The sequence below is a fragment of the Cavia porcellus genome, unplaced genomic scaffold (genome assembly GCF_034190915.1).
Source record: "Cavia porcellus strain 051 isolate PalLab524CR breed Dunkin Hartley unplaced genomic scaffold, mCavPor4.1 scaffold_29, whole genome shotgun sequence".
Lineage (NCBI taxonomy): Eukaryota > Metazoa > Chordata > Mammalia > Rodentia > Caviidae > Cavia > Cavia porcellus.
In genome coordinates, this window is record NW_026947512.1 from 15303147 (window position 1) to 15445018 (window position 141872).

General features: G+C 48.9%; 2 protein-coding genes across 6 annotated transcripts; one reads left to right on the forward strand and one right to left on the reverse strand.

Moving 5' to 3' along the window:
• Window positions 1–2854: 2854 nt before the first annotated feature.
• Lamb3 (laminin subunit beta 3) lies at window positions 2855–50854 on the forward strand. Of its 2 annotated transcripts, XM_023567129.2 has the most exons (25): window positions 2855–3256; window positions 3939–4050; window positions 7258–7554; window positions 8828–8893; window positions 9597–9751; window positions 21235–21349; window positions 21897–21970; window positions 26012–26203; window positions 27262–27325; window positions 33828–34021; window positions 35929–36049; window positions 36720–36908; window positions 38031–38186; window positions 38586–38782; window positions 39122–39236; window positions 39825–40203; window positions 41987–42147; window positions 42264–42484; window positions 42736–42933; window positions 43213–43357; window positions 46682–46889; window positions 47214–47355; window positions 47649–47825; window positions 48695–48848; window positions 50428–50854. In XM_023567129.2, exons 4-25 carry the CDS (start codon window positions 8863–8865, stop codon window positions 50562–50564), a joined length of 3525 nt encoding a protein of 1174 aa, XP_023422897.1. In that variant the 5' UTR covers window positions 2855–3256; window positions 3939–4050; window positions 7258–7554; window positions 8828–8862; the 3' UTR covers window positions 50565–50854. The 2 variants fall into 2 exon arrangements, with proteins under 2 accessions (XP_023422897.1, XP_063096223.1); XM_063240153.1 differs by lacking the exons at window positions 2855–3256; window positions 3939–4050 and having other exon boundaries at window positions 5239–7554.
• Window positions 50855–51605: 751 nt separating this feature from the next.
• On the reverse strand, window positions 51606–75822 carry Camk1g (calcium/calmodulin dependent protein kinase IG). 4 transcript variants are annotated; one of them, XM_063240154.1, is made up of 13 exons: window positions 75551–75816; window positions 67403–67523; window positions 63418–63546; window positions 60853–60927; window positions 59431–59569; window positions 58778–58901; window positions 57585–57660; window positions 56436–56548; window positions 55653–55731; window positions 53864–53951; window positions 53053–53483; window positions 52428–52586; window positions 52103–52339 (listed from the first exon to the last, which is right to left on the reverse strand). In XM_063240154.1, exons 2-12 carry the CDS (start codon window positions 67492–67494, stop codon window positions 52463–52465), a joined length of 1470 nt encoding a protein of 489 aa, XP_063096224.1. In that variant the 5' UTR covers window positions 67495–67523; window positions 75551–75816; the 3' UTR covers window positions 52103–52339; window positions 52428–52462. The 4 variants fall into 4 exon arrangements, with proteins under 4 accessions (XP_023422929.1, XP_063096224.1, XP_003474814.1 ...); XM_003474766.5 differs by having other exon boundaries at window positions 52428–52553; window positions 75551–75813; XM_063240155.1 differs by lacking the exon at window positions 75551–75816 and adding an exon at window positions 75380–75550.
• Window positions 75823–141872: the final 66050 nt, after the last annotated feature.

The following is a 141872-nucleotide window of genomic DNA, read 5'->3' on the forward strand; positions in this document are numbered from 1 at the left end:
CAGATTTCAGCAAGTAAAGAATTGGGAAGCCCAGTAAAATATGAGTTATGGGTAAACAATGAATAATAATTCAGTATAGGTATATCCTATACAACCTACGGAGCTACCTTATACTACCAAAATATTCCTAGTTTATTTGGGATTCAGAGTTAGTTGATCTAAGGGGAAAGTATTCCTGTAGTTGATGTGGCAGTCCTAGCTACAGGAAATTGTGATTTCTTGTTGGGGATGGTGCTGTACATGAGAGAGATGAAGGGGTAACGCCACCCTCATAAACATGCACAAGTGTACTTGAACAGCGTGAGATGCTGGCAATACAAGTTGGGTGAGCAGTGAGGAAAATCAGAATCAGGTGGCCTTCTACTGAGAGAAGCAAGTTTGTTAATAATTTCAGTTATCCTTTCAGTTAGGTAGTAATTTTAGTTATCCTTGCTTCTTTCTCTCTTCAGCACATATGAATGAGAATCGACTTGGTTCTTTGTGGTCCTCCCTGGTACAGTCATGAGGCAGCAAGGGCAGATACGGGTCACTACACGTCACAGTTTGTACTCTCCTTCCATCTCTCCCACCCAGCGTTCTTTCCTTCCGCCCTATGCATGGTTGTCAGCATGCAGCATTACTGAGGAACTGTCAAATGCCCCACTGACGTAACGCATCTAACGGCCCCTGGAAAGTGTGGTTTAGGAAAGGGAAACCACATATTACAAAATCTACTGCTGTAGAGAAGGTTTACAGCACAGGCTCTCCAGAGGTTGGACTGTAGGTCCCTGGAGGAGGCTCAGGTGAAGCCCCGGGGAGAAGGAGGGAGGAAGAGGTCACTGGGGTGACCTGCTGTAGACACAAGTCACAGTCCTCGGTGTTTCTCACTGTCACTGACTCTTCTACTAAAATGAGCTCGTTGTGGAAGAAGAGGAAACCACAGAGAAACATCAAGAGATGTAAAACACTAACATTTTTGGATATTCTCTCCCCGAGGAGCTTTTTTCCCTTCAGAGTTAAGTAGATTTGATGCATGTTACCCTCACCACCAAGTGGCTTATTAACATTTTTCACAGCTGTGAAATCCTGTTTGTCTCAGATCCAAAGCGGGTCAGTTTTGAGTTTTGTTCTAAGGGGAAGAATGAAGCGGCTGAGCACCCGTTACCCTGTGTGATGGGAAACTGAGCAGGCTTTGATGGGTGAGGGCAGAAGCCCTGGATGAGGAAACTGCTCTTCTTTAGTGCCTCCGACGTGCTGGGCACTTGTGCGCTCGCTGCACACTGCTGTCCAGCCTGGCACTGACTGTGATCATTATCAGGTGTTGGACTCCAGCTTTACTGTCTCTTGAAGGCCACAGTGGCTCCTTTGCCCTCTGTCCTCTGTGTTTGCAAGCATTCCCTCCCCTGCCAGGGCCCTTTGTCTTGTTCCTGTCCAGGAAGGCCAGGAGCTTAGCCCCACTCCCCTACACTAGGGGTGGACTGCTCCAAGGGCTCTTTTCCCTCTAGTCCAGGCCATGGCCCATGGGGAGTTTGCCATCCCCAAGGAATAGGGTAGATACACAAAGGGTCTGGGGAGCAGCTTAAGGATGCTCACTACCTGGCACACGAGGTGTTAAACATCTGGGTGGAAGTGCTGTCTGCAGAGCAGGTGCTTCACTGACAATTAAACTCGCCTGTGGACTTTATCTTCACGAGCTCTGTGATGTTTGTCATGATTCCCACTGCAGGAATGTGCCTTCCAGAAGTCAACGAAGGTGTCTGAATCCACCTGGCTAGTGAGTGCAGAACTGCAGCTGAGCCTTCATCCCTCTCACTGTAAATCTGGGCTTTTAACCACTGTCCTAAACCACCACTGCTAAGGGCAGAGCATCCTAGAGCTGGAGGGGGTTCGGTAGTCCCCAAACCTGGCTGTGCCCCAGGCCCCCTGAGGATCTGTTAAAACATCTGTGAGCCATCAAAATCTCTGGATGATGTCTGGCCTGGCCTTGGTCTATGACATTTTCAGTTCTCAAACTGACCCTGAAGAGCAGGCTGGGTAAGAACCAGGAGGATCCAACCCCTTTATTTGCAGAGGATGAGAGTGAAGCTTGCAGAGGGGTATTCCCACGGAGTTATGGGTTTTGATTTTTCTGTGATGCTGGACTGGAACACAGTGCCAGTGCATACTAAGTATATGTTCTCCCATTGAGCTCCCTTGGAGATCTAAGCTTTCCCAAGGTTTTTCTTCTACTGAACAGCAGAGATGGAGCCAAGTGAAGTCCATACTCAGACCCCGGTGTGGCCATGGCATTGTAGGAGGTACCAGTTGAAAGCCCTCTGATGGTACTGCCTCTAGATAGGCAGCCAGATGCACTGTCCTAAACCACCACTGCCTCCAGGCAAATTGCAAGAAGCTTACTTTTTCATACCAGCCCACAGATGCCAATCTGAACACTAGGTCTTATACTTTGCCTCCCTAGTGGCTCTTCCATGGGCAGATTTAGGATTCTAAAGTCCTGAGGGCAGCCCTCCATAGCATGGGAGCAGATCTCAGGACGGAGTGTCTCGCCTGGCTCTCAAGCATGCTTTGTCTCCCACTCCCCTGGATGTGCTGACTGCCCGGGGATCCACACTGCCCCTTCCCTGCACCTACAGATATATGTCTTTGTCCACATAGCCAGCTCCAAACAGCAAATCCTTGGCTGAAGTTCGTCAAATCCGGACTCAGATTCTCAGAGGTCAGGGGCTGAGCAGAGTGGAGGCAGAGCAATTGGAAGGTGGAGGTGCGGCAGGGCGATGGGCTGGCCTGTCCATGGGTGGAAGGTTGGGAGTCTGGGAAGGGGTGGAAGTGGCAGGAGCCTCCAGATACCTTTCCCTCTTTTCAGGGAGCTGGCCAGCTCTGAATCAACCCTGGACCAGCCCTGGCCAGCCTTGGACCAGCATCCAGGCCCAGCTCCACCAAGCTGCTGATGACGCTAAGCTGTGCTTCTTAGGAGGATGTGCCACATAGGTGCACTTTGAGGGACAGCAGAGGTGCGGAGGTGGCCAGGAGCCTGACCTCCAGCAGGAGATCCCCATCCTTTGACAAAGGAAGTTGTGTCATCCTCGTGTCATGCCCTGGGCTTAGTCTGCGGGATGCCACAATGTCTCCGCAGTTCCATATGCTGTTTTCTCGCCCTCCTTGTGTGTTCCTGTCATCTGGAGCAGCTCTCTGTCAGTGAGAGAAGGAAACTGCCACCAGAGGCTGAGAGAGGAGGCACTGAGGCAGCACCTGCTATCTATTCCCTCACAAAGAAAAGGTGGCTCTTGGGGGGACCTGGTGGTGCCTGTTTTAGATGTTTCTACAGCACTAGTACCATCTCTGGAGCCCCAGCCAATACCAATGCTGTAAAGGTTGGACAAGGGCATGAAGCAGTTCTGACGTGTCACGTCTTAGACCATTTAGGAGACATGAAATTCTGAATCTCTTGGAATCACTCTGGCCATCATGGACTAGGGAGGGTGGAGATGGAGAGCTCAGGAGATGGGGAATATCACCAGCTCCCGGTAGCCATTAAGAACATGAGGACCAGAGCTTCAAGCATCAGGTCATAGGATTCATTTTTGTCATCTGCAAAGTAAAGGCCCGAAAAATTGATCCTGCTTTGGTCATGGTGGACATGAAAGAGTTTAACACATGGAAAGGGCCTAGAACACTGCCTGGCACACACAGAGTGCTCCACAGATATCACCTCTAGTTATAGTGGGCTGACTGCCCAGTGTATGCAAGACCTCAGGCCCAAGCTTGGGTGTGGGTGTTCCCTAGGCAGACATTCAGGTTGGGCAAGTGAAGGTGAAGGTGAGGGTGAGGGAGAGGGAAGGTGTGGCGTGAAGTCACTTTATGGCAGTGTCCTGTCCTGCCTGCTGCTGCCCCCTGTTGGACACTGACTTTCATCTGCATCTCACAGCATTTTAAAGTCTACTTCTTTCTCTGCTTCCCAGGGAGGCACACTCAAAGGTGTCCACTGTCTGGACAGCCGAAGTGCAGGGCCACGCCAGCCTTTGTCACACGCACATCACCATTACCATTGCTGGAGCCCACCCTGTCCCACAGGTGAGGACTCAACTGTGACTCACCGTGTGCAGATGGTGCCTGAGCCTTAGTCACTGGAGCCCTTCCTTCACACACGAGCGTCACAGCGGGAGCAGGCTGTCTTCTCCTTTTCCAATCTGTCCAGCTTTTCTTCCTTCTGTCTCCTTTCTTTGATCCCTGTTCTGTGATTGCTTACTGATCAGATCTTGGCTGAGCCCCCTGGCAGCTTACACAGCTTGTGCCTGACAGATGGATAATGCAGACAACAGCTTCTAATTCTACCCTGGCGGTTCATCATACACACTGCCAGGAGAGCAGGCAAGGGAAGATACCACCTGTGCTGACACGGTGACAGTTCTGAAATCTGGGTTAGATTTCACTGGAGCTGGCCAGTGCATGCACTCCCATTGTTAGAGACACATTCTTGTGCACTGCCTCTGTGAAGATGCAGCTGGGCAAAGATGGTGAGAGGAACTCATTAAATGATATCCGTTACTGGTCCTTCAGTGTGACTCCATTCATTCCATAAGTATCAAGCAGCAATCATACGCCAGGTACTTGGAAAACTCTAGTGAGCAAAATAGACAATAATCCTTGCTTTCTTCAACCTGCTTTCTTGCTGAAGGGTGGAAAGTAAACATGACAAGTAGGTAAATTGCGTAATTGGGTAGAAGGTGATGTTGCCAAAAATATAAAATTAAAAAAAATTAAAAACCCACCAGTAACATGGTAGGTGGGATTGGGAGTGTTAAGGGTAGGGAAGCGATTCATGCCTGGCAGAGAAGTTGTTGGTAATTTTAAATGGGTGTGGGGTGGTCAGGGTGGCCCTCATTGAGCAGTTAGGATTTGGACAAAGACTTGGAACACAGTGATAGTTAGCTTTGCAGCTGTCCAGGGGAGGAGCATTGCAAGCTGGAGGATAGGAGCTGAGAACTGAAGCAGGCCTGGCAGTTTGGAAGCAGAGCAGAGACCTGTAGCTAGGGCCCCAGATGGCAGGGGGTAGTAATGTGGTAAGGGTTACAGATTAATGGTAAGGGTTTTGGGTTTCACAGAGAGACAAAGAGAGAGAGAGGGGAGGAGAGAGACAGAGAGGGGAGGGGAGAGAGAGAGAAGGGAGGGGAGGGAGAGAGAGGGGAGGGGAGAGAGAGAGAGGGGAGGGGAGAGAGAGAGAGAGAGAGAGAGAGAGAGAGAGAATGTGCAGAATTCTAAATGGGGAAGTAAGTGGCCTGTTGTGTTTGGTTTTGGCTGAAGACCAGTTCCAGAAGTCCGGGGCAGACAGGCTCAGCCAGGAGGTTCGAAGTGGATTCTGTTACTTTCGGAAGGGGCAGAGCCAAATTTGCTGGTAGGTTGATGTGAATGCAACAAAAACACGAGTCAAAGATGACTTCACCTGCAGTTTCCTGTGCTTGAGTTCTGATGAGCTCAAGCTTTATGAAGATGAGTGCTTGGAGCAGGGAGGTGGCTTGCAGGGATACAGAGGAGCTGGCATATTTGGGACATGTACCCTGTTCTCCATTAGCCATGGTTGTCCATAGTAAGAGCCATGGGCTCTGGTATAGGTAGTCATCTCTGAACACCGTGGGCGTTGATGCCCCCAAAGCTTGTACTGTTGCCTGCACTTCTTGGGGTACTGGACTTGGACTTGGAAGTGACCCATGTCCCTGAAGAATAGGGCCATGCTTGCAGGTCCACATGAGCAGTTTCCTGAACTGCAAAGGGAAGTTTGTCCCCCTCCCTGCGGAGCAGTTGATGTTTTCTTTCTGCAAAGCCAAACCAGTAGGATCTGCCCCAGCTTGTGCTGTCTGAGACACCAAGTGCTTATTTCCCTGGGCTCTTGGTCTTGGCAAGGGGGGAAAGGAGACTTACAGGGTCCCAACCACTCAGGGTGAGGCCTGCTGCCTGCCTAGTCTGGGATTGCAACACTTGCCCTCTTGGCTGAGTTAATTATTATTGAGCTCTTTGTCATATCCTCTGGTAACAAAGATTTCCACTTGAGTTCAAGGGTTTCGGGGAGTGGAGAAAAGGAGACCACAGGTGGGAAACTTCAAAACACTGAAGTGTCATCAGGGCCACTTTCCTGCAGGGGACTGGATGGGGTCCCTTTGTGTTCTGTGGGGTGGGCAAAGGGAGTCTGTTTGCACTTGTCTTTGGATTGCTGAACTAGGCCAGATTTCATTGCTATGCTTACAGCAGAAAAGACAGTTTATTGGAGTCTCAGTTAAGCATCTAAACACCTTGCTGCATATTGGTTAATTTCAGTCCTCCTCCCCACCCCTAAACATGTGCTAATTAGAAGCCAGGAGTCAGACAGGCCCAGTTGAATCCATAGAAGCCTGCATTTTTCCCTTGAGGTTTCTTCTGCCAGGATTTTGGGCATAGCCTACCAGTGGCAGAGGACTTCTGTGGGAGAGACTAATGATGTTGGGATAGGTAAAAGATCTCCTTTGCATTGCAACTTGAAGGCAGGAGTGTTCCCAAATGATGCCCGTGTGGCTCTCCAGGGCCAGCCCAGGAACTGAGTGACTTCCTAGGTCTCCTGAAAGTCCTGCTGGCCCAAGCTGGGGAAAGAGTGCTCTAAGCACCACGCCAGTAAACTGGACCTATTTCTGTTCCATGTGGGGTTCTCAGTCCAGGGCCAGGAGCCAGCTGGGGCCTGCTGGGGCACTGGTGGGAGGCTGCTATGACTCTTACAAAGCTGTGCCTCAGCCTTCCCTCCAGCACTTGTGGCCAGGGTTGTTTCCCTCCCCTCCAGGCCTGCATTCCAGCTCAGGAGGGTGGGGCTCAGCTGGGCTGTGACTCACAGGCAGTTACCTGTCCTTGGCTGCCTGCCAACCCTCTGTTCCTCTGTTCATTCCTGTCAAACTGCCCTAGGCGGCGGTGAGTTTGAGCCCCTTCCTGATCCATGTAAGAATCCTTCAAATTTCCCGAGAATCCAGGATCTTCCTTTTTTTTTTTTTTCTCTTGTAGAGGTATCTGGTACTTTCCAGACTCGTGAACATTTGGGTCTTTCACTGTCTGGACCAGTGGCATAGGTGGGGTGTCAACCCTGTGTCCAGGCTCTAGCCTTTGTGCCTCTGCTTGCTTTTCTGTCCCTGGTGGTCCCGGGACACATGAGGGAAGCTGACCCCTCCCGGCCTTCTTGAGACAATGCTAGGTGCAGTGCCAGCACGGCCCCTGTATCCTGCTCTCTAGTTTTCAATAAGATTTGCCTGGTGTTTCTGTCTGCAGTGGCCCACTATAGCCCTCAAGGCACCTACAGGGCAGGTAGACATTGTGGAGCTTGCTTCATGGCCTCTGGGACTGACCCACTTGCCCAGTCCTGTCCTGGGGTGGGGTGCAGTGACGGTGGATGGGCGTGACAGCTTCCAGACTGAGGCCCGCCTGCTGTGGGGTTACACCCAGCCAGGGAGTCTCCAGAGGTGAGGCTGTTGTTTAAAACCTCTGAGCCAAGAGAGAAGACCCCTACTTTTCAAGGGAGCTCTCTGAGACGCCATTGGAGAAGTAACAGCAGCAGCACCCAGCAAGGTAAGAGGTGCCTTCCTGTCTTTGTCTACCCTGAGGGCAAGGTAGGAGAAGGCTGGCCCTGGGCACCTGGAGCCCCTGGGCAGGGCCACGTTCATTCTTGGTCCTAGGAGTTCCCGGAGTGAGCTCACCTGGGAACACTGGATAAAATGTCTGAGTGTTATGGATTGCTTTTTCTTATCTGATAAGTGCTTTTTAGAAAAAAGCACTTTCAGATCTGGGTGAGCACAAAAAAGAAGTGGGGAGGAATGCTGCCCTGGCTCTGAGGACCCATTGGGGGGATTTCTAGCCCAGGATTGGGAGTACAGAGTCACTCAGGAGGCGGGTCCCTCTCTTAGGCCATCACCAGCCACAGGACTTCAGGGCCGCAGGTCCCCACACTGAACTCTTGCCTCTCCTGGGGGTGTATTAGAAGGAAGGGTTTTGAAGCATTAAGATTGACAGGTGCCAGAAAGGCTTGCAGATCCAGCTCTGCCCCTGGCCTGCTAACCCCACCCCAGGCCCTCAACCAAGGGAGTGTGCAGCTCTCACAGGGCAGAGCTGCCGTTCAGTTGGGCATAGGGACAGCGTAAGAGCAGACCTGGAGCTTGTCTGCCTCTGACCTGGGCTGTGACTTTTAAGCTTCCATTTCCAGCTTCAGTCTTCAGAATCCTAGCTCATAAGTGGAGACATTTTGGGCTGCTCTTAGTTCAGATGAAATTATCTCTCACTTTGTTTTTTAACTGCCAGTCCCATCTCCCCCTGTTGCACTCAGCTGTCCGCTTAGACTTGTGGTCAGCACGGCCTCACCGTCTACCCGTGTGACCCTCAGATGTTCTGGAGATGATGCAGAAGGAGGAGAGAGCTTGCCTCCGGGGCCTCAACCACACCAGCCTTTCACTTTGGGGCCAGTAGGCTGGGCTGGACTGAGGTTACTGTCCATGCCTGAGAAAGTGCAGCCCTCTTTGTTGAAGCAGACAAAAGCTTTGAGGCCTCCCGGGAGCTCTTCTCCTGCAAAGGGCACTGCCGCTTTCATCTCTTCATATTGTCTTTAGGGCATTGTGGCATGGAAGGCCCACCCATTTCAGAGGACAAAGCTGAAGTCTGGAAGGGGGCGTCTGAGTCACTTACTAGCTGAAATGGGGTGGAGGGGCCACACATGCACTCACTACTCAGGAGTGTCTTCAGTGCAGTCCCTGGGTAACTAGGTAAAAACTCGTGAGAAAACATGAGACCAGAGCAGAAAAGGAAAGGGACAAGGGTACCATCTTACTCAGGCTGCTTTGCTCTGTCCCAGGTGAAGGTCCCCTGTGGGGATCACCCCATTTGCTGATGATGAGGGCAGTCCTTCTCCTGTTTTTCGGTGAGTGTCCCTTTTCACATCCTGTTTTGTAGCAGAGAGGTGATGGCCAGAGATTTACTTGTCATCCCTAAGGTTTGGAACACTTGTCTAATGGGACTACCTGTTAGGGTTCCCCACTCCTTTGGGCCTATGGGAATGCCTTTCTTGAAAGGCCCCCAAGAATCTGCTTATTCTACCTAAGGGTAGTTTGTGGTTTCTGAGTGGTCTGCATTTTGAGATTCGCATCATCTCACTCTCACACTGATTTTGCGGCTGGAGTTCTCCATTTCCCACTGAATGGTAGCTGGGTACTTGCATACCATGGCTAGGCCAACTTTGCAGATAAAGCAGGAGGGAGACCCCCCACAGTGTTCTACAAACGCCTGTCCAGAGATGCTCCGCAGGTGAAAAGTGAATGGGCCATGTCTTGGGGCCCCAGTGTATCTCTGACTTGACTTTAAAAATCACATGTAGATGTCACATTTCAGAACCACTGTGGTTTTTGGTTGTCAGTGTTTCTTCTCTCCTTTTTAAGTTTGGTGCTAGAAGACAGGATCAAACTTCCTCACCCAGCAGTATGAAGACTGCAGCTACACTTACCAGCTGGGGGTGGGAGCACAAAGTTAAGGAGAAGGTCCTGTCCTGCCAGGTCTCCCAGGGATGTTGGGTGGCCAGTTACATCCTTCTCTTTTGGCTGTATCCCAGTATTCCCTTGTGATTTCAGCCTTGCCTGGCTTCCTGCATGCCCAAAATGCCTGCTCCCGTGGGGCCTGCTACCCACCGGTTGGAGACTTGTTGATTGGGAGAACCCAGTTCCTCCAAGCTTCATCCACCTGTGGACTGACCAAGCCTGAGACTTACTGCACCCAGTATGGAGAGGTAGGCCTTTTGTCTGTGGTTTCTAGGGCTGGAGAAGGTAGGCTGGGGCAGAGTGGGTAAGCCTGCTATTTGTTCCTGAATACTTAAGATGTGCTTGGTATAAGATAAGCTCTATGCAAAGTGGTCGTGGTGCTATAGCATGGCAATTACAGATTCCTGCCTTTGATGAGTCTACATGTTGGTAGGGCAAGAGGAGATGAATTTAGAACTCACTGAACAACTCCTTTCTGTCTTTCTCTAGATAAATCTGGGACTTATTCTCAGCTCTTGCAATAGGCAGGTATAAAAGATGGACTCATCTTTTCCCTGACAAAAGGCAGAAGGACAAATATCAGTCTCTTAAGTACGTAAGGTCTGGTGTGTCGTCTTTGATGGCAAAGCAGGGATTTGGAGCATGGGAGCTGGGCTTTTTGGGCAACTGGTGGATTGGCTGGTGTCCATGTCATGGCATAACCTGAGTTATGCCTCAATGTCTGTACTGCCATGTCTGTTTGGCTGTCTTGGAGAATGGTGGGACAGAACAAGCAGCAGAGTATATGATTTAGGTTCAAGTTCGTCTTCTGTGTTTTGCCCATGCCATATGTAAAGTTTGTTTATCTGTCAACCTTGGTGACCTACATGTTTCACCAACCTAGGCAAAAAGAACACAGTCTGTGTTGGTTACTTTATTCTTGCTGCTAAGACAAAATACCTGATGCCCAAAATTAAAGAAGAGAAGCAGGAGTTTAGCTCAGCAGCATAAGTATCTGCCTAGCAAGCTTATAAGTTTGATCCTCGGTACAAAAAAAAAAAAAAAAAAAAAGAAAAAAAGAAAGGTTTATTTAACACATAGTTTGTGGAGGTTTATGACTCCAAAGCAGAGCAAAACAATTTATGGCAGCAGAAGACAGCAAAAGCAACAAGAGCCAAAAGGCAGGAGCACGAGAGAAGACTTTCTGTTCCTTATATTGTGTGCAGGCTACCCACCCTAGGGTGGGTGTAGCACTCACCCCCATAATCCCAGCATTGGACCATGAATCAGTCACAAACTCTAGAAGCCCACCCCCATGATGCCTTGAGGCTTTCAAGGGGACATACAGACACAAACAATAACACAGTCACATTGATAAAGATCAATGTGATCATAGATCAGTGAGACAAATGTTGCAATGATTTCCGGTTATCAGGGAGGGTTGGGAACTCAGGCTGCAGGTTTAAAAGGAACTGAATAGTCCTGGAGTTCAGTTCTTCGATCTATTTTGATTAAAATTGCTTGATTTAAAAAGAGCTGTTGTACTTTCTTTCACATTGTTTCTGAGCCTTTTTTCCGGAACTGTGATTTTTCTTTTCTTTTTCCCCTCAACAAGGTGGGGTCTTCCTTTACTTTTTTTGTTTGCCAAAGATGAAACCACTTAGTGTTTTCTCACCTCCTAGTTGCCTCCTGGGCCACCTTGCTCCCTCAAAGCCGGCTTGCATGGGGACTGGGTAAGGAGTACTCTACTCTAATCCCCTCAACCTTTCAGGGAAGAAAGAGAAAGGGAATAAAAACAAGTAAGAGAGACTGAGTGTCATGTGAGGGACTTGGGCCGGCTGTGACTTTCTTTCCAGGTTGCCCTTGCCCTCGGGGCCCTGATTGTAGTATCTGGCCATCCTAGCCCTGGTGCCCTTCCTGCCCCTAGCACAATCTTTGCTATTTTTAATCAGAGATAGCATTGGTTAGGGTCTTTGGATGCAGAGCAGAGCAGCTGTGGTTTCTGCCCTCACCCACTTGGATATAGGGAGACCCATTTTACAGGGTTGGGTAAGGTGAGAGCTCCCTGGGGTCTTACATTACTCCACAACATCAGGGGACCTGGTGGTATTGAGCTTTCTAGGCAGCACAGTAATTAAAGTGTTCCCTTCTCACACACTTCCCAAACCATGTGCCAGTGAGCCTGTATCTGACAATGCTGGGGAGACCACTGCTGGTTTTTGGCCCAACCTGACTTGCCTTCTGGAGGGGCACAAGCACCACTCAGAGCCCTTCTATAGGCGTAGCCCACTCCCAGCCCTGTCTGCATGGCCTCTCCTCCACTCAGCTGTGCTTCTGGCTCCTCTCAGCCTGCCCTCTGTCTCTCTCAGATGCCCCAAGGAGCCTGCTGCCTTCCCTGCTTGAAAGCAGCCCCAAGAGCAAAGAAGGGTGCTTGCAAAAGAGGGGTCTAGACTTTTGCAACCCTGGAGATAGATAAATCTTGGCTATTTTTTCCTGTGAAAGCTGAGACACATTGGCTTTTTTTCTATAATGGAAAATAAATCCAGGTAGCCTTTATAAAAAATTATTTTTAATTTAAAGACAATAAAACCAAACAAAATAAAACAGAATAAAGCCAACCAAAACAAAGCAGTGTAAGTGATACAGGACTTCAAAGCAATAGGAAATCAACAATGGTATAATGCCTTTTGTTGTTTTCAAAATAACTGCCTATACCTTTAGACCTAGTAAAAATAAAACAGAACAAAATAAAACCAATAAAAACAAAACAATCAATGCAATAAAGGACTTCAAAACACTACAATAGTAAATCCAAAATGGCTACCATAATACATCTTATTGTCTTTGAAATAGCTGCCCATGCCATTGGACGTAACAAAATTAAACAAAACAAAACAAAATAAAACCCAGCCCAGCAATACAATAAAAAGAATATGAAACTTCAAAACAAGATAATAGGGAATTAATAATGGTTACCACCTTCGGAAGGAAATTCCCCATAGATGCCATACTGTGTACTGTTATCCTCTGAATAGATGATCAGACTACTGGCCCTAGACCTGCAAAGTCAGTGAAACCCCAGACACCACAAGCTTCAAATTGTATTTCACCTCAATAGCTATCCTCTCAGCCTGTGTTTCTCCAGATCAGATGATTACTTACGGGGTGGGGTGAGGTAGGGTGGGTGTTCCCAGCCCATGCATTGGAAGAGGCTGGGGTCTGGCTATCCCCTCAGCAGGCTGTGCATGGTGCTGATTCTCAGGGAAGATTTGCTTCTTGGTGATTTCTTGTTCTCCCCAGGTAGCCTTTTGGAAAGAGCAAGATTTGGGGACATTCTGAGGGTGGTGTGTGACTCCAGGTCTTATCACTAACTTGTGTGATCCTGGGCAGAAGAATCCCCTGTCTGAGGCTCACTGTCCCTTTCTGTGAGTAGGATTGGCAAGGTAGTCTGTGGTGTCCCTCCTTTGCCCCTACAGTCTTTGGGAATGAGCTGACTGCTGACAGTGTGCTTCTGTCCCTGCCTTCCACCTCTCTATCTTGTTTCTCTTCTCTTTCCCTCTCCCTTGTTGCGTGGCCTTCTCTGCACCCTGGCTTTGCATTGAGGACATGCATGATAAACATACAGAGATTCCCTTCCTGTCCTCTAGATGTGTGCACTGTTAACCCTCTCTGAGGCAGTGCAACTGTGCATGGCATGTGTGACAAAAATAGGAATTTGGGTCATAAATGAGTGGAGTTCCAGTTTCATCCTTTAGTAAATTTTTGCTTTCTTCTTATTTCTTATTTTTGAGATTGGGTCTCAGTTCAGTTGTTCAGCTAAGTTGTGATCCTCATGCTTCAATCTCCTGAGGAGCTTGGATGATAGACACATGCTATCATGCCTGGTGTATTTTGTTCTTAAATGAGACTGACAGTAATTGTCATTTGTTAAGCACATCTTGACATCATATTTTTAAAAAAATCTACATCTATATATATATATATATATATATATATATATATATATATAAATTAGTTGTCATAATGCCCCACAAGGTGTGTTTTATTATTCCCACGAGCAATTGGGAGGTTTGGGGTGTATGCAGACCCCAAGCTCCTGGTAGAAGTTTATAGGTGTTGAGTCTCCTGAGCAGTTAGACTAGGCAGCCCCACTGCACTAAGGGTGGCCTGAGACAGAGCTCCATCCCTGTACCCACCCTTCACACATCAGCCACCATCCATCTTCTGGCTCCCATCCCAAGTATGTAGCTCTCTCAGGTCCTTAGTGACCTGTTCTATTTCCACTTAAGGGTGACATTTGAGCCCTGAGCTGGAACAGAATCACCCAGAATCTGCTGCCAGTTGGCAGAAGAGCAAGTGCGGTGGGGGCTGGGAGCCCAGGAGTGTTTCTGCCTTGCTCAGTTACCTTCCTGCTCCAGTCCCAGCCCATCTGGGTGGAACACAGCTGCCTAAGCATGGGGCCTCTTTCCAGCTCTGGATTTTCTCTCCCAGCTCCTGACCACCAAGAAGTGGCTCCTTTGCAGGCTGGCTTCAGCCTGCTTGCACATTTCTTCCTTTTCCTCAGTCTGCCTCAGTCTCTAAGTACTGTTGGCCTCAAGGTCTTGCCCTTGCAGTGGATATCAGTCTTAGCCAACATGGCTTCATTGCATTTTCTCCCCAATTTTGCCCTTCTAGGCCTTCCTACCTAAAGACCCATTAACTGTCTGGGCTTGGGCCTAGGCTGTACTTTACCAAAAAGGCCCACACTGCAATCTCAGCCTGTTATTTTGCTGTAATTCACATCTTTGATAGCATCTGAGTAAATGCTCTGCCTCCTGCTCTGTCAGCCTCACAGGGGCATGGAAACAGCTGCAGTGGTTCTGGGCTGTCCCTGAGCTTCACTTGCAAAATAGGAGCAGTGACAGTACTCACTTTGCCTGTGAAGAAGAATGTACAAACAGTGCACACATCTAGAGGACAGGAAGGGAATCTCTATGTTTATCATGCATGTTCTCAATGCGAAGCCAGGGTGCAGAGAATGTGCCTGGCAGAGGCCACTTGCTTTTTGATCTTCTCCCTTTTCCTAGCTACAGAGGTGGCCACATCAGTGGCCCTGTCTCTTCTCTCATAGCATGTGTGTCACATTCCCATCCTGGTGCCATCTACTCTGCCTCGAAGGTGCCTGCTACCCCTCTGCCCTCATGGAAGTGTGGGTGCCTCCGATTGGGAGTGAAAATTCTACTTCTGGCCCCAGTTCTGACACTTGGCATAGGACTGTGACTTTGTGAAGGTTATGGCTCCTTTCTTTTCCATGCTCCATTGAGGTTATGAGGGAATTGGGTCAGCCGGCTTCAATGCTTGCCCAGCTCTATGGCTGCTCATTTCTCAGGACAGTGGAGCAGTGCATGTGACCCTGAGGGCCAGTGTGTCTCCCTCAGGACCTGTGTAGCAGGTGCAGGCCACACCTTGCTGTTGTCCCTGGGCTGGTGCGCACTCCTTTAGAATCGGGCTTTGTCTGGAAGCCTTCTAGCCTGGTTCCTGCTCCTGATCATGCTCCAGTGTTGTGTCTGAAAACACTAAATGCGTTTATTTATTCCATTCCCTCCCCTTCCAGGCTATTACTAATTACCAAGCAGCCTTAATAACAGCCTTTCACAGTGCATTTCTCAGGTTAAGTAACTGTGTAAAGGCAACAGCTGTCAGTTTTATATCTTGGAAGAAAGGTGGGAGCAATAACCAGTTAGAGATCCCCTCCTCTCCAGCACACATGAGTGTACCTCATCCATGCACATACCAAAACTTATGCCTGTCTTTGTTTGGCAATTGTCTGTCAATTAATTGATTAATTAGTGGGGCTGGAGGATTGACCAATGCTGGGCAAGCACTCTTATCACTGAACCATATCCCCAGCTCCTTAATTGTCTGCTTTCTTAATCCTTTCCTTTACCTGCACAGAGCTTGAAGCCTAGCTGACCAGAATATCTGCTTGTTTCCGAGTTCTAAGAAGGTTTTAAGACTCTTGACACTGGGGTTACTGGGTGGGATGAAGCACCAGTTTGAGTTTCTTGTTCTAAGTGCATTACTTGTAGGAAGGGTACCAACTACCATATCACCTACAGCCAACCATTCATACCTCCACAAGTGTCTGTTTATCAGAAATTTAGCTGTGACTTTGGAAAATGATACCAAGAGAGTAAAGACCAAGGATGAGTCATTTTTTAGAGGATAAAAGAAAATTAAAAAAGGCACTGGGATCCTGAGAAGGTTGTGATCAGAGAGAAACCAAACTGGTTTGTGGAATGTAAGACTCTAGGGTCCTGGCAGTTATGGATTACAAAGTGGGGCTCGTGAGGCTAAAAGAGGGGGATGGTCTACCGAGAAGGCCTAGGGACACTGCTTTGCTGTCCTGCTCCTCGGGTTCAGACCCCTGGAAGCCTGAAGGTAAAGTCTTACAGGCCTACCTTGCATCTTTGTCAGATTTTTACCCTCTGCCTGTGCTCATGGCAGGGCCTGTAGGAACCCACGGCCACTGGTGGATCCTGCAGAGATTCCGGGCTCACAAACCAGCCCTCTGCACTAACAGGACGGTAATTCTGGAGAGGTTCGTGCTGGAATTGAGACTCTCCTCCTGCCAAGCCACTGTATTCCTTGAATCAGAGCAACACAGATGGGTGAAAGTCAGATGCCTGGGGCAGGAATCACTGCTGCACCCCTTCCTAGCTTTACATTTACATTTCTTAATTTCTCTAAGTTTCACTTTTCTGTAAAATGAGGATATTTACTCTTTGTAAAGCTAATATACCTGGGCTAGGGATTTAGCTCAGTGGCATAAGTGCCTGCCTGCCAAGCGCTAGGTCATGAGTTCAATCCCTGGTACCAAAAAAAAAAAAAAAAAAAAACATATACCTGCCAGGGATTTGCGAAGGATGAAACCCAGTACTCAAGAGAGACACTGGTGCCAAGTGATTTTGAAGTGAGTGCTTTTAACTTCTGGGCTGGTAAGCTGGATGGAGAGAATTTTAATAGTATGTTAGAGCAAGATGGTACCTCATTGTCTCATCAACCCTGAGTTTTATCCTTGAGGAAGAGGATGTGGAGAAGTATCTTTTCATGAAGGTGGCTAGATCATTTATTTGTTGGTTGGTTTTGGTTCTTCCTTCTCTTGGCCCTGGCCAGTAGTTGTGACCCCTGCCATAGCTTCCTGGATGGACATAGGCAGCCCCTAGCTTACTCCTGGGAGGGAACAGTGCCACACATATAACCAGGCCCATTTTCCTCTTTCCTCCAGAACAAGGTCTATGTTTTGTAGAGATGCAAAACTTCCATTTGCATGTGTCTTCTTTTTCCAGCCCTCTGCTGTGATTTAGGCTCCTGCTGGCGTTTGCCCACGCCTCTGCCTGCCCCTTGCTCACTGGTGGGATTTGTCTTCAGGCCAGAAGCATCTAGAAAGCTATGGTAGATAGGAGAAGGCCCAGTCTTTCCAGCTGGGGGCTGGACCGGCTGCACTGATGATCATGCTGCGTCTCGGAGACAGCAGAGGCTGGAAAGTGCTGGCTGACACGCCCCAAGCAGCAGCAGTGCAGTGAGAACTCTCATGGAGTGTGGTAGAGGCATGCTTACAGGTGGGAGAAGGAGCCTCACTCTGAGACCCAGACAGATGCACACAATGCACTTGTACACATGCTACAGTAAACATATGAGAATAAGTTAGAGAGGGAAACTGAGGCCCAGAGGGAAAAAAGACATGTGCAGATTGTCTTTTCATGGGCTTCTGCCATAGCCACTCTGTTTCAGACCTCTGCCTGCTGGCTAGCTGAGCTACTTAAAATATCTGGTTCATGCCTGTTGGTTTAGCCTGCCTGCGAGGCTCGAGCCAAATCTGTCCTGTGTCTGCATTACTATGATAAGCAGCACGTAGTTCTCAAGCCTGCACAGCCATGTGATCTAGCCAGCAGTGGCTGTGCATATCATCAGAGGGTGGAGGAAGTGTGGAGAGCCCTCTTAGATACTGCAAAAACTGACACAAGGCAGGTACCAAGCCCAAGCAAACATCCTGGGCCTCTTTGGTTTATTTTGTTGTATTATCCTGAATATGAAACTTAACGTGTGCCTGTGATAGAAAAACTTAAGCATATTAAAAGATAACAAAGAAAGAAAAATCCCCACTTAATATTCTACTGCCCAGAGAGAATTAGATGAAACTATATGTAGCTGCCACGTTTGGAGGCTGACGTAGGTAAATATCAGCAGTTTAACATGATTTTACGTAATATGTTGGTGTATTTCCTCCCAAATATTTCTGTTCCTTTAATATTCTGTAAGTAAACTGGGCATGGTGGCACGTGCCTGTAATCCCAGTACTCAGAAGGCTGAGGCAGGGAGATCATTCTGAGTTTGAGACTAGCCTGAGCTACAAAGTGAGCTCAAGGCCAGTTATAGTGAGACCCTGTCTCAAAAAGACAAAAAAAAAAAAATACTGTATGTATTTGAGACTCTAATGTGTATACAAGCTTATGCCTGACTTTCCCCCCCTAAAATATTATAATGTGATCATTTCCGGTGCAAGTAAATTTTTTCTCTAAAGTATATTTAGTAGTTACAGAGTTTGCGAGTATCAAGGATATTTCCACAGCCTCTACCCTGGTCCCCTTGACCCAGGGGAAGAAAGAGCCTTGCTTCTTCCAGTCTCCCAGCTAGGGAGACCTGGGATTGGTTCCCAGCAGCGCAGGGGTAGGGCAGGGACCTCTGGCAACAATGCGTCCCTAGAAGGCAGCTGGCCCTCGTCTCGACTCAGACATGTGCTGAGTGCGGACAGGATGAGGAATGGAAAACTTTGCCCTGGAGAGGCTGGGCAGAGTGCAGAGAAGGGCCCATCCACTGCCAAGGACGAGAACAGGGCCCTAGATGGGAGTAAGACTCCAGCAAGAGCTTTCTCTCGCCCAGAAAGGATCATGTTAAATGCTTAAGTGTTTCAGCCAGTGCCGCCTCTATATTTGGTGTGTAACTGGGCTGGGTTAGCCAGGGAAGCCAGATTTCCTCCAAAGTGCTCTGTCTGCCTTAGCCACCCCATGATTAGCTTCGGAGCCTGAATAAGCCTGCCTGGAGCCCTGCTGGGCAAGATGATTGCTTTCTACCATGCTTCCTAGGAGGTTTGCCCATCAGCTGATGTCTGAGCAGAAATGAGAGGATAAGATGGAAGGAGGTGGGGCAGAGATGGGGCTGGGAAAGACACCTGGACACAGAGAGACAGACACCGGGAGATGGGAGAGGGCGGTGGGCAAGGGCCCACTCTGGTGTCGACATTGGTGATCAGCCCATAGGAAAGTCCCGCCACCTCTTTGAGCCTCAGGCCTCTCCTCTGTAAAGTAAGATGAATACTTCTTACCACATAATGTGATTGTGAACTATAAACAGGTTATTGTGTTGAAGTTTCCTGACATGGTACCTGGAACACAGCAGGTACTCTGTCGCTTAGTATGGATGCTGGCTCCTCCTCACCCTTCACTCCTGCTTTAAAAACTCCCCATGTGTAGGTCATGAATGTCAAGTTATATGTTAATGAAAATAGGTGGCAGTTTTGAACAGTTACCATTCATTCATTTACTCAACAGATATTTAGTGAGTATTATGTGCTAGGCACTTTTCTTTTTTCCTTTGTAAGTACCTGTTTGCAGTACATGATGATTACATTTACAGTGAGGAGTCTGTGCGCATGCATGACACATCCTAATTCTTTTTTGTCTCCTCCCCTCTCCCTATGCCTTCCAACTCTTGGTCCCCTTTTCACTTAAAAAAGCTGTTTTAATTATTTTTTTCTTCAGTTCTCTTTTTTTTCATCCCCTTCCCTTCCCTTTCTTCCCACTTAGTCACTTCTTCCAGCCATTTCAAAAAAAATCTTATGTCTGGTCTTCTGTTTCTCATATAAGAGAAACCATGCAACACTTAAGCTTGTGTATCTGGCTTATTTCACTTAATATTGTGGCCTTGAGGTGCTTCCACTTGCCTGCAGATGCCTCCAGTTTATCTTTCTTTGCAGCAGAGTAGTATTCAGCTCCAGGCACCAGAATACAGCGGTGAAGGGAGATGAGCTCCTGCCTTCGTTCAGTGCACATTCTAGCAGGGGGAGGCACATAATACACAGACAAATAGACAATAAATGCACAATATGTCAAGGAGAGAAACCACTATGAAGAAAATTATAGCTGGCAGGTGAATGGCCAGGGACAGGGATGGGGAAGGAGGCAGGTGGGCAGTGGGCTCTAGTTTATACAGCGCAGAGCTCTTTTCTGAGCATTAAGCAGCGCATAATAAGAACTAGTGTTTGATAAGGCATTTTTGGACATGATAAGCATGCCTGCAAGTATCAGGAAGAGTGACAATTCTCCTTTGTAGACTGGTGTGAGCAGCGTTCCTGGCTCCCTTGGGTTCTCTGCCTGGCTCTCCCCTGCTCTGCAAAGGGGCAATTTGCTTCTAGGACATTCACTCAGTCTCTTTGGAGCTGAGCTTTTGGGTTCATCTACTCCATTAAGGGTGCCCATGCATTCTGGGATGTCAGCCCAGCTAACACATCGCACCTTGATGTTAAGAGGCCTGGTTGTGTGGCGGTCCAGTTGTCCCTACCCCAAAGGCACCAGGAGGTCAGGGAGTTCTTGTCAAAGCTGTGCTTTCAGTCATGTCTGTGTCTGTTGTGTTCTGAGCACAGAGCTCAGCATCAGGGTTACTTGGAGGAAACAGATGTTATATGTGGAGAACAGAGATGCAAGACCAGAGTCATTTTTTACTCAATTTACATGTGCCTGGCACGTGCACACGTGCATGTGTGTGTTGGGGTGTGTGGGTATGTATTCATAGGCATAAACTTAAAGAACAAGGGGCGGGAGGCTTCTCTGTTGTGCTCCTTTTCTGGTGATTTTGTGTTGCCACAGAGGTCACCGTTCCAGTTGAGAGCCTACCTCACTGCAAGGCACGGGCACAGGCCAGGGAAGGGGTGGCTTACTCACTGTGTGCCCGGGACCACCCTGGGAAGGCTGCACCTCTTCTGTGGCCCTGGTTCCTGAAAGACTATGAGGTTCCAGGTGGAGTCCGAGCTGGAAGCCTCACAGACATCTCTCTCATTCATCATATGTCGGTTCCCTGAGGGCTGGGGCTCTATTTCATCCACCATTCAGCTCTAGTGCCAGAGCATGTCTGTCACACAGCACATGTCCAGCAAGCATTGCTGTAGGGTGAATGCATGACTCTGTCCAGCCCTTACTCGGTTTATAGAAGAAAATTCTGACCCTAGGAGATGGGGTGACGCAGCTAGTGCTGGAGCACTCAATGTCCTTGTCTTGTTTGGTTGTCCTCTCTCCTTGAACCTCAAAACCCCAGTATTCTCCAGGCTGCTGGGAGTAATGAAGCAACATATAAAACTCTCTGACTGGTGTGTCACAGGTAGTGGGTGATCAGTGAACGTAGGTTTCTCCCCCTTGTTTTTCTTGCCCTTAGCATCTTCCATTCTTTTCACCTCAAGGCAGTCGCATTTGCTAAGGTGACTTTCCTGCCACCATCGCTTGTTCCACAATAGATAAATAGTAAATAGCTATTAACTATTCCTTTGCTATGTGTAGGAGGGACACAGAGAAGTTACACTAAAAGATGGCCAATAGCCCTGGTTTAAGAGGGGCATCTTTCCAAGGGTGTTACGAAGCTGTGCCTGAGGGTCAGACATCTCAGGACACAGTGGGACACCTGTGAGGGCCTTGCCCTGACTCTCTTGTCTTCCTCCCTGCAGTGGCAGATGAAATGCTGCAAGTGTGACTCCCGGCTGCCTCACAATTACAACAGCCACCGAGTGGAGAACGTGGCTTCCTCCTCAGGCCCCACACGCTGGTGGCAGTCGCAGAATGGTGAGGACCGCCACCTACAGGAGCCCAAGCCTGGGGCATTCCATGGAATGTGGGGGATGCAGCTGCTGAGGAACTCGGGGGTTTCCCAGCATGTAGTAGTGGGATGTGGAAGGGCAACAGAGGGAACCTCCCAGCCTCATATTTGGGGTCTGTTGAGGCTGTAGGCAGAGAAGTCTGTGGGGGCCAAGGGAAGGGTGAGAGGAGAGAGGCCTTCCTTTACTTCACTTACTTTTACTTACTTTTGATGGGTGGTTTGTGGAAGGAATTGAGCTTTAGGAACAGATCTGTGTCAAGAAATACGAGTTGACCTCCTTCAGGTGTTAGAGGCATCCAGTGATAGTGGGAAGAAAATATGGCAAAAACAGATAAGAATGTTTAACAGATCACCTAAGAAGAAATGTACTGGTCCACTACTCTCTTAGGGAACTTAGGGCATCAAGGTTGGAGAGTTTCAGGCTTCATAGGGTGAATCGGTCCAGAGCTGTCTGCAGGACCGCGACAGTGGGGTCTTACCTTTGGCCTAAAGCTTCTACCTTTATCCTTGCAGATGTGAGCCCTGTCTCTTTGCAGCTGGACCTGGACAGGAGATTTCAGCTTCAGGGCATCACAATGGATTTTAAGGTATGAAGGTGGTGAAGGACCTGTGGCCCTGTGGGCCAAGGCTGTGGAGGAGCAGTGTTCTTGAGGTCCCAGGCTAGGTGATTGGTACCACATGTGGGATGGGCCTCCTCCCCAGAGGGGACAGCAGAGGTCTGGTTCCTGGGAGAACTGTGGCACCTTCCAGCTCCCTGTTTTGGTCATGTCATTGTTATATAGCCTCTTCTTCTTGGTAGGCCTCACCCTCAACCGTGCCAATACCAATTCTAATGGGTCTCATTCCTTATGCAATTGCGTATTCTTATGTATGCAATGTGATCAAATAATACAGCAAATGTGTAAATTGAATTTATTATGATAAAAGCCTTATTGCTGTTAATCCCCCTTAAAGTCCTCCCTCTTGTGTTGTTCTTGTCACTGTCTGAAGCAGTTTTGGAAGTCCTCCTTTGTGAGGGTCTTTCGTTTGTCTATTGTGGCAGCCTTGATTCCCTGAATTGATTCAGAGCATGTAAAGCAGTTTCTACAATTAAAAACACTACAGCGTGTCCTCATCTGCCTTGCTCCCTAGTTTTGCTACTGTGTGACAGCTGGTTCTACCCTAAAGTCACTGTGACCATGAATTGATTCTGGACATTGAGGCAGCCTTGACAGGGCAGCTACAGACACTCATGAAAGAGGACTTCCTTTACGCTTTAACAAGTGACATCAGCAATAGGATAAGTGTTTCAAGTGTGGCAGAGATATTAAGGGGGATCGATGACAGCGAGGCTTTTACTAGAATTTTTAAAAATTCACATGCTCGCCATAGTTTTACATACACCCTTTGCTGTATTTTAGTAACTTTGTAGAAGAGACAGTTTAAACAGCAGTCAGGAATTTGGCTGTCTCTGTGGAGGGCATTGTGTTGGAGTAACTCTCCTGATGGACAACTGGTCATTCAGTGCTATTTCTTCTCAGAAGACTGAAGGTCCTTTTTCAGATTGGTTTTTCAGACATCACTTTTGAAGGAGACATTTTCATCTGTTTATGACAGGTCACTGCTTCCTTTTGGAAAAGGATTTTGTTTTGTTCTTTCTATAGAAATAGTCAAATATGAAAGATCACAGTTGGTTAAATTGATTTTATTGTTTTGTCAGTGACAGAAAACTGATTTTTAAAACCTGCACTCCTGGGCTGGGGTTTAGTTCACTAGTGTAAGAACCTGCCCCATAAGCGTGAAGCTGTGAGTTCAATCCCTGGTAAAAAGAAAAAAAAACCACCAAAACAAACAGACAACAAAAAACCCTTCACTCTTACCCACAAGCGAAGAGGCCCCGCGCCCTCGGATGCTGGCTGCATCTCGCCTCGATGTTCAGAACACCTTTCCTTCCTCGAGGCTCTCCTCCTTGGTCTCCACTCTACAGCACTTTTGTACCTCTCTCTTATTGTTGGAATTCTCCTCTCCAATGACATCCTTTTACTTGTGTTCTCAGTTTAAATGTCACTTCTTCATGGAGATCTTGCACACCTGTGTAACCTGCATTTTTCAGACTACACCCTGCCCACCCACCCATTTTTGCCTATTCCAGCATCTTGTTGCCTTTAGAAATATCACCATAATTTCCAATTCTTTATTTGTGGGTTTTATGAATGGATCAGAATTTCTCAGCCTCCGTGCTGTTAATATTTGAGCTTGATGGCTTTTGGTCAGAGGGGCTGCCCTGTGCACCATAGGCAACATCCTTGACCCCTTCCCTCCAGGTTTCAGCTTCATACCCGCAGATGTGACAACCATGCATCCATCTCTGGAAATTGCCAGATGTCTCATGGAGAGGAGAGAGTGAGATTATCCTTGGCTGAGTACAGTGCACCAGACTGTGTAGGCAGGCACTCTTGCTGGTCTAGCTCACAGCGTAAGCCAGCATCTAGCACGCAGTAGGTGCTTAGTCTACATTGGTCAAACGAAGGGTGCATCTTTAGTCTGTGCTCTTCTGCATACTCACATCTATAAGCTCGTTTCTCCCAGCCATGAATGACACATTTTACCATCCAGACTTGTGCATTCTTCTGCCCTTCCCAATTATATGCTGAGTTGCTTCTTGCCGCCTGGCCTTTGCACTGGCTGTTCTCTCTGCCTGAAATGGATATTCGCCTTACTTGGCTATCATTGGTCTGGGTGTGTTCTCTGACATCCCACCCCCCAACTCAAGGCAGACCTCACTAGATGTCCCATGCCTGTTGGCACCTCCTGTACTCATCAGCATCTCTTCTCACCCACAATACAGCACCTGACACACTCACTCCTGGGTCTCTGCCTCCCTTACATGTACTAAAAGCAACTTGAGGCTAATTGGCTTGGTTTTACTCACTTTCCTGTCTGTAACATCTCACATCAAGTGTAGCATATAATCAGTGCTTAATCTGTATGTGGCAAGAACCATCAAAGGGTTGAATGATAATAAAGCAACAAGACTATTAATGATATCCAAATGAATGTCCCCTTTAAAACTGTCCCTTTTAGAGACTGGACATCTATTTTAATGGTGCTGGAATTTCTCAAAATCCTTTTGGCCATTTTTTAGAATGTGGCTTTTAGAGCCAACTTCCTCAGTCATGAAAGAAATTAGGTCCTATTACTCTCTACTCAAAGCTCATATTGACACCTGAAAGTCAGAAAGTGTTCCCTGGTCATTTAACCTTATTAAGGAAGAAAAGATTCACTTTGGCTCATGATTTCCGAGTTTTCAGTCCATAGTCACTTTGGGCTGGAAATGAAGTTCAACATCATGGCAGAGTGTGTGTGATTGAGCAAAGCTGATTACTTCATAGCAGCCAGGAAGGGATTTGATCAATTCAGGGAAAGATTGTACCCCTCAAAGGTGCATCCCCAGTGACCCACCTCTTTCAACTGGCCCTACCTCCGAAAGTTTCCAATAGCGCCACTAACTGGGACCATACCTTTAGTATATGTATGTTTAGCAGACACTCTAGATCCAAATTATACTAGGGGTATGTTAGTTAACTTTCTATTGCTGTGACAAAGTATCTGAGATAATCAATATAAAAGGGAGAAAGATTTCTTTTAGCTTACAGTTTCTGAGGTTCAGTCCATAGTCACATGGCTTTGTCACTATCTTGTGGCAGGGATAATATAATGGTGGGGAACATGTGATGGAGTGTAGCTGCTCACATAATGGTAGCCAAGAAGTGAAAAAAGACAGAGTATCTTCAATGGCCTACCTCCATGACCTACTACTTCCAGTAACTAAGCCCCACCTCCCTATAGTGCCATCAGCTGGGGACCAATCCTTCAACAGTTGAAATTTATGTTGTGGCTGGTGTGACCTAGGTGAGAGTGAACTAGGGGAAATCAGATGGAGCCTACTAGGGAAGGGTGGGATGCATAGGAAATATTACTGAAGCTGGATAGATGGCCTAATTTTGAGTTTGCTTTGGGGTTAGGATTTCTGAACTTTCAGTGTAAGGAAATGAGTGATTCAAGCTAAGAAGAAATGGATGGCATCACCCAGGAAGAGAATGGGGCACACAGCCATCTGAGGAGCTTGCATTTTATCTGTGGGACAATGCAGATGGGTTGGAGGATATCATGATCAGATAAAGCATTTAGGAAGGTTTTTCTGTGGAGTAGGACAGTGGTTTGGAGTCTGGGTATTTCCATACTCTGGCAGTCATTCAGGTTTGGCATTACCACAGCCTGAACTGGGGCCATAGATGACCATAGTGTAGGGGGTGGGGGTGGGTCAACTTGTTGTAGGAGTAAGAATGGTTGGCTATGGGAAGTGCCATGGTGGAAGAATGTTCAAGTCTGAAAGCCAGGTGGCAGAAGTCGAGGTTGAGCTAGGAATCACACCTTCTAGAATACAGATTTCATTTCCATTACTTTGCACAGTTCTCCCAGGGGCAACCTACTGGGCCCATGCTCTGTCAGAAAGATTGGACCACTTGGTCCTGCTGGGACCCTGTCTCTCTCCAGCTCGGAGGAGCTGCTTTCTGTGACTGTGACCCCACAGGTTCACTACATACCTCCCCTCCTTGCTGTCACTCAGGGCCCACTTGTCTCCACAGGGGCCTGTGCCTGCTGGCATGCTGATTGAGCGCTCGTCAGACTTTGGCAGGACCTGGCGGGTGTACCAGTACCTGGCTGATGACTGCACCTCTACCTTCCCTCGGGTCCACCAGGGCCAGCCCAGAAACTGGCAGGATGCACGATGCCAGGCCCTGCCCCAGAGGACTAATGGGCACCTAAATGGTGGGAAGGTAGGTAGAAGAGACCCTGAAGAAGTGGGCCTGGGAGAAACCCCTGTGATTCAGAGCTACCCAATGCTTGAAAGCCCTTGGCCAGCTCTCCTTCCTCTCCCAGCCCTGCCCTCCTCCTGCAAGGCTCAGCAGCACACGGCTGTATGCAGAGGATGAGATGGACTCTACTCCAATTGAGGGCTTTCGGGTGACTAGTTCCTTGCCAGTTAGCAAACTGCACAGATTTTTTTTATGTTGATCACATTAAACTCAAAACTGACTTTTTTTGTTAAATTTACTCATCTAGATCAGCATCCTAGATTACCTGAACATAAACCCTCAGTAGGGAATGGAAACTCAGGAATACCCAGAGTGCTTCTCCCCAAACCCTCACAGCATGAGTTGAGTTCTTCCCTGATGGTCTCCCTGCCCCTGGCAAAGGCGACTGTGGTCTCTCTCCACCTTCCCCTAACCAAGGACCACAGAGAGCCTGAGATCTGCTCTCGGATGGATGTTCAGAGTGCCACCCTTCCTGGGGCAGGCCCTCTCCTGCCTTCGGTGGGGCCATTCCTTTGGTTACATCCTGAAACAAGTCTAAATCAGGGTCCAGGACTTCCTTCTGATTGGCTGAGGGTGATGTGCAAGGGAAGTCACATCTAGTGAGCCTGACTACACACAAGAGGCCCCATTGACATTGAGGTTGTTGAGTGCTGTGGTTACTGCGTCCACACACTCCTGAGCCCCTCGTTCATCTTGGAGCACTGGAAAATTCTTGTTTCCTAAACCCACATGTGTAGATTATACATATTGCTATAATTTTTGACTCAGGGAAATCAGGAAATTCTTGCAACACCTGTATGTCCAGAGAAGTTGTACACAGACAAACACAGGAACACACATACCCTGCACGGCCCAGTGATCACCTGGCTTCCCAGGGCAGGTGGAAGCCTCAATCCTGGCCCATCTTAGGTCTGTGTAGGAAGCATCAGGAGGATGGGTGTGGACTAGAAGGGGAGGCTTCCTTTAAGAGGGGCACACTGCTTACATCTTCTTTGGTCTCCCTTCCCCTCTCTGTATAGGTCCAGCTTAACCTTATGGATTTAGCATCTGGGATTCCAGCGACTCGAAGTCAAAAAATTCAAGGTTTGTGTGGGTACTTTTTGCCCATGGGACTGTGAGAGCGGAGTGAAACACGTTGGAGCTTGGGTCATGGAAACTTCCCATTCTTTCCTGTTTCTCCAAACCAGCTGGGATTCAGAGCCTTCCCTGCTTACCCCACAGGGAAACTGGAGCTCAGCCCTAGGGTACTGTGAGGGCAGCACCCATACCTCGACCCATGTGGCCCTTGAGGTTCTTGGGGTGAAGGACCATGAGAGGATGAGAAAATAAAGAAGAGACAAAGCTGGGGTCAGGTGGAGCCCTTATCCTTCTGATGGAAGGAAAGGAACTGGCCTCTCACTGCCAGAGCATTTATTTATGCCTTTTAGCAACTTAAGGTCACATGACGCCCCCTTGCCGTAGCAACCCACCGTTGAGATTGTCTTGGGGTTAGGCATTCTCTGGGCTGAAGCAGCTTCTGCACCTGGCTGCCCCAGGTGCTCTTTGTATTTGGGATGGTCATGCTCCATCCTTGCACATGTGGTCAATTTTCAGCTTCAACAGTTCCCAACATATCCCTCTCTTTTGTTCTGTGTTGCACAGGATATGTGGTCTTTTGAAGCTAGAGAAGCTGTTTGGAGAACTCCCACAATTTAATCCCTGTGCAGTCCACTAATCTGTAACAGTAGACACTTACCAATATAGCCAATAATTGTCAGATGGTGTTAGTGATTTGAGCTTCTTTTATAGCTAGCATAATACTATGGCATTGTATTAAACCTCTTGAAGTTGTACTTTTCTGTAGGATGTTCAAGACCAAGTTAAGGTGAGATCCATATTAAATTTAGTGTCTTGCTATCTATCTAGGTCAGTTAGGTCTCCTCAGGAACCTTGGAACCATGTGTAGCACCTCTTAGCTCTATTGTTGGTGTCAACCATCTGGATGAGTCACGGCTATTGCTTGACCAAGTTGCTTTCCATGAAAGCTTGAGAGATTTTTTCTCCTGGTGACTGTCCTTAGGTACACTACACATCAATGATTACTTTCCTCAGTGGTCTCACAATCTTCTTGATCAGAAGACCAGGGACACAGCAGAGTTTCTCTTATGTCCTGGATCCTCATTGACCCTGGAGGGCCAGCGCCAAAGTATGGCTAGTCTCTTAGACCCTCTATCTCTCTAATTTTTGGTCTCTAAGCCGCAGTTGTTGAGCCTTCAGAAGAAAAGATTAATAACAGTATGGTATAGTAGATACAGTAAGCTTGACAATACTATATTCTCTAAATGTAAAGCATCTTAGAGCATAAAATGGAACCATTATTTCCTATTAACCATTAATGTTTAACAATTTGAATACCTGTAGAATGTTAACAAAGTTACATATTTCACACAGAAAATTAGAAATCAAAACCATATACAACATTATAGCATGACAATCATGATAATATTTTGTACCACATTTGAACTTGCATTTTTGACATAAGACACCCCCTTTTTGGTTAATCTTTTCTTATCTAATAATAAGAAGCTTTTATCTAACTTGATTATTTTTAGTGGGATGTACATCTCATAAGCATCCATTGAAGGCAGAGGTCTGAATATGGAACAAAATTCTGTCACCATAAACAGTCCTTGTTTTACATTTTGGAAGACCTGTGCATCTGGAAGCATGAATACATGAATATACCACGAGGTTAACAATAATCATTTGTCATAACCATACTAAAACCTTTGTATGGGCATTTTAAAATCAAAAACCTTATCATATTTTTTAAACAATGACCAATGTGGACATATTACAACAATATATTTTTATAATTTTAGTGGGGTGTCTCTCACTAGTAGGGAGATCACTAGGGCCTCTGATCAAGGAACAAGAACTGGTTAAAAATGTCACCAGGCAGCTGCTTTCTTATTCATCAATTGTAGTCCTATCCAATAATCCCAACCATAGATTTTGTTTACTCATCTTAATAATTTTTTTGATGACTTATGAAAAGTGCAATCATGGGGCTGGGAATTTAGCTCAGTGGAATATGTGCTTGCCTGGCAGGTGCAAGGTCATGAGTTTGATCCCCAGCACCAAAAACACCAAAACCACCCAACGAAACAAACAAAAACCAAGAATGCAATTAAAATATTTAACTAATTAATTTTTAAACAATGAGAGACTCTCAAGTCAATAATACACAACAATATATATTGTATTTATGGAACTAATATTTGCCTCATTTGGACCAGCTGGCAACCAAGGTTTGTAAATCTATAACCCAAATAAACCTTTGATCAAGTGATACAAAAATGCAAAAGAGAAAGGAAAAGGGAAACATTGTTGAGCTCAAAATAAAAAGAACAGCTGCTCCCAGAATGGACAAATGGACAAACATGGACAGACAATCTTTACATATTTTGACAGATATAGAAACAAACATACAGCTTGTAGGTGTCCACAAGAACTCTCTTAGTTCTGGGGGGAAGCTCTTTATACACTTGTATCATGCCTCTTTGCTGAATTAGCTAACTTTTTACAGCCCATGTTCTCAGGGCTAGAACACCTGTTCACCTTCAGCACCACATGTCCTCAGGTGTTTCTCAGGTGCTCCGGGCCTCTGGGCACTCCTGTATGGACACTTGTGCTTTTGGCTTCGTACATGTGAGCAGGCACTAGCTTAGCTACTCCCAACAACTGCTTAACAGACTAGACAGACAACAGATACACAGGTAGAATGACAAACACCTTACAAAATCAGAGGGCACTCAAATATATTTTTTGCCCAATTGAATTTTTTTGCAAATTTAGAATTTATAACTATAAATTGACTAGTCAGAATTATTGAAGGTCAATTAGTAGAGATCTCTTGTAAAGGTAATTTGGAAAGGACAAAATCTTACCAATAATTAACATACACTTTTGTATTTTATCTTAAGAATACTAGTAAATTTTTGTGACTGCTTCTTTCATTAAAGTTTCAGTTTGGTTATCTCTGTATCCTCTGATCATCTATCTAGACCTATGGTTCCCCTCTCCTGGGCTTCCTGTGTCAGTTCCCTCTACTGGCTGCAGGTCTGGTCTAACTCCATCTTTGTCTCTCAGTTGTGGCATGGTTTCGCTGTCAGAGGACTGAGCATCAGTTTCTTAGAGGAAGAATCAACTCCTCTGGGTTTGGGTTCATGATTCAGCCAGAGAGCACATACTGGCACCCAGATAGGCCATTCAGCACATCCTGGAAAAGCATAAGCATACTCTCGAGCCCAAATCAGCACTGGACTTTGTGCTTTGATTATCCAGTATGAAGATCTTTCCAAAGGACTCATTGTAGCCTTTATCTGATTGCATTATCTTTCTGCCACTGTAGTTTCATCTTTATTAGAACTTAAAACTTTTTAAATAGTATATACTGCCAAATGAAATCTGTTACAAGGTGAACTCCCCCTTTTTGTTTTTTGAAATTTAAATTGTGAGTAAATTTAATCATTTTTAGTCCTGAGGATTATAAGGAATTTTTTTTGTAAGGAACAGAGAAAAAACGTTGCATTTTGTATTTAGACTCTTTGGCTTTTCCTTGCCATTTGTGGTTTCCACAGCAAGGTGTGGCTCCTGTCTTCCTGCCTGGGTATGGTGGGGGTGGCTGGCTCATGTGCAGGTAGATCTGGGGAAATCCTGGGCCACTGTGGGGGCATGCACAAGCAGCCACTGTCGCCGCCAGCTGACCCCAGGCTCTGGGCACTCAGGTTGCGCTACTCTTCTGGCCTGAGACCCCACCATCGTTAGGGATCCAAGTGCAGGGTGCATAAAGTTCATTTGCAGGCGCTGGGAAAAGATGGAGGTAGCTCCAGTGTGCCTGAGCCCTGTCTTACCTTTGAGAGCTGTGTCCCGCCTTCCTGGCCCCTGGCTGAGTGTTGTGGTGTCACTTTCAGGCTGGCAATTAGAAGGCATGTAAGGGGGCTGGGGATTTAGCTCAGTGGCATAAGCGCCTGCCTTGCAAGCAGGCAGTCATGAGTTCAATCCCTAGTACCAATAAAAAGGAAAAAGACCAAAAAAAGAAGGCTTGTTAGGCCCACTGGAGTTTGCCCCTCAGCATGTTGTGGGAAAATTCCCAAGTCAAGCCAAACTGAACAGAGAACTCTGCACCGAGGAGATAAAAGGCAGCATTTAATCTTTACACCACCAGGCTGTTGGATCTTCACACCAGTGTATTGTTGCAGGGATCATTCCTCAAAAGCAAAAGCACTGAATCTAGGAAAAGTTTAGTTCATATAGAATGGAGGAGTGAAAGGTACAAAGCAAGTGACAAAACATTATGTAACTGGTTGCATACATTGAGTCATCTATTGACTGGCAGGCTGGTCTTGAAACAGTAGAAACACTCTGGGAACAAGGAGGGGGACCTTGCAGAGTGAGCATAGTTAGGAACATTACCATAACGTAGGAAATATTATGAGAAGGGGCCCTTGATTAGCCTAGGGTACCTTAAGGTATAAGCAGCTACTCTGACTAAGTGCTCAGCAGAGGTGTGCAGCTGGGCTGTCCAGGTCAATTGAATTTAGCAGAAACAGCAGGACAGTAAGTAACTTGGTCAGCGACCTCTAATTGATCATGAAAATCTATAAGCTTGCTGTCTCGTAAATGTGTTCCTACATTATAATTTGCCTCAACCAGCACCCAGGAGGCAGGGCTGCAAACCCCAGCTTTGTAAGGCAGGTCCTGCTGGTACAGGGGAATGAAACTCACAATCTACTATATGTCCGGTAGGAGTTTGTGTTCTTTAAAATCGGAAATGAATTTTAGGAACAATGGAGGTTAAGAGCAGAATGTATTTATTGAGAGAAAGAAAGCTTCTGTCTGAGAGAGATAGAAGGTGTTCTGAGCAGATTGCCAAGGACTCTGTCTTCTCTAGGGACTTTATAGAGTAAAATTATGAAGTGAGATGGGTCCAAGGTGGGAAAAACAGGAACTCACAAAGTGGGTATAAGGCAGGACAGAATTGTGGTCAACTAATAAGATTAATTGCTCAGGTAAAATTGGATAAATCGGTAACAAATGGGGAGGCGAGTCACATAGTCAACGGGCATGCTTAACAGCATTGACCCTCCTATGGGAGGGTGGGTGCTGACTCCTGACTTCCTCAGAGAACTGTTTAGACTGTGGATTCTTAGGGACAGTTGGTGACTGTTTTGCCCCACAGATGCAGCAGCACAACTTTTAGCAAAATGCCCCCTCTCCCCCACAGCAAAAACACGTAGCTTTGTTGTTTCTCTTTCTTAGGCTGTGAACTGATGATCTGAGTGATCATAATTTGTCTCAGAGTATTGGGGATTTGAAGTTTAGTAACCAAATAGATATGCTCAAAACCCTCCATGTATCCCTCCGCCCATCTGACTTTTTGGTTTTTTTTTTTTTTTTTTTTTGGTGCCAATTGCAAGGGAGACACTCTACTCCCTGAGAGGTAGAAGGATTAACCTGTGATGCAGCAAAATTTTTCTGAGCTGGAAAGGTGAGGACAGCTCAATTTAAAATATCACGTGCTATAAAATGAAATTTGCAGCAAAGCTCTCCTTTTGCGGGGGAAGAGTTAGTTATCCCCCATCTCTTCTCTCACCTAATTAAGCAAGTTTACAAAGCTTATTAAACTTTATCAGAGTTTCTGCTACCCTGCCATCTCTTCCCTGCCTGGGATTTGATTGAAAATATTGCTCTGAGCCAGTTGCTTTGTGGGCATCCCAATAATCCCACAATCACCAAGACATTTCCTAATCACAATCCAAAAAGAGAAATAAATACTGGAATCAGAACATGTAACAAAAAGTTCCTTACACATTTCCAATTCTTTACCAGTTGTTTGCTCCATAATTACACTACTAGTGAAAGCAATACATCTTTTTTTCCCCCCCTGGGGAAGGAATTTCTCATAGACCCATTTATAACTGGCCCTAGAGAATTAGAAAGTTTCAATGCCCCACTCTTTCCACCTGATGAAGCCAATATCCGTGCTCTCCAGTGATGCCTATTGACCTATACCAATGCAATTCTCTCCCTAGTTGTGCACAAATGAGAAGTATTTCCTTGCCTTCAATCTCTTACTCCATCTGTGTTCAGGCATCATATGTCACGACCTATGTGGTCCTTGAGGTTCTTGGGGTGAAGGACCACAAGAGGATAAGAAAATAGAGACAAAGCTGGGGGCAGGTGGAGCCCTTATCCTTCTGATGGGAGGAAAGGAACTGGCCTCTCACTGCCAAGGCATTTATTTATACCTTTTAGCACCTTAATGTCACATGATGCCCCATTTTCCTAGCAACCCACTGTTCATATTGTCTTGGGGCCAGGTGTTCTCTGGGCTGAAGCAACTCCTTCATGTGGTTTGTCCCAGGCTCTCTTTGTTCTTGGGATGGCCATACTCCAGCACATATGATCAATTTCTAGCTTCAATGGCACCCAGTCCTCCAGGGTTGGACAGTACCATCCTTTACTCCTGTGCGACTCTGTTGGCTTCTAACTTCTGTTCTTTCTGCTTCCCCATTATCCTTCCTCGCTGCTGGCCCATCAGAGCTGGGAGACATCACCAACTTGAGAGTCAACTTCACCAAGCTGGCCCCGGTGCCCCGGAAAGGCCGCTATCCCCCCAGCACCTACATCGCTGTGTCCCAGCTGCGTCTGCAGGGGACCTGCTTCTGTCACGGCCATGCTGACCGCTGTGCCCCCAAGCCTGGAGCCACTGCAGCAGGCCCCTCCACGGTGCAGGTGAGGTGTAGGGTTGCTTAGGGTGACAAACCTGGGGCAGGGCCAGTGCAGACTGAGCCATAGGAGGCTTGCGTGAAGCAGGGGCCTCGGTGCAAGACTTGGCTCTTTGGCACTCCAGGAATAATGAAAATGAATCTACGTGGCTATCATTTCCAAAATCAGAATTTCCCAGTACTTCTTCAACCTGATTAGAGATGGGGACCGTTTTAATTTCCAGTTACATGTCTGGGTATTGGAGGGGAGCACAAGGGCAAACTTCGCAACCTAGGTTACATGTTGTAGTTATAATGTAGAAATTATTATAAATTATAATTACTTGCATTTAGCTCAGCGGCACAGTGCTTGCCTTCCCCATTAAATGTGACATCCTGAGTTTGATTCCCAGTATAAAAAAAAAAAACTCCAAAAAACAGTTTTATATAAATGTTATGTTAAAATTTGCAATATTATTATGTAAATATTACTATACATTATTATAAATTGTAATTTCATTGAGAACTAAAAGGACTTCCTTGGACCTCCACCCTCAGATGCTCTAACTTTATTACTGGGTTTTGAAGAAGTAGTTGATTCTGACTGCCTAGGTTGGGAGCCCCTGGTCCATGGATGCTGCCAGGTCATCCAGCAGGGCCCTGAGGGCAGAGGGACCCGCCCTTGCCTTCCTCATGGCCATAGCTGGGCTGAGATGGAGGCTGACCGGTGAGGGACCCGGTGTGCTGTAGGGCAGAAGGATGGAGCTGAGGCTGCAGTACTAGTCTCTGCTTCTCTACACCTCGTGGCCCAGCCCCTGAGGTTCAGGCTGAGTTGGGCCCGCATTAGTGTTTTAAAAAGTGCAGAGGGTGGGGGAGACAGTGAGGTGCAACCAGCATTGAACTGTATGGAACTTGTGGCCATTCTAGCTGGAGTTTTTGGTGGGGTTTTGCTGGTGAATAGAGATGGGTGTTCTGGATGGAAGGGAGAACCAGAAGCCTACACCAGTGGGCCAGCAGGGGGCGTGTGGGGAGCAGTGCTAAGCCCTGCTTGCAGCTGTTGGCAGGGCGTGGGAGGTGGGATCGGAGTGTACATGTTGCAGGTCTTCAAATGCCAAGCTGAGGGTGTTGGCTTGATTTGGAAGGCAATTAAATCACAATAGGTGTTCTATTTTTATATCTTAATGAGTCTAGTAGCAATTCATCCTAAGAGCCCCATTAGCCAAATAACTTAGTCATAGATTGCTAGAATATAAATCTCTAGGGAGCTAGGGAGTTTCTAAAACCTGGTGTACCAAACAGGGCCTTTCTGGGCTATCCTAGTGCAAGGGATGAGCTTGTGAGGTGCCTGCTGAGGGCCTGTGTGGGCATACATGCACATGTACATACATACACATCTGCAACGCACTCCCGTCTCCCATGTCCTGCCAACTGCTGCAAGTGGGGCTTAGCACTGCTTCCCACGCATCCCCTGCTGGTCCACTGGTTGCAATCACACCCTGGAAAAGTGGGGTCCCCAGCTGACATCTGACCAGCACCTTCGCCATAGGTTAGCTCATAAGCAGCTCAACTCTGTGAGGTGTGCAGGGCAGGAAAATGGGGAAACTGAGGCCAAGGGAGGCTGTGTAGATTATCCAAGAGTACAGGACTACAGGAAAAAAACAGTGTACAATAAGAAGGGGTTCTCCCTTCCATCTAGAAAGCCCTTCTCCAGCAAAAGCCCACCCATAACTCCAACTGGGTGCAATGCTCATACACACAGATCCAAGAAAGTCAAACCGGTCGTGGTGTCACTGGAGAGGTGAAGGCTGAAACACTCAGCAACAGCTTCCTTGGAGGGCCCCTCGGTGGGTGGGAGGGTCGGGCGAGGGGACACCATGGGCCCATCCTTGCCCATCCCTTTGTTGGATTTCTGACAACCTGCTGTCCCTCTCCTAGGTCCATGATATCTGTGTCTGTCAGCACAACACTGCCGGCCCGCACTGTGAACGCTGTGCTCCCTTCTACAACAACCAGCCCTGGAGACCAGCGGAGGACCAGGACCCCCATGAGTGTCAAAGTAGGACCCTGGGACCATGTCTCCCTCTAGTGACCACTTGGGTGCTGGCCCTTTGGTGTCTCACAGGAGTTACCTGGGATGCAGGGAGGGTCTGTTGTCGTTATTTCATTAGAAACTGAGCTGAGCCCTGCAGTGTAAGCCTTCTTGGCTTGTGGGCAGAGAGAGGAATGGGCAGGACGCCCCCACTGCCCTCCTTGGCTGGCCCTGACAGGGCCGGGACTTGGTCTCCTGCTTCCATAGTAATCCCAGAGCTTTCTTCTCACCCCTCCATTTACTTTACCCTGTTACAGACTTACCTGGTTTCCTGCTGTCCCTTTTCCTACTTCATATAGTCCCTTAGAGTTGGGGGCTTTGTCTGCATAGCCCACAGGGGCAGGGACCCAGCAGGAGATCTGTGGCAGGATGGGAAGGGCTGGGTGTAGACCATCATCTCCTTTCAACCCAGCAAAGCTACCATTCCTGAGTTCCCTATGGGAAGTCTGGAGGCCTGGCTTCTTATTGTACACTGTTTTTTTCCTGTAGTCCTGTAGTCTTGGATAATCTACACAGCCTCCCTTGGCCTCAGTTTCCCCATTTTCCTGCCCTGCACACCTCACGAGTTGAGCTGCTTATGAGCTAACTTATGGCGAAGGTGCTGGTCAGATGTCAGCTGGGGACCCCACTTTTCCAGGGTGTGATTGCAATGGGCACTCGGAGACCTGCCACTTCGACCCAGCTGTGTTTGCTGCCAGCCAGGGGGCGCACGGAGGTGTGTGTGATAATTGCCGGGATCACACAGAAGGCAAGAACTGTGAGCGGTGTCAGCTGCACTATTTCCGGAACCGGCGTCCGGGTGCTCCCCTTGAGGAGACCTGCATCCGTGAGTAGGAGTCGTGCATGTCGTAGGGCCTGGCTCTCCCTTTGTTCTGGCCACTTCCTCTTGGGGAGACAAATTATCAGGGAGCTTGAAGGCAAGAATGTGGCCAGGGCTTGTGGAGTGTTTAATTTTTAATTAACCAAATTATGTAACCCCCTGGATCATTAATGAGTCAACCACTGAACATACAGCCCTTAACTTGGACATAGGTAAGGAAGTCAGTATTAGATGCAGCTCTTGCCTGCTTGCTTTCTTTGGTTATATAAAAAACCCTTGGGCAAAATAGAGGAGTGAGAGCTCATTATCATACACGGGTATGATTGCTGCTAGTATATTGTACTGTGGCCTTTCTGTTTCCCTGAACATTGAGAACTCCTCCAGGGCAGGGATTGTGTCATACCCTCTGGTCATAACACAGTGACTGGAACATCACTGATACTCAAAGAAGCAAAGTGAATGTACAAACTCGAGAGAATAGAACTGTCACAGCAGCTTACCATGCCCACAAAGCCACAGAGCGCACAGAAGAACCAGCAGACTGCATGGATGTACTCTGGTTCAGGCAGGCCCAACCAGCAAGAATTCTGGGATGAAAGAGTCTTATATTTCCAAAGGCATGGAGAAGGTCAGGATGTGGACAGCAGCGGGGCTACTTCCTGCTGATATTATGTGTTTATGGCTGGATTCGACCCATGTCTAGCACTTACTCGCAATATGATCTTGAGATTCTTTAACATACCATCTGTGCCTCAGTTTCTCTTGTTGCCTTAGGGATGACATTCAAAAAAGTGGAATGAATCTTTCAGGGTTAGTAGGACTGCAAAAGACAACGCCTGAGTGGGCCTGGCTCGGGGTTTGCCTTATCGCTGTTGCCCCATAAGTAAAAATAGCAGAAGCACTTCCGTGGTACTTAACATGTGCCGAGTGCTAGTCCACCTGCTTACTGTTGACTGACTTACGCCATTTTCCCACATTACAGATGAGGAGACAGAGGCACAGAGGGCTTAAACATGCGGCTGAGGCTGTGAGGTTGGCCACTGGTGGCAGGTCAGGCTTTGAACCACCCAGCGGGGCTCATAACACTGGCCTGGCCCTCAGCTTCCCTTTGTCCTTCCCATCTCTCAGCCTGTGAATGTGACCCTGATGGGGCAGTGCCAGGAGCGCCGTGTGACCCTGTGACGGGGCAGTGTGTGTGCAAGGAGCATGTGCAGGGGGAGCGCTGTGACCTATGCAAGCCGGGCTTCACTGGACTCACTCACACCAACCCGCAGGGCTGCCACCGTGAGTAGGGTTGGGTCCCAGGGATGTGACTCAGGGGAGGCAGCAGGGAGCCCGAGGCTGGCCCCACCTCAGGGGTTCACAGAGAGAAGCTCCATTCTGGCTGGGTCAGGCCACTATTCCCCTGGAGGCCAGATTTGTGTTTTCCCCAGCGCCAGGTGCGGGGCCACAAGTGTCCAGCAGGGGGCAGCACAGGACTGGGTTGGAAGGTAGGACAGAGCCAGCTACAGCAAGGGTGATGGGCCACTGCCAAGCTGCCTGGAGGCTAGGAAGGCACAGGGCTGTGTGTGCCAGCCCCATCGTCCACGGGGAAAGTCCAGCCCCATGTTTCTCCTAGTCAGGGCCCCCTCCTTGGATGTGTGTTCTGGGGGACTGAACTGCTTTGGGGTGTCTCTCTGGCAGGATGTGACTGCAGCATTTTGGGGGCCCGGCGGGACATGCCCTGTGATGAGGAGACGGGGCGCTGCCTGTGTCTACCCAATGTGGTGGGCCCCAGGTGTGATCAGTGTGCTCCCAACCACTGGAAGCTGGCCAGTGGCCAGGGCTGCCAGCCATGTGCCTGCGACCCTCGCACCTCCCTCAGTTCTCAATGCAACCAGGTATGGGCTGCGGTGGCCATGCAGGAAGGGGTCCTGCCTGCTCCATCTCTGCCTCATTTGGCACTGTCCTCTGGCCCTTCCATTGCCAGGACAGCTGTTCTGACCCTGTTCTCCCAAAGGAGAGCTGCCAGATGTCCCTCACCCATGGCTCTCAGAGAGGCCCGGGACCTGAGTTCCAGGCTTGTCTCTGGGAGGAAACCCATGTTTTGTGGGGGAGCACCAGCTCTGCTGACAGACAGGATCCTTGAATTCCATTGCATAGCAGGGGCCTGGGGTACATCCCTGCACCAGGGATGCAGAGCCTGCAGGGGCCCTTTGACAGTGCTCTGTTCCTCCTAGTTCACAGGGCAGTGTCCATGCCAGGAGGGCTTTGATGGTCTGACGTGCAATGCTGCTGCAGCCATCCGCCAGTGTCCTGACCAGACCCATGGTGACATAGCCACAGGATGCCGATGTACGTGTCACCCTTGCAGGGATGGAGATGGGCGCATGGGTTCAGCAGGGGTGGCTGCCTGTGTGAATGTGTGTGGTGCCTGTGTGTTTAGTGCCATGGGTCTTCCTGCCCTGGGCCAGGCTGTGCCCAGAAGGGAGGTTGCTTGACCCAGCAGCTGATGCAAGTATGCAGGAAGTGAGTCCCGGGGGGTGGGCATTGTCTCCCCAAGAGCACGGGACACGGCATACAGACTCGGTCCTGGTCTCACTACCTCGCTCAGTGCCACATGGGGTGCTTCCCCTCGTGTGCATCTCCTCCTTAGAGGAGTCAGCAGGTGGTTTGGCTTCTCTGGACCTCAGGGTCTCTGCTATAACAGTGGAAGATGAGGACCAAACTCTATGAGGAGTGGATGAGTTCCTGGATGTGTTCTGGGGCCAATGCCTATGCGTGGGGGTACTATCCTTGCTGCTGTTGTCATGACTTTATTCCAGCCACTGCAGTCTGTCATTGTGAGTCACATTGGGAGACCATATGGCCAGACCTTCCCTACATGAAGGACACCTTCCTCTCCCCAGCTCTACCTCCTGACTCTTTTTTTTCTGGCCCTAGCCTGTGACTGTGACTTTCGGGGGACGGAGAATCCAGGCTGTGACAAGGTCTCCGGCCGTTGTCTTTGTCGCCCTGGCTTCACTGGGCGCCGCTGTGACCAGTGCCAAAGAGGCTACTGTGACAGCTACCCAGTGTGTGTGGCCTGCCACTCTTGCTTCCAGACCTACGATTCAGGCCTTAAGGAGCAGGCTGGGCGCCTCAGCAGACTCCACAATGCCACTGCCGGCCTGCAGTTGAGACCAGGTCTGGAGGATGTGGGCCTGGCCTCCCGAATCCTGGATGCCAAGAGCAAGATGGAGCAGATCCAAGCAATTCTGGGTAGCACCTCAGTCACAGAGCAGGACATGGCCCAGGTGGCCAACAGCATCTTCTCCATCAGGTAATCACCCTCTCTGCTAAGCGTGCGGAAGGGTGGGACTTGTCTGTATTCCTGCAGCCTGGTACAGCCCACAAGGCTTGCAGGGCTGCTCTGTCTGCAGTGACAGTCTTGCGAGATGGAATGGGACTGGTATTACCTGTAGTTTGCAGGTGAAGAGACAGGCAGTGATAGGCAATGCCATCTAGCCATGAGCCACCAGGGCCAGGAACCACACTTGTTGCTCATTCAAATGCCTGGTGCTATCTGTGGAATCCTCAACTCTCAATTAGCACTCTGGGGAAGGGAGGCAAGGCTGCTAAAAATAGCTTTCAGTTTATCTTTGGAACAGACTCAGTCCCACCTACAGGCCCCTCATGGCAGAGTCCCCTTTTTGGTGAGATTTATTTCTGGAAATTTCTATGCTTAGTTTGGATTTCCTGGACTGGTGGACTGGTGATGTGCTAGCCTGGCCAGGTATGTGACTGGCAGCTGGAAAAGGTAGGCTGGAGAGGAGGAAGCCTGAAAGGACTCATGAGGGTGCTAGAGCTCCTTTGAGATGGGGCAGCAGAAGAGCTGGAGCAAAGACTGGAAATCATTTGTTTGTTCATTCATTCATTCATTCATTCATTCATTCATTCATTCATTTATTCATGCATTTTAAATGCACTATGAGCCATACTTTATACAAGGTGTGGAGAAATTAAAATTAATCTGACCCAGTCTTCTCCTGTAGAGCTCGCACAGAGTTAGCCAATGTGTACAAAGAGGAGGGATGTGGTACATGTTGTAAGGGATCGAGGTGGTTGTGGAAGTACTGTCTGACTTTGATCTCACCCCAGTGGTTTGTCCACAGCATACAGGAGGCTGAAGGAGCAGGCCACTGACTGGTGTCCTGTGCCCAAACAAAACCCAACGGTGGAGAGTTTGACGCTTGTTGGGGATGGGAAGCTGGTGGAGAGCAAAGAACACAGGGAAAGGACACTCTCTGAGAGGTCACAGGCTGTAGGTTGGAGGTGGACTCTTCACAGGGGCAGGACAAGTGGGGTGGGGAGCTTGGTGGGGAGGTGCCAGCTTTGGAAGAGGACTTGGGAGTGTTGCTTTCCAGCTGCACTCAGCTTGGAGAGAGCCAAGTAGGAAGCATCTTAGTTACTTTTCTCTCATTGCTGAGACAAAATACCTGACACCCAAAGTTAAAGGAGGAAAGGCTTGTTTGGGTTATAGTTTGTAGAGGTTTCCATCCATAGTCAGTCCAAGGCAGAGTGGCATGGCACAGTCCGTGGCAGGCAGAAGGTGGAAAAGCAACCAGGGATGACCACAGCTCTTTCTACCCCTTCTATTTTATCCAGTCAACTTCTCCACCTCTGGGTTTTGTTTGGGCACAGGACACCAGTCTGTAGCCTGCCCCCTCAGCCACCTGTGTGCTGTCCTAGTATTGCATCATGAGTCAGTCCCAGTGTCACACACTCCAGATCCTATTGCCTGTGAAAAAGCTCCACCTATGTCTGCATGAGGCTTTGGGGGGACATCTAGACACAGCCATAACAAGAGAGACTGGACAGTGCTCCTTACTGAAGCCAGGAGTGGGAGGAGAACCATGGGCAATGGGGGAGAGCCACGGAAGCCGAGGAGAGTTCAGTGGACCGGGCTGCAGAGGGCTGGGCCTTGTCCCAGCGTGTCTCAGTCTTTGCCCTGGCAAATCCGCTGCAGCCTGGGAGTTCTCCCCTCTGCTGAGCGTTTTCCCTGACCCAGGTTCTGGGGAGGCAAACACCCTCCTATCTCATATCAAATTCTTCTCTGATCCCAGGCGGACTCTTCAGGGCCTGCAGCAGGATGTGCCTTTAGAGGAAGAGATTCTGTCCCTCCCTGGAGACCTAGAGGGTCTGGGCAGGAGCTTCAATAACCTCCTCATTACATATCAGAACAAGAGGACTGAGTTTGAAAAGATAAGCAGTGCCGATCCTGCAGGTGAGGAGAGGGGATGCAGGTAACCCCAGCACTGCAACAGCTATGGCAAGACCCCTTCTCCTGCCTGCTCTTCCCCCAGGCCCACGCCCAGCTCTGAACCATTCTCCTTCCCATAGGGGCCTTCCAGATGCTGACCGAAGCCTACGAGCGGTCATCCCAGGCTTCCCGGCAGGTTTCTGACAGCTCTCACTCACTGAGCCTGCTCAGGGACAGCCGCAAAGAAGCAGAGGGGCTGATGAGGCAGATGCAAGGAGGGGGAGCTGCTGGGGCCCCCGAGCTTGCAGCCCTGCGGGCAGAGATGGCTTCCTTGCCTGACCTGACATCCACCATCAACAAGGTGACTGTCACCATGGGAGCCCACTTCTTGGAGCCCTGCCCCAAGTATCACACAGCTGCTGCCACACGTGTACCTCAAGGTGACCCTGCCCTAGTGATCACTGACTGCTCCCATCCTGACCCTTGTGCCTCTTGCCATGGGATCAGAAGTTGCCAAGGACCCAAGTTCTTGGTGCATATTTGCCATAGGGACATCTGGCTGTTTTCTGAGTGGTTGTTGAGGAGCCTTTTGGACACCCCATCTCTCCACAGGTCTGTGGAGGTTCCAGGCAGGCACCCTGCACTCCTGGAGCATGCCCTGGTGAGCTGTGCCCCCAAGACAATGGCACAACCTGTGGCTCCCACTGCAGGGGTGCCCTCCCCAGTACTGGAGGGGCCCTCCAGATGGCTGGACAGGTGGCCAAGCAGCTGCAGGGCTTCAGCTCCCAGCTCCAGCAGACCCGACAGATGGTAGGTGCAGTGCAGGTGGCAGTCAGGTGGGAGGTGGTGGAGGGGACATAGAGCCCGTGGACTCAGCCATCGAAGGCAGTTGGCCTAAGTCCTTGCAGCAAGTGGTAGATAAGTTTGGAGCCAGTGTTTGGGCTTTTATTTTTCCTTGACCTAATATACACATTCTTTCTTCTGGAGCCAAACCTGACTGTGCACAGTGGTTTGAAGTTCGGTCTGGAGGCAGGAGTGAGGCCCAGGCCCAGTGGCTCGAGCCCCTTCTGACCCAGTGTGTTCCAACAGATCCAGGCGGCTGAGGAAGCTGCCTTGCAAGTTCAATCCGATGCTCAGCGCCTGGAGACCCAGGTGAGCACCAGCCGCTCTCAGATGGAGGACGATGTCAGACGCACACGGCTGCTCATCCAGCAGGTCCGGGACTTCCTCACGGGTGAGCCACCCTCACCTTGTCCTTGGCCAGTGTTCTGGCCTCTCCCAACCCTCATTACTACTTCCACACCTGCCACCACTTCACCCAGGCATGTGGCCATGGCCGTCTGCTGTTCCCGTACCTCCCTGCCTCCTCCCTGGGTCCATTCTCAGCACCACAGCCTTAAGCACTGTAAAAATATCTCAGTCACATCACATTCCATCCTGTCTTAGCAGCCTTTAGTGGGTTCACCTTGCTCCTGGATGAACTCCCAGCTTATTCCCTGGCTGCAGGTTCTGGCCTCTCTCCATCTCCTGGGTGTGACCTTGGCTCCTTTCTCCACAGCTTCCTGGATGCCCTTGAACATGACAGGTGGTCTCTGGCCTGCTGTGGCACTTTCATTTGCCCTTCCTGTGGTGGCTGCTTTGGTCTTCCAGGTCTTGATTTGAGCATTGTCTGCTGAGTGAGACCTTCCCTCACCTCTCTGTCTGTGGTCATCTTCTCCATCCCACGCCCCTTCTGTGTCTGGCCTTTGTCCCACTGCTGAGACTCTGACTGCCAAGTATAAAGATTGCATCTCTCCCCAGTAGACTGTGCACTCCTGGAGGGCAGGGATGGCTATAGTCTTCCTATGGCTAAATCACCAGCACCCACCAGTGCTGGTGGAATGATTATAAGAACTGGACCTGGCAGGGTGGGGCAGAGCTGTGCAAGAAGGTCCTGGACTTGTTCAGCCTTACCTCATCTTTCACTTGCAAGTAGGATTGGTAGTATATGATTCTGAGGTTCGAATAACGGATGTAAAATGTGCTTTGAAAAATTAAAGGTGCCTCTGGAATTCGAGTTGATATTATTAGATTTCTGGTCCCTGCTGGGGAATTTGCTTGGCTGGAAGCCCAGTAAGAGTGAGCTGAGGGCTCAGGGTAACAACAGTAGCTTACTACTCTTCCCATGGTTTCACCCAGCTAGACTGGAACTGCCCCCTGAGTGCAGATGGCAGGTTGGAGAGGGGCTGCAAGGGCCCCTACAGGGGGTCCATGGCCTGCTGCCTGTGGGGAGGCCTCACTAGGGATGGGTGGAGAAGGTGCTAATGCACAAAGGGAAGGGGAAGGCTGTGGTCTAGGGCTTGAATGCTCAGGGAAGATGCTCTTGCCCCTGAGTTGAGTCCAGTGAGGCTAAAAGACTGCTCATCTGGGACTGACCTGGACAGGGCCCGATCTGGAAGGGTGGATGGGGTGGCTGGAAATTTCTCCTTCTGCCTCTGTTCAGGCCCACGATGGTCCCAGGGGTGGGAGGGAGCAGGGATGGAGAGACTGGGCTGTGGGCAGGCCCAGCCGTACTAGCTGCTGCTGGTTTGTGAGTCACAGCATAGGAGGAAGGGACATTATTCTTACCATTTCTCCAAATGGAACTGACAAGATTAATAGTTAGGCTTATTGAGCTCTTACTTACTGAGGCAGGTACTGTTCTGATACCTAATTTGAACCATACTTGGCTATACAAACTAAGTACTGTTATTCCTTCCGCTTCGCATATCAGAAATCAGGCAGAGAGATGCTAAACACCCTGCCTAAGGGTGTCCAGCCTGAGGAGATAGGATTAGGACTCCTTGACGTCACTCTGTTGTTGATGGCCCACATTGTTGCACTGTGGGGTGGACACGCTGCTGCCCCCTTACCTTGGGTAATATTTTTTCTCTGGATTGTCTCTCTCTGACCTCTTCTGAGCTGCCTAATTCCTATCACCTTCTGAGAGTCCCCTCAAGCACTGAGCTCTGCAAGAGATTTCCAGGTGCCCCTCTGTGGCCACTCCGTACCCTGTGCCCGTGGTACCTTTGAGGTACCTGTCACCCTAGCTTTATTTTTTGGAGACATGGTCTTGCTGTGTGGTGCAGGCTGGGCTTCAACTCACAGTGATCCTCCTGGCTCAGCTTCCTGAGTGCTAGCATCACAGGCAAGTGGTCAGCATCTGCTCTGGATTTCAGGCTAGGTCTAAGTCACTTGCGGGCTCAGCTCCCACCTGCTGTTTGTGGAGCAGTAAATACTTACTGGGCCCAACCAGGGCCTTCAGAGGGCACGCTGCTGATGTCCTGCAGAGTACCGCAAGCACCAGAGTGTAGCAAGCACCGGGCCAGGGGCTGTGCTCATACCCATAGGTGCCGGGAAGGTGCGTAGGCATTGGGTGAGGGCTACTGGACAGTGCTGCATCTCCAAGCACATGGTCTTAGTGAATCTGGGGCTCTTGGAGGCTGGCCTGAGGAAGGCAGCAATGATTAGGATGGCTTCACCTCCTGGGAGGCAGGGGGCTGGGATGGGCCCTGTGTAGCCAGCTGGCTGGGTCTGGAGGCCCAGAGGTGCTCAGGCCCAGAACAAGACTTCTGGGTGGGCAGTGGCTCCCTCTAGAACTGTTCCAGGCTGGTGAATCTATAAAGGCAAACAGGATAAGGAGATGTCATTCCTGTACTTCTCCTCTTACTCTACAAGTCAGATTTGGTTTATAAAAGCTTTTGCTAACTTGTTATTTCTCATTATACTTTTAGGATTGGGATCATTAGTCCCATTTCACAGATCAGGAAACTGAGGTTGAAAGTGCCATTTGCCTAGTCCACAGTTGTTTGAATAGCAAGGGAGAGACCAGAATTTGGAACCCTTTCAATCATTCATTTTCTCCTTAATACTGAGGACCTCCAAGTGACAGGCATTGTGCTTGGGTCCAGAGGATATAGCCATGGACTAAGCTTGGTCCCTGTTTTCCAGAGCATGTGTCTTAGTGGGAGGAGAAATAAAAATGAGATGAATGAGTTCAGCATCTGCAAGTGGGTGTCTCGAAACGCTGGAGAGAACACAGAAGGGGAGGGTGGGGAGTGCTGGCGTAGGGCGGATGGAGTGGCAATTGTAAGTGGATGACAGTTCTGAGAAGGTGACATTCCAGCAGAGAATGAGCATCCTTGTCTGCCTGTGTGGAAATGAGCACTGCAGCCGGGGTGGGGTGGGGAGGGGTCTCTGCCAAAGCAGCAGCTCTGCTTCCTGCTGCTCGCTGTGCGGAGCTGTGTGTGCTGTGGGCTTTGTTCAGTGCCAGCTGTCTGGCACTACCGCCTCCTCTCAGCCCTCAGCTTCCTGTGCGCCACACACTTAGTTGCCACAGCTGTGCTGACACTGCCCATCCCCACAGCACTGGGCAGGGGACAGTCATCATTCCGAGTCATTCCCTGAAATGCCTGGACCCCTCAGTCAAGTTGAGAGGGGGCAGTGGCTCCCTGGGTGCCCAGCAGAGGGACCAGAGTGGGTGCCTTCCATGGGGGAATGTGAGTGGCTCCCCCAGTCTGACGGATGGCTGTCTTTCTAGATCCTTCCACAGATGCAGCCATCATTGAGGAGGTCAGCAAGGCTGTGCTGGCTCTGTGGCTGCCCACAGACTCGGCCACCGTCCTGCGGAAGATGAAGGAAATCCAGGCCATCGCAACCAGGCTGCCCAACGTGGACCTGGTGCTGACCCAGACCAAGCAGGACATTGCCCGGGCCCGAAGGCTCCAGGCTGAGGCTGAGCAGGCCAGGTGTGGGCTTGGTCCCTGGCATCTCCCTACCCAGCTGCTGTGTTGCTCCCAAACCCCACTGCTGGGAGAGGCTGGAGCTCAGGAGAGCTCTGGAGTGACATGCAGAGTCCTGCATCCCATATATGGGTCACTGTGCCCGAAAGTGTCTTGAGTGTGACACCTGTGCCCGCTGGGGCGTGGGGTCCTGCGAGGCCAGAGCTGCTGCGGTGCCGCTCCCTGGGAAGGGGTGGAAGGACGTAGCCGGGCTGCTTGCTGGTGGAGCCCATACATACTGACTTCCTGTCCCCTCATCCTTGATCTCCTTCTTCTTTGGCCCTCGCTCAGGATCCGTGCCCACTCCGTGGAAGGCCAGGTGGAGGATGTGGTTGGGAACTTGAGGCAGGGTGCAGTGGCGCTGCAGGAAGCTCGGGACACCATGAGAGGAACCGGCCGCTCCCTACGGCTGATCCAGGACAGGGTTGCTGAGGTGAGGTGTCCTGGGCTCCTCCCCGAGTCTGGGAATGAATAGGTACAGGCACAGAAGATTCTAGAAGGTGGCCTGACTGATGGAACTGGAGGGCTAAGGAAGGTAGATTACAAACTCTGGGGTTTTCTCATTTCCTGGGGATGCAAAAAGCCGGGACAGGGGCAGCAGAGGGGAGGAGGAGGAGGCCTGGGCATCAGTGAGCAGTGAGGGTTGGGGTGGGGATACTCTGCTGCTGAAGAGGGCCAGCTTTTGGTGAGACCCCTACCACCTGGTTTCCTCCTGCTTCCCACCAGGTTCAGCAGGTCCTGGGGCCAGCGGAAGGCTTGGTGATGCGCATGACAGAACAGCTGGGTGGCTTCCAGGCCCGGATGGAGGCACTCCGGCACCAGGCCCAGCAGCAGCGGGCACAGGCAGCCCAGGCCCAGCAGCTCGCGGAGGGTGCCAGCCAGAGGGCCCTGAGTGCCCAGGAGGTACCGAGAGCGCCAAGCAGCCCAGAGATGCCCAGCCCGCCAGGAGCTCCTGAACTGGAGGGACCTTTGAGACTGAGGATTCAAAAGCATATACCCTTGTAACCCTGGCACTCTAGGAAGCTGAAGCCAGAGGCTCACAAGTCTGAGCCAAGCCTGAGCAACTTAGTGATTTAGCAAGACTGTCTCAAATTAAAAAAAGAAAGGGCTGAAGTTCTAGCTTAGTGAAAAGGCTCTGGGTTAGCTTAGTGGGTTCAGCAAAATACACACATGCACATGTGTGTGCAAACACACATATAATATAGAAGAAAAAGGATAAGAAAGGTGAACCCAAAGCTAGCCAGGCATCTGAATCCCTCCCCTGGCTGCCTCTGGGTAGCTGGCTGGAGACACTGAGGACGTGGAATCTCCCCAGGCTGCAGCGCATCTGAAGCGTGTGTGTCTTTAGCGAATTTGGAGCTTGTCTCCTCAGCCCCAGCCTGGCCAGACTCCATGGCTTCCATCACTGCCAGGATTAGATTAGTGAAGGAGCTATCCTTGTGCCTCAAGTGCAGTCCTGGAGCCTAGGCTTGGGGCGCCGTGCATGCAGTCCGGGTGCTATGACTGCTTTCTTATTCCTGCTTTTGCATGCGTAGCGCTGTGCCTGTGGTGGAGTGGGGAGGGCAGGAACAGGAAGTGGAGACAGGGAACACAGACCAGATGTTAAGTCATCACCTGGGCCATGTGATGGGAGACTAACCGATTAGTGAATAATGGGAGGCATATTGTTATTCCATGACGTTTTGGGTGATACTAATGCTTGAGCCATAGTGCTTTAAGATTTTGGATGATCATGATGGTGACACCAAACCCATGCTAGCTACCTTTCTCAGGGATTTGAGAGAATAAAACAAAAGTATGCAGAGCTGAAAGACCGGTTGGGCCGGAGTCCTACCCTGGGCGAGCAGGGCAGTCGGATTCACAGTGTGAAGACAGAAGCTGAGGAGCTGTTTGGGGAGACCATGGAGATGATGGACAGGATGCGAGGTGAGGGGCTGGAGGCATGCACCCCCTGAACGCCGGTCCCTGCCTGAGCAGCTCAGGTCCACTCTGACCGAGGGTGTGAGTGCTCTCAGGACATACTAATCACCTGGCGTGTGGGATGGGGCTGCGAGGAAGTAGGAGTGTCCACACCAGCTTGGCCCGAAGAGCTTTACTGTCCAGCTAAAGTCATTCTTCCCATCACCTGCCAGATGTGTGACACCTGTGGCATCAGGTGGCCCGTGAACGGGTGGGGCATACACACAGTCAGAGCTCAGGGAGTCTGAGGACAGATAGTTTCAGAGGGAAGTGTTCAATGTGGATAATGTTCAGAAAAGGTAATATTTGAGGTGGGCCTGGTGGGTGCAGGCTAGGAGAGGGGTGAAGAGGAGTTATTAGCTGAAGGGACTGAAGAGGCAAGAGGACAGGGACTGACTTGCTGGACAGCAGCTGAGGGTGGGGCCGGCCTGCAGGATGGACGGAAGGAGCCTCAGTCCCTGTGCTAGCTGCACACAGCTGCCTCCACCCGGGTGAGGAGAGCAGACTGGTCCTGGGCCCCCTAGGGAACTTCTCAGCGTTTTGAATATGGCAAAGGGGTGATTGTAGCTTGTATGGCATCTCACCAGAAAGAGGAATTGTGGTTCCCACAACCCAGGTGGTCTCTGATGGACCGCCGGCTGGTGTGTCCTGTGAATGGTACAAGTGTAGACTCTTTGTATTTCAGCAAAAGTGGTTGGCAGGTTTGCCACTGGGTGGCCAGGTGGACATCACGGAAAGTTGAGTTGGTGGACTCACAGTGGACGGATGTAAGGCTAAAGGATGAGGCAGGAAAGAGCCAGTGGATGGGCCATTGCCTGGCTTGGCCTCATTCACCAATGCTTTGCCTGAAATTAAAGACTTGCTTATCAGTTCTGTGGATGGCAGACTGCAAATGCACCTTCCGGTGATGGCTCTTGCACATGCAGAAGGGTTCTTGATAAATGTGCACACATCAGGAAACAAGTCTGGCATGGGAGGGGAGGCAGGGATTCAGCAGGTACATCAGATGAGGAACAGAGGTGTTAACCTGAGGAAATCTCTTGGAACTTGAAGGACTGACTGCCGTCCGTGTTCCTGTACCCAGGACATGGGCCTGGGGCAAGCCAACCTGTGCCCTCTGCAGTCATCCAGGCCCCACTGTGTGATCGAGAAGGGGCAGGCAGAATGGACCTGAGAGGACTAGATCCATCTCCAGTGGTGTTTTTTGGAGAGAAAGTGGGGAGGGGTTCTGATCAGCTGGCCAGCTTGATACCAGGGTGCCCATTTGATGGTTCCTGGGTGGGTGGTAGCTGTCGAGGGCATTGGGCTGGGGATCTGGGTGTGGTGGCCCCCTTGTCAGCCTGGCACAGAGGTGAAGGGCAGGAGCACATGGATTATGGTAGTGGAGGCGACCTCCTGGCTCTGCCTCTAGGGAGTCAGGTTGGCAAGGCTACACCTTAGAGGCCAGGCTCCTCTGGAGGGACCTTCCTGCTCACGCTGCCCCCAGGAAGGGCCAGGGTCCCTGCATCTAACCATCCTCCCCTCTTGGCTCTTCCCTCCCCACCAGACATGGAGTCGGAGCTGCTGCGGGGCAGCCAGGCCATCCTGTTGCGCTCGGCAGACCTGACTGGGCTGGAGAAGCGTGTGGAGCAGATCCGTGACCACATCAATGGGCGTGTGCTCTACTATGCCACCTGCAAGTGACCTCTGCTCCAGTCCCCGACCACCCTTGTCTTGGCAAGCAGATGGGGCTGGGCTACTTTCTGACTCTAGGAGCCTGATGCTACCTGATGTACAGCCTGGGCCCAGGTGTGTCACCTCCGCTGCATCTGAGCCTGCAATGGGGGCTGCTGAGCTTGCAGGATGGAGGTGGCAGAGGTAGACCTGTCTGCCTGGCTGAAACATTCACATTGAGGGGGCTGGGTGGGCAGTGTTCCCATGCTGTGTCCTCCAGTGTAGTGGATCCTGGACCAATAAAAAAATTTAACCAAAAATGATCTACAAAGGAAAAAGCCCAATAAAAATCTCCACAAAGGAACCTGAAGGTTCAAAGAGGGGAAAGGGTACCCAGACTCAGGGAGGCCGGACCTCTGCCCAGAACCAGAGATTCCACCTGTGGGAGTGGGGACCACCTTCTCCTGTGGATAGCAGTGCAGTGTTTCATTTCCCAGTGAGGGGAGCATTGTTTGCAGACTCCTCCAGCTCCCGGAGGCAGCACTAAGACAAGGATCTGTCTTTTCGGGTCCCAAAGGGAAGTTGCAAACCTGCGTGTGTGCACAAGTGTTGGGGGTGCATATGGAATGGCTTGAACCTCCTGCATGTGCTAACCACACCCCAGACATGGTACTCACATTTATCTATATTCACTTCTTGGTCATTAATCATCATGTTAATTATTCACTGAGCACATCATCTGCGTATATTCGTGATATGGGTGGCATCACCATTCCGTTGGTAGAGAGAGGAAACCATGGTCCCAAAGGCTAAGTTACCCCCTGAGCTCACAGCTGTGGGCTGTGTTCTTCTAATACTGATGGCTGTAGCCAGACCTTGGGCTCTGTGGGATCCACCCCAAGGGGTCTCTGTGTAACTCCTGCCCCTGGGCACCAACCTGGCACGTTCAGGCTCCTAATGCACAGCAATTGCTACTGCTCCTCCCTAGCTGGCCTTGAGCTGCCATCCACTCTAGTCAGGTGTGAAGCCCCTGAGCTGCCTCTGACCTTGAAAGAAAAAAAGGAAGCCTCATAGAGAAAAATATGTTCATTTTATTAAGCACAACACAGTGTGAAGCTGGAGACTGGGAACAGGAAGACAGGGTAGGATCAGGATGAGACAACTGCTTTACAGGGAGAAAGGGGAGCAGATAAGGATAAGAATTTCTGAATGAAAAGAAAGTAGCTTTTGGCATATGTGGAGGGTGTGTGGCCAGGAGGAGGAGTCCTAGGGTTCCCAGTCCCGGGTTCCTTTCCACCCGACTTTTGGAGCGTGGCACTTTTAGATTGAGGCTGGATGAAGGATCTGAGGTGTGGGAGCAGACACCCGGGGTCAGGCTGAGAGTTGTGCGAGCACCCAGTCTGACCTGGGAGCTGTCTTGTGTTCATGTGGGAGGCAAGAAGCTGTAGTAGGGAGCCTGGTCTGGCCACTGGCTAGGAGGCCAACGAGGCAGGAGCAAGCGTGAGCAGATGGGGACTCAGAGCAGAAACTCTGTATGGCTTTGCGTGGGCCTGGCCAGCCCATGAAGCTTTTCACAAGAAACAGGCCCAGGGGAGCTATCTAGGTGCACTGCACAGAGCCCAACAGTGCTAGGGTATGGGGAACACAGCAGGTGGTCAGGGGCGTAGGCCTTGGGCCCTCTCCTGGGCTCCAGGTGGCTGCTGCTTCTGGCTGAACACTCCTGCCAGGCCCTGCTCTACTGGCTCCCCTCCTCCCTCTGCAGGTAGAGGCCAGGGCTGGAGGCAGAGAGGAGCTGAAGGCGTCTCCTGCAGAGGAAAGTGGGTCCTGGTGAGGTCGGCTTTGTTCCTGGGTGGAGGCTGTCCCTGCTTCCAACCCCAGGCCTGCTGGCCTCACCTGCAAACCACAGTGACAGGTGCTGGCTCCAAGGATCACATAATGAGGCAGACCCCAGTCTGTCCCACTCGGCAGTGGGAGCTGCCCCCAGCTTTTACTGGCACCATGACCTCGGACTTGAAGTTCCTGCAGGGGGTCAAAGTGGCAACCTTGTAGTTTCTGCAGAAGGGAGCAGCATGGGCCGGGGTGGGGCTAAGCTCTGTGCTGGTGGCATCCACCCTGCAGTTCCCTCAGGAAGCTGACAGCACAAGTCCCTGCAGGAGAGACATGGGCAAGAAGGCCCCCCACTCCTTGCCTTCCCTCAAACACGTAGGCCCTGGAAACTTAGGATCAAAAGCTTTCCACGAACATGCACACCCCAGTTTTTTGCAGGCTCCCCCCATGAGGCAGGCTGAGCTGGTAAACATACTTCCATGAACCCACTGTACAGATGAGCAAATTTGGAACATTCACTGATGTGTCAGTGGTCTCACAGCTGGAGAGGTGGAAACGGGGCTGGAAATATGTCCCTGGCCTCAAGGCCAGAGCTCTTCCCACCCACCCTTCAAGCTGCCTGAAGGGAGAGATTTCTGTCAGTGTTTAGTTTTTCAGCTCAGGCTGTGTTGGGCTTGCTGAAAATACATACTGTTTTTTGTTGGCCTTTCTGAGGAGAGTGGGCTCCGAGCAGTAGGAGGATTTCCCTTTGCTCCCGATGCTTAGGCAGCTGGAACAGCAGCCACAGGGCCCGGCAGCCAGCGGCCCCTGTTGCATGGGCACCAGACTGTTGCTGATGTGTAGGGAGCCATTGACCAGGCAGTTGAGGGATCTGCCGCCGCCGCCAGGGGTCGCAGGCTGTGGGTTGTGCCAGCAGGGTGGCTGCGCAGGCATCTCGAGAGATGCGCTTGAGTCTGGGGCTGGGACTTCTGTGACTGTGATTTCAGGGGAGCTGGGCCCAATGGCATCACAGGCGTGGGATGCGGGGGGCTCATTCTTGGCCTCGGGGCGGGTGCCAGGGCCATGCAGGTTCATGTGCAGCTTCCGCATGTGGTGTACCACGGCCGCTGCGTTGAAGGCTTGCTGGGGAGGAACCATGTGTTGGCCTTTGGTGTACATGGAGGCTGCGCCCAGCCTTCCCTCTCCCTCGGTTCTGGGAATTCAACCTGGTGCCTCTGTGCTGAGCTCCTTCTACACCCCACCTCTTTATTAAATCTTGGGATAGAGTCCCCCTGAATTGCCCAGGCTGACCTTGAACTGAACACGGAGGCTGACGTGCCTCAGCCTCCCAAGTAGGTGGGATTACAGGTGTGCATCACTGTACCAGGTTCCCTGTGTCTCTTGAAGCCTGCACACCCCTCATCATTTCAGAGAGGGTACAAGCCCAGCTGTCAGCTAGGATGCCCTGAAGGAAGTCGTTCTGTTACCCTATCCCTGCCCACAGGCCCCAGAGCACGGCTCACCCTCCACTTGCTCTTGGCAAAGTTCTTCTGGATCTGAAGGCTGACGGATGGGTAGATGTCCCGGTGCAGGGCTGTGTTTCCATCAATCCTGGGGATGCAGGAGAGACTCTGGCTACTGGGAGGTTAACACTCAGCCAAGAGTGGGCAGGGTGCTGTGTACCGGATCAGGTCAGAGCTGAGTGGAATGCTCTGGGAACAGGGGACTCCAGTAGGGAATGGTTTCTCTGTCGCCCTGGGCAGGTCACGGTGGGCTTATGCTTCAGCAAAACCAAATAATTAAGAGCAGGTTTGGCAGATACGGCCCAAAGGGCAAACCTACTTGTCTGTTTTTCAAATACGTTTTCACTGGAATGCAGTCATTTGTGATCCATTCAACTCTGAGGCCACTTTTATGCTATAGCAGCTGAGGGGCTGCCATGAGATAGCATGACTTTGCTGGCCATGCCTTTTCCAAAAACAATGAGCTGAGCCTGTATCCCAGGGCATGAGTGTCACCACCATCTTCTCACTCAAACCTTCCCTGAGGCCAGCTCTTCTAAAGCCTCCTCAGCAAGGTCAGCAGATACTGCTGGACTTTACCTCCCCTGAGCTCCTACTCACCTGTCTCCAAGTGTCCCTCAGACACTTGCCATGTGCTCTGTGCTGGGATAGCTACTAAAGGACCCAAAGAAGTGAGCGATATGGGCCCCATGCCTACCAACCTTCAGTCTGAGTGTGTGGGGTTGTTCCATGCCATGGACTAGAGAAATTTATAGAGCTTATTAACAGAGAGAGATACAGAGGTCTGCATGGACTGCAGGAGTCAGTGGTTTTGAGGAAAGCATCTGGATCCTAAAGGAAGTGACACAGATGGCAAGAGGCAGGACATCCTCATGGAGGACAGGATATGACCCAGGGTGAAGTGAGGAGAGAGCTTGGTATGTGGCGTGCAGAGCACAGGGAGGATAATGCAGCCATCGGTCTCTGGTAACAGAGAAGGTGCATGGGAGATACTGGGAGGCACTGGAGGTAAGGGGCCAGGCCAGACTGGAAAGCTGGGGTACTGTGGGCCCTTGATTTAGGAACTCAACTTGTTCCCAAGGGCTGGTTGCAGCTTAGGTCATCCGCCAAAGGCTCAGGCTTCTCTACACAGCATTCAAAGTCCCTCTCATGTCTATAGGCGGAGCTCAGAGTCCTTAGACACCTGCCCAGGATGCCTCAATTAACCCCACACAGGAAAAGATGCTGTCATGTTCCTTTCAGAACTCTGTAAGGGCTAAGTCTGTGTCTGAGATTATCTGGAAGCACATGTAGCCGGTGTTTGGGTCACAACTCAGACTTTGGCCAAAAGTTAAAACTAAGATTCCAGTCACAGCCTAGATTGTTCATATGCCAGGCTGGTCAGGACCTATTGCTCTGATAGGAATAGGGGAGCTCTTGCAAATTCCTCAACAGGGCAGCAGCGTGAAAGAAAAGTGTTTCAAGGTTTAATTCACCCTTTACCACTTGGCTGCTTAGTTACTGCTCTTCAATCCCTTCACACAGAACAGGTTTTGATCTTAGAGTAAAATGACATTCGGAACAGGAGAAGGGTCCTCATGTCAGCAGCACTGAGCACTGCACCACATAGGGGCAGATGCCCACCCAAAGGACAGTCCCCTGCGGTTCCTGCCTCATCTTCCCCTCGGCCCCGGTGCACGGTGCATGCTTCCCAGTACAGTCATAGTCAGGGGCGCACTGTCACTTAAGGGAGTCACCCTGGGGCGGGAGCCAGGAGCTGAGCCCTGGGGCCTGCTTGTTCCTCACTCACCAGGGGTGCCTCAACGCCTTCTCACAGGTGTACCTCTCGTTAGGGTCCTTCTCCAGCAAGTGGCAGATAAAATCCTTGGCTAAGGGGAACAAGCAGAGATGTGACAGCTAAGACCAGGTTTCACGACTGAAGGAAATTTGCTTCTGGGCTGGTGGGTGGTGGTGAGTGCATCTTTAGCTAATCCTCCAAAGAGGCAATTTTAAGAGTTTTAAAAAGAGAGAGAAAAAAACCTCCAAACCACCCAACAACCCACCATAAGCCATCCAGGAAAGGAACTGGAACAGCCTCCCCCACACAGCGCTGCGGGAACCTCACTGCTCACGAGGCACCGGTGTGCCTGCACACCACGTGCACATGCTTTGCACCGGTACATGATCCAGCACTGCATGTGGGCACACGTGTGAGCGCTGCCCAGTTCCAGCTCTGACCTGTGATCTGCACTTGACAGTGCAATGTGCTGTCTCCCCGCCTTCCCCTCCGCGTGCTCTGTGCAGGCTTCTGAGCCTTACGTTTGCAGCTCCTGCCTGGAGCCCTCCCGGCCCCTGACTCTGCCCTGCTGACCTCTCTCCTACCTGCTCTCTGCCTGCAGCCATACTGTGCTTCAGCCTCTCGGAAGACTGCAGTGTAGCCCTCAGATGCCAACCATTCCACTGCCTTTGAATGGGTGATTGTGTTCCTACCAGCAGGGGTTCAGCTGGCTCACCAGGGACTCTGAAGAGCCAGGACTGTCTGCTTCTGTCATCCCTTGGCCTGTTATCTTGTCTTTCACACCCACTGCTGTACCTGATTCAGAAATGTCATCCCAGAATGGAGACTCGAACTCATAGTAGCCTTCTTTGATCTTCTCGAACAGCTTAGACTCGGTCTCTTCGTAGAAGGGTGGGTATCCACACAGCCTGCAGCAGACAGGAAGAAGCTGCACTGAGCCCCTCTCCTCCCCACCCCTACTGTGCACATGGGTCCCCAGGCAGCAGCGTGGCCAGGAGGTGCACCTGCTTCTGCTGCAGGAGTGGTACAGGAGCCCTGCCAGAGGGGCAGGAGCCGGCACCTGAGCAGGCTTCCCAGGAAGGCCTTTTTGCACCCTACTCCCCCAAACCTTCAGCACCTCTCCCTGCACTTCCTGGTACTCAGATGCTCTGTAGGTACAATGTATCTTTCAGAAGGATGGTTGAAAGCTGGGTGCAATGGTGCACTGCTAATTCCAGCACCCTGGAAGGATGATGTAAGAGGACCTCAAGGTCCAGTCCGAGCTGAGTAATTCAGTCATTTAGGGAGATCTTATCTCAAAATATAAAATAAAGACATGTGGGTGTAGCTAGTGTTAAGGGCCTGGGTTCAGTGTCACGAGCAATTTATTTGTGTGGTTCATTCTTTGGCACCAAAGACCGACACCAAGTCTGAACACGTATTGAATAAATGCAAGGGTGAGAGCAATTATTCTATATAAACTGAGGAAGCAGAGAGGCAAGTCCATACAAGGGGCCAATGTCTACTGGAAGAATTTGCTATGCATGAGGCAGATGTGGGAAAGAGGCAGTGAGTGGGTTAGGAGAGGATGAGAGAGGGGTGTGCTGAGAGGAGCTGACTCTCTGTATCTGTGCCCTGATTTTGCCTTGGGCTGAGGTCACCAGGGCAGGAAGCTGAGATGGGGGCAGCAGGTCCCCTGGTTTCCAACCCTGTCCTGGACTTTCCCTCCCACTCCTGGGCCTGGGCACATCTGTGTACGATAGGTGGGTGTGCAGGTCAGGGAGGGTTGGGTGGCTGCCTGGGGCCCATATGGAGCCCTGCTCTGCCTCGGCAGGAAGCTTTGGAGCCATGTGTGTGAGCATGTGTGTGCACACGTGTGTGCCTGTGCTGAGGCAGTGGCTGGAAGAAGCAGCAAGCAGGCTCTGAGGTTTCTGAGGCACAGAGGCAATGCCGACTTCCACTCACAGTATGTAGGTGATGACGCCGATGGACCAGCAGTCCACAGCCTTGCTGTAGGGCTTCTGGGCCAATACTTCTGGAGCTGTGGCGGAAGAATGACAGAGTTAGGGCTGGGAGCAAGAGGAGAGGACTAGATGCAGAGGGCACTGAGGGTGAAAATAGCCTGAGAGGACGGGGTGGCCCTCGGCATGGCTACATTTCTATGGGATTGCGCTCCTGGGGGTTAAATCTTCCTGCTGGAGACTGACTTGATCATGGAAGACCCGCTGCTCAGGCTGGGCTCGCCAGTGCTGGTGCCCCCAACAGGACTGAGCGCTCTCTGAGACCAGGCCTGTCACTCCATTCAGACAGTGGCCCCTAGGGCAAGCGTGTGTCTTTCCCATCAGACTGGGGGAGCTCCAGATATGAGTGGGAGCTCCCAAATGTGACTGACGCTTAGTCTGGCATGGCCTTGACTGGCTGCCCTGGGCAGTAGCAGTACACCTATGTGTCCTGATACCCAGCTGCGTACCCGCTGCAACTCTCCTGGTGAGTGCTTGGCTGCCCTTTCAGAGAGCAAACAGGTTTCTTCCCCTGCGCTGGGGCTGTGCTTCCCACACCTCAATTCCAAGCAGGCAGCGCCTGGCCAGGAGAAAAGGGACAGGCAGAGGTCCTCATGTCCAGCTTCTCCTCGAGCCAGGAACCAACTCCTCTTGGCTCCCTGTCTTCCCCTACCTTGCCAGGAACCCAGAGGGCAGCTCAGGCAAGATGCCTGCCTCTGCCAGCCCTCTGTGTGCTTCCTTGGGGGTACACATGGGATGGGGGTCTGTCTAGGCCCACATTCCCGGCCTGAGCTGCCAGGTTGCCCACATCTGGGGCTGAAGTCTCTAGAGTGGGCGGAGCAGGGTGAGTGCTCAGCCCTGCTCCACTCTCCCGAGAGGACCTGAGCCTGAGATCTTGTCTTCTGAGAGACAAAGGCACAGGCTGCAGGAGTGACAGTGGTCAAGGTGGTGGTGGCGGCTGTGGAGGGAAAGGGACTGTCTGTCTTTAGACACAGGCTTTGGGAGCCACACGGGTGAGGGGTCTGGAGAAAGCTGAATTGGCTGGCCCTAAGCTTCCGAGGTGGACGCTCTGCCTGGATGGCCCTTGACACTGACCTGTCTGCTCACAGCCACCCTCTCTGGTAGTGATGTCAATTTCTCTCCTGCTCCTGGACTCACCCACGTAGCCTGGGGTCCCGCAGGCTGTGGACATGACGCCACTCTGCTCCATCTTGGACAGTCCAAAATCTGTGATCATGATCTTCGAGTTCTCCTCAGGGGTGAGGTACAGCAGGTTTTCAGGCTGCAGGAGGAGGGAACCCACGTGTGCCTGGTGTGAGCTCTTATCCTTCCTCAACATAGAACTTTCACAAGGTGAGCCTTGGGCTCTGGACTCATCTCTAGTCCTCTTGTCTGCGCCTCCCTCGTGTACCCCAGGGTGCCGTGACTTTTGCAACCCCTCCCCACCACAGCTACCTCAGGACTGTCTGGTTATTGAGGCAATCAGCCCTTGGTTCATGACCTCTGATCTCATCAAAGCCTGTGGTGATGCCAGGGCTGTTAGGCCCTCGAGGAGCATTAGTTGCACTTGACTGTGGCTGAGTTCTGAAATGGGGGAAATGCTTTAGTACCTTGATGGATAAGGCGTAGTGAAAGATTTGGGAAAGGCTACAGTGCAAATTAACAGTGCTTATTCAGCCACTCCTGGCTTAATCTAAGGAATCTGCGGGCAGATCTGATCCCCACAGTTTGCAGGGCTTTGATTCCTCAGTGTCCCTGTGGTCTCCTAAGGGTCATGATTGGTTTGTCAGTGAGCATCCCCACCCTGGCACCTTCAAATCCCTGTGGACGATGCCATTCTCATGGAGGTATTTCACTGCTGCCAAGACCTGCCGGATCACTACACTGGCATCCTTCTCTGTGTAGACCCCTCGCTCCAGGATCCGGTCAAAGAGCTCCCCGCCGGAAACACTGCAGGCACAGGAACAGGTTTCTCAGTTCAGGTTGTGGAGAAGCATATGTGTTGCCCTGTAGTCATGGGGAATACAGGTGGCCTTGGCCAGGCAGGTGCCAGGTACTGTGGCTGGAAGAGGGACCACACTAGCCTCCAAGTGCCTTCTCCAGGACGTGGGGTGGTATGACAAGGGAGCCCCAACTTGGGACCAAGCAGGACCTATCTCTGGATAGTTTTTTAAAACTGTGAATGCCTTGGTTGGGGGCTGCCTCAGAAGCTAGTTATCCCTGGACACAGGGAGCCCTGGTAGGAGAGGAAGGTGACAGCAGTGCAGTAGGAAAGAGAAGCATGAAGTGGAGGTTAACTGTGTTTTATCTTTGTCCTTGTGGAGAGCTGGGCTCCTAAAGTGGGAATTACAGGTAGGCGTGCAGGGGTGCTGTGAGACTCATACATAATGTGTCTCAGCAGCTTGAAGACCCTGGATCCTTCTACCAGCTACACGATGTCTGCCTAGAAGTTTCTTGGTTGGTGCTAAACACTAGAGTGTCAGAGAACTCACTACTTCCTCTGATGGGCTGCTTCATCTGCGACATCTGAGTCATATTTCTGTCTTACGTTTAACCTGATGCCATGTAGTGGCTTCCAGCAGAACAAGAGAAACCTCTTTTCACATGAATCTTTCAAATACACTCTCCCAAGTCCCGGCCTTTCTTCTTTTGGATGAAGACTCCCGCACTGCTTCCATGTGGGCCTCTGGTGGTCCCGACCCCTGCCCACTGTCCCCTGGTACTAACTGTGGCTGCACCATGCAGTGATGAAGGCATAAAACCTCTCCATCCAAATGCACACCTTCTGCACTCTTTTTCTTGCCTTTGAGTGCCCGGCTGCTATCGGAGCTGGAGGTCTATGGGGAAGACTCTCAGGCCATAGCTCTGAACTTGAAGTCCAGAGCATGGGTGGCCTAGGTCGCAGCATGGCACTCTTAGCAGCTTGGTGGCTCCTGAATGTCACTGAAGTCTCCCACCTCCTTGCTTCCTGTTAGCCCACAGAGTAACAGTACTAATTCTGTTGTTCTGGCCACTTGCAGCTACCACATGGTCTCAGATCCCTTGGTGTTACTCTGGGACTTCCCTACCACACTATGCCAGTGGTCAGAGGTGTATTGATAATAAATGGACTAAAGTGTTTTGGAGTTGCTTGAACTAATTCTTGAGTTTTGTCTGTTGTCATCCTCCCCTCACTGCTGACAAAACTCTGAGCGTGGAGGACTCTGGGAGGAAATGGGCCCATTTTCACTTACAGCTGCATGACCAGGTAGTAGTGAGTGGTGCTTTCATAGATGTCCTCCAGCGTCACAATGTTCTCGTGCTTGATCCTGCGAAGAAGTGTCACAGTAAGATATGCAAAGCCAGCCCCAGAGTTCCTGTTGGACACTTTTGATGGTAATATGTAGGAAGACTGAGTCCCTGGTGAGCCTGTCTAATGAGTAGGCTATCACCACATAACCCCAGAGAAAAGATCCCCAGTTATTGAACGAGTGGCTCAGTTAGCCGAGCTCCCTCTTGGGTAACTATGGAGAAAGTGTTGAAAACTTATAATTCTAGGATATTGTGAGAACAAGGAAGATGCTTATTTTCTGTTGGTAACTTAAATCAGTAGTTCTCAACCAGGGGGAGGGGGCTCTTTCGCTCCTTTATTTGGCAGCAAGTAAAGCGATTTTCAGTGGTCACTCTTGGAGTTACAGGGGATGCTACTGGAGGCAGAAATGCAGCCAAATTCTCAGCAACACACAGCCCGACACCATGAGGAACAAGATGGCCCAGAGTGTCATCATGCTGCGATCAGGAATCCCTGCCTGAGTTCACCCTGTGGCACCCTTGGAGACTGAGTCAAATACAATAATCATGTTAATAAAAGGGCCAGGTTTCCCAGGTAGTAGTTCTGTGGAGTGGGAATTTCTCTAGGATTTTTTTCTCATTGTTACATAGCACAGGAAATAAGAATTTACACTGAGTCATCTGGTTCTGGGTTCAGATCCAGTTCAGACATTTATTCACTGGGAAACCAGAATTGATTTTCTCAAATCTTCTAAGCCCCTTCATTTTCCTCATAAGAAAAGTACATCTCTCTCATACGGCTAGATCAGTATTAAAAAAGACAGTGCTTTACAAATGCTTACTCCACTGCTTGGGGACCAGCCAACACATCATAGTAGTTGTCCAATTACAGATACTTTAAAATCACAGACTGTTGCTGTGGTTGCTTGATCAATTCAACCGTACTCGTGGGCCACCTATGCCAACATGAATTTTATTAATTATTCACTCACTGAAGAAATATTTGCTGAGATACCATAGTCTTTGCTCTCAGGGATTTTATAATATCTCCACCCTACTCTTCCTGGAGTGTGGATCTCAGTCTTCGGTGTCCTAAATCCTCCTTACAAAGACACGTGTATAACTACATTCTATATATTCTATGTGTATTCCAGATGTTTCACATGGATATCTAAATTCTATATATTCTATATATATTTTATATATTTCATCCAATTTCTTTCCATTCCCTCCAAATTGATCCTTTTTGTTCTCCTAAGCAATGGTATCACATCCCACTCACTGGATGTGTGCTCAGTCAGGATAACTTTGAATACATTTCTCCTCTATATTCTTACTGGTCGACTCCAAAGCCATTCACTTCCTTCTGAAATGCTTTTTAGGCTAGTTGTCTGGGCTCCACACAATACTGCCACTGCCTCCTCCACCTGTTTCCTCACCCCATGCCTAGATTATTATGAAAGTCTTGTAACAGGTCTCCTACCCTCTCAGCTGGTCTCCTCCAATCTATGTCCATCATGCCTACGGGGACAGCTCTGAAATACTAGTCCAGTTGAGTCCTGTTTAAAATTCTTTTTTTTTTTTGTCTTTTTTCCTTTTTATCGGTACCAGGGATCGAACTCACGACTGCCTGCTTGCAAGGAAGGCGCTTATGCCGCTGAGCTAAATCCCCAGCTTGTTTAAAATTCTTTGATGACTTCTCTTTACCCATTGAAAAGAGTCGACATTCTTTAGCATGGTACCTTTGTAAGCAGGGTCTCTTCACATTTTAGCTTCATCCCCCATCTTTTGATGCTCTCTCCAAGTTCAGGGAACTTCTGATGCTCATTTTCCCCTAAGTCTCTGCACTTCCACAATGCCAATAAACATGTGTGCTACTCTCAGCTGAGCTCCCTTCTACACAGCTCATCCATCATAGTCCTTTTTCTTTGAAACTATGCTCCCAGTCTGCACTCCTGGGCCACTCTTGAGGCCTCCCTATTTCCTCCCCAGGGTGATCTCTGCTGGTCCTTGTGTCAGATGGGGGTGGGACCTGCACCTGGGAAATGGGAGCTCCTGAGACCATGGAACTTTGTCTGCCTTGTCCTTGTGGTCCTGACCCTGTCAAAGTGCTAAGCAAGCCTTTGGTGCAGCGGGGAGTTCCATAAGGGATCTTTGTAAGAATCTCATTGCCAGTGTGGTCTCTACCATAAGGGCTGGGGTGCTGAATCTACATTTGCTTGGACAAAACTGAGATTTATTTCCAAGTCTTATGCCATCTTCTTCTTCTTACTTCTTCCTGATGGCCATTTGACTTCTGTTCCTTTGAGTTAATTACCCTCTAGCCCACAAGCACGACCTGGCTCTGCCACAGTGAGTTCTCTGGTCAGTTAGTTGGAGAAATATTCAGCCAAGACATCTGTCTGACTAAATTTAGCTTACAGACCAAACAGCTCAGTCTGGGGAGCAGTGGCTCCCACATGGAGCTCTAGCTCAGGGATTCTGGAAGGTCATTTGTGAAGGATGTGACCCACCCCAGACCCACTCACTTCTTCAACACAGCAATCTCGTTCTCCAGGCTGCTGTCTCGGAAGGCAGGTGACTTCTTGATGCACTTCAGAGCGAACAGCTGCCCAGTTACCCTCTGCTTCACCAGGAACACTTCTGAGAAAGCTCCTCTAGGGGAAGATGCCAAGAGAAGGAACTTAGTTCTGGTGAGGTACGGAGGAAGCATTCTGGTGTGGTAGACAGCATTCTGGCAGGGTAGGGGACATTTTGGTGAGGTAGAAACCATTCTGGAAACAGAATGACGGGATGGCTGAAGGAAGGTATAGCTGACAAGGAGTTTCCCTAGGATGAGCTCCGTGGGTGGCAGGGCCTGTCTGACATGTCAGGTATCCTTTCCTTTGCAGACCTTATGGGAAGGAAGGGATCTGGCCTGCAGTCAGGGGTGAGGCAGGATTTTTGCCTACTTGCATAGTTTTGTGACAACTTCCAAACACTCTGTTTCAGTTGCAGAGGCTTCCTCTCTACAGAGAAGCTCCTGCAGAGTCCACCCCTATGAGGGGCAGTGTGGCCCACTGGGGCGGCAGGGACAGAGGCATGAGGGGAGAGGCTCAGATGCAGCCTGTGAGTTTTGGATGGTGATCATCGACCCAAACCAACTTTCAGACACAAAGGACCCAGCATCCTCATTTACGCGTGGGACCCGTAAAGCCTAATGACAGCGCCTAGAAGCTTGGGGCAGGCTGTCTGTGGACCCAGAAGAACAGCAGGTGAGATAGGGCACAGGCTGTGCTTGAGTGTCTAATCAGAACCTTGGTTCTTTGGGTGACAAGTCACTTAACTTCTACATATTCAGTTTCCCCATCTGAAACATGGGGATATGGATCATCTCTGATTCATCAGGGTAGTTCTTCAGAATAAAGAGCCAAAACATGTAAAGTACTAAAAGTGTTCCCAACTTCTATTAAACCAAATGCACTAGATTGTCCCCTTGTTATAATCACTACTGGAGTGCCCATGGAGGAATCACTTAGTGGTACAAGGACGGACAGGATCTAAATGAGGAAGAGCCCAGCTGTTCTCTTCCCTACCCTGTAGATCGTCTAAAATGAAGGTGAAGGCCAGTTGAGTCTTCTCTAGGACTTTAATATTCACATTAGATCACACTTGGCCTTTTGGGGGTCTGGGTATTCCTGTGACTCCCTAGAGGATGCATTTAAAGCAGAGTTCATCAGAGCCATCAGAGCTCCATCTCCGCGTCTGCCCTGCTTCTTATCCTCTCCCTCAAGATCACCTGGGCCTCTGTGGAGTCTGGAGACAAAAAGGTGAGTAAGTTTCCATTCCAAAGGGGCCCACAGACTGAGGAGGAACAGAAGCAAGTAAGCAATAGGACTGGATTCGAAAACAGCTGCCAGATGCTCCTAGAATGTCTGTGGAGCTACTGGGACCTGTGTCTGGCACTGGGGTGAGAATTTATTTAGCTTAGAACCCAGGATGACACATAGACACATAGAGAAGGGTATCACGAGACTACAGAAACAGACACTACCGCCCGAAGCCAGCAGATGTCCCTCATCTTGAAGATTCATTTCCTGTGTGTAGTCATGTGATACTTGTTACAATTCCCCACTCCCCAGCAGACAGAATGCTAAGGAGAAGACATGTTTGCCTTAACTTGTACAAAGCGACCATTTGGGATAGCTATGGGACACAAGACTTGAGGCTCTTTGACTTAAGAATAGCTTGGAACTCAGTTTTAAGGGATGAATGAGTTATCAGAGTAAAGACAGGAGTTGGAGATGTTTCAGATGGAGTGGGAGGAGCCAAGAGGAAAAGCATAAAGGTGTGGAACAGGGGTCAGGGGGACACCCTGGCTTATGAAGCATGAGGCGGCATAACAGAAGACGGTTATGGATGGGTACCAGTTCTGTGCCAGGTTGCATATGGAAAGCACCCAACATACATGTCAGGGATCAATGGATGAGAAGTTTGAGCTGGGATCAGTTGTGTGTTTGGCTCAGTTTTGGTCTTTGCTTTCCTAATGGATACAATGGAAGTCGAGCTGTGTGGCTTCAAAGATTCCTTCCAGTTATAGCATTCTAGAACCCACCGCCAGAGTTCTTCCTGCCTCCCACCACTCTGGATGGCCCACTGGTCTCAAAGCTGACACCTACTCGGTCCTTTTGGAGAGTGACATCCAAATGAGGGCCTTCAGTTTGCCCGAATGGAAGAACACGGTTCACACTGTGCTGCATGTGAATGGTGCCTCCTAGAGCTGCACAATTATGGCAGTTTGAGAAGGTGTTATCATTCTTCTGCCCTGGGCCACTTTAGTTACATGCTGTGTGTGGGGGCAGGAAGTAGAGGCAGCAGATAAGAGGGCCCTCGACCCTTCCATTGCCAAGGCGGGGAGCAGAGAACTAATTTTGAACAGCCAAGGCGATGTGGATCAGAAAGGGCAGGAGGACTTGGCGGCACTTCCTTTCACCTGCTCTCCCCAGCTGCTGGTCTCCCCCTGCACCTTGCTTTGGTAACCATGGCACCCGCGGCCTGGGGGTGCCTGTCTCCCTCCTGAGCACAGAGGTGGTGTGCGAAGGGAGGGTCCTGGAGAGGAGCCTCTTCTTTACCCTCGTCCAGTCCTGACTGCATGACAGCTGTGACTTGGCCACTGTCCTGAGAGCTCCACTGAAAGCAATTTCAGTACAGCAGGTTTGAGACCAGATGCAACCCCTCCCCCCCAATCCCACCAGTGCCTTGGATCCTCCATTGGTTGGATTCATAGATACAGAATGGAGGATGTGGGGGGCTGACTGCATAATGAGATGTTAGTAACTGTAGGCTTAGGTGGGGGGAATATTGGTGCTCACTGTTATGGCTTACTGTCTCAGCTTTTTGTTATGCTTTAACATTGTCAGGGCCAGAGGGTGCGGTGGCAGGCTTTCCTATGACCCTGCTATCCCTCTAGATTTAGACAGGTATGCAGCAGACTTCATGGAGCACTGTGAGGGGGGTGTGTCTGGCTCCTCAAAGTTGATAGTAGTTGTCTGAGCAGATGACAGACATGCTCTTGTCATCATAGGCTTCCTTCCTCCTTCCCTTGATTTGGGGTATGATTAGCAAACCACTCTTGATTCACTCATGAGCCTGTCTCTCCTGCTGAAATCCTCTCTCCAGCCACTCGGTCTTGTCAGAGGCCTCTTGCTAGGGGGCCAGCATGCTGATAACCAGTACTGTGGCTCCTGTGTGTGCAGAGCCTGCCAACCTGTGTCTGTGGGCCAGTGGAGAGCAGAGGTCTCTTTCCACCGTGCCCGGGTCCTCTCTGTCTGTATTTGAGGTCACTGCTTCCTGGCTAGGGCCGTGTGGAGCTACACTTAGCCAGAGCTGGCTGGAAAAAAACTTGCCTATATGGACAGACAGCACTTCTCTCCACCCAGGCGCTTACTGACCAGCTGTGGCTGGCAGCCTACGTCAGAGAGCAGAGACACAGCCTCCTGGGGGAGATGCTTGGCTATGTGGAGAAGCAGCTCTAGACAGACTTTCTTGGGTCTTCCAGTCACATAATTGCTGTCAAAGGACTGCCCCAGGCCCTGCAGCCTGCGGGAGTTTGGACATCATAGCTGAAAGACTAAAGTGCACCTGTCTACACCAGAAAATAGGGTTAGTGTGGTGACAGGAAGGAAGGAAGAAGCGGGTGGGATGCTTGGGAAAGTTCTAGGGTCAGAGTCTCCAGAAGTGCTCCCCACCATTCTGCTCTTTTGTGATCCGGGCCAGGAACCCGAATGTTATCACACATCTGGAAGTAGTGGGGGCCAGGCAAAGGCACTGGAGGGCTGCAGAGCCGGAGGAAAGGGCTGGTGTCCCCGTGGGTTTGCGCCTCGCCAGCTCCGTTCACCAGCCCCGCAGGCCATGCCACTTTCCACAGGGCCCTTAAAGCTACTGGAACTGACTCTCCTCAGCCTTGGCCAGCTCATCCACCACAGCCCACGGTCAGGCCGGCCAGGCGCAGGGCCTTGCAGCCTCGGGACTTACGAGCCCAGCACCTCTATGAAGATGAAGGTCTTCCGGATGTTGGTGGTCTGTTTCTTCCAGGAGCTGCAGTCATCTTCTTCCTTTCGCCCCATCGCCTCCAGAGTTGAAACTGCTGGGGTCGCTTGGTAGGAGGGAGAGATGGCGGAAGGAGGAGAAAAATAAAGGTCTAATCAATACATTTTAATTTCTCCAGTAATAGAACAGGGTTTCCAAACAATCTAAAATACATTATTTATGCAAAGGCCAAAAGCAAAGATTGGGAGTAAAATTTGGACAGTTGGAAAAATAAGTCTTTCTTCTATTTCTAAACTGTGTGTGTGTGTGTGGGGGGGTATGAATGGGATTGAACTGAGCTATACCCCAATCCTTTTTATTTTATTTGTTTTCATTTTATTTTGTTTTGTTTTGAGACAGGGTCAGCCTCCTGGAGTGTTGGGAGTGCAGATATGCATCGCCACCCTGGCCCCGTTTGCATTTGAAAACACCTGTGACACATTTCTATGACTCTCTTCTACACCCACATGGCGCCACATGCTCAAGGGGCCAGAGCCCCTTGGTGTGGACCCTACCTTGCAACCAGCACGTTCAAGAAGGATGACATACAGGCTCACATGGGGACACCGCCTCCAGGGGACAGGAGCTGAAAGCCTCCTATGTCACCATGCCATCCCCACGATGCTTACCAGACTACCCAGCAGCCTGGCTCACCACTAGCATCCCAGCACTGCCTCACCCCTTCATCTTTTTGCTGCTCCCCTACTTGTTACAGCTTGAACGAATGAGCTTTGTGCTGCTTCTGTGGCTCCCACGGCATCCCATGCAGTGCAGGCAAATAGTTACTCCCTGGAACCTGAACTGAATCTATCCTAACTCTGTGTCAGAGTTCCGAAGTTATTCTATTCTTATTTTTTATCTTTTTATGTTTTTGTAGTACAGGGTGTGAAATCAGGGCCTTTGTGCTGAGCTACATCTCCAGCCCCTTCTCATGTTTTATTTTGAGACAGTCAGGGTCTCAATGAGTTCCTAAGTTGCCCAGGCTGGGCTTGAACTTATGCTTCTCCTGCCGTGGCTTCCCAGTGTTGGGATTATGGGGAGGACGGCAGGGAGTCACCATCTTGGACAGTCAACATGTACTTGCTGGCACCTGGGCTGTGCCCTGTGCTGCATATGTTTCAGGACAACTTCTCAGGGCTGCCGGATAAAGGAGACAGGCAGAAAGCACGCCGACGCATGTGTCTGTGGTTAGAAGTGCAGACACAGAGCGCACAAGCAAGGCAGAACAGGAAGGCCTCCCTTCGCACGGGTCAGACAGGTGGACAGGGCAGTCTGTCAGCGCCGGGCAAACAGAATATGTTAAGGCATCTCCTGCAGAAGGAATAAACTGCAAGGCTCAGCTCTGGATGACCTCTGGAGAGGCCAGCTGCTGTGTGAAAACAGGTACAGAGCAAATGTCTAGGACTCAACCGCCAGCTTGGCTCAGTGGGCAGTCAGGAGAGGAGGAGGGCTGGGACGCACTGAGTGGCAACTCTAGGGGGCAGTGGAAGGGGCCTGGGATGTGGCCCAGGAGACACATCTGGGGCGAGTGGGCCTTCCCCGGGTCCTGGGTGCTGCAGAGGTAGAGGGAGGCTCCATGCTCTGTCCTGGCTCCCTGCTACTGCAGCAGCATTATTCAGGGATCCCAGATGGTGTTGTTTATGGTGCCCAGAATCCCTGGGCCTTCTAATGTCCCCAAACAATAGGGAAATCTGTGCCTCCATGGCTTGGCATCAGCGGGAGCACAGGTATTGGTCAGGCTGAACTGGAACCTTCTCTCTGTGAGTCTCCGCCCAGCACCTCAGGGTGCTCTCAAGGGGGCAGAGGATATGCTTGGCTGGAGGCCACTCTGCAGATTCGCGCCCCAACTCTGGCTGCTTCCACTTCTCAGGGTGTTGGGCAAAAGGAAGCAAGTGTGCCCCCAGCCCACTGGGCCGGGAAATCCAAGCGAAACCCATCTGCTTCAGCCTCTCAGGGTGTGGAGGGGCTGCCTAGGCTGACCCAGGTCCGGGGACGGCGTGTTCCTGGGGGACACACCGCACCTGGGCGGCCCCCCAGGACGGGGGTCAGGGCACACACTGGACAGGTCGCTTGCGCCTCTTCTCGCTGGGCTCGCGTCCACACAATGCCCTTGTAGGCGCGGATCCGGCGCGCTGGCTCCCTCTGCTGGCACCCCGCGGAACGACGCTGCTCTTGGCGGCCCCATGGGATCTGTACTCCTTGTTCCTTCTTGTCCCATCTCTCTTAAATAGCTTTTAAAACAGTATTCTTAGCTGAGGCGAGGCCGTAGAAAACGTCTTTCCCGCCCATCCGCCTCCCACACACTGGGTCCTAACCACTTAGTTTCATTATAAGTGCGGTATGGAAGCTTCTGGAACCCCGATCTGAGCACCACACCTGCCAGTGACTCCCCCGACCCCTTTGCAGCAGTCTACACATCCAGCCCTTTTTCATATTTTGTTTTTGAGGTAGTGTGTCCCTACAGGGCTATGTTGCCTAAGGTGAGGTCAACTTGAGATCTTTCTACCTCCGCTTCCCAGCTGCTCTCTCCGAAAGCCCCTGCTGGTGTGGAGAGTTCTAGGTAGGTCCAAGAGGGCAGTCCTGTTCCCTGGATGCATCCTGCTTCTTTCTGTGACAGCCTTCTCCTCCTCCCTCTCTAGACTTTGCAATCTCAGCCTTTTCAGAGAAGAGGGAAACAAATTCGGAGAAATCCCAGGCTGCAGTACAGCTCTCTCCAGGACTCAGCCTCTCACTCTATTTCCAGTAATGGCTTCCACTGGGCTGCCGGGGCTCACAACTTCTCAGATGCAGGGCTGACTATTGGGTAGCGCTAGGGTGCGGTGAACAGTGGAGGCTGGCTCAGGCCTTCACTCTGCAGCCCAGCAAGATGCCCATGAAGACTGCAAAAATAGCCCTTCTCGTGGGACCATTTCCCAGTTCATTGGACCAGCTTTGGCCGAGCTCCTCCTGCCTACCCCTGGACTAAACACTGACATTCCTGTGACACAAGCTCGCCCTTGGGAGCATTTATAGTCAAGGTGGAAAGACAAGGGGTAAGTGCACAGACATTGATGAACAGGTGGGCAGTGTGCAGAAAGGACGGGCCGTGTCACTCCACTCTGAACCCCCAGTTGTTGTCCCCATGTCCCACACACAGAGGCTCAGCCCACGTTAGATGAGGTTGAGGAAGACCTTGGAGGAGGTTGGTCAGGGATGGCTTTGTGGTTGTGCTGGGCTGTAGCTGGGCCAGAAGGGTGGATGAAAGCTCTCTTTGCAGTGCTCTCCAGGGAATGTGTCACAATACCTAAGAGGTAGGGCCCCTCTGTGAGGTCCGAGCTGGGAGGCTTTGCCCAGAGGGCGGAATGGCTGCAGTGCGTAGAATCACCTTGTAGACATCATCCTTCTGAGGACCTGGGTGGGATCAGCCTTTGGTCAGCAAAACGTCATGGGAAACTCAGCCCTGTCTCACTCCTTGAGTCAGCCCGTCTGCCCCAGCCAGCCAGCTTGCCCCGTGGAACACACTTTTCACCCTGCAGTCAGCTGCTGGCTCGTCTGAGGCGGTTCCTCCCTGAGAAGGCACTGCACATGGTGAGGGTGCTGCCTGGCCTCTTGTCTGCTCATACTTACGCTCCAAGGTACTGACTGGTGGCCTTCCTGGTCTCTCGGGGAACTGCACCTGGACACAAGCTGCAGAGAGCACGGCAGGCAGTGTGGCTTTGGTGGAGCTTTCCCGAAGCCAATGCGTTCCATCTTTTTAGAGACGTCTGATCCTGATGACAGCTGGCCTCACTGACAATGTGCGGGTGAAGGGTGGTTGGGCCAGGAGCCCACGAGGCAGGCAGCCCCCACAGGTTCCTTCCATACACTCCTCTCTCCTCTCCTGCCAGGCCACTGGTCTCAGGAGCAGCCCTGGTCCCAGACAGAACTCGCAGCACACCCGCCATGTTCATGGGGGCCCCTTTGTTGCCATCACATACTTTAGCAGTTCACCTCGGAGGCCAGTCTGCCCGAACCTTCTCCCCAGTCCTTCACTCCTGCCCACTTCATTCTGAGCGTTCATTACAGGAACCAGGATTAGCCTTCCTGTATGGTATCCTGGCCTCTCACAAGTATCGCCTTATACTCCAAGGCTGTCAGTCCAGTCCAGTCCAGAGCACACATCGGCAGGAACAGTAGCAGCCCTGAACTGGGCAGAAACACCAAGGGAAGCAAGGTAGGCTAGGGTTCCCCTAACCCTAGCCTCTGTACTCCTACACCCCAGATAAAGGCTCAGGCCTGCCCATGGGGGAGTCACTGCCCCTTTGCAATGGCCCTGTCAGGGTTCCGGGCAAAAAGGCACCAATCACAGGGCTGAAGGGGTAGCATCCCTGGTTCCTGAGCTTACCTGGCTCTGTGACTATCTCTGAGGAGTCAGGGCAGGAACACACTCTGCTCCTGGCCCAGGGCTTCCCAAACTCCAGGCGAACGAATGCATGGGTCTGCAGCCTTGGGAAGGAGGCTGCAAGCCGGACCTGCTTTACTAACAAGGTATGCTATTTCCTGGCATGGTTCACAGCAATGTGGGCCTTGTGGGTGGGCAATGGGGTGAAGGCTGACATGCGGGAGTTTCCTTGCCTAAACTCTGGCCACACTGGGCTGCGGGGACACTAGAAAGGAGCATGGCTTTGGCCCTAGTATGGCTTTGGCACAAAGGGTTGTTCCATGTCTCTGAATATCATCTTTCCTCTTTCTATAAAGCATTCCTTTGAAGTCTATCAGATTGGGGCACTCTTCATGGGCTGGGGTGGATTTCTTAGAAATCCGTGACCCACAGTCACTATTGAAGTCTCTGAGGACTGTTAAAGACCTTTGCTTAACCTGGCATTTCCCAACTGTCATAGATGGTGAAATTTCCCTTTTCTATACCAGTTAGCAGTCAGGGGAGCTGGGGTTCCTCAGAGAATACCTTTGGGAAATGCAGACTGGGTCATCTCTAGCTTTGGGGTTTGACATTTGGAGGAACGCGTGATGTTGCCACACTCTGCCCCCGTTGGTTACAGTCCTGCCATCCCCAGGGCATCACAGGGACATGCTAGGTCTGTGTGCCTGCAACACACTTTCTCATCAGTGTCCAGAACCAGGCCTGGCCTGCCCTGCTTTCCCCAGTCACTTGCTCCTCCTCCATTCTAGAAACTTGGTTATTTCTGGTCACCGCACAACTGAGGAAGAAGGTTTTTAAGTTGCCTCCTGAGGTTTATTTTAGGTGCAGACCCACATTGGAGTTTAAGACGTCACTCCTGCTGCAGTAACAAGCTGGAACTCAAGCATTGCCTAAGGTTTATTGTGTGCTCCTTGCAAAGGAAAGGGAAAGCACACCCAGAGCCCATTGGTAGCCGAGGGACCAAGGCACAGGAGTCAGTGGAGACAGCAGGTATTCTAGTCCTCTTAGCCATATTTAGCCTCAGTTTCCTCATCTGCAGAATGGCAATAATGATCCCTGCTCTACCTCTCAGCATTATTTTTGAGGTTAAAACATCAAAGAGCATAAAACTGGTCTGTGGCCTCCACAGAGCCATGAGGTGGGCCTGTGTGACAGACGCGTAAACTAAACATCAAGTACCAAGGTAAGAGCAAGAGAAAGAACTGCAGTTCAAGTGAGGGGCAGGCAGGAGATGTGACTCTGCTGTCCTCTCAGCAGGACCTGGGTCCTACAGGCCTCTGACTGTGTGAGGATTCATTTCACGGAGACCCTGAAGTGCCAAAAGACATTATTTTCCTGCATCACAGCCCTGAATGCAAGGAACCAGAGCTGTGCACACCACGGGAGGGATCCCGGGTCTCCAAGGGGCACCTTGCTGAGGCGTCGCTGAGAGTCATGCAGAGAAGGTGCCACGAGCTGTGGCTGTAGTAGACACCTGCCCTGCGCCATCTCAGAGCTCGCTCCCACTAAGTATCTCAGTCATGCACTGCACTGAGGCCGGGGAACAGCAGGGTCCCATGGGGAGGAAGCTGGAAGAGGGACAGCCTGAGCTCAAGGTCGAGCTCTGAGTTCCCAGCCTCTCTCTGGTGACCTGGGCTTGATGCTTCTGACCCCTGCATAGGCCTGGTCCCACTACCGCCCATCTTGGGGGCGCACTTGGCCCTGGCCGCTTTCTGCTGACCGCGGCTGCTCGCCTGTGGTTGTAGCACCAGGCACAGCCGGTGTGCAGGCTCCGCGGCTCCCCCTCTCATTCATGCAGCAGCTCATTCACTCCACCACCAGGTCTGGCAGCCTGCGGCTGGGTGCCGCCGATGCACGTACTTCACTCTCCCTCTGGCGATTTATTTCTGGCTGTGTGTGTGTGTGTGTGTGTGTGTGTGTGTGTGTGTGTGTGTGTAAGCACCTGCCTTTGGTCGTGGTGGGGGCTTTCTGTTCCAGCCTGGCTGTGTTGTGGCTGCAGACCAGAAGCACTGGGGTGGGGCTCTGTGCTGGGTGCTCAATGTGTCAGGTAAGCTTCACCACCCCCTTTCCAAGTAAACGCATTGTGTAGTGGAGGTGCCAGGAAATATGCCCCAAATCAAGCAGGCAGAAAGATACTGCATAAGGTGCGGAGCCCCAGTCCCTCCAATGCTCACTCTGATCTCTGTCCCTGGGCTTCATAACCTGTTGCCTCTTTCTTGGCAGTGGCCCCTGCCACAGTCAATCACCTCCACTTACCCCCTGTCATGCTCTTCTGTAACCTGACACCTGACTGGTTTCCCCATGTGTGCCCTGGCTGAGTCCCCAGAATGAGCAGAAGTTCTAGCAATGAGGCTGGGGACCCCATGCCTAGTACCTGAGCCTCTCTGGGTTTCAGTTCAAATCTTTCCCTGGATCCCAGGTTTTTCCAAAAGTTTTTGCACACACATGCACACACACACACATGCACACAGGCACATGCACACAGGCACACATGTGGTAGCTGTCTGCATCATCATGCAAAGGTCACTGAAATACCGGAAGATGTGGGTTCAGATGCTACCACCCTCAAACACATACCAGTGTGGTCCAGTTTTACAAGCCCAGACAGACAATTTAACCCTCAAGCCTCTGTGGCCTCCACACTAAGGGGGAAAGAGTCAAGGTCCCTCCCCAGCCAACAGACCATCAAAGAGGCTGAATGAACAGCAGGCTGCAAACTGTAAATTGTGATTCAGGTATTACGAAGCACTTTGTCATGGCCTGTTTCTTGTCGGCCTTGGTTGAGTTTGGAATAGTGGAATGACAGGGGTCTGCTTCTGTCTCTGGCACCTGACCTTGCCCACCCTGAACCTGTTCCACTCTCCTCAGTCTTCCCAGAGATTTTCCTCAGCACCGTGTTATCTGGTTCTGCAGCCAGAGACTGGCCAGGCACACTGCAGCCAGGCAGCTCTGGCCAGCTGGGAACCTCTGGGAACCTGGGAGTTAATGTATGTGCGTCAAAGTTACGTGGGGAGAAGGGGCCACAGTGTGGACAGGGGTGGTGCTGCAAACTCAGATCTTGTTTTGACATCTCTACCAGAGAACATGGGGGAAGTTTAAAGACTCCAGGGTGGGAGACCACCCGGCTGCCGCTGCGGAAGGGGAGGCACTGTCTTGTGGCTGACAGCAGTAGCTTGCTGTGCCTCTCCATGGGTGGCCAGGGCCGGGGACCCCGTGGTATGGGCCTTAGGGCTGTGCAGAGCTGTGGCTGTTTACAATCTCCTTTTGCCTGCGGCTGCCATTCTTCCCAGTGCTCCAGAGTGTGGGCAGAGCAGGCATCTCCCTGCTTGACAGATGGGGTCAGGAGGCTAGGAGGAAAAGGGCTGGCAGGGGAGGGGCGAGAGCCACAGACACCCACCCAGGACACTAGACCCTTCCCCTGCTCGCTCCCCCTGCCCAAAGTGCAAAGCTTCCTGCAGGAGACATCAGCCAGAGAGCTGCCCAGGAAGGCCTTGCCAGACAGACCCCTCTCAGCTACAACTTACCCTTGAGATCAAGGCAGCCAGACAGGAATGAGTGCCCCAATCGCTCAGAAAAGTGCTTCTTTAAACCTACTCTCCAAGCGGGAGTGCCTCTCACTGGGGAAGGAAAGCCCCGCTGCGCTGCTGCTGCTGCTGCTGCAGAGGAGGAGGAGGAGAGAAGTAAATTCGCCTTACCCAGGGATTCAGATTCGGAAGAATCAAGAATCAAGAAGCAGGCTCCAGGTGCTCCCTCTCCAGCTCCTACAGGTCTGTGAGGATTAGCTGCTCCAATGCCTTCACAATACGCCCAGTTAAAGGGGAGGAATGCAGGGGTTTTCTTCCCAGGACCGTAACCAGGCAGCCTTAAAGGGGAGTAAGAGTAGCTAGGGTGGCTTGCTTGGTTCCTTCTTTTCCTCTGCACTGCTTTCTCTCCATCCCAATGAGCTGGATCAGAAAAATACGGGCTCCAGAGGAGTCCTTTGATGCCTGAGGGGTGTGCATGTGGGTGTGTGTGCATGTGCATGTATGAGCATTGTGTAGAATTGTGTTTCCATTGGTGTGTGGGATGAAAAGAGAAAAAAAGTGAAAAAAAAAAATCAAAGGCTAGGCTTCCACTGGCCCTGAGTGGAATGGTCACAGAAAGTCAGAGAAACTTTCCAGGGAGGCCTGCCTTAGTTGTTCCCCCTTTTAGGCACTCAGCTACAAAAGTCTTTTGTCTAAGCAGCCCTACCCCTGCAACGGGATGTCTACAATGGCTAGTAGGTAGGACCCGCAGTGTCTACATGCTTCGTCTCTTATGCAGTGGACAGAGGAGCTCAGGGCTGGCTGGGTCAGCTCAGCACCCCTGTTGGTGCCTCTTCTCTAGCATTCAGGTCCCCAGCTCTACCATCCTGCTCTCAATCCCAAGCCACCAGACTCCAGGAGGCCTCCCCTCCCCTTGAAGCTCTCTGATCCTCCTTTGAATGTCCCTCCCCTGCAGGACCATTCGGTCTCCATCTTGGCTTCTGTAGAGTTGACATCCAATACCTGGTGCCCGCACTCATCCACAAACAATCCTGGACATGTCATGGCCAACTTAAGACCCACGGTTCTGTGGGGCTTTCCCAGCTGGGTGAACCGTCTTCTCCGCTCTCAGATCAGGCAGCCCAGAGATTTCTTTGCCTGTGTTGTCTCCTTTAATATCTGCCAAATCTAAGCAACTTTTATGCAGTTCCATCGCCCCTTTACATTTGATTGTAAATTGTGCTTTTTATTTTATATCATCTCATGGTTTTTGAATGAATAAGCATTCATTGGGTCAGTATAAGAGCCACATTAGAAGACAAATATTGAGGTGTATCACCCCATTCCAATCCCCATCTGTCCCTTGCCCCTGACTTTGTCCCCCACAGGTGGCCACCACCTTCACTGGTCTCTCCTGCATCTCTGTGGCACCTTCATGGAGGTAAAAACACGTGAGAATACCCGTGTTGTTCTTTCCTCACACGAAGGCAGTAGGAGATGATGCCTCCTATAGTTCCATCTCTGCAGCCTTGCCTCAGGCCCTCATGGTCTCCCTGGGCAGTGATATGATATAATAAGCTCTCCTTAGGCTTGGACGAGAGGTGCCATCTGGACAGTTAGAAGTGGCTCTAGAGAAGACTTTGAGGCAGGACTAAGTCCTCCATTGACTGGATGTATAGCCATCCAGGTAAGTGACTTAATTAGCCTCCCAAAGACTTCCTGTATGCAGAATGGGACCATGGCTGAACTTGTTCCTATACTAGTTGGGGAAGTAAGACATGATGCCAGTTGCTGAGAAGCGACACTGGAGCACAGTGAGCACTCAGTGAATGCTAGCTATGGTCGTCCTCTCTGCTGTGGTTGGAATATTTTTGTCTGTGGCATTTACTAGGGTGGAGGGTCAATCTGATTGCCTTTGAGATCCACCCTGGGGCTAGGGGAGCTCGCGTTTCAGTGTGTCTGTGTGTCATGGAGGGTGACGTTGGGACCAAGTCTGCTCCCTGGCCTTATCCACTCTGGCGTGGTCACTTGCTCTGCTTCCTGGTTGACATGAACTGAGCAGCTTTGCTCCAACCTGCCCTCTTGCTGTGGTTTTTCAGCCTTGGACTGAATTCCCTTAAGACATGAGCAAAATTAAACATCTCCTTTAAATTGTGGGTGTCGGGTATTGTGACCAGTCACAGTGAGAAACCTGAGGGCTACGAGGCCCCACTGAAATTCATACACCGCAATGTAATCGCCAACATGAGAGTATTTGCAGGGGGGATGCTTGGAGGCGATGAAGTTATGAGGGTGGACCCTTCCTCCATGGATGGCATTCATATTCCCAAGAAAGAGGCCCAGGGAGCTGCCTTCTCCACGCCCACTATGCGAGGAAGTGTGTGATGAACCGGAAGTGAGCTCTCCCCAGGCACCAAACAGGCCCGTGCATGACCTTGGACTTCTGGCTCCTGAAACTGTGAGCAGTGTCTTTCTGTTGCATGTAAGCAGCCCCATCTGTGGTGTGCTGTTATAGCAACCCAAACAGACCAAACACATTCCACTCCAGCTTGTGTTTTTGCAAGGATTATCTCTATAAAATACTACCTTTACTTCCAACATTGCCTATAGGGCAAAATCCAAACACCCACCCCATCACCGAATATACTGCACTGGCACAAAATTACCCCAACCACGACCCCCTGGGCACTCAGCTGTGTGTCAACTGAGACACTGGTTTCTGATATATCACTTGTGATAAAGTTCTTGGCTCTGTCTGTCCTGATCTGCCCTTTCCTGTCTTTGTCTGAGGAAAAGCTATAGATTTAAAGAACAGATACAACACCACTCCATCCAGGGAGAAATGTGATTTGGGGTTGTCCCCAAACTTTTTTACTACCTTTTTACTTGTACCTGTGTGTGTGTGTGTGTGTGTGTGTGTGTGTGTGTGTGTGTTTCTCTTTACTCTTTATTTTGCCTTTGTGGTACTGGGGTGAGCTCAGAGCATTTGCACGGAAGAATGTGCTTGGTCCTTTTTGTTTGGGGACAGGCTCTGGCTAAGTTGCCCAGGATAGTTTCATAAAAAGATTCAACTTGTAACCCTTCTGCCTCAGCCTTCCAGTGCTGGATGACAGGTGTGCACCACCAACCCTGGCTGAATCTCCTTCATTCTTTATGTTTTTCTGCCTTGAAATCTAGTTTGCTTCTGCCTCAGTTTCCTTCCTTGAATAGAGAGTTCTTTGAAGGTGGGGACCTTGCCTGTGTTTCCTTCCCTCTTTGCCTTCTCCCAATCCTTTTAGCTTGCTGAGCTCTGTAGATGTTTATTTGGATTGAATTAGCCCTCAAGGGGAAAAACCTTTGAGACTCATTATAATTAAATAAGATATGACTTGCTGGTAACCGCTATACCTCAGTAAATGTTGGCTCTTGTTTGTACTGATGGCAAACCAACAGCATAGCATCATCCAACTTCTTAGATGCTCTGGGTAGAGCATTCCTGAGTGGCTTCAGCTCTTCCTGTTTACACTCTGTCATCATGGCTGAAGACGACCAAGTAAGGTTCACACTAACTCACATGTTAGAAAGTCTTTGTCCTCAGGAGCTCAGTTCTGCCTCTCTGGAGTCCTTTTTGCACATGTGTGCACACACTAATTTCTTAAAATATTTATCAGGTGTTGATGGTGTGCTAGGCACTGGAGATGTGGAAGCAGCTCCAGCCCCCGTGCTTACAGCATTTGTTCTGTCCAAGCATGTGAATCAGCCAGTTCTGCTCTTCTTGAAATGCTCCGACAATGGCTGAATCAGGCCAGGAAGCACCTGTTATCACCAGCCCACCAAAGTCTCTCTCCACAGTCTCATTCCCTGCACACTGCTGGCCTTGGTGATTCAGAGCCAGGAACGAGCACTCTGTGAAGGAACCAGGAATAGGTTCAGAAGGTGCTGGTGCCAGAGGAGGGAGCATCGTGCAGTTTTTGGGCCTCATGCCAGTCAGCAGGGGTTGGGCGCAGGGACAGAACACCCATAGTTCAAGTGGCACAGGTGACTGGAGGAACAAAGGCATGATGTCTAAGAATGTTCCCCAAGCAAGTGGAGAGAATTCTTGTTGTGAAAACACACACACACACACACACACACACACACACACACACACACACACATGCATGTCAGCTTTATATATTGAGATTCCTTTTACAGTCTCATCGTTATACTTTTCACAATCAACAATTCAATCAAATATTTATTTAGACATCAACTATATTCCTGGAAGAGGAGATAAGACTAAAGCATGGAGAAGAGCAGGCGTTCAGTTCCCAGCTACAGGAGGTGCTGTTAGCTTATCTCTCCAGAGATGGACCACGGGGCTACTACAGGCTGGCAAAAATGCCAGGAAGAGTCTCATGAAGAAGACAAGACTCAGTCCTGTGGCTGAAGGATGAGGAAGCCTGGCACTGGGAGGTGTTGGGGGTTAGAAACAGACGTTGGAATCATAGCATCTGCACTGGAAATGTCAAGGCCATCTTGCAGTGCAAGAGACAAGGCTGGGTGGCCAAGAATCAGCAGCCTGGATAAGGACTCTGAGCTTAGCTCAAAAGGAAGCAGAGAGCCCTGTCAGTTTGTATGCAAAGGAATCTGGAAGAGTGGAGGTGAGTCTCAGGGTGGGAGAAATTTGAGCCTGCAATGTCAGAAGTCCTGAGGGAATGAGGGACAGCAGGAGTGAGGAGGAGAAAGGTGTGGGCAGAAAGTGGCCCTGGCTAACAAGTTAGGGAGCCTCCCCTACTGCCTGGAACAGCAGGGAGCCTCAGCGCAGTGAGCCCTTTGGCTCACAGGTGACATCCGAAGAGGGAGAAGTGGCCACTGGGAATCAGCCATTCCATCCATCTCACATCTGGTACTGTTAACCCTTGGATGAACAACAAGGACCCTTTGATGGCTGGAGGAGAAAGGGGCGGTGTGCATATGAGGACAGAACAATTGTCCCTCTGCAGCAGAGTGGATTCTCACCTCACTTTGGTCCTGCATTGTTTTTACCCTTAATTAGATCTCTGGGTTGCACTTTTTGGGCAGGCAGTGATGAGACATGCTAACTTTGCAGGGAGGAAAAGAGAAGGGGGAGTGAATCAGAAGAATTAGCAGCATGGAAAGTCAGAGAGACACAAGAACAGTACGTGTAAAGGTCCTGGAATAGGAAAAAGCCATGTAGTCTAAACAATAGAAATAAGAGCAGGGAGAGTGTGGGGAGAGTAGCTGTGTGAGACAGTTGCATCTGATGAGACAGGAAAAGGAGCAGATTCTGCAAGGCTTTGAAGTTATGCCAGGAAGGATAACAAAGGAGGCAGGTCTCCAAAGGACAAAAGTCACCTACAAGGTTGGAGGATGCACGATGGTGGAGATGGACTGTAGGGTGGTGTAAGACTTGTTAATTTAGTATTTACTTGTTTTTAAAAATGAATTATTGTTCAGCTTTTTATTTGGCTGTGACCTTTGGGTTCCTGCCCAGCGCCCTTCCTGTGTCCCCTACCGTTCCCAGATCTCTGCTGCAGCCCCCACAGTCCTCAGTTGGGCCTGGCCTGATCCCTGCCGGAGCATCCGCCTTGAGGATGAACTCCCTGAGGTAGGTTCAGGCCCCGGCTTCCTCCAGGCTTAATTGCATTCCACCAAATCTTAATATGGGAAGACCAACAGACCCAGAGCTTGGGGTTTCTGGGGCATCCTGGGGGTGACACCATGAGCCATGGGAGGAGGAGGAGGAGGGTGCAGTGTGTGAGGACTCCAGCTTCTATTGGCTGCCCCAGAGGACACAGGTCCATGAGAAGACAGCGCATAGCCCATTTCTTCAGGTTGCTGTTCCACTTCCATTAGAGTCTGCAGGCAGGTGTCCAGTTCTGTGGCTGAGTCCCAGCAGGAGGCGCCTGGACTCTCTGACCCTTCTCCCCACACCTCCTTGTCCCCTGTACCCCTCCCCCTAGATGTCCCGGCCTTGTTCTTAGCCTGGAGCTGGAGGTGGAGGAGCACCGACAAGGTGAGTGGATTTGAACTCAGTCCTTACCTCCAGTGCTGACCTTGTGTCTGTGGGCTAAAGGTCCATTTCACCTCTGTCGCCTTAGTCCTTTCCTCAACGGACCCCAGCCTTCCTGCCTGCTGCATTTCAGGAAGAAGGGGCAGCGTAATCCCATCACTCTGGACTTCTGAGTCTTGGCTCTGACCTCGCCAGCACCTGTGTTTCTGGGGCTCAGCAGAGGTCCCTTCCTCTGGGTCCATTCTTACCCACATGAACTTCCAGCCAGAAGAATTAGCGACAGCTCTCCAAGGTCACCATGTGTGACCTTGAAAAACCAGCAGGAGGCTGGCTACGACAATGGGAGGTCATGAGTGGGACCTGCCTCATCCAGACTGTGACTTACAAAGTGTCCAACTGAGTAATTTGGCTTTAGTGGCTTTTTTCTGTGTCTTTTCAATCCTCCAAGGTAAAAGCAAAGAAGGAAAAGACCTTTAGGAAGTGGAAACCACAGCACCAGGGCTGCAGTGGGGAACTGGGCCAGTGGCGTCCTGTTTACTCATAGCCGAGACGTGGCCTGGCTGTGGCCTGCAGCCTCTGGTGACTGCTCTGTAGTGCCCTTATGAGCAGGACAGTGCTCTGAGTCTAAGTCTCAAGGACCTTTGCTCATCTGTCAAGCTGGGCTGACAATCTCAGTCTCCCCCAGTCTGTTGTCAAGGTCAGATGAAGCAGAAGGGTTTGTACACAAACATGCCAGCGATGTTGTCTCCTGGCAGATTCACGTGGCCGCCCACCACCAGGGCTGCCTGCTTGCCAGCGTGATTATGTGACAGGATGGTGCCTGGCGTGTCTGGGAGAGGAAGAGGGCACTGGGCTCATCACTCCTAGAAGTGAGCTGCCACCGCCCTCTAGTGACGGTGCCCTGGCCAGTGACAGGCTGGTGGCTGAGCGGGGAAAGGACCATTGCCTGGCCGTCCTTTTGGTCTCAATACTGGTGGGTCTGCTGCTGTTTTCCTTACTATTCTAAGAAGCAATCAAGAGGTGCCAGGTGTCCTTTCACAGGTAAGGCAGGGCCAGGTGTGGGTGTGTTACTCTGTGCCCTCCCCGCTGGGAGAGGACCTCTGCCCCCTGGGACCTTGCCAGAGCTGAGTCCTGAGCCTCTTGCCTGCCTGTGAGGGTGACTGAAGGGACTGCAGGGACTTCCCTGTCATCTTTGTAGTCTGCCACTATGCTGCACACAGAGCAGAGATGAGGTGCCTCCATGCAGACTCCAGCTGCCTAGTGCGTGTGTCCCTCTTGGCTGCAGTGAAAGTGAAGGAGTTGGGCCACAGGTGCAGGTGTGGGGCTGGGTTTTGGTTGCTGTTAGCAGCAGTGAGAGCCCTCGGTAGCTTTCTTGACAGTTCTTGGGCTTGAGATGGGTGCCAGGGAAAACAGCCTTCATCAGACAGGTCTTGGGAATTAAAAGGACAATGCATAGGATACTCTTGGAAAATGACAGAAAAGGCCCCTTAGGGACAAGCCTCAGTGTGGGACACTGTGGAAATCAATGCAACCCGTCAAGTAGCTCAGGAGTTGGCTGGAGGCAGCCAACAGGGTCGGGATGGGTGTGGGTATGTGGGTGCCTGTGCTGGGAGTCAGGTGTCTAGGCAGAGGGTCCCATGCACTGTCAGGTCTCTGCTCAGGACTCTACGAGGTGCCAGCCACAGGTGACCTCTCTTTAGGTGACTCTTTCCCAGGAAGAGGAGTAGGAGAGTGGGGCAGTCCTGATCTCCTGCTTACACTAATCCTCCAGGAAGTCCAAGGCTTCCTAGTTAGGAGCTGTGTGTGTGTGTGTGTGTGTGTGTGTGTGTGTGTGTGTGTGTAGGGGCAGTGAAACACAACCCTTTTCTTAGTAATGAGTTTGTGAAGGCTTCTTGAACAACAAGATTCCTAGGACCTGTGAGCAAGCCAGGCTTCTGGGGACACTGGCCCCTCCAAGTGATCTGGGGAGGCAGCGGCAGTGTGGGCCCCTCTGGCTGGGTGAACCCTGCCCGCTGCCCGCCTCCCCATTCCTTCCCAGGCAGCAGCAGCAGCACCTACGTGTCCTCTTCTCTGCCATTGTTCTTGAGATGGAACATTTCAACAATAGAACTGGTGAAAACCAGCGATTGGCAGAAACAATCTACCGCTGGGGAAGGAAACAATTGCTAGATTTAGACAGCAGATCTGTTGTCGGAGCAAGCTCAGTACTGTGGTCTAAATTTGACCTTGAGAGATGGATGTTTCCCCGTAGTGAGGAGGGAGCAGCTGCAGGCGTGGAGGTCTAGAGCCAGAGACCTTGGGCTGAGAACAAAGGCCTGGCTCCTCTGGATGCAGCACATGGGAACCTGGCACAATAGGCCCTCCAAGTCCAAGGCGAGTTCTGGCACTTTCATGGCTCACTGAGGGCAGCATGGGGACAGGGAGCTGGCTGGCACCGCCACTCTTTCAGATATTGTTTGGGGCTCAACTTTCTGCCCATCCACCTCCCCCAACAGGTGGGAGGAAGCAGGAAGAATGCTCTGTGTCCTTGTGTTGCAAAACCTTGGGGAAAGCAACCCGCCCACAGCATTGCCCAGGGGCAGGACTTAGATTCTTGCAGGTGTTCAGAGGCCAGTGTACTTGGACGGATGCACTAGCGAGCTATTGATCGGTAGTGGGGCCTACAGGAACCTAAGTCAGGCTATGTCAGCCCCATGTTTGGGTACTCGGCCTGCAAGGAATGGTGGGAAAGAGAAGGGGAAGGAGAGACGTGTACCTTCCCCTGGAATGGGACACGGAATGCGGATTCCAGGAGAGGAAAGGTACAGCCTATTCCAGGAAGTACTGGCAGTGCCAACTTTTGAAGCACAACCAGGCCAGTCATCTGTACATTTGTCTGTGAGGTCAGATTGATCTTTTTAAATCTTAACTATTTTTATATACATATACACATTCATATTCATATACACACGTATACATATGTTGTTTGTTTCAGCTCCTCACACTAATGAGACAATATGATATTTACATATGTGTGTCTTATTTCACTAATGTGTATGGTCTCAAGTTGCATCCATTTACCTATAAAAGTCTCCAGTTTATTTTTCCTTATAGCTGAGTAGTACTCCATTGTGTAAAAATAACATCTTTTTTTATTCATTCCTCAGTTGATGGGCACTTAGGTTGTTTCTAAGATCTGGCCATTACAAATTCTGCTGCTGCTATAAACATGGGTGCACGTATATTGCTGTAGTTTGATGTTTTTAGTTTTTTGGGGGGGAAGCTACTCAGAAGGGGAATAGCTGGGTTGAGGTCAGGTTGGGTTGATCTTGCTGGAACTTGTACCTAACAGAGAATGGAGATAGGAGGAGCTCAATATCTGGCCAGGGTGGTGATGGCTGGTGTCTCTGGTGTACAGTAAACCATCTTAATCTGAGGTTCCTGCCCAAGGGGAAGGGCAGTCCAACCTAGGATGGGAGGAGGAGGGCAGTGAGGCCAGGGCTGTGGGCTTTCTGCTCTATGTGTCTTTCTTTCCTCTCCTGTTCCATGTAGAAGGGTACTAGCTATGCTCCAAGATCAGCTCATGTCTCATCTCTGGGAAATCCTCCCTATAAAATAACTTACCTGCTCTGCCACATTGGGCAGGATCTTGTTTGCACTTACATTACAGTCAAAATTTCATTCTTAATTTATTTCACTGCATATTGAGCCCTTCAAGTGGATACTATATCTTTACCAGCTGATCATACAGCATGTAGTAATTTAACAGTAATTACTAGTATTTAAATGGTATTTCAGTATTCAGGAAGGTGGGTTGGGGGGTGTTGTAAGAATGAAGTTTGGAGGAAAGTTCAGTTGGAGAGTCACAGGGCAAGATGCTAAGCCTGGGGTGGAGGAGCAGCTAAGCAGGGAAGTGTCCTTGCCCTCCCTTCCGGTCACTGTCTACTCTTCTCAGTCTTGAAAGACTGCAATTTTTACTTGCAACTCCCTCAAAAGGCTCATGTGCTCAGAAATGGGGCCCTTGGGATGCCCTTGGATATCAGGGCGCCATATTCACGAGGGGGTTAGTTCCCCAAAGAGTCTATAGCTAAACGTAGGTTCAGAGTTGGGCCCTTGTTAAAAGTGGAAGAGGGAGGGCACCGGGGCAGGGAAATGGTGGGTATATTTCCCTCCGCAGGACCTGGCCTCCTCTTGGTTTACTGATGCCGTGATGTGAGTCACTGTCCTCTTCTGGCCCCTTCACTGTACCATTTCTGCCTCGGAGCCAGCTCATCATGTACCAAAAACATGAGCCCATGGGCTTCTGTCCTGCTTTACGTTGTGTGTGTTGGGGATTGTGTCCCAGTGATGGAAGTGACTAAGTCACCCTATAAAGCAGGAGGGCACAAACAGCATGCTATGGGAGATGTTCACTGTGCTCCCAGAGTGGGAGTGGTGTTTCCCAACCCCTTCACCTTATCCCTGTGTCCTGTCCAGCGGCTGCAGCACTGAGCAGGTTGAGGACATCGGGGTGGTGTGTAGGTGTATATGTGTGTATTTGCCACTTTCACCAGGGAAGAGCTACAGAGCTCAGAAGGAAAGCCGGTGGCACCAGAAAATGCAGAGCAGGGCAGAGTGGGGCAGAGCTGCAGCACCAACAGGCCATCTGGGCAGAGGACACCGGAACCAGTGAGCTGGATTTGTGTAAAATCTGAGCATCCTGGAGAAGGATGTGGTCAGTGTGACTCAGAGTGGTAGACTGGTGTGCGAGAGACACGTGGGCTCCTACTCCTGCCAGCCTGGTTCTGGAAGGCTGAAGAACTGGATCTCATGTCTAGTTCATGATTTTTAATTTTTCATCCCTGAACACATCCTTTGGAAGCATAGCAGACGGGATACTGGCAAGGGAGGACACACTGCCTGCTGGGCGCTGGCTTGTGGCCCAATGGTGTGCACTTGCTGGACTCCTAGTCCTGAGCGTGTTAGGACTCTAGAATGGAATCTTGTCAGATCTAGGGTTCTTGTAGATGTTGTTAGTTGGGTTCAGATGAGGTGCTCATGGACCATGTGAGGACGGAGGCCAAGATGCCAGGGAAGCTTTGGGAAGCTACAGAATGCCAGGGATTGCAAGCAGCCACTGGATGCGAGGAGAGAGATGCGGAACACATTCTATGTCACGGCTCTTGGGGGAGCCACTTACCTTCCAGCCCTCATCTCAGACTTCTGGCTGCCAGAAACGTGTGACAGTTTGTGGCACTCAGCTGGAGCAGTCCTCACAGACCAATTCCCTTTGTGGGCCTGGGGAGGGCTGGACTCCAGGGTGGAAGCTGGCTTACAAGGTCTGGCTTGGAGTAAGGACGGATGGGGTCAGCCCATCTCCCTGCCTGTGCGCTGTTACAAAAACTTTGGAGGCCCACAGGCCTGCCTTTGGTCCCCTCTCCAGATATGGGTTTGCTGACCGTGTGCACGTCAGAATCTCCACTTTTTAATTCTTGCTACAGTGTCAGGCCCTGGGGCACCCCAGAGAGCTAAGTGTGTAACATGCTCGGCGTCAGCATTAGCAGAAGCAAGCTGCTATTATCTGTGCCTCAAAGCACAATTCCTACTATGGGTTCATCTGACAGACACTCTGGCAAGAAAGGAAAGATGCCTCTTGTTTGTGACAGTCAACCGGGAGGAAATGTTTCAGTCACTATTCCAGGGGGAACCCGGGCACACCCCAGCAGGGAGACACAACCCAGAACAGGTCTCAGGGCAGACCAAGCACCTGAGCACACGGTGAACCCCTCGCTGCCCTCCTCAGGTAGATTCCACCTCACTGTCAGCGCAAGTGAATGAGTGAATGTGTGTGTGTGTGTGCGTGTGCATGTGCGTGTGCGTGTGTGTGTGTGTGTGTGTGAGAGAGAGAGAGGTGGAGTTACTGACCATGTAGTTTTAATGGCTGTTCAAACAATATAGCCAGTATTTCAGATTGCCTGAAAAACCACGGTGTTTCAAGATTACTGCCAAGGAGTTTGTGAACTTTTAGTGGGAAAAACAAGAAATGAGAGGATTGTAAATCCCAGGGAGGCAGTCTGACATTTTAAGGCCAATGACTGACTCCCTCTGATGCACTAACAAGGACCACAGAGGCTGCAGCGCTGGCTGAAGCTGCGTACTCATGATGAGGCGCTGAGCTCTCAGGGAGTGACCTTGACGGCAGCCCGGACCACGCGCAGGACCAGCGCCCTCTGCTGGCCGTTATGGGCTCAGCCACAGTCTTTGCCGCTGACGCCTGCCAGTCTTCTAAGGAGGCGCACCCATCTAATCCAGCGCACCCCGACAATGTTCCTCTCCCCTCTTTCGGTTGTTTCTTTCCTATCTCTCCCTCTCCCAGTTTCGTGCATGGCGGGGTCTTTGGTGAGACAGAGTAGTTTCCAGTAGCATACTCATGGACATCGGTGTCAGGAGGTTCCTGGGCAGGCCTGCGGACCAAGCTCTGTTTCTCCCAGGTGGTGCTAAGACTTGATGTCACTTCCTGGGACTCCCACCACCAACCATAGAGTGCAAGGGGACGGAAATAAGAGTGAAAAGAATCCCTGGGCCGCACTGTTTACCTGTATGGCACGAGAGGCAGTTCCTGGAGGAATATCAGGAAATCTTTTGCTCCACCCTCTGGATGGCTTTACAGACACCTCACGGCATTCCCTGGGGCCCTTATAGCCGTGCACTGGGACTGGATCCCATTAACATCTTGGCTTGAAGCACCCCCTTTGTTATCAGCAGCACTACTTGGGTGGGGGTGCCCCTTCCGAGGGGCTGCATCATTAAAGAGCAGGCCTTCTGCTACTGTCTCCTCTTTGCCAAGTTAGAAGTAACTGCGCAGTGATGGAGCAGAACAGAGGCGAAAATACAGGCTCTCTCAGGTGCCAGACTGGCTGGGCTACAGTGCTAACACCAACTCTTACCAGCTCCAGGACCCATGCAAGCTTCAGAACTGGACTTTGCCTTAGTTCCCTCAGTTACAGAACGGAAGGCCTTACCATACAAGGCCACTGTGAGGGTTAAAATGCACTTAGAACAGTTCCTGGAACATGATGAGCATGCAATAGTTATTGTCAATCATGATCACCATCATCTCCATCCTCCAGAGCACCATTATGCTCACCACCATCATCCTCTATCATTCTGTCTTCACCTCCATCATCCTCCCCTCCATCATCCTCTCCACCAACATCCTCACCTCCATCATCCTCACCATTGTCATCCTCACCTCCATCATCCTCACCTCCATCATCTTCCCCTCCGTCATCTTCCCCTCCATCATCTTCCCCTCCATCATCCTCACCTCCATCATCCTCACCTCCATCATCTTCCCCTCCGTCATCTTCCCCTCCATCATCTTCCCCTCCATCATCCTTACCTCCACCATCCTCACCATCATTCTTGCTATCATCTGCATCCTTGTCACTATCATATTCTCAGTCTTCCTCCTCTTCCTCCCTATCACCATTGTCTTCCTCATCACCATCACCATCATCATTCTTCTATGACCTGCACTGAAGACAATGATGACATGCACTTGCTGACCAGCACTCCATCTGGACATATGTACATGTCCTCAATTGTGCAGAGACATGGAGTGGCATGGCTGATGGAATGCTCACTGGCATTTTTTTTTTTTTTTTTTTGCCTCATCTGGGCAGGTGGAGGATTCTTGTTGGTAACATGGCTGGGCTGGTCCCTGGATGTGAGTGGGAGTGATTTATCTCACCCCTCTCGCTGAGCCAGGTTAAAGCCCAAATATGAATCTTCAGTTCCTTTATCTTGGTCACAGCCATCCAGAAGGTCCTATAGTGTGGAAAGGACTGCTGTAGGATGGAGACATCTGCTGGCCTGGAGTCTTGGGTGACACCATGACAGCAGCGCTGACTCATTCCATATGCAGCATGAACACAAAACAAACTTTTATGATGTAAAATCATCAGGATGCAGGACCTGTTATCACAGCATGGCCAAGCTCAGGGGTCCTCAAGCTGGTCCAGGGAATCAGCTGGGAGAGTTTTAGAAATCCAGAGTCTCAGGCATCATGCCCTACACATCAAATGAGGCTGGCAGTGACAGGGGTAGCAAAATCTGGTCTGACAGCTTCCCAAGTAACTACTGTGAGACACATTTGAGGACAGCTGCTAAAGACAGGTCCCAGGGAGGAGGTTGTCTTCTCAGTGCCCAGGGAACGTGAGCCGCAGGCTGCCCTCCGTTTGGGATGGTCAGTTCTGCAGTACAGCTTTCCAAATAGCAGAGATCTTCAAACATCTAATGCACACACACCAAGGGCCAAGAAATTTGGTGAAAATAAATAAACTACCTGGATGAGTTCAGTTGTTGCTTTGAGAAGGCAAATGCTTTTCAGTTCTGCTCTTGTATATTTGAATCCGCCCGTTAATTACATTCTTGCTCACTTTTTGCTATATAGCTTTTCTTTAGTCCAAAGAAAAAAGAGCGTGGGGTCCCTAGCTCACCAAGCAGGAAGCTGTCAGTGTGCTTATCCAAAGCTGTGCATGCAGCCCTGATGCTCTAAACACACTAGCTAATGCTGACAGGAAAATGAAGACAAGAGATATTTCCTGGCCGAACACATTGCTTAGTTAGCTGAGCTTACCCGGCCCTCAGTCTGGGGCCTATAGTTCTGGCTGGGTGCATCTCAAGCAAAGCTGACTGGTGGAATGAGTATGATGAAGGACTGATCCAAGAGGAATCATCTCTTTCAGCCTTTTCTCTGCCTCGCAGAGCTGACCTTGAGACATGAGAGTCTGTGGCCAGCAGAGGGCAGTATTGCCTCAACAAATACTAAAATATTTTGCTGCGAGTGGCTGGCTCCCAGGAGCTTCTGCAGCTTGCCTGGAACTAGAGGCCCTGAGGTCCTGTACGTTTGAAAAACAATGCATAGACATTTGAATCAGCAAAAATGATGGCCACCTATATGCCTACCACTCCTACTGAATATTGCCTCTGTCATTCTTTCCATTTTTGCGTCTGAAAAATTTTATAGTAAAACGTTGGGAAGAAAAATGAGGACAGATAAATCCTGACATGTTGACTTCACTGAGCTAAGAAACCCTTAGCAGTGTCATAGTGCAAGCTCCTAGGTATGTCTGGGTGGGTCAAGAAGGTGTTGGGTGCTTTAGATCATTCCTCACGTGTTCCTGTCCGGTATTGTCCCTTGATCGGCTCCATGGCTACCATGAACTAGCAGTTTTGCTTCATCATACCCTTTCACCATGATCCGCTTTGGAGCCAGACAGAAACCTTTAACTATGCGCTCAATCAAACCTTTCTTTCTTTAAGCTGTGGGTGTTGGGTTTGGTCTCTGCGATGGGAAAGTTGGCTAACACAGAGGCTGAAACTGTAGCTACCTCAGCCCAGCTGCTGGTGTAGCCCCCCTGGGCCAGCTCCCAAACTGCTGCAAGGCAGGGGATCAGTTGCTTCAGTGTCTCATTCCTGAGAGGCTTCTTGCTGTTCTGAGTTGTGTGCTCAGACTCCCTTTCTCTCTGGTGCTTCCCTTCCTGTCCCTTCCGCTCACATACCCTTTTTCCCTCTTGGGTCCAGGAATAAGTCCGGGTGGCTGGCTTGTGGGTCAGCAGGGCTCCTTGGCACCAGGGAGGTATGGGACACACAGCAGACCCCACCCCTTGGGGCTCATTGTCCTGGGAAGACAAGGTCCCAGCAACAGCACAGAGCAGAAAGGCTCAGGAATGCTCCGGGGTAGTAGGGCTAGAATTGCAGACTTAAAGCTCAGGATGTGCTCTACAGTTCCTCAAGAGATTTCCAGAATCTGCCTCTGCCTGGAGTTGTGTCTGCCTCTAAACTCCCTGCTGGGTTCCCCAACAGCTCCTTGATTTGCCAATAGGAAAGCTGATTGCCCACCCGTGAACTTTTGGTAGCCCTCCTGGTTATGTTGCTAGAAAGCACACTGACCCCCGACATTCCAGGCTCCAAGGGTGACATAGGATTAATTGGACCAGCCTGCTAGGACCAGTGCCACACGGTCCTGCTAGGTCCTGACTGGCTGGGGTCTCTGTCCCCAGTAGGTTCCAGGAAGGACCACCCCCTTTCCTGCCAGAATGAGCCAGGAGGCCCTGCCTGGAACTGGGTGCGGGAGGTGAGAGCAGCAGTGGTGGCTACACTGGCATTAGCAGATTAATGAGGCTTTTTGAATAACGAATGGAGCAGCAGCCAACTGTTGGCAATTAGTTAGAGCAAAGCATGCTGTGTGTGGGATCTGTCAGCCAGGACCCCCAGAGGCGCAGCACAGCAGGAAGGGAGGGAGCAGAAAGAAGGAGTGAGCTTCCCTCTCCTCCGCCCAAGGCAGCCCAAGGCAGAGCTCCAGGTCTGTGGTGATTCTGAGCTCACCTTCACAGTGCTCTGAGAAACATCAGGCAGCCAGGGGCCTCCGAGGTTGTCTTACGGGCCATTCAGCCAGGTCTCTCTCTCTGCAGATTGTCTATGCTCTTGCTGGTCCAGGGGCAATGGCTATAGTGGAGAGAGAGACAGACAGACAGACAGAGAGAATACTTTGGAACTTAGCATGTTTAATTCATTGAGTTGAGCTCTTAGTGTTATGATTCACTCTCTTTATTTCTTCAGTTGTCCACAGTGTCTGCACTGTGTCAGGCAGCTAGATTCACAGAGAGGCATAGGATTGGCCCGGGAGGTCACAGGGGCATGGGCCACTGTCACTAGACTGGTGGAGCCTGTGTTCTCTCTCCCATGCGGGAAGCTCCCTCCAAGCTGCTGAGACTGCAGGCGGACAGCTGAGGCAGGCAGGAGGCAGGGAGAAGTAAAGCTCACATCATCTTCTCTTTAAAAAAGAAAATACATCTTACAAGCAGTGGGAGTTCATTTGCTCTCCTACAATCAATCACCCAGTACGGAAAACAAAAACAGGCTCCCGCCAGCTGGGAGGGCAAAGCCACATGGGCTGGGAGGGCTTTGCTCTTCAAGGGTCTAAATGCACCTGATCGTGAGAATGAAGGGCATGGTGTGGGCACACGTGGATGTGGGGTTGCTGGGGGCTGTGTGTAAGGGGTGACCTCCTTCTCCCAATTCCAAACGCCTCCCTGTGCCACCTCTTCTTAGGTCTACACAGGCAGTGGATTCTTTGAAGCAGCAAGTCCCAGATGCCATCTGGGCAGCAGAGAGCTTGGCTTCCCCTCAGCCTTTGAGCTCATCACCAGCGAGCTTTATCTGTCTTGACCTTGATTTCCCTCTCTGTACTGCAGGGAGATTTTTACCCTTCCCCTTCAGTCTCACATTGCTGGAGAGAGCAAAAGTGACTGTGTTACCAAAGCCAGGGAAAGGTAAACTTTGGGTGGAACTGGCTACATCTGGTTAGATGTCACCCTGGGGACGTTAGCCTATCCTAAGAGGTGGCCATGATGAGCCCTCCGAAGGCCGAGGGTGCCGGGTGCCATCATGGGCTGTACTGAGGATCTCTGAGATGCACCCCACCAGCTTCTGTCTTACCTGCTGCCACTTCCTACCTTCCCTTCTCCCCTTTTCTCTCCTTGCTTGAACCCCTGTACTTAGTGTGACTGTATATTCTAAATTAAGCGTTGGGACCTAGCCTGACCATGGGCAGAGCTGGCAGAGCGTCTGAAATACGGATATTGTGAGACACCCTGGCTCCAAATGCCTTTCTCCTCATGCTGCCTCTTTGCCCTCGGTCTGCTCTGGGCTGCAACTCTGGGGTCAGTATGTTGCCAGATGTCCAGATGTTTGGAAACATCCAGATGGTGGATTTAATGTCGGCAGTTTTGTTTACTCTGAGTACCCTGTGGACACAATTCAGTAAAAATAAATAGATGAATAAATAAAGACAACCTCCTCAACCCAAGCAATGAGTTAAGACAAGTGGTAGAGACTCCCCCCCCCCCTCTTCTTGAGGGTATTTTTTTTGGTGGTGCGCTGTGCCCACTTCAACCTTGACTCACTGCACTTGGGTCAGACTCCTAGGGTGATTCTTTCATAGGATGAGCGCTGTGGCTTTGTTTCTGGCACGGCAAGATCTGGGTAATAGTGAGGGGTATTTGATCCAAATACCCGTCTCACTGTCCATCCATCCACACAGTCCCCCATTGGCCCATTGACTTTTCACCGTCTCTTCCTTCCTTTTTTTTCTTCTTTCCTTCCTTCCTTCCTTCCTTCCTTCCTTCCTTCCTTCCTTCCTTCCTTCCGTCCTGCCTGCCTGAGTTCCAATTTTCTTGTCTTTCACACATCTCACCCCGTGCTAGGCACTGGCCCTGCCTGCCTGACTCGCAGTGAGTTGGATGAGACGGGTGTGTGCATAGCCTTAAACTGAAGTCTCAGACGTGCTCAAGTGCACTTCCTCCCAGATCTATGCTCTCCTTTTCCTGGCTTCCTGTTTCTTCCACCACCTCCCCAAGCAGGGAGCACTATCTCCTGGAGTTTGGAGAATGCTAGAGAAAGAATGTTTACTGGTGGTGGACAGATGTTGCCAAATGAATCTAAGAGGCTGAAAAGAAAGCTCTACACAGAGCATTTTGACCCGTGTCCTTTGCTTTCTCTGTACAACTCTTAATGAATGTCGAAACGGCAGCTCTCCTGCTGTGGAGCCCAGCAGCCCTCGGATGAGGTGGGCATACTGTCCTGCTGCATGTCTTCCCCTCACTTCTCCACTGCAGGTGGGAGCAGATGGATCAGAGGCAAAATCACTTGTTTATTTCAGCTCCTGCTGAGATTGGGCCAGGTGGGAGAGGGCAACCAAGAGGAGGGGAGGCTCACGGCTTTTGGAACTTAATTAAACATTTTTACAAAGTCCAGCCCTGGTTAAGTAGTGATGCACAGTGAGACAGAAGTGGGTACTGCACAGAAGATTAATAAACCAATTAAGGAACGGCTGCAGCGGCCTGGCGGTCTCACTGGAGCAGGAGGCAAGTTTGACAGCTGCTCTTTCCTGATGATTGCCACAGATTTCAGAAGTGAAGACAGCCCCGGCTTTCCTCATTCTGTAAGAGAATACCCTAGGCTGTTGTCCTGTCTAATCTCTCACACTGCTAGTCAAGTTGTTTTCCAAGCCTGTGGGGTAGATGTCATGTTTAGCCAACTGGGAAGAAAAGAGAACAAAAACTATTTCTCCCCCCTATGGTCCAAAACAAAAGCAAAACAAAGCAGCACACCAGTGTAAGTCTATCTATTTATTCCAAGGATGCACCCTTCCTGGGAGCTGTAGAATAGGGTAGGCAGGGAAATTCTGGGGGTCCCAGCAAGCAATCTACAGAGGAGCCCACAGGGACCTCCCTCCTGGGGGTGGCCTGTCTCTTATCTCTGTCTCTGTCAGGGTGAGCACCTGCTCTGTCTCATCCAGAATCAAGTTGGTGTCAAGTTTTGTATGCTGGACCCTTAGTTTACATGGCACTCTCTGCCCACTGCCTGGGGCCAAGAAGAACAGTGTCTTGTGGACAGTCCAGGGAAGATCCCCCACCTTGCTGAGGCAGCAGAAGCAACCACCCTGCCCAGGGAGCAGTGTGAGGAGTTTGCTTCTCTTTCCCTTCCACGCCTTCTGCAGAGGCTTGGTCGGCTGTCAGGCCAGGACCTGCTCCATACCAGGAGGGAGGTGGTAGGAATCCAGGCATTTCCATGTAGGAGCCCTCACATCCAGGGAGAGCCCAGCCAGTGTGGTCAGGCTTCCTGCTCCTTCGTTGGTGCCCATGCAGGGCTCAGGGCCTCAGTGTGGCAGCTGCTGTCTCAGCCTGGTCTGCAGCAGTCAGGGCCTGGGGGACACAAAAGGTCACACAGCTTTGGGTCACTGCTTTTCTCCAGGAGAAAGCAAAGCTCCTAGGACACCGAGGGATGGCACAGGCCCCAGGATCCCTGTCACCACCCTTGCGTGTCCCTCTTTGGTCTCTAAAGATCCCCCAAATCCATGCAGTTCCCCCAGTGTCTCCAAGTCAACATTCACAATTTTCTCCATAAGGTGAAACCATTCCACAGGAGATCATTTCAGGGTGGTGTGCACATTGATCCTGTGCAATGAAACCATTATCCGTTATTTGAAACACCAAGGAGTCCAACCATGTCCTGACTTGACAGCTGTCACTGACCCTTCAAAACTATTGTGAACAGCTGAGAAAATCTGGTTCAACTCTAACTTTCTAAGCTCATCTTCCTATTCTGTCTCCCACAGAATTTCATTCCAGTACAGTGTGATTTTGTATTTGATTTGCCTTTTCTGATCAACCAATCTGTCCTTCTGAGATAACCTATTCATAGATATTTTTTAAAATTTAAAATTTTAACTGCATAAAAAATACTAGTTACCACCTTAGCCATTTAACATATGCAGTTTACTAACATTAAGTGTGTGTCCATTGTTATGTATAATCAGAAATTTTATAATATATTACTTTAAAGTTCTAAATGTTAAAATTACTTCTTGAATGAGTGATCATTATAATTGTTATCATAGAACAAATCACAAAATAACATAAATGTAACATAAGTTTGGTCAATGCTAAATTAAGCAAACAGTAAAAATTTATTGGGACTATAAATCTTGATGAGATTAGTGTGACTCCCTCAATTGGATAATAAATATTGCTTTTTGCTAAAATAAGAGTGCAGGAACAATTCTATTCTTTATTGAAGTTTATTTTGCTTCTGTGATATGCATACTGATAAATCTTTTTATATGGGTGAATTGATGGGAATGGAGGATGTTTTATTAGGCAACTTCATCAATTATTTGAACTTGGAGTTCAGAGGCCCCAAATCACACAATGACACAGCAGCTCATCTTTGAAAATAATTTTTCTCTTTCAATTTTTTTTGAACTCAGGATCGAACTCACAACCTGGCACTTTCCAGGCAGGTGCTTACGTTGCTGAGCTAAATCCCTGGAACTCTCAGTTTTGTTTAGATGGAAAAAAAAATCTTCCTAAGGAATTTGTCACCCATAATTAGAATTATTCACTTTCTGAATTTCTGGAAATATTAAAAATTTCCTTTCCAAAATTTATTCTCCTCCTCTTATATTTAAAGGCAATTTGTCTGTTTAAATCTACTAAGAAATTGTAGGGAAATTAAAATGTTGTCAGGTTTCAAAATACTTTCTTCTATGCAATTTTTAAAAAATAAAATGCATTTATTTTATTACGTGCTTTAAAGTATCTTTGTTTGTTAAAATCCCCAGATTCAGATTTAGCTTATTTAACTTATGGAAAATTCTTTGTGCATAATCTATTTAGCAAAGCTAGTCTTCCTTGTCAAGCTAGTCTGCAAAGCAGACTTTCTAAAAGAAAAATTCTGACTTAAAGTGTTGAGTCAAATCAACATTACAAAATATGTTTTGAGGAACAATATAAAAACCATTGTAAAAAGAATTACTTCAAATTTTTTAAAAAGGTTACTAAAAAGACTCAGAGTCAAGACCAAAATCACAGAGTATGATAGAATTAATCTATTTTTATAGTAAATTGTGGAAGCAAGAATAAATCTATATGTTCTTTCTCATTACTTAATTTTTTACAAGTACATGTTATGTGCAGCAAAAATTGTAAGTTATTTATTAATAAAAGCATGACAAAAGTGTGGCTCTTTTGGTTTTGTTCTAGTAAACATGCTTGTGTATGTTTGCTGAACTTTAAAATTGGCATTTGGGAATAATTAAATAAAAATCTTGCATAAAAACATAGAAGTAACTCTTTTAATTTGATTAGACATTGAGATAAACTCTTCAACTTATTAATGAGATAGAAAAGGATGTATTACTGGAAATGAATTGTTCCAGAAGCCAGCATTTAATCCCTCTTCCAGCATTTAATTTTATTTTTGATTAATAGGAGTTGTAGGAGGGACACATTTTAAACACCTTATAAGATTAAATAGTCTCAGGGTTGATTATAATTGCAGTATGTGTCTCATTATATATTTGATAAAATAGACATTAACTGCTATTGAATAAGGCATACTGCATTCAAAAGGAATCACATAAAAATCTTATTTCAAGGTTTTATCCAGTACTATTTGAAAACCTTAGTGGTTTCTCAATGTCCCTTGTAGCTGTAGCACATATCTGTAATCCCAGCTCTTGGGAAACCAGGGCAAGAGGATTTCTGTGAAAGGCCAGCCTGAACTGCTAGGGAGACCCTGTCTTAAAAACTGAAGCTGTGGGTGGGGTGAGGTGTGTGTGGGGGGATCAAGTTTCTAAAAGAAACCTGTGCTGGTTTTGCTGTTCTAAGGTTCTTTTCCTCTCGCCCTTCTTTCTCTCCCTCTCTCCTGTTTCCCCTCCCCCTTCTCTTTTTCCCTTCCCTTTTCTCTTCATGCTCCTCTTTTTCCTTCCTCTCATCCCAGGACTGGAATAGACAGTAATTGAAAAGGATCTCTTATTTAATATGTGCAGGAAAAAGCCAGTAGTAGCTTTAATTTTTCCTCCTAATAATCTCTTTCATTTGTTCCCCTCAGGCTTGCAAAGCAATGCTTTCCTGACAAGAGGTGGAATCTGAGAAGAGGTCCTTACCCCAAGTTACTGACCGCCCTGCTGCCCATAGCTCTTATGCATCTGCCTGAAGAAAATGCAGGGCCAAGGCTGTGGCCTTCTTTAAGAAGACCAGCAGACAGGGGGCAGGCTCATGCTGCATCTCAGGGAGGAGGCCCACCCAAGGGAGCTGCTCCAAGTCCACCCTGGGGAAGCTTTTGAAGGTGTGTGAGCTGTGTGAGTTTGTGAATTTGTGTGTGCACGTGGTTGGTAGGAGAAGAAGGGTGAGCATAAGTTAAACCTTCCAGAAATTCTAGAAGGACCTCCTCATTCTCTTGTAGCTGGCTTGGTCTGTCTGTCTGACGTGCCTGCAGTGGGCTCTGAGTCAAAGCTGCAGGGGAACCAGTCAGACCCACTGCTTGCCTCTGTGCAGCCAGCAGTCTGCCACTCAGACAGGAGCCCAGGCCTGGGCAGCTTAGGTGAGGATTACAGGAGTTGGCAGGGAGGGCCCCAGCTCCAGCCATGAAAGTCCTCGTCCTCAAAGGGAGGACCAGGTCGAGAGTGGAGCTGTCACAGAAGTGGGGCCACTGCCCTTCTGCAAAAGCCTGAGGGAGACGCCTGCCTCCTGCTGAGAGTGGCAATCTGTACTAGCTTAGGAGGACCGGAACTCCGCTAGGCTGGCCTGACCCTGGACACCAGCCTACAGGACTGGGAGAAGGATTTCCACCTTCAGAAGCCACAGGTCCAGGTTGCCTCATGACTGTCACCTCTCTGAGACCAAGACAGGAAGCTGTGGCCCCAGAGAGGAACTTGGACTGGCCAGAGGCGACATGTGGGCAGCACAGAGGACGGTCATCGCTGTGCTGAGCACTGGACTACAAGCCAGTGTATATAAAAATGAACTGTAAGTATAAAGCACACTGAAGACAGTATGAAAAAGGATGCGAGTTGTCTAATTAATACCTTTATATGGATTGCACGTTGAGGCACTAAACTTTCAGACGGACTGAGTCATAAACTGCATCCATGCTGAGCTCACTGGCTATTTCACTTTTTCTCACACACAGGCTTCACATTCTGCTTGTTCTAGCCAGTGCTGCCCTGTGAGGAGGGTTCAGAGGCAGGAGAGGTCCTGGGCTGGGGGACTGGAAGGGTTGGGCTGGCCTAGGCTTGGTTGGAGAGAGGGTTGATGAGAGCTATGGCCTGTAGCTGAAGAGGCCCCGCACACCTGGCAGAGTTTGCCTGATCCCTGAAGGCAGCGGCAAGGATTTTAAGCAGAGATGTGATCCAATCAGAGTGATGTCTGTTAAATATTCTGCTCTGGCTTTTTGTGGAAAATGGAATAAGAAGTGAGACAGAACTACAGGAGACCAGGCAGAGGGCAGCTGCACCATGGTGTGGTTGAGTGTAGGTGGTGGTTTAAGCCGGGTATTCTCAGTGGACGGGGACAAGGAACATGAGCACATCTGTCGCAGACGTTTGGAGTAGGAATCTCTTTGGCAAGGAGCCCTTGAAGAGCCAAATGATCCTGTGTTCTCCTAAGACTCACGGAATCCTCCAACCACAGGCTGACAGGCAGAGGGATTTTTTTTTTGGTGTACTTTTTTGGGGGTTCTGGTAGAACTGGGATATTTAATTTCAGATTTGAAGAATCATTGCACAAGGGAGTGCTTGTCATTCTGGGCTGGAAGGAGGACAGTTCCTGCCCCACAGATGCTTGGGTTCCCCTGATGAGGCCATAGAGTTCTCAGAGCCTGCCCTGCATGACATCATCACCAAGCGGTGACCCTGGAGGCTACTGTCCCAGGGGGTCTGGACCAGGGGATTTCTGCTGTCTGCAGGGGCCAGAGCTCTGGCAACTGTGTGGGAACAGCAGGGATTCTCCTATGCCTGGCACAGTGGTTCCCTGCAGCTGCCTGCTTTTTCACCCTGCAGCACAGTAGCCTCTAGCGTTTGATACACCTGACTTCGAAAACACTATTTACCAGCTGCTCTTACCACAGTCTCCCCATTGCTTCTCTGCCCACAACTTCTGAGTCTTTGCTAGTGATGCTAAATCTAAACTTATTTTTTTGACATAGTGTGTCACCGTGTAGTTCAGGCTGGCCACGAGTTCACTCCTGCCTCAGCCTCCCAAGTGCTAAAACTAATTCTTTCCTCTCTTGCCTCAAAGCCTTCTAAGATGTTAAGATAGCACAGGTGCATCCAGCATACCTTGGCAAGTATTCCCAGGACTCCAAGGTCCAGTCCTCTTCCTCTCCAAGCTCTTGTTCTATTCTCTGTTCATATTGCTTGCCTGCCTCCCTGCGGGACTCAGAATTCACCATGCCCAAGATGGGCTGTTTTCTGCCTGGTCTCAGCTTCCCATGCTGTTCCCTAGACGCAGTCTGTGCATTTCCCAAGGCCAGGTGCACCACAACTGTCTTCTTGAAGCCCCTATGCAATGTGTCCTGGCCCTCTGCCTCCCGCACAGAACCCTGTTACAGTGTACGCCTCTGCCAGCCCCATTAGCCTTTGACCTCTGCAGCTTTCCCTCCCCCAGGGTGGCAAGTGCCTTGTGTCCAGGGGCTCTGCCTGCTTTGTGTTCGTCCCTTGGGAACATGGAACCAATATGAGCAGTGTAACCGGATGACTCAGTGGAGTCATTGGGATTGACGGTGTGTTATGTGGGGACCAGGCAAGTTCAGCAGGGATGAGGGTGCTGCAAGTGAGGTGTCTAGGGTACAGCACCGAAAGAGGGCCTTTCCCCCCTCCCCTCCATTCCCCTCCTCCTCCTCTCTTCTTTTCAGTCTTCTCCATCTCCTCCTCCTCCTCCTCTTCCTCTTCTTCCTCCTCTTCCTCCCTCTTCTCCTTCTCCTCCTCCTCCATGTCTCTCTTGGGCTTGTCTTCTGCTATCTAGGCCCAGCCTAGGAGCAGGATATCACTCAGTAAGTCTTGAGTCCTGGAGACCTTTTCCTTTTTTTGTGTATGTGTTCCTTTTTCTATCTAAATGGTTAAATAAATGGTTTAAATAAAGTATTTTTAAAAATTTCATTTTGTCTCTTTTCAGCATGTTTGTTTCTTTAAAATACTGAGAATCTATGCCTGTTGGCAATGTTGTTTACTATATATAAAACCAACCAACCAACCAATCAACCATTGAAAGTGGTTGTTCTAGCATTTGCAATATACATTTGCACAAAGTCCACTTCACAGGAACGTTTCCCAGTTTGAGCTCTGTGTGGTGTGAAAGAACACCCACGGCTAACAGGTTTTTAAGGGAGGGAAACCTTGATGGGATTCCAGAAACAGCCAGGCCTGAGTGCGATGCTGGATGGGTTAGTGCGCATGTGCACTCTAGGGAGCTGGAGGGAAGGCCGCCCTGCTGCAGGAGAGGGTTTTCTGACGCAGCCTTATCCCGCAAGCCAGCTCTGAGGTGATGTGGGTTTTTGCTCAAAACCGTGGAAGCCCCCTACCGAGGCTGAGATGAGCACACACAGGTTAGTCACTGTTTGTCATCAGGTCAGCCCAGGAGTGGCAAAGGGAGAACCACAGTGTCAGAGGTACCCTGTGTTGCTTTGGATTTGGGTTGCTTTTGACTTTCTCCAAGGCTCCAGCAACTAAATGGAAAAGAAAACATTTAAATTGATTTTTCTTTCACATCTGATATTAAACATTTGATTGATATTTTGAAGTGAATTGCTCTGGTGTTCAGTATTCTGGAGTCCAATAACTGGAAGTTTATACATTTATGTCAAAGATTTTCAAATAATGCATTGATGAGTATGCGTTTCATGACATAGTGAAAGGTACCATGTGCATCTGGGCTTGAAAATGTACATGTTGTGGTACAGGAGCGAGGGGGAACTCAGGTCCTGAAGCACTGGTGAAACAAAGAGAACAGATTCCTTTGTTAGGAAAGTTTAGTATGTGCAGGTATGCATAGGAAACTTAACAGGTAAGGTGGGGAAACTACAACTGGACTGCAGGATTTCCTAGGGTTATCTGAATAGGATCTCCATTAAAGAAACTGCAGAGGAGAGACTTCTGGGAGAACATGGCAGATAGATAACAGCAGCTACAGAGGCTCTCTGAGATACCCAGGAATGGTGCAGTGTGAGGAGTCCTAAGCAAGGGAGATATACCCTGCCAACCCAGGAACGAACTAAGCTGAGAGAAATCAACTGGAAATGTAATCCCGGTGCTATAAGCAGAACAGATAAAATCTCAGTATGGAAGCTAGAACCAGAGCCTCTGGAAATTGCGATTTGAATTTCCTCCTGCTGCGTCTGAATCTGCACAGCAGGGATAGAAACGTGAAAGCTCTGAGAGCGGGAATCGGCAAATGGAGTTGAGAGCAGGACTGGAGGGGAGCCCTGCATCAACCTGCAGTGAGTGAGAGGAACGGGGACCCTTCCATAGACTAGGAGGCTCCAAAAGAGGACATTCTGGGACTGGGCAGACTAGCCAGAATAGGGCACAGCAGTGACTTTAGTCACATATTCCCCTCTCAAGCGGGATTGGTGCGGAGCGTTTAGCTTGGGTGATGCCACTGACTAAGATCCAGTAGGCTAGCCCAAACCAGGCCCCAGCATCTGGTGGTGCACACTAGCAGTGAAGCCTTCAGTAGGTGACCTGGAGGGATGGGCCCAACAGAGGCTGCCCAGGTCTGTGTCTCCCTAGTATACTGCAGTGGGCAGGAACACCTAGCCTGCAGATTCAAACAAACTGTAACTGACAAAGAAAAAAACTGGGCCTCCTATATACGCTTGCATGGAAGGAACTAAAAGTATGGGGAAAGAGAGCAACAAGAAAGGGTCCTCAGTCCCCAATCTTGAGAACACTGATCCAAGAAAGGTAAATGCAAAGGAGAATGAGGACAGAAAACATGCAATATCAGACAAGGCACCAATAGACATAAAGTGATATCTCTGGAGCCTCATAGATGAGTCCAAAACTGAAGTATTTAACAAAATAAAGCAAGATATAACTAGAATAGTTAGAGAAATGCTAAGCACCGCCCAAGAAAAAACAGATGGTGGAATGGAAGAACAGAAAAATAGGGGATAATTGTTTGATGGAGAAAAATAGAGAAAACATAGAATACGTGAAGCAGGTTCAAAGAGATTACCAGGAAACTAAAAACTCTATTGAAAGCTGGTGTAACAGCTTGAACTAAGGATAGATTATCTGAACTGGAAGGCAGATTTGTAATGTGGGAGCATGAAATGAAAAACTTCTTAAAAATAACAAGAAAACAAACAGCAATAATACAAAGGCTAGAAGATGATAAGAGGATCTATAACTTAAGAATTAAGAACATAAAAGAAGAAGTAGGGACACAAACAAATGAACTACAAAAGCTATTCAGAGAAATAATCCAGGAGAATTTCCCTAATTTAGCAAAAGGTAAAGATACTCAGATATATGAGGCATATAGGACCCCAGCCACCTACAACCCAAACAGAGCTACATCCAGGCATATAATAATCAAAATTCCAGAAATCCAATATAAGAACGGAATATTAAAAGTGGTCAGAGACAAGAAACAGATCACTTACAAGGGAACACCCATCAGAATTACAGCAGACTTCTCCGCACAAACCATCAAATCACGAAGAGTGTGGGGGGAAATAATTCAAGCTTTGAAAGATAATAACCTCTAGCCAAGATTGATATATCCTGCACAACTGTCCCTAGAAATTGATGGAAAAACAAGGTGCTTCCAGGATAAAGAGGAACTAGGGGAATTTGCAACCACCAGTTCAACTCTACAGAGAATACTGCAAGGTATTCTAAAAAAGAAAAATAACAAGCTTCCAGAAACAGTGGCAGAGAGGCCACAATGAATGGAACAGAAAGCAAAATGAAGAAGACAAACTGACAACTAACAACAGAAGAAGAGCTCAACAGAAATGAGGCAGAGAAGGCTGGATGGTAGGAACAGCTATTTTGGAGAAAACAAGACATCATAATAGGTAGTGCTGATTTAATATCATCTTGTTTTGAAGTCCCATCTAGCTTTTGTTCTTCTGTCTCCATCGGCCTTAACATGTTGTATCTTATTGGATGTTATTATGTGTGATAATATAAACAAAAACTTTTATAGACAAGGAGATTATACAGAAACCATTGTTCATTTTCTGTTAGTTGATTCTAAATATCCTGTAATACTGTCATTCTCTTGAACATTGTCTTGATATGTTTGATGCTACAGTATACAAAGTTATACTTAAAGATTTCAAGGAAAGAGACACTATGCTAACTACTTTTATGTTGGGATATCTTGTGGTGAAACACTATTTTGTTTACATGATTATGTTTTGACCTGTGCTGTTTTGTTATGCCCTCTTTTATCTCAATCTCCCTTTTTAAATTATTTACTTTTTTATCTTTTTAATTAAGGGAAAAATAAATAAAAAATAGCAGGATATATTATAGTAACTCACTTTGATTTCCTATTAACTTGATTTGAAACCCTGTATTGTTCTCACCATCTTGTTTTGACTGATTTTCCTCTATTCTGTTTTGCTTGATAGTACCAAGTTCGAAAGTATAGGCAACAACTGTGAAGACAATAAGATTCATTATGACGCCCACTCTGGTTGACTATTATCTTCTTATGAAGTCCTGTAATGTCTCCAGTGTTTTGGTTTTATTCTTTACTGTTTTGTTCAATTTTATTATAACTGATGATATAGGCAATTCTTTTTAAGATAGCAAGAGGCAGTATAGTGTAGTAACCATTGTTGATCACCTTGTATTTTGTTTTTATATTATGTATTATGTCCCTACTTTTGATTTGGCTGACTCTGTTCTGCTATGTCACATTTGGTTTTACTCTCTCCAAAAAAAAGTAATAAGAACTGTGGGAGTAATAAAACCCAAAATGTGTAATTGTCATTGTACAAAAGAGAGGAAAACAAAGTGCTCTAAAGGATATAACTGCATGTATATTTAAGTGTATAAGATAGATAACCATATTACTGAGTTTTGTTGGATCATTGAACAGAACTGTTTGCTGTCTCACTGTTTGAAAGTCCACTTTATATGCTTTAATTTTGTAACTTGAACAACGATTTCTAAGATGACAATAGGTAATCTATTAACTAGTGATTTCCTACTGTTTATTCTTTCTGAAATTCTGTATAACTTGTACCATTTTTCTGGTTTTTTTTTCTTTTTCTCCTTCAAATTAAAAAAAAAAATAAAGAAACTGCAGAGGATGATTGTCCAGTAGCCTCTGATGTGCTGCTTAAACAAATAAAGGTTAGATATTTTTTGCATGTGCAAGAGTCATTGTTGTAGTCAGGGTTCACTAGGGAAAAGATTTAATATAGGACACATAGAATTATTGCATAATATCCAAAGAGTCAAATGCAGAAGAGTTCAGGAGATCTCTTCACACACTAAGACTCAAAGAATCCAGCTGAGGGCCTGGATCCCACGGCAATGTCCTGCACAAGTCCAGCTGAAGATCAAGAGCCCACAGCAATGTCTCATGCAAGTCTGTATCAAGTATCCACCCCGGGAAGGCCCAAAGGTTAATAGGGGAACTAGAAGTCTGCATCAGCAGGAGGAAGGATTTGTGCCAGCAGGATGAGGTATCTGTACTGGAGTCAGGAAGCAAAGCTCAAGGTAAGGACGAGAGCACCCAAAGTGAACCCCAGCCATCCTCAGCAACAGTGAGGACCCAGGCTTCTTTGATGATGAGAACGGATGAATTCATGTCAGGAGAACTAGCATGACAAGCTTTTTCAGAAGAATCAGCAGCACACCATCTCCCCAGCCCCAGTTCTGCTTTTAATGCTGTTGGCAACAATCTACAGGTGGGCCTTCCATACCCAGCACCACACTGATTCAGTTCAGCTGATTGTTACATGTTGACGATTAGTTAATCCACTACAGATGTGGAGATGGGTGGTCCAGGAGACTGTGACTTCTGATATGACCTGGGCACAAGCCCCTCTTGTTTCTGCTCTAACATCCTAAGCTTGTCACTCCCATCCTCAAGTCAATCCATGGCTAACGATGCTGGGCCATCACACACCTGTCTTAAGCAAGGAACTAGAGGGAGGGACCCAAACATGCTTTCCCACACTGAGTATCTCCTGAAAGAATTTTGGGAAGCCCCGCTCCATGACATCTACTTGCAAATCACTGGCCACAACCAGTTGTCATGGAAGATGGAAAATGTAGTCCTAGAGCTCGGTACCTCCTCTCTGAATTACATCAGCTTTATAAAGAAAAATAAGTGAAAGAAGGATTGGGACTGCAAATGTACTGAAAGCAAATATCCAAGTGAAATAGACATGGGAAGTGTTGGTGTATGTTATTTTCCTACTGATTTCCAAAGGTTTGTACTACATACATACTAATACTCTGTGCGTTTGTGTGTCTCTTTCTCTTACATGCATATGCACAGAAACACACACACATGTAAACATATGTCTAAGATTACTCATAGAATGTGGAATGCTAACAGAAAGTTAGATTAGGAAGAAATCTCAGATATTATCTCTCTAGCTCAGAAGCTCTAACCTTGGTTACATATTAAAATCACCCCGGGGGACTATTAAAGTATCTATGTGATATTGTCTCAATGTCCTTCTGTTTTCTTAAAACTTCCTGGTTCATTCTGACCTACATTCAGCCTAGAGCCCTTGGACTAGACACACTTCATCATCTTTTAGGACTCTTACCTGTGAAATTATTTCTTTTATGTCTGTTTCCCTCCCTAGACTATAACTCATGAAACACAAATGGTGTTCATCACTATATCCATTCCCAGAGCTCAGTACAGCACAGGCACAAAGTTGAATAAATGAGTAAACTACCAAATGAATAGACAAAGACCTGGAGAGGGGAAGGCCTTCACGGAAAGAGGTGTAATGAAAACATGTCAGAAACAGTATCAGAACCTGTTGTAATCAGAGTTAGCAAAGGAGTAGACTTAATACAGGACATACAATTTCCAGGATGATTTTATAATATTCACCGAAACTTTGTGTCAAATGTAGAAGAGTGTAGGAGATCTGTCCACATGCTAGAGGCTTAAAGAAGGCCTACAGGTTTAGCTTAGTGGCACAAGTGCCTGCCTGGCAAGTATGAGGTTGTGAGTTCAATCCTTGGTACCAAAATAAAATAAAATAAAATAAAATAAAATAAAATAAAATAAAATACCATAAACAAATTAGAGACCTAAAAAATCCAGCTAAGGGATTGGATCCCATAGCAATGTCCTGCACAACTCTAGCAGAAGACCTAGACCCTGTGGAAAATATCCTACATGAGTCCAGCTGGAGGCCTAGAGTTCATGGTAATGTCTCATGCAAGTCTGTATCAAGGACCTGCCCTGAAAGACCCAAAGGCCAGTGGTGGAAACTAGAAAGTTTGTACTAGTTGGTTAAAGGATCTGTACCAGCAGGCTGAGGGATCTACATTGGAGCCAGGAAGTGACACTAAATGTAAGAACCAGGGCTCCTCCAAAGAGCACCATAGCCATCATCAATGACAGTGAGGACCAGAGCTCCTCTGATGGTGAGGACAGCTGAATTCATATCAGGAAAACCAGTGTGACAAGCTTCTCCAGGGGAAACAGCCATCTTCCTCTCCAGTTCTCCTTCTATGCTGTTGGCAACAATCCTCAGGTGGGCCTTCCATACCAGGAGCCACATTAACTCAGTTCAGCGGTGTTACAAGCTGTCCATTAATCCAGTGCAGAGTCTTAGTCTCTTGACTCCTGATCAGGGCCATTTCAGTTATGCCTCCACTTCCATGGGGCAGCCACAGCTCAGAAAACTATGGTTCACTCTGGCAGACATGCTCTTGTGTTCCTCAGGATGCATCACATGCTGGTGGGCTCACTAGTGAATCCTGGTTTGGAACTGGATCTTCTTTTTGCACAAATCTTCAACCACACTTGCTCAGCACAGGTAATAGCCAAGGATAAGGTCAGATTTGGGAGCAGGCCTGTGGAGATGGTGGGTGGGGCTCAGGCCTTTGGGACCTCATGGCTTCCTTTCAGGTCCTCTTACCAAAGGCAGCCTCCTCCAATTGTGCCCTAAACCTGAGTTTTATAACCTAGTCAATTGTTCAGTTTTAATAATCGGTCTAGTTGTAGAGTCCTGAAAACAAACTCATGAGAAGTGCTGGTGACCCACAAAATTTAATGGAGTGCATCTTCCAGGGATCTTTGTATAGAACTAGAGATAGTGTCTTGATGGAAAAGAAGGTAAATCTAACTGTGAAAATTTAAGTATAAGGGAACAGAAGTCATGGCAGGCCAGTGGGGGTGGGCAAGGTGGACATTATCACCTCCATCACAATAAGGGGATCAGCAAGGTGGCCTTCTGGGGGCCTTCACCCCTTCATTAGGGCAAGGTAGCTGGGCATTTATCTTCCAGCAAGGCTTCTAGAGTGCGCCCTGGGTCTGAGCCTCCAGCCTGCCTGACTTAAATATCAGCCAATAACATAGCTGCCTCACAAGGGCCCGGGGATTCTGGGGGAGGCTTGGCAGCAGGACTGAGACCATAACAGTCAAGGGTAAGAGCACACAGCTCCAGAGGCAGAGCTCTTGATAGACGTGAACTCTTCTCTCTCAACTGGGATGCTCAGCCAGCAGCCCCAGAGGGAACAATTAGACTGTTTATCCAGGCCTCAGCCACTTTGCTCTGTAATAGATTTTTCATTGAGTGTATTTAGGAAATGGTTATTTACATGAATTCAGCCACACCAGGGACTGCAGCATCTGATCACAGGAAATGGGAGGGAATGGAGATCAAAGCCCTGGAGGAGGAGGAGCAGAGCTGGCTCTGGAGGCAGACAACCCAGGCCAAGGTTCTGATTCCACTCTGACTGTGCGTGTTAACCCTCTGAGTCCCAGCCTTTTTAGAATGGGAGCCGCAATTGACTTCCTAGTATGGTTGCTATGAGTATTAAACCAGAAATGCTCCTAAGATGCTAAGATTCATCAGATGTAAAGTGTGTAGAGTGTGATGGAAAATACAATGCAAACACAGTAAATTTTAAAAAATCATCACATGGCCATGATTCCTCCTTAAATTCCCCCTTTTCACTTTAAATACCCTTTTCTCTTCATTCTCACCCCTTTCTGAAGCAGTTCACTTCCTGAGCGTCTTTAGTTCACGGTTCTGGCTGTTTCCATGTTCTTAACTGATTCAGATCATTTACTTTTTACGGTCATTTTGACTCTGGGGCAGAGCCAGAAGCTGCTCGGTGCTGAGTGAGGTGGGTGAGGACACTCAGTAATGGTTTAAGGTGATGCCTTTGTGTCAGATGGTGCTCAGCAATGGCATTCATCATATTTTTGATCACACATTGTAAAGGCACTCAGGAAGGCAGACTTTCAAAACAGCTCAGAAAGTGGCTAGAAGCTAGGCATGATGGCATGCACCTGTAATTCCAGCCCTTCAGAGCCTGAGGCAGGAGGATTGTCACATAGGACACCAGCCTGCTATCCAGCCCAAACTACATAGCATGCCCCTGGCTCGAAAAAATAAAAACAAAAAAAATTTTTTAAAAAGTGGCAAGAATGATAAGTGTGTTCAAAGTTTCAAAACAGGGAGTATTTTGAGGAAGTTTAATGATGCTTATTACTATACATTTTTAAAAATTGAAACTTGCTATGTATTTTGATCACTTGATGCATACTCGATATGTCCTGGCTGTTGTTAGGGATGATACTGTCGCTGCCATCACTGTCCGTGCTGGGAGATGCGTACCCCCCACCCCCACTGCCATCCCATCTGGGTCTCAGCTCCTGACATAGGCTGCTCCTTCCCTGCAGTTTTCCAGGCCTTTCCAGCTGTCACCTCTTCTGTGCACATGTGGGAGACTCTATGCAGCACCTGATTTTCAAGTTTACATGCCATGGAATTTGCCCTTTCTTTGTGCCTGGTGTTAGCAAACTGTTTGCCCATTGGGTCACAAATGATCCACTGGCTGTGTTTGTAAGCCTGTGAGTTGAGTTATTTGCACATTTTTAATGGTGATGAAAAAGCAATCAATAGAAGAATATTTTGTGACACAATAAAATGGCGTGAAATTCACATTTCTGTATCTCCAGTTAGTCTCAGTGAGTGCAGCCACCGCCATTCACTTACACAGTCTCTGTGGTTATTTGCATGCTGTAACAGCAGCGACCATGTGACCTGCAGAGTCAAAGGTAAGCATGGTCTGGCCTTTCCAGAGGGGTCTGTACAACTTAGTTCTAAGCTTTTCACAGCAGAATGTGAATTCTTGTTTGAACTCCATAGCCCAAGGCAGAATGTTCCCAATGCAGCAGGTGTCTTAGTGTGTTCTGTAATGTGGTGACAAAATACGTGAGGTTTGCAAACTTAGGAAAGTAGACATTTACTTGGCACATGATTCTGGTGACTAGAAGGTCCCCACAGTGTGGTGCTGGCATCCTGGCCAGGAGCCCTGGGTGGCGTCACATCACAGAGAAGCAGAAAGGGAGTTGGCATTGTGCAGAAGAGGTGCTGTGTGGGGCTCCTATTTTGAGAATTGAGAGCTCCTGGGAAACCAGATCCATGTCATGGGAATGATGTTAGGCCATTCGCAAGGGTGGAGCCTCCACATCCTGGTCACTACCCAGTGGGCTGCATCTCTTAAAAGTTCCTACCACCTCAGCACCCCTTGGCTGGGAACCATGATTTCAACTGGAGAGCCTTCTGGGAACAAACCACATCCTAATCACACCACTAGGGGCACAATTATTCCACTAGTTGCTGATTGCAACCACTCCGTCTAGCTGCAGGGGCGTCTTGTTCCTCCTGCTTCTGCTCCTGGTTTGCAAGTGAGGGTGGATGGAAGGCTCTTTGAATGGCGAGTGTTTGTAATAAGCTATGTGTCAGACCTTTTCCTCATCCCTGGGACAAAAGGCTGCAATCTAAAGGGCAGCAGGTTTGTTTTGGCTCCTGTCTTAGAAGCTTCAGGTTTGGCATGGTGGGCAGCATGGGGAAGGGCTGAGTGAAGGGGATCTGTTCATGTCACACGGCCAGGAAGCTGAGAGAGAAGGGAGGAAGTGGGGTGAGAGATACATCCTTCCAGGTCCCACCTCTGCAATTCTCCTGCCCCTAGGGACCAGGTCCATGCCCCAAACATGACTCAGCTGTAGCTGTTCTTACTTAAGTGCTAGAGAAAGGAAGGAAAAAAGACAGAGGTGAGTTCTAGGCACCAAAACGTACAGGCGCGATGGTATGTCCTTTGTGTACCTTGTCTCACTTCTGAGTCAACTACTTATTCAATAACTATTTATCCATTGCCCACTGCAGGCCAGACATCATCCCAGGGACCAGAAGTGTAGTGGTGGCCAAAACAAAGCATTTTCTGCCATCAATTGAGTTTACTTTCTGCATAGTACTGGTGTAGGACTCTAAAGCAGTGAATAAGCACAGTATGTCGACATATATTGTATTTAGATTTTTTTTCTTTCTTTTTGGATGGGGAAGTGAAGTACTGGAATTTTAATGGGGAAATGATGTGAACAAAGATTGGGCTGTGAGCCACATAGGTATCTGGGGAGACAGACAGTCTAGGCAGAGCAAACAGCAAGTTCAAAGGCCCCAAGGCAGGAGAGAGGCTATGTTCATGGAACAACAGAAATAACATTGTGCAGGAGTGAGGAGAGGGAGAAGGAGGTAGGAGGAGCAAAGGCAGCGAGATAAGGGGCAGGGGGCAAGAGCTCCTTCCTTAAAAGCTTTCATGCCACTGCCAGGGCTTCTGATTATTCTCTGCCACTGGAGGGTTTGAACACACAATTGTCTGCCTCTCTGGCTGATGATGAGCAGGGCTTTAATAGCTTTTCATTAAGTGAATTCACAGTGACTTACAGGCTCCTCCGCCCATCCCACACCTGCCCATCTGCTCTGCTCCGCCTGGGCCCAGCCAGTGGGTCCTTGCCCCATCCCAGTCAGATAGTGGCCAAATGACAAACATTAATTGAAGTGCGAGGGGAACAACTTAATTAGCTCCTACTAGTCACATGCTGCCAATTAAACACCTTGATGACTGGTATTCTCCGGAGCTTAATTAGGTGTTCCTCAATAAATTCAGGCCCATGCCACTGCCTGTTGGTTTAGGAGCCAAATCTTTTGTTGGACTTGGCCTCTCTCTTGGAAGGAGGTAAGATTGCACATTGGTGTATCCCAAGATGGTTTCAGGCCTTTGTTGCTTCTTTGAAGCATGGTGAAATGACCATGCCGGTGATATTCACTCCCTGCCAGCACTGCTCCCATATATCAGGCTACCCATATCTTTAGCCAACCACTTCTGAGAGAGGAGATGAGCACAGTGCAGGTCTCTTTCCTGCTGCAGGGAGTGTGAAGCCCCGCCCCGGCCCCTGGCTAGCTTCCTACCTACAGAAGACAGTGCTCATGCACGAGGGGTCAGAGTGTGACAGTCCCCACAGTGGGGAAGCCTTAGCTCTTGGCAACTTTGGGTCACCAGAACCAAGAAGCTGCTCAGGCAGTGCCATATCAGCTGACAGAACAGAGGCAAGAAAAGAGATGATGCCAGGGGTACTTGGTGCCCGGCAATGACAGAACAGGGAGACTGGGGTGGCCATTTCCAAGGAACATGGTGAAGCACAAACATCTTTGCTGTATCCTGATCAACTTGTTGAGGAGCCTAGAGATGAAACAGGTCAGGGGTGGGTGCAGAGCTGAGAGACTTTCAGGACCTCCATGTTTCTGGGGCTGGGGAAGTTTCTGTGGTTATCACACAATCTATAGGGAGTGGCTTTGAGCAGAGGGCAAGACCAAATTCCAGATGGCTCTGCAGGGCAGTACTAGGGCCTTGCCTGGCGTTCCTGGGACCCACGTTGTGACTCTTGTTTCATTCACAGAAGGCTGAAGGTCAATTCGGGTTCCAGTCTGCACTCTCTCACCCACAGCTGCCCTCATTTCTTCCCAATTTACAGGTGATAGTGCATTTAGGACTTCACCTCCAGGGTCTTTGACGCCTCTCAGATACATGTGTGGAGCCTGCACCCCTCTCCCTGAGACGGTGCCCTCTGCCTGTGCAGCTCTGGGCCTTGGAAGTGGCAGCTGTGGCTTCTCTGTCCTACTCTTGGAACCTGCCCCTGCTCCCAACCCCCGCCCCGCTCCCAGCCCCAGGAAACCAAATAGGTGTGTGACCAGCTGGGAGGTGTTTCTGCTCACAGCCCCTGCCTACCTTTAGTCCACAGTGCACACAGTGTGCAGCCCTGAATTGGTGGTGGCTTTTTAGATAAGCAGTGTGCAGGTCAAGGCGGGTTCTCAGCCCTCAGAACCAGCCTTGGTGGTGTTATCAGTGGGTTCTGCCTCTGTGTAAGCCAGAGTGGCAGGACCCAACACACGATCTGGCACAGGTGGTGACTTAGCTCACTGGTGAATGAATGATTGAATGAATATGTGATTCAGTCATGGGAATGGAACCTGTGCCTAGCCCCAAGGCCTTGTAGTTTTCCTCTAGGACCCTATTTCAGTATTCTTTTATAAACCTTGATTTTAACAGTGGTACCTATTTTCAACATCTGAGCAGGTTACATTTTTTTGGGTGGTGGGGGAGGTACCAGGGATTGAACTCATGACCTTGTGCTTGCCAGGCAGGTGCTTATGCTGCTGAGCTAAATCCCTGGCCTTAGGTTACATATTTTTGAAAACGTGTCAAGGAGTGGAGCAGAGCATGTGCCAGGTGAACTGAGGGGCCGGCTCCTTGTGCTGCCAGCTGGCTTCCCTCCTGAATATCTGCCCAAGGCTCTGGGAGACCAGTTTCTGGGCGGGGAGGGGGGGAGGGGGGGAAGGGCAGCTCCAGCAGCTTGGCTCCACCTGCAGGCCCTTTGCAGTAGGTCCTGCTCTGAGTCTCATCCTAGCTGCAGGCAGCACTGGGCTTCCGTTTGGGTGGGTGTAAGTGTCCACAGAGTCCTGTGGCTCTGAGGGCTGGGTAGATGCTCTGGGAAATGAAGTGCCTGTCTTTTGGTTGTGACACTGAGTAGGAATAAGCCAGATTCTCCTTATGGGCGAGGAAATGTGTGAGCTGCTTTCCTATAGTGAGGGACAGGTAGCGTGGAGAATTCTCCACCCGTGGGTGAGCAGCGCTCAGCATGGGGCGTCTCTGGGAGCCCCCATGTTCAGGCTAATGCGGAGACCCAGGAGCTGTTACCCAGGCAAGGCTGAGCTTCCCTAGGTCTGAATGGATTAAAGGTGGATAGAAGATGGAATGTGAGGACTGAAGGGACATCAAAGGCACCACTCACTGTCCCTTGGCTCACAGGTGGTGACCACACCCAGGCGAGCCTGGGAGCCCTCTGGGGCTAGACTGAGACATGGGTTGGTGGGGGTGTTGAGGACTGGAGTCAGAGGTGTGAGGACATGGGATGATGACTGAATTAGGTGACAGGAAAGGAGGACTGGAAAGGGAAAGGGTGGACTCGGAGAGAAGTGGACCAGGGAGCTCGATTCCTTAATTATCCTGTGGACAGAGTGTAGGAGGAACCCAGTGCTTCAGCTGAGCTTCTGGAAGGTTCCGTCAATGCAGAGGTACTCTGTGCCCAGGTCTGGCACTGTGGCAGCTTTGGAGAGTCCATGTGATGCAGAGGAGTTGGGCTTGTAAACCCTACCTCTTGTCTGATCTGGGCACTGGCAGGTCACTTTGGTTAGCTGAGCCTTTTAGTCCCTTAGCTATAAAATGAGGAAAATGGAGGTCACTCATTGCCAGGTTCCTTTCAGTTCTAAAAGTTGCACGATTCAGTTCACCTTAATGCACATATGTGGTGCAGGCACAGTGCTGGAGGTGCAGGAGGACCATATGTCTTTGATTGCATGGACTCATGTTACAGTGAGGAATGTGGACTACAATTAAAAGGAGGCTGGAGCACCCATTCAGTCACTGGTCTGGATGGACAAGAGGAGCAGAGAGACCCAGAATGGGAACTGAAAAAAACTGATCAGTCTGAGGGCGAGGCATGGAGATCAGGAAAGGTGCACTCCAGGTTTCATCACTGAGCCAAGATGAGGAAAGCAACAAGAGAAGGACCATCTCTTGTCCTTGGGCTCTGCCAAACACCCTGTCTGCAGGGCCACCTCCTTCCGGGATATCACTTGGAATCGGCTTAACAGCAGAAGTGCTCAGATCCATCACATCTCCCTGCAACATTCACTTCCTAAAGCATTGACTTCCATTTTAGAAAAATGGGAAAATCAGGAAACACCCTAATAATAGGCTGCACAGCCTCGTTTTTGCTCTCCGTGCACGCGCACGGTGCTGAGCGCTTTTCTCCTTTGGTAACATATTTGAACATCTCCCCTGCCCATAAATAGGGATTGACACTGACATTTCTAATGGCTTCATGATGCTTTTCTTATGTGAGCATAACATAAATTATTTAACAATCCCCCATTGTTTGAATTTTAAATTTCCTTTCTTATTTTGCTATAATAAGCAGTGCTCTGATGGAAATGGTATTATGCGTGGATCTTTGCACACTTACCTAATTATTTCCTTGAATATGATGATTTTTACAGCTTCTGAGGTACAGTGCCGTATTACTCTCTAGAAGATTTGCTCCCACTTATTCCCAATAGCAGCATATTTCCTGCTGCTGTGCCAACCCCAGGCATTATAATTCTTTTTAATCTTTGCCATCTGAAAAGCAAAAAGGGCATTTCATTGTTTTACCTCACATTTCTTTTATTGCCACTGAAGGTGCACACTGTTTACATTTTTTACTGCCATTTGCATTTTTCCCTTCGTGATTTGCTCTTTATATTGTTTTCCATTTTACCCTGTGGTGTATATATATCAGTTTGTAAGACTTCCATAACAGATCACTGAGTGGCTTAAAACAACAAAAATTTATTCTCTCATGGTTTTGGAGGCCAGAGTGTGAGATGCAGGTCCTGGCAGAGCCCTGCTTTCTCTGATGACTGTGAAGACTCCTTCCTTGCCTCTTGCCTGGCTTCTGGTGGGTGCTGCGCTCCTGGGTACAGTAGCTGTGGGTCTCCAGTCTTCATTTCTGTCTGACATGTGGCTCCCTCCTCCACATTCCTCTGGTTTCACAGTGATACACTGTTGAAAAGGTACTTTGGTTTATAAACAGAACTCAGTATGCCTCTAGAAGGCCAGTTTTTCAGTTTTTAAAATCTTTTTGCGTAGTGCTGAACCAAGGGCCTTTGTACATCCATGAGTCTTTATTTTTTATTTTGAGATAGAGGGGCTAGGGATTTAGCTCAGCCACATAAGGGCCTGCCTGGCAAGTATGAGTTCCTGAGTTTGATCCCTGATTAAAAAAAAAAAAGAAGAAGAAACTTGGTGAGAGAGATTATTGCTAAGGTGGTACATTGCCCAGGCTGGGCTTATACTTCCAATCCTCTTTCCTCACCTCCCAGTGTGCTAGGATTACAGGCGTCTGTCACCAGGCCTGGTTTAGAGAGCTAGCTTTGATGGGAAAAGCTGGAGGGGGGACCTGGGGCTTCCTGTAGGAACAGGAGAACTGAGTTCAGAGGCACAGAGAAGGGACACGGTGCAGGCTGAACTTTGCTCTCACTTGGGGAATGTCGGTCACACCAGCTGTCCAGTCAGCTTTGTAGGGAAACAGGTCTCCGAGCACCCTAGAGGCTTAGATGGGGGTGAAGGTGAAGTTCTTACTGTCTACAGACAGGAATTTTGGGGCTCAGAAGCTATTTTGGAGGACAATTGGCCCCCAAATCTTGACAGATAGCAAAACAAGTCATCAGTGTGAATGGGCTGGTCATAAAGAGAGATTCAAGGTGGGAGGACAGCAGGATGGCACCCACAGAAGGCAGAGATGAAGGTTCAAAGCCAGGGGAGGCAGGGCTGGGGATTTAGCTCAGCGGCATAAGCACCTGCCTTGCAAGCAGGCGGTCGTTGAGTTCGATCCCCAGTACCGATAAAAATGAAAAAGACAAAAAAAAAAAAAAAAAAAAGAAAGAAAAAAAAAAGAAAAGAAAAGCCAGGGGAGGTGACATGCATGCAGTCCCTCGAGATGGCACCTGTCTCAGAGGTGTTTCATAGAGAGCCCACAGCCTTGGGCAGCTGCGAGGAGCGTGGGGACCCACTGATTTCCTCTGCCGTCAAAATTTCCCTGCCCAGTGGGCTCCGAACACAACACTTGTCTTTCCTTTATGGATGAGAAGACTTGACTGCCAGAGTCGAGGCCCAAAATCTCAGCTCCTTCTTCACCCTCTGAAAGTGCTACTCACAGACCAAGAAATCAAGGCCACTTTAATGAGCATACATAAACTCCCCAGGAAATCACACATTCCTCTTGAGTAACTCCTCATGGAGTTGCCGTCACCAGGGCCACAGACACACTGTGGCCTCAAAGCTTGGCTCCCAGGAACACTGATCCCCTCCAAAATCAGACTCTTGAAGGATTAGGCATTTTCATCACTGGGGAGGTGAGATACTGCCAAGTCTACCTTGGTCTTTTCCCCAAGGGGTTCATAATTCTATAGACTCAGATTCTGAATTATGTGGATAGGGGCAGGGAGGCCCGTTCCTTTGTGTGATTGAATGTGTGATTCATTTGACACTGAGCTGAATAATACTGAGTTGAATAATAAGAAAATACAGGCCTCAGAGGATTTGACGTAAAACCTTGAAATCATTGTCGAATCATAAATTAAGATCCATAATGAGAGTAAAAATTTACCCTGAATTTAGGACACTCTGTTTTTATTTATTTATTTTTTTCAACTGAGTTTAAATGCTTTCCATAAATCCCAAATATTCAGAGGCTGTAAAGATGATTAAATACCTGAAATGTAGTTCCCTGGGACATGAGAAGGAAAATATTAAGCACTTTCTTAAATAAAGTCCACAAATGAGAGCTGAGTTATGATTCTTTTCAATAGGAGACTGTGCCTTCTCTACTGAGGTCAAAAGGAAATACAGAGAAAGAAAATCAATTGGAAGATGACTCTGCTGCTTAGCCATGATTTCTTCTTCCACTAGGCACTATTATAAGTCATAGTGAAATGTTTAAAATTTTGAAACACAGTCTAAGAGAAGTAGCCTGAGCTGAAAGACCCTCTCTCCTTGTTTGTTCTGCCCCTGTCCCCTTCACTCTCCATCTTTCGAGATGACTCCTCCCTTATGCGGCTGTGATGGTAAAATAGCTGTGTGGTGACTCATTCTCTAAGAGTTTGTGCCTCACCTTGCAAGCAGGCGGCCAGCCTTTCCCACCGAGGCTGAGCTGTGCCATACCAGGTGACCAGAGGCACTAAGCTGACATCCTCGGCAGACATGCAGGGTGGGGAAGTGTGTAAGTCAGGTAACCAAGGCAGTAAGAATGTGCTAAGTGTTCAGTCTTGGCCAGGGAACAGTGACCTGGCCAGCTGGCACCTGGAGACTGGGGACACAGGCTGCTTACCAACAGGTCTTGTCATTCCCACCTCTAGAGAAGTGAGTCCTCCAAAGGTTTAGGCTGGTAAGGGGTACCTTGGAACCCAAGTCCCCTTGATGTTAAGACAAAAGGCAAGTGAGGAGAGATGGAGAGGATAACTGGGAGGTACAAATGAATTCCAAAGCCGGCCTACTGACTCTAGCAGGGGTTCCATGCCTCCCTGGTGTGTGCCATCTTGGATGAGCTGGGTCTATGTCACCGGCAGACAGTTCCAGGTACTGTGGTCAGAAAGTGCTCGCCAGGCCCTCCTCACTACTGCAGCCTCTGCCTGCATGGCCTTGGGTCAAAGAAGAACACAGTGGAATCAGGATATTGTTCAAGTCACCCACTTCACAGATGTAGGCAAATAGATGGGGCCAGATTCAGAGAAATTCTGGCCATAGAGCTCAGCTAAAGAGACAGAAACAGTCAACTCTTAAACCTGGAGAGACACCCTAGGGTATGAGGCAGAGGACTATAGGGTTTGGGCAGGTTCCATTTTTGAGGACAGCGCTTTCGTCACTGTCTGAAGGACTCTGCTCTGTAATTTTGATGGCTTCCTGTCCACAAACTAAGTTTCTCCACAGTGTTGGTGATCTAATTTGAGCCCTACCCTAGTGTTTGGCGGCATTATCTTGCTTCTCTCTGATTCAATGGAGCTGGCAGTGACTTCTTTCTCCTGCCAAAATATCACCTGCTACTTATGTTCTTAGACTGGTGCTCTTCCTCTTCTCCACCAGTACCCCTTTCTCCAGTGTCTGTGACCTGAGTCATGTCTGGGGGACATGGCAGCCTCTAGTATTGTATCTCTGCTTCCAGGTCTTCCTCTCTGCAACAGATCCATGTCCTCAGTCCCCGTCATACTTACTCCAGGTGAGGCTTGTGACCTGATCCTTGATCAGTCCTTTTCTTGCCTCTCTGATTCACCAAGGATGTTCTAAAACCTGGACCCTGTTCTCAGAGATCCTAGACCACAGAGCAGGATGCAAATAGAACATCCAGTGAGCACCCCAAGGAGGTCTGTGTCCAGGGCTGTATGACATAACATGTGCTAAGAATCACCAGTGAGAAGACTGAGTGCTGTAAGCAGGAAAAGCTCCATGGCAGAGGAGGAGGAGGAGGAGGAGGAGGAGGAGGAGGAGGAGGAGGAGGAGGAGGAGGAGGAGGAGGAAGGTAGGTTGGACTTTGAGGACAGAAAGGTCAGTTTTCTATTCTCCTCCTCAGCTGCAAGTGCTCTCTCCACCTTTGAAGAAAGGAGTCCTGAAATATGTGAGGTCTGGGGCCTCCTGTTTTTGTAGGCTATGTGAGCACCAGCTCCTCACTTGGGCAGAGGGGTAGACAAGGTCACTGTCCCCTGTAGATAGTCATCAAGAGCTATTAGATAGGAAGGCAGTTATTGACAAACAGATGATAAATTTTGGCTGCTTGTCCATAGGAGTAATGATCATAATGAAATATATTTTCCTGCCAAATGGATCTGGATCATGTTTTAAAGAATGGAGAGAGGGTGTGAGTCTGCTTGACAGAGAGTTAGAGATGGTGTCCATCAACGACAGGTGTCTCATTCTTAAGTAAAGCAGCCAAGGGCATGGGTAGAGTGGAGGACAAAAAGGGACCAGAGTCAAGGCTGCCCTGCGGCATAAGGGGCCTCTGAGCCCTGGGTTTGTCTGAGGGACATCGCGGGGAGCTTTGGCTATCAGTTTCTTTCCTAGTTGTAGGTCTGGCATAAAGGGGCATCTAAGGTGCATACTTGCATTGGGAGAGGGCCTAGTGACAATCTTCGCTTAAATTCTAAGTTCACCTGATCCCTGGCAAATGCTGAGAGGATGAGTTTCAGAGCCACATGAAGAGTGGACAGGACCTGGCACCTGGGGAACAGCTTCTGAAAGTGTGGTCTGTGAATCAGGATGGACAAATGAATCCGGTCCCTGAGGGATGCCAACCAGGAACTCAGTCCTTACAACCACCACAGCAGGACAGCAGATACCTACATACTTACATAGTAAGGTTTGAGACATGTGAGAAATCTTAAGTACAGAAGCTCACCAAGCTCATACAAGAAGTAAATACTCAAGCTTGGCTTCAAATCCAGATCTGGCTGACTCGGAAACAGCCTTGTTCTATTGTATTTGGCTGCCTCTGAAGAGCAAGTCTTAGGTAGAATTCTAGGCTGGCAGCGCACACAAAGGAGTGAATAGGGGAAGACCAAATCCAGAAGCAGACAGAGGACTCTGTCACAAAATCTATGGGCTAACACAGGATCCAAACCCTGGAGGGCTTGGATAGAGATGTTCATTAGTATTGTTGTCCTTAACAACCAGCAGGGATTATAAAGAAGGGAAGGAACTCAGAACCTGGCTTAGCAACATAAGGCAGGGACATGGTTCCCAGGTACAAAAAAAGAGCTCAGATTTAGCAATCCATTTGGAATTTCAGAGTGGATTCAAATGCCAGGTAGATCTGGGATTCCTTATATTTTCTCTGGCTATGGAAGATGTTGTAGTTAGAATTTTCAATGGAAAGAATTTAATACAGGATACATAATTTATAGGATGATTTTGTAATATTCATGCAAAGGATGCAAAAGAGTATGAGAGATCTCTTCACACACTAGAGACTCAAATAATCCAGCTGAAGGCCTGGCTTCCATGGCAATGTTCCGCATGAGTTCAGCGGGAGGCCTGGAGCCCATAACAGCGTCTTCCATGAGTCCAGCTGGAGGCCTAGCGCCCATGACAATGTCTCATGCAAGTCTATACCGAGGATCTGCACTGGGAAGGCCCAAAGGTCAGTGGTGGAAGCTAGAAAGTCTGCATCAGAGGCATGAAGGATCTGTGCCAGCAGGCTGAAGGATCTGCATTGGAGCCAGGAAGTGACACTCAAGGTAAGTTCCAGAGCTCCCCCAAAGTGAATCCCAGCCATCTCAGCAACAGTAAGGATCTTAGTCCCTCCAATGATGAGAATAGCTGAGTTCTTATCAGGAAAACCAGCGTGACAACTTCTCCACAAGAAACGGCAGCACACCATCTTCCCCTCAAGTTCTGCTTGTTGGGCAACAGTCTGCCGATGGGCCTTCCCCATCCAGCACCATGCTGACTCAATTCAGCTGGGTGTTACAAGCTGACCCTTAGTTAATCCACCACAGACTACATTAGACCCAAATCCAGTAGTTGCTTCTAGTGAAGTAGTCATTAGTCCTGGCTGAGAAGCCATGTTATCCTTGCATGATTATACTCGGATTCTGGGTGCCCAGTATCTTCTTGAAGGGTCTTGGGAAGACCTATGATGCCCTCAAGATATAGACTCTCACTTGGGTTCTAGATGCTCAGCCTGTATTCATCCAGTGACCCTAATATACCCTCTTCTACCCTGAGCCTGCAGCTCAGCCCCCAACTCCTATGCCACTCTCCTGACAAACATTTTTCCTTTTTATCCATCTTGGTTTGCGTCTCTCCAGAGAGAGCAGTGCTGGTCAGGTGCTAAGAGAGGACACTACCCTGTGAGAACATTGGACAGAATACCTGCAGGAAGGGGCACCCAAGGTCAAGTCATTTCTAGCAAGGAAACACAAGTGGATGCGTCTTACATGTGTCTGATCTCCTTTGTGATGTTTGGAAAATTCTTGATCTTGGAGTGTTCTTGAGAAAAGGAACTTTTCCTTCACTATGAAATATTTTCAGTTTCCAGACTACTGAAATGAGGCAGTGATATATGACACAGACTCACTCAGTTGACGGAACCATCTGGACTTTACTCAGAAACCAGTTCCCCAGGGCATCAGAGGAAAGACATGATTTTGTGCTAGCAGCACTGGCACTGTGGCTCATAGTGACCAGGCTCAGCAGGCACCATTGAAGCATCCTCAGAGTAGTTTCTATGGAGCAAATTTGGCTCTGCAACTTGCTGCAGAGCGCCTCTCATTCTGGAAGTTCTGTCAATAGCCCTTTTCTACTCAAACCACAGAGGGTGGAGCATGGTGTGGTGGGGTCTGCTATAATCCCAGTATTCTGGGAAGCTGAGGCAAGAGGATTGCAAGTTCAAGCATAGTCTGGGCAACTTAGTGACTTAGCAAGGCTCTGTCTCAAAGTAAACATAAATATAAAGGGTCGAAGATGTAGCTCAGCGTGAAAGTCTTGGATTCAATCCCTGATACCACACACATGCGCACAATAAATACATGTTAACTAATTAAAAAGATTTCGGTTTGGAGGACAGAAAACACTCCATGCTTTTTACCCAAGGGAATTTAATATCAGGAATTGGATGCATGAATGATGAGAAAGCTAAAAAGCTTAACAGTGGGTGGCAAGGCACCTCAAGATGAGCAGTGGCAGGGAGTTGCTTCTAGCCCCAAGATGTCAGTCACTTGGGAAGAGGTGTCATTTCCAGATCCCAGAGTCAGGAGCTGAGCCAGCAAGCTTCTAGGAGGGCCTGTCTGGGGGAAGGTGTGACTGCAGCGGAGGCCAGGAGCAAAGGAGCCTGGGCTTCTGTGGGTGTGGACAGGAGACAGCACATACATGACAAGCCCTTGGCCCGAGTTCTGCCACTTCAGGGTAGAACAGGGCTGGCGAGGTGTTAAGAGGAAGCATTAACCTCTGGGGAAAGCCTCGAACAGGGCATTCACAGGATATGTGTATTTGAAGTCCAGTTATTTCTAGTTAGAAAATACAGGTATACAACAGCATCAGAGACTGTGCATGAGTAACACCCGTGTCTGCTTTGGTTGGTTTATTTTGTTATGGTCCATGCTCTTGGGCTTTGTGGCCTTTCTTTTTAACCTGGAACCCTGAGGGACTCCGTCTCCTTTGTGACAGATACCAGATAGAGCTACCTCCTTTGGCAAATTTCCTCACTTCCAGTCCTTTCCCTACTTCTCTTGGTCCCTTGACCTTGAGCTTTTTGTCCTGCCCACCACTTGCAGTGATGGATGCTTACAGGGCAGAGACTGCAGGTGGAAGAGCCCCCAGATATCCTTCCATGAGCCCACCACTGAGAGCCCTGTGCAGCCCCAAGGAGAGGTAAGGAGGTCCGATCCTTGGGTGGAAGAATCTATCCCTGCAGTTCATGGCCTTGAGCCCTCAGCTTCTAGAATTTCTTTTTTCCTGGTTTGTTTTTTTCCTGAATTAAAATTTGATTTTAAAAAATCTTAGTACCTCTAGTGCTTAACATAACTAACTACAAGTATGGCAAAGAAAAAAATGAGTGATGAGGGGAATGAGTGGATCATAGTTACTATGACAACTAAGATACATACTGCGCTGTGAGCTGTGGTGTCCTAATCCACAACCCTTTCCATATTTGTCTGTAGAGATGGGTGTGCCTGCCTCATCCTTCCCACTGTGGGGCAGGAGGATGGTGAGCCCAAGGCCCAGCATCTTCACAGAGCTGGCCAGCACCCCACTGGCTTGTGCTTGTGCTTCTGCTCTGTAGCTGGTCCTCCCTGGCCACACCACTGCCCAAGTCAGGCTGCCACAGAAAACTCCCGTAGAGAGAACTGCAAGCTATGGTTCTTTCATTATAAATGATTTCTGCGATGGGAAGGAGCAGGGACTCTTACCCTAAAGACATACTCATTCGTTTTTGATATGGCACAAGAAAATAAAAGCAAGGGGAAGCCTAGTTCATAAATCCTGCCTGTTCTATATGACTTTCTGTTATGAGTGAATATGTGATTTTTCTAATGATAAAGAGAGTTCCAAGGCCCTGAAACTTGAAGACAGCTGTGTCCGTGTTGATAGGCTTCTCCTGTGCTTCCACAGACTTCTTCACGGAAGTCTGCCCTTGTGAACACACACACACACACACACACACACACACACACACACACACGCATATGATCCATGCGGGTGTTTTCTTGCTTCTTCCTGCGGTTAATTTGTGCCTCCTTTTGCTCATGTCCACTTTGGCTGATGCTGAAGTGGGTACCATAGTCTCCCTTTGGGATCCTTAGGAAAACCATAGCAAGCTGGAGGAGACCAGGACTCGGGTGCCAGCTGGTTGAGGAACAATCGACGGACTGCCTGCCAGCAGCTTGCTGGAGGCCAGGAACACACCCTCCTCAGGGGAGGTGGTCCCCACAGCTCCTGGGTAGACATCTTCTCCAGAAGAGGTATATGAACATAAGACTGTGCTGGAACTGCCTTCTTAAAAGGTATTTTTTTAAAACCCAAGTTCTTAGCTTTAAAGTCGGAAGCCCCTGGAGCCAGACTTATGAAGGCGTGGGGATGCTTGCACCACCAGGCCTTCCCAGGAGCCCTGTGGCCAATGCGTCTGGTGGCCACTCATCAACCCCAAAGAGAATATCTCTATTAAGTCCCACCGTGTAGTTCGGTTGCTGAAAATAGCAATGGGGAGCGCTCACTAGGCTCCTAGATAGGGGCAGGCATCTTCTGCTGCAGACACTGAGATGCTCCTGCCTGTCTCCCGCTTCGCAGGTGGGATTCAGTATGTCTCTTTCCTTCAGGGCACTTCCTGCACCCTTTCTCTTTCTCCTCCTTCCTCGCCTTGCCACTGTTTCTCTCTCCCTGTCTCCCTGCTTCTGCCACTTCCATTTTCTGTTGGCTGAGGCTGCCTGTCCCTCCCACAGCCTCTCTCCCGGTTTTCTCTCTGCGAGTCTCTTGGCCTTCCTCCTCCTCAGCCTTCTCCTCGTTTCCTCTTTGTGCACTCACGAATCACACACCCCTTGAAGCTTGTGCCCTGGGTGGAACCCCAAAAGGAGATCTTATTTGGAAACAGGGTCATTGTCACTTAGCTTGTTAAACGGTGTAATCCTAGAGCAGCATGGATCCCGAACTCACTGTGAGAGTGATCTCAAGGGGTGAAAAGAAGGATTCAGAACAGACCCTCCTGGAGGAACACCACCTGGCCACCAACTAACCCTAACCCTAACCCTAACCCTAACCCTAACCCTAACCCTAACCCTAACCCTGGAGGAACACCACCTGGCCACCAATGCAGTGACACCCAGGCTGCTGCCCCATCAGGGCCTGGAAAGTGACAGAAAGAATTCTTCCCTACAGCCTCCAGAGGGAGCACAACTCCACTGGTATTTTAGCTTGGGATTTCTAGCTTCCAGAACAGTCGGAAAATACGTTATTTCAAGTCCCTCAGTTTGTGCCACTTGTTATGGAGGTGTGAAGAGAAGAGTACACCTGTCACCAGGTTTCTGCACACTTCTCTTTCCTGCCAGCAGCCCTTCTTTTGCAGATTCAAGCCACTGACCTCACTCCCTGAAGCTTTGGCATCTGCTATCATCAGCTCTTTCTCGTAAGGGGAAAGCTCCTTTCCTCCAGGCTTTCTGGCTCAACCGCTGCACAGGCTGCTTCTCCACTCACAGGTGCCAGGGTGTTAATTATTTCATGAGAGGAGACCCCTTCTGACCAAGTTCCCTTCTCAGGAACAGGAGAAAGGCTCCAGAATCTGGGTATTAGCTCTCCTTGTGGCTTCCAGCAGGTCTCTTAGCCCTCTGTGCTCCAAGGTCTGCATGGATAAAGGAAGGAAACGCTTCCATCTTGCTTGTCCCTAAAGAAAGTCATTAGGAACAAAGGACCTCCATAAGGTTCTTTATAGCCCCCCTCTCCAGATTTAGGAAGCTGGGATGAAGTATTTCCTGACCACCTAGAAGGAGGATGAAACTCTTATTAACGTTACTGAGTGTTATGGGATCCTTAAGATACCTTGGACGAGCTCTATTTTTAAGTGAGGGAAACTGACTTGATTAGATACAAAAAAAATATCACTCGCTTAAAAATGACACAGGTTCTACTTAAACCCAGGTTTTCCTGGTGTTTATTCTTTTTTTTTTTTTTTTTTTTTTTTTTTTTTGTCTTTTTCATTTTTATCGGTACCAGGGATTGAACTCACGATCGCCTGCTTGCAAGGCAGGTGCTTATGCCGCTGAGCTAAATCCCCAACCCCTGGTGTTTATTCTTGAAATTATTTTTCTATATCACACTGCAACCTGTTATTTGTTGGTTTACTGTTTTTTATGATGGATTTCCTTCCCATTGAAAACTATTTTTCTGGCCCCTCAGGGAGAAGTTACTAACTCAACCTGATATGGGTGGGGTCTGGATCCAGTGGTCACCAAGGAGACATTCTGATGAAATAGTTCATGAATGCAAACTAAAGCCTATTTGGGTGAAGGATTTGTAAAACTGACATTTAAGCCATCATAGGGAAGACAAGAAATATGATTTGAATGTGTCCGCATAGTTCATGTGTTACAAACTTAATCCTCAGTGCATTGATGCTGGCAAAGTGGGGTTTGGCCCTTATGAATGGATTAACATGGTTACCATAGCAGTGGACTATTTATCCTGAGAATGGATTGATTACAAAAGTGAGTTCAGCCCTCTCTTGCCCTTTCCCTTCTTCCATGGGATGACACAGCTTACAAGGCCCTCCATGGATGTTGGTACCATGCTCTAGGACTCCACAGCCTCCAGAACTGAGCGTCACATAAACCTCTGTTCTTGATAAATTAACGGTCTCAGGTATTCTGGTATGGCTGTATAAAATAAACTAATACACACTGTAGTCAGGGAGGAAGCAGGACCTGATATAGGAGCCATTGTGGACTTGGAGAGCATGCACACCTGCACACCTGGGCCTGCATTCTCCCTGGGGTGGGGTGGTGTGGAGACTGAGTTTTGTCTACATTGCATGTGCACATATGTGTCAGGGTGAATTTTCATGTCTCAGGTGTCATCTAAAGATGCAGATGCTTGAGGAATCACCCATTTCTTTCCCTTCTAATTGGTCCACTAGCTGCATATTCTTCTGCTGAGTTTTCCTTTCCTTCCAGAGTGATGGGAGCACTGGTCCTTGTTTGGCCGTTGCTGACAGCTGGCTCAAAGCTGAAGGGGCAGCCATCTCCTCCCTGCTTTCAGTCCCAGTTGTGTCTTCCATCTTCCCACCTTGAGTGTGATTAGGGTGAAGAAAAGCTCATAAAAGGGAAAATCAAACTTCAGGTAATTACGGCCCATCATTTGTTTATCTTTAAGTCCATACTGGAGGAGCATTACTCACGCGGAGGATCCTGGCAAAGGCAGATGCATCATTTATACTGAAGTATATTATCTGTTATGATATTTATGATGAAATGAGTTTGCCAGCCATCGTCTATCAGGTCATAAACATCTTACTCACTTTTGAAAAATGGCTTGTAATATGATCATATTGCAAGATTAGAGTGGATGTGCCTTTTTTACCTCTGCTGCTCCCAGAAGCTGGGTGAGCAGGCCTCTGCCCCAGGGTGGCAGCTGTGCTCTTGGCCTCATTTATGCCTCCTTCCCCCAGGCCAGAGTCTGTATCTTATGCATCGTTGTGTTCCCTTTGTCCAACACAGGGTCTGCACATGGTTGATTGTCAACATATATCTGTTCATCAAATTGAATGGACTCATGTGGTAGCTTATTCAGCTCTGAGGTTCATGACTCCATACATCTCTGGGGAAAAAGAAAAATACTGCTGTAGTCAGGATTTTCAAGGGAATAAATTTAATACAGGACACAATTTAGAGAATTATCTTCTAATATTCACCCAAAGAGTCAAAGGCAGAAGAGTGCAAGAGATCTGCCCACACACTGGAGACCCAAAGAATCCAGCTGAGGGCCTGAATCTCATGACAATGCCCTGCACAAGTCCAGCTAAAGACCTATTGCCCACGGCAATGTCTCATGCAAGTCTGTATCAAGGATCTGCTCAGGGAAGGCCCAAAGGTCAGTGGTGGAAGCTAGAAAGTCTGCGCCAATAGGATGAGGGATCTGCACTGGAGCCAGCTAGCAAAGCTCAAGGTAAAGGACCAGAGCTAACCTAAGAGAACCTCAGCCATCCTCAGTGACAAGGAGGTCCTGAGCTCCTCCAATGATGAGAACAGCTGAGCTCATATCAGCAAAGCAACAAGATTCTCCAGGAGAATCAACAGCACACCATCTTCCGCTCTAGTCCTGCTTTTATGCGGTTGGCAACAGTGCTCAGGTGGGCCTTCCACATCTGGTACCAGGCTGATGCAGTTTAGCTGGGTGTCATAAGTTGGCCATTAGTTAATCCACCACAAATACCATCACCTGAAATAACTAATTCATTAGCACATTTTCTCATTATACATTTGTTCATTTGTCTAATAAATACTTACCAAGAGTTGTATGTAAGGGCCCATGTAGTCTAAAACAATGAATAAGACAGAGCTTCTTTCTACATTCAAGGAGCCAGTGGCGTAGCATTGAAGGTAAGAGAGGAAAATAAAACCATAAAATACAGTAGGTGATTGAGAATGAGCAGATCACTCCTCAGAGGCACAGGCAGGCGCGGGTATTTGAATAGGATTAGAATGGCTGAAGTATTAGTTCTTTGCTGGAAAATTAAATCAAAGCTAATCTCACTTTAGCTTTGATTTGTGCATAAGAAGTAGAGTATAATATCTCACAGTCTGTGGGAGAATTAATGGAGTCTCAGGCAGGGTGGGCAGCAAATATCTCAAAGCTCTGTTATGGAGCCAAGACCCTGCACTTGAGAGTTCCCCTGTCACTATGGCCCATTGTCCTTCGTTTTTCTGCCCAAGCCTTGAATTTCCAGAAGACATAAATGGCTAACATAGCTGATCGTAGGAGGCAATCCCTGAGTCAGCTGTGGCCAGAGGACTGTCTCCAGTCACATGTTTGCAAAGACTTCCTTCTGGGCAGTGACAGCCATTGGTAGAGGAAGAGGCTGGGCGGCCCCTCTGACCAGGAGGTCCAGTTACCAAAATTGCTAAATGCTTTTCTGGTTAACCTGCCTTCCCCATGTGTCATCCCAGACTATGGAGCATAGCAGGGGTGAAAAACACAATTTCTCCATAGCCAAACCCAGTAATTTCTTCCCTGTGGCAGAAGTTCACCTCACCCTCTGGCCTTTGTTTCCTTGTTATACAGTCTAAATGTAGTCATGGCTGGGTCTCTTGCCAACCACTTTTTTTCCAGACCAAATAATTGTGATTCTCTCTACCCACTGGGGGCTCCTTTCCCAACTTCTGACTTCGAGGGTTGCTCTGGGGGTCCTTCATTCCTGCATTTCTTACTTGCTCTTTTGTATCCTCTGAAGCCCCATGTTCTCCCCAATGATTAAGAAACTGGATTTTGTGTCATTGTCTCAGTGGAAGATCAAATAGAACATTTTTCTCTCCAGGAGCGTCTATGTCTTGGTGGAGAAGTTGTTCTAAGGCGGCAGGTAACCCTGTATCCTTCCAGGCATGAAGAGTGGGTCCTATTGAGGTGGAATCAAGGGGTCACAGTGCTGCCTGTTTGTCTCACTTGACTTTTATTCATGTAGGAAATATTTAGGGTTACACTCAATACATCCATTGTTATATGGGGAAGAACAGGCATCTCGCCAGAGCTATTATGAAGGAGCCCTCCCACCCCGCCCCCACAACATTTTGTTCTATGCTAGAGAAAATTGGCTGCATGCATGTCAGGTCCTCTAAATTACAGAAGCCAGAGATGGGAGGCAGCTTGACTTTTTTTGTTAGCTGTAGTTCATTTGTAAATTATTAACTTTCCAAAAGCCAATATTTGCTCAAGGCCTTCTAGGCTATCTGGAGCATCAGAGCTGTGCTTGGGAGACTGGGAGAGGAAGGTGCAGAGAGCTGGAGTTGGTGAAGGGTGGCACTTGCTGCTATTCATGAGGGAGGTGGTTCTCAGCCCCCAGGACAGGGACTGAGCCAACAGTGCAGCCCTTTCTCAGTGGGCAAGGAGACCGGCAATGGCAGGGTCCATGCGAGAGTAAAGGTCCACTCTGCCCAGACCTGTGCTGCCATGCCAGCTGAGGTATTCCACGCAAATGTATTTCTGAGGGTAAATGAAACAGGAAGTCCTGCACAGTGTACTAAGAGCAGTTTCAAGGTACTGAAGTTCCCCTTTGGGCTGCTACAAGTTACCTGTGTAGTCACAGGTCTCCCCCACAAGACTGAATATCTCAGGAACAGAAACTGAAATGTAATCATTTCTGAGTCCTCAGGCTCACCAAGGGGCTGGAACTTAACAGGCATACAGTGAATTTTTTTACCTTTGGTGTTTAACAGGCACACAGCAAATTTTTTTATCTTTGGCTTTTGGTGGAACCCAGGGCTTTGTGCATACTAGGCAAATGCTCCCCACTGAGTCATATCCTCCATCCCTAAACAGTGAATTCTTGATGAATGAGCAACTTAATCTGGATCTTCAGGGTTCTTGGGACCAAAAGTCAGCCCTTTCGAAAGCAAATCCATAACTCAGTCTCAATAAGTGTGTTACAAGCCAGTTTATTGACAGTTGTATGTTGCTACCATTTCTAAGTAATGACTGGTCAGTGATACTCTTGGCAGTCTCTGTAGAGACATTCCATGCAGTATTCTCGGTCTTGCAGGGCACAGTCAGTAGCCCCAGTCACCCCACTGAGCAATTTGGAGCTAAAAAATAATCCAGTGTTTCTCTTGCCATCATTGGAGAGCAGAAGGTTATAAAAAGGGGAGGGGATATTATTAACAAAGATAAAGGTATCATTTTAGCTTTTACTAGATACTACAGTACAGGAGAGATTATATAGCAAGGCAAAACAAACAAATAAACAAACATCACCACCATTACCACCAACAGCAAAACTTTTTGTACAAATAATCAGAGTCCTTGGTGATGGAAAGATTTGAATTTTAACCCAGCATTTTTATTTCTTAATATATATCTTGGGTAAGTTATTTAAACAACTTCAAGACTCAGTTTCTTCCCCATGTAAAATGGGGATGTGCTCTCAATCTCATAAGTTTACTGTGAGGACTAAATGAGCTAATACCTGGAGCAGATGCAGAATGGTACCCAGCACCCAGCAGTAAGGATTCTCTTGGAGCCATTACCCTGTGTCCTCACTGTCATCATCCCCACCACCATGAAGGCCAACTGCAAAAATATACCTTGAGGACCTTGCATATACTGCAGATAAAAGGTAAACAAAATCTAATTACTGCTCATAATTAGAGTTAGAAATGATAAATGGAAAGTTTTAAAGTTATGTAAAAACCAAGAACTTACGATGTCAATAATCAAAATCACTATACTTTGGGCTACTTAGGTTTCACCGAAAAGGAAGATGGAACAAACAAGCTTCAATTGGAGGGGGCGCTAATATTGTACCAATTACCCTGCTAGGGTATTTAAAAGCATTTTTTTCTGTGGAAGTTAATAATTCTGATTTTATAGATATTGGCCCTGAGCCATTATGTATTTCTCTGGTGGTCATACTGGTTAACAGTGGTAGAGCTAAAGTTTTAAAACACAAGTGCTTAGACTTCACAGCCTGGGCTCTTTCTGCTTTCTAGCATCTACCTTTAAAGCCAAAAGCTTTGCAGAGCCCTTCCCTTCCCTTGCTGTGTCTGGAGGCAGCACATCTAGGCTGTAGTGGGCCTTCTCTGTTTGCTAAAAGAGGGGTGTGGTCTGGAGTGCAGCTCCACAAGCATATGTGGGACTGCAGCGTGCCAAGTGACACGCTGTGATCTGAACTCTCACGGTGGGTAGGGTATGGTGGCAGCTGTGGACAGTTCCTGTGTCCAGTGCAGGCAGAACACGTGTAATCTGGTAACATCAGCATAACCACAAAGGCAAAAGAAAGACAAGTGCACAGGGAACTTTGTGAGGGCAGAGGAGGTATGGGGGAGCCTGGTCCTGGCAGGTAGATTCTTTGGAAGAGAAGATGCCATAACTGAACATCCTGCAGCAGCACTGAAGGAAGCTGAGAAGAAGGCTCAGGAGTAGAGAGAGAGAGAAAGGACAAAGCCACGGGGGGTGGGGGGGGGACAGCAGAGTGTGGCCCAGCTAGACCAGTTAGTGCCCCCCAGTGGGAAATGTGTACAGAAGTGGGCAGATAGAGAGTTGAAGGAAGGGTAAGTATGGCCAGAGCTCAGAAAGTTCTGCGATGCATGTTGGTGAGTTTGGACTTTATTCTGCGTAGGCTGGCAGAGGAGTGACAGGTGGGGGACAAAGCTGCAGTTGAGGAGAGCCAGGTTACAGGAAAGGGGACCTACGGGACAATGTTATGCTTTGTATCTAGAACATCCCCCCAAAGGCTGTGTTCAGAGCTTTGGGAAGGTTATCAGATCGTGGGGCACTATGCTCATCAGTACGTTAATCCACTGAACAGTGCAGAGATGGCTGTGTTGTTAGGAGATGGGGCATGGTCAGAAGAGATGGGTACGGGTGTGACCTGGAAGGTCATGTCCCCCTCCTTTTCCTCTCTTGGCTTGCTGCTTCCTGGCCCACACTGTGTGAACAGCTGTCCTCTAGCAGACCTTTTCACCATATCCTTCATGTCTTGGTGGCAGCTGACTATGGACTGAATTCACTTAAAAACTGAGAGCCAAAATGAACCTCTCCTTCTCTGAGTAGTAGGTATTGGGCATTTTGTCCTAGTGATGGGAAACTGACTAAGACAGGTGACCATTGTCTAGGGGAGAAGATGATGACAGCAGTGATGGGAATGAGGAAGGAGCAGAGACTGTGGAATGTTAGAAGGATAAACTTTTGTGATTTGCAGGTTGACTAGGTGTGTTTGTGGTGGGGGAGGGGAGAGACCAAGGTTGATACCCAGAATTTTTGCCTTGAACAACTAGGAAAAGATGGTGTCATTAAGAGGCTGTGAAAAGGAAAGGAAGACTTCTGGGAAGAAGGTTTAGGTGGTTGTTGGGTGGATCTTGAATCTGGGGTGCTTGTGGGACACACATGTGGGGTGAAAATACAGCCACAGTGGTAAGGCTGACACTAGGAAGGAACCAGGGCTGGCAGCCCAGCACTACCGCCAGCCTCACCCAAGCCTGGGCACTAGTGAGTCCTGCACATCTCCCTGGGTGCACCTGCCTCACGTCTTACTCTCGGTTTGCATGTTGTGGCTGAGTGTCTTTACGAAGAACTAAGCAGCCTCTCTGAAATGTTCCCACTGGGGTGGTTGACCTTGTGTTTCCCTTTTGGAAAGAACCGTACATCTCCTTCAATCAGTGAATTTTCACTCAGCCTTAAAGAAGCAGTTTAGCCTTTGGGAGTGAATATTCAACAGGTAGCCCCCAAGATTCCAAGCAGACATTTAAACAGGTTTTGAAACATGGTGAGTTACTACCCTCCTACCTCCTCTACTTTCCAATGCATTTTTCAAATCATCTAGAGACTCCAGGTGTGTGTACTGCAAGACCAACTCCAGTGGCTGCAGATCAAACATGTCCCCTCCCGTGTGCTCCATGCGCACTGCCCAAGCCACCACACAGGGCTTCTCAGCTGCTCTGCTGCAGCGTGTGTTGGCTTATTGAAAATCAATAGCAGGTCGGAAATGACAGACTCACACAGGAGAACACTGTCATTTGGGCTCAGCTGCTGTGGAATCAATACCTTTAATGGTAGAAAATAAAAGAACCAAGAAGGAAGAAATTCTGGGAAAAAATGAATTCAGAAAGGAGAAAAGGAGAGAAAGCAAGAAAAGAAAAAAAGAAATGAGAAGAGGGGAAAGGAAAGGAGGAAATAATGAAAGAAAGAGAAAAAGGAAAAGGATGGAGGGAAGGAAGGATTTGTTGAGTTTTCTATGTACCAGACTGCACAAAAACTGTTCATCTATGGATTCATTCAACTCCCAACCACTGAGTGCCTGCTCATCGATGTTAGAAGTTTATCCTTCAAACATTTCCACAATCTCTGCTTCTTCATTCCCGTCACTGCTGTCATCATTTTCTCCCCTAGATATTCCAGATATTCTAGGCACTGGGAATACACAGATGGGGACACATTTCTCCAAATTTTGCAATAGCTACAACCTGGGAGTGGGCTGGGCAGACAATTATCTAACGGATACATACTGCAGTCACGAAAGGCTTATGAGTACAAAGAGCTGAGTACAGCCTTTTATGATTGGAGAGACATTGCAGGAGGCTGCAGGAGTCTGCAAGCAGAGATGGGATACTGAAATATCTAAAGCAGAGATTAGAAGAAGCCAAAGCCTGGGAGCCCACACAAGTGTCTCGATTTGGGGATTGTTGAGTATGTTGGCAAAGTGACTCCTATTTTCTGGAGTCCAATATATTAGCTCCCTGAATATTTGCTTTCTTTATTTGCTTTTAATAATTAAACACTGAGAAAGTGGTTTTGATTGTCAGCTTCACTCTTGGGGTTAATTAGAAATTTCCAAATAACATGCCAAATGCTTACTTTTGTCCCAAGCTTGGTTCTTTTCTTTGTTTCTCTTTCCCTAAACACTGATTTCTGTGGGAGAATTGACTAGAGCTAATTATTCCAGATAATTAAGATCACTAAGCAAAGCAATTTAATTCTTTCTATTTTTTCTTTATTTTTTGAGAAATGTTAATGTCTGCATAATATGCCATCAATAAAACTCCTTTTAAAAGGTTAAGTTGGACAAGTGCAGTATTGAATAGAAAATGACTAGGATCAAATATCTGGTAAAGATATTTGGAAGAGTAATGAAGTTTATTTGAGAACAAATGACGCAGTGCTGAAATGGGGACAGAGCCAGCCCAAAGCCATTGCATTAGGCTGAAGCTCTTTTTTCATGACCTCCCACTTTTTCTGTGCTCCCCCATCATTATTCCCCCCCCCCTTTTCCTCTTCCTCCTAGGCATGCGATTCTTATACTGTGAAGTCCTTCTCTGCCTCTTTCTCCTCCAAGCCTGCATCTCTCCAAATGTCAATTCTCTTAAGTGTCTGTAAGTGAAAAACAAGAACACTTGTGACCATCTTTGGGAGGAAAGCTGGAGTACAGTGTTGAAAAACACAACTCGATTTTGCCAACAGTGCTTAAACATTTGGAGACTTCATAGATCCAGGCTTCAGCCTTCTAGAAGCCTGAGCAGTACCCTGCACAGTAGCAATCAGCTGGAACAGGGTAGTAGCTGTCCCTTGCGGGCTCCAGTGGCATATATCCCACCCCAGCTGGCTTCCCTCACTGTCCTCCCAGCTTGCTCCTATAAGCTTTAAGGTTTGAAACTCTGATGGAACCCATTCTTCTCCTTTTCTTTTTCCCCCATTACCCAAACTAGCATCATCTTTTTTGTTGGACAGATTTTAATTTCACGATAAGACAAAAATCTGATTAAACAAATCCATTTACTTAGAGGAGATGATTGATAGTCTGCCTAATCCCAGGGATATTGCATTTTCAGATGATTTCACTTGGATCTCACACTGTGAACACAGAGATTCCCATGTGGAAGGGAAATGAAGGCTCTGAGGTAGCACAGGAAGTGTCTTTCCAGGGAGCCAGGCTTCCCCAGGCCATCTCCAGACAGTCTTGAGGTTACAGTGGGCTTTACCAGAAGGAGCGTGAGCTCTGCATCAAACAGGTCTGGGTTCACATTTGGACCATCTCTCCCTGTTTCTGTTTATGGGTCTTTTTTCACATAGTTTTGAGCCTCAGCTTTCACATCTGGAATATATACCTTTTTGTCAGGATTGTGTAGAGGTCCCCTTAAGCTGGCACATGTGGTATCTACCCAAGGCAGGCATAGTCTGAGTATGTCTGAATGACTGTATTATCACAGACTTGTTTTCAACCTACAAAGTCTTCTTTCTTGATTTCTTTCCTTCCTCTCTTCCTTTATTTTGGTTTTTCAAGAGAAAGTCTTGCTTTATAGTTAGGTTGTAGTTAGGATGGCCTTGAACTTGAGGTGACCCTCTTGTGCCAGCTTCCAAGTGCTGTAATGACTGACGTGCAACACCACACCTGGCGCCATCAATGTCAGAAGACACATTCACTATTAAAAAGCATGTGCTTAAGTGATTTGTTTTGATGACATATCCATATAGACACATTCCTGGCCAGGATGAGGACCAAATATAATTCACCTGAGGCAGGCCATCAGGGTGTGGCAAAGCTGGCTGGGGAGATAGGTGCGGTCTATTGATTATAAAATCCCAGGGCACATGCTGGGTTCAGCCCCCAAAACCCTGCACATGGACTTCTCACCCAGATTTCAATAGGACGGCCAGGTCCTGACGTCAGCCGAGGAGCCGGTGACACAGAAGGACAGTCCATGCTGAGTCTTTGCCACCTTGTTCTCTCTCGCACAGTGGCTGTCCTCTTGCTATAGGCCATGCTTCTTTTCCTACTTTTATTCGGTCCAAACTTGCTTGGCAGAGTTGGTTTCTTTTCCTACCTTTAATAGCACTTGGCTACCATTTGTACTTACCTTGACCAATTCCTTGCTCAGGACAGAGGGAACCTAGAAATCACCTCCAAAAGGAGGCTCCAGCACCCTAAAATTTAGTAACATATCCACCCACTGTTTTGATGAGAGTACCCATTCATTAAACACACTTCACAGGGTGCAGTGTTAGCCAGCGTCGCTAGGGTACGTTGCTGTGACAAGCTTTACAACTGAGCGTCTGTCGTTTATGCTATGTGCTTGTTCCAAGCTGTGCTCTGTCTTCTTGGACCTGTGATGAACGAGCAGCTCTGAGATATGCTGTTCTCTCCGAGGAGTAGGGAAGGGAGCAGAGGAGATCGTACAATGCCTCTCAAAGCTTCTTTCTGGACCTGGCAGATTGTTGTTGCCACTCAGATTTCATTGATCAAAACAAGTCACATAAGCTTGCTTGGTGTTGACAGGCAGGGTCCCCATTGCTTAGGAAAGCACTGGACTTCACAACAATGGGAAGAAACAGTAATCCTCTTATGGGAAAGGGGGCACCAGATGTCTGAGGACACTATGCTAAATGCTGGGCATAAAGGCATAAATGAGAGATGAAAATTCTGTCGAAGAATTCAGTGCACAAGGAAGAAGGTGGACTTGCCAGCGACCACAGTGAAATGCAATTAATTGCTATAAGGGCTCACAGTGAGCGATGTTGTCAGTAATTTACATGTATCAAACAATTTGATACTCACATAGCCCTGTGAATTAGACTGTTATTATCTCTATCTCATTTCATAAGGGAGGAACAGAGATACCCAGCAGTCCAGAAAGATCCAAGCCAAAAGCACAGTGCCTGTGAGTAGCAGAGGTGAGACGTGAAGCTAGATTGTATGGCTCAAGAGTCTGTCCTCTGGCCAGGACATTGCACTCCCTCTGGAGTGGACAGAGCAGGTCCCAGGGGGCACTGGGGCACAGGGTAGAATGGGGATGTGGTGACAGGAAGTGATCTTTAGGACAGAGGAGAATTCAGCCATGTGAAGACAAAGCATTCCTGATGGGGAGGGGAGATGAGGCCTAGATGGAGAAAGGACAGGGTCAGGGAGAGGCAGCATCAGGACCAGTGCGACTCCACTTTGGAGGTAGCACTGAGGAGTGAGTCACAATGCATGGTCTCTAAGTCCCTAGGGAAGCGCTTAGCGTGTCTTGGGGGTAAGTGTGTACAAGTAGGGAGAGCACTGTCTAGGGCAATAGGCCTCTCTCCCCTCTCCCCCCAAAGCAGATGAGTCTTACTGTCCTGGCGATCCTGTCTTCCCCCTTGTGTCTCTGGTCTCCTGGTGTGGAGCTGGGCATGGGGTGGGCAAGTGTACCAGGCAGTTAGTCTGAGCAGGTTGCACAGAATCACACCCACAGGTCTACAGACACACTGGGCAGTTTCATTACCCCTAAGCAGCAAAATCCTGGCAGATTTATTTTTCTTCAGGGTAGAGTGCTGAGTTGTTACTTACTGTTCTGACTCTGAATTCAGTGGTGTCCTTTTTCCTGTTTCTTGCTGGCAGATGATTTGCTCTTGAACAATTAGCAGACCAAAGTTTGTGTTTCTTCTCCTCCAGACCTCCTGCCAGGCACCCTTGGGAGTCCAGGAGGGGAGGGCTTTCTTCTTGATCCCATTACTGCTGCCCAGCACCTAGAAGGATTAATTAACCCACCAGGCTTAGCTTCATTACACAGAAGAAAGAAAAACCAGGGATGGAGGAACTCAGACATGGAGCAGCGGAAGAGGCTAGAGCTCAGGAACCTTAGAAGTATTTTTAAGACTTGTGTGGGCAGCAGTGGCAAGGGGGGGACTTGATACATGTCAGCCTCGTGTCCTTATGGCCCTTATTTCTTCATCCTTGGGGTTCATGTTTTGATTTGACAAACTGACAGCTGAATTTGAGCTAACTCTGCAGAGGCCAGTAAGAAAGTCTCTCCGCCTCCCTACGAAGACCTGGGGAGCAACATCTCTGGGATCTACTTCCAGGGTTGTGGTGAAAATTCATTAACAGTGCACTGTGTGAGAAAGCTCTTTTTAACAAAGCATTATGCAAATACTAGTGATTATCATTTTAGTCTTTGATAGTCAGGCATTCAAACAACAACTGAGCACTTACTAGGGCAAAGGACTCTACCTGGAGCCCACAGTTATGTGAAAGAATTTAGAGATGGGGTTTTGCCTTGAGGAAGGTCTCACGTAGTTGAGCAATGAAGACAGGTACAAAGCTATTTAATGACAACACTGGGGCCTCAGAGAAGTTTGAACTGACACACTGACCAGGGGCTGGTTGCTTTGGCTATCCCTGGATGATTCTGACGCTCTTTCGGGCTTCCATATAAAAGAATGTGGTAGTGGATTGACAATGCTGGCTATGTCCACAAGGGGGACAAGTGGTGATGTATGTACTGGACATTTACAGTGCTTGGCACTGGGTACCACATTTAATGATAAAAATAACTGTTACAGTGATTCAACAACATTTGTATTGGTGTGGGCTTGTGTGGTCCAATGTACAGAAGCTAAGTCAAGTTTGGTCTTGAATGATAGATAGGACTTTGGGGTGAGGGGAGACTATTTCAGAATGTGGGGTGTATGGTAAGAAGTGGTGGGTGGGTTCACCGCTGCTGGTCTTGCCTGTCACAAAGGTCCTTCCTTCCTTTTCGGTTCCTCAGGATTTCCAAGCTCCCTTGGAAGTCCCCAGGAGCGACTTTGCCAACCTCAGAGTTGTGAGCTGGCATAGGAAGTACATACCAAGAGGCCACCTGCCCCTGTCAGAGTTCAGCCCATGACAGCCCATTAGGGGACGACATACACTTGGCTTCCCAATGCCACTGACCTTCCCCATCCACGAAAGCATGGTGGTCCCGATAATAAAGCGGAGATGCTGGTGGCAGGGTCCCATACCCCACCCCTTTCTCAAACTCGTGTGTGGATGTGACCTATCCTCAGCACTGATCCTACATCTAGAAGGATGACATCACTGGTCTGACTGTCCTCCGAGTGGGTGAAGGGATCACAGCGTTGTGAACAGGCAACAAAGGAGCCCTGGAACGTGTGGGAGGAATAGCTGGAGAGGAAGAGGCACCGGAAAAGGAATGAGCACTGACGCCCTCGGTCGCAAGCTGTGTTGAGAGCTGAGGCACTGTGCATGCTTACTGAGGGCTGTCCATGCGCTGCAGCTGCAGGATTCGGGCTAGGAAGGTGAGGCTTTCACCTTGAGTCTTATCCTTGGGACCTTGAAGAGGTTTAAGACTGCAATGAGGCACAACGACCAGTAGGTGGCGATACACGAATGCCTTTTTTTTTTAGGGTCCCGAAAGATGAGCACAGCATTGTGGGTCTGTCTCAGATCTCAGGCTTGCCCAGAGTCCAGCCAGACCCCAGATTCTTGGAGTCTGTAGCGCAGCCTGAGCAGGCATCCCTCTCCGCCCGCGGGCGCGGTATCATGCCGCGCCTGCGCATTCGAGCGCGGGGCAGGGTAGTAACTATTGCATTTTTACTTCAGTGTTAGCGGTCCGCAAATGAGGCATCAGGGACACGCTGGCAGCAAGTGACCACTGGGGCCACACTGTGAAAATAGATTGCCTGTCTTCTCAACTTTATCTTCACTCGGGGAAATAATTAAATTAGATTTCCGGCGTCCTCTGAGCAGCCTACCTCAGGACACGCTCACACTGGGCTAAGACGCTGAGGCCCTCTGCAAGGGCTGAGCCTCCCGTGTCCCCACGGAGGCAGAGACAGAGAGGGGGTTCCTCCCAGTGCCCCACTGTTTCCCGAATTCTTGGCGCCTCGGGTCCTCTTCCCTTTGAGTCTTCCGTGTCCTGATTGCTAGTTTTGCACTAAGTGCTCACAGGAAGTGCTCCAGCCCTTCCCCACTTCCCGCTCCCCCTGAGCGCAGTGGCCGAGGACTAGAACTGGTCTGTTCCTCATGGCGCGCTGCAGCTCATCCTGGGGATGCTGGAGAGGGAACAAGTTCTTTTTCCTAAATCCAAACAAGCACAAAGTGTTGTTTCAAAGGAAAATGCCTCCTGCTGAAAGCAACACTTCAAACTGTTGAAGAATCAGTTTCCTCCTCTCTGGCGACCTCCTTGTCAGCAAGTTGCTTGATCTGATGCTTACAGAGCCTAAAATGAGTGCTCAGGAAGAATTCCTAGCTGAGGTCAGTGCCCGCCTGCAGCGCTGGCCCTCTGCTCCGCGGTCAGCTGTAGCTGGTTTGAGATTTGCTAGCCTCCCACCCTGGGAACACACCCACTGCTCAAGAAACATCCATCAGTACCATACTACCAGGGCGAGCCAGGGTCAGGCAGAGCTTCTAGTGTGGGTGGGGGCGGAAATGCCTTTTTTTTGCATCTCCACCTGAAAATACAATGGAACACATGGGTGGGTATTCCTCCAGGAGAACGATAGAGGCTGCTTCTTTTTGTGCACTTACAAAATTTGAGGCTCTTTCATCAAATTCAATGCAAAAATAGCTAGCAAGTGAAACGTGGTAGAGGAGAGAGAAACAACACCAGGTGAATAATGAGGTTTCAGCTGAGTCAGGCAACTGCAGCGCACTGCAATGAGCTTCGATGAAAGGATTCATTGTTTTCAAGATATCTCAAAAAAAATTTTTTTTATTGAGGCGCACTTTAAGTTCCATAAAAATCCACCCACTTAAAGCACACTTAAGGGCAATGGTTCATAGTATATTCACAAAGGGCTGTATTACCAAAACCTAAGCTTAGAACATTTTCATCAACCCATGTATTGGACCCATGTACTGATGAGCAGTCACCCGCATTTCCCACTCACACGCTCCAGCCACTTACCTACTTTCTGTCTGCATAGACCTGCCTGTTCTGGGTAGTTGGGATTATACAATACACGCTTTCACTTCGAACAATGTTGTCAGGGTTCAGCCATGTCATGATAAAAAATTTCATGATAAAAAATTCTATCATCTGGATAGTCCACGTTTTTATATCCGTTTAGCTGTTGATGAACATTTGAGTTTTCATTTTCTGGTTATTATGAATAATGGTGCAGTGCACATTTTTTTGTGGATCCAATGCTTCATTTCCCTTGGATACTAGGAGTGGATTGCTAGGCCATGTATCATTTCTAGATTTAACTTTCTCAAGAATTGCCAGGTGGTTTTCCAAAATGGATGCACCTTATTATTTTCCCACCAGCTAAGAATAAGGTCTTCGATTTCTCCATATCATCTTTTGCTGTCATTTTGATAGACATTCTGGTGTGCAGTATCTGAGCCAGTTTATACCTGCTCACTAGAACCAACCAACAGTTAAACATGGCTTTTTATTAAAGTTAAATTACATAAACATATAATTTAAAAAGTGATATTAAAAAGTGATTTCCTAACTTTGCAAAAATATTCCTAATTATTTGACCATGTATGACTATTTTCTATGCTCTGGTCTGGAGGCTATTTTCATCTGTTTTATTTATGCGGTGGAAACACTGTATTACTGCACATGACTTTCCAGGGTCTCATGCCATCACTGTGGTACCTTGAAATTGGCCAT

Coding starts and splice junctions, on each gene's coding strand:
- Lamb3 (XM_023567129.2), top strand. CDS start 8,863: ATGATGAGGGCAGTCCTTCTCCTGTTTTTCG. Junction 34,022..35,928: donor CAGGCCCCTCCACGGTGCAG/GTGAGGTGTAGG, acceptor TCCCTCTCCTAG/GTCCATGATATCTGTGTCTG. Junction 48,849..50,427: donor GATGATGGACAGGATGCGAG/GTGAGGGGCTGG, acceptor CCTCCCCACCAG/ACATGGAGTCGGAGCTGCTG.
- Camk1g (XM_063240154.1), bottom strand. CDS start 67,494: ATGGGGCGAAAGGAAGAAGATGACTGCAGCTCCTGGAAGAAACAGACC. Junction 57,661..58,777: donor CGGGACCCCAGGCTACGTGG/GTGAGTCCAGGA, acceptor CTTCCGCCACAG/CTCCAGAAGTATTGGCCCAG. Junction 56,549..57,584: donor GGCGTCATCACCTACATACT/GTGAGTGGAAGT, acceptor TGTCTGCTGCAG/GCTGTGTGGATACCCACCCT.